Source organism: Microtus pennsylvanicus, chromosome 5, assembly GCF_037038515.1.
Source record: "Microtus pennsylvanicus isolate mMicPen1 chromosome 5, mMicPen1.hap1, whole genome shotgun sequence".
In the NCBI taxonomy this organism is placed as follows: domain Eukaryota; kingdom Metazoa; phylum Chordata; class Mammalia; order Rodentia; family Cricetidae; genus Microtus; species Microtus pennsylvanicus.
In genome coordinates, this window is record NC_134583.1 from 63,131,983 (window position 1) to 63,262,724 (window position 130,742).

Consider the following 130,742-nt stretch of genomic DNA (forward strand, 5'->3'; position numbering starts at 1 on the left):
GGGCAGGAAGATGGCGAGTTTGAGGCTAGCACTGGCTACAGAGTGAACTAGAAGTCAGACTTGGTGGCGCAGGCCAGCTCCTTGAGAGGCTGAGCAAGGACAGTCACACATCCAAGGCTTGTCCGGGTTAGAAAACAAGTTTGGATCAGCTGGACAACTTTGTAAGACATCACCTCAAACTAAATAAAAAGGGCCAGGACACAGCTCAATGAGAGCGCTTGTCTATTTCTCTCAAGGCTGTGATTAGATCCCAGTGACACTAAATGATAAATAAGCAGCTTTGTTCAGGGCAGCCATCTGCTCAGCCCAGAGGATGAATCCTGGCTGCTCCAATCGGTATTTCCCCATCCGATTTGCCCTTCTGGGAATCCCTGAAGATAGTTTTGTCGTCCCAGGGAGAGCTACGCGCCTGGTAGCTAGTGGACAGAGCCAGGCTAATGTAGAGCACTGTTTCCCAGCAGAGTTACTTGACTCAAAATACTGTAAGGACCAAGCCTTAGGAATACTGAAGCAAGTCCTGTTCCCCACTTTCCCAGCACCCCTTGCAGCTGGAGCCATACCTCTGACCAAAACATGGTCTCTAGGGGCTGTGGTGCACTGCTAATTGTCTAGTAGAAGGGAGAACCACGTCTCTGACCCATCCCATGGGCTCCCCTGCACACGGGTGTGACAGTCACACTGCCAGAGTCACCTGCTATGAGCACTGGCAAAGGTCCCTACTCTGTCCAGGCTGCTGGATCTCCCACCCTTTGGCTTCTCATTGTGGAAAAAATAATTCCTCTTGGCTCAAGTCATTCAGGCAATATTATTTTCTGTTACATATAAGCCAAACAGCCTTGACAAGTACAGATGCAACAGACCAAAAAGATTTTTAAAGGGTGTGTGTGTGTGTGTGTGTGTGTGTGTGTAAAATTTGCATCATCCTGTAGTTTAAAAAAAAAAAAAGGAAACGTAAAACGGAAATTCTCACACAGCCTGGAAGATCCTATGATTTGGCCCCATCCCTCTCTAACCTGAATGCCTGCTGCCCTGCTCTCCGGCCACCCTGGATGGACTTGGCCTCTGCACTTGCTCTGACCCTTCCTGCTGGGAAGCCCCCTTGCTCCCCACTGCAGAGCTGCCCCCAGTTGCTGGCTGCCCACCTCCTCCCACCTGGCAGGCTCTTCCCAGCACTGTGCCTCTGCCTTCTGCTCTACCACAGTATCAGCTGTGGCCTTGTCCTAAGGTTGATTGTAACTGTCCTTGGCCCCTTCACAGCCCTACCTACCTCAGTGTTCTCAGGCCCTGCTCAGCGTGCTGCGAGCAATCAGACGTCACCAGAGAAGACGGAAACAGCCTTTGCCCCATTGCAGTGTTTATTAAAGATAAGTTATTTTTAAAAAACCATCTGAAGACTCCTTTCTGATAAATAATATATTACTTCTCATTTACACCCTTCTCCTTGTAAAGACTGGGTCTCACACTAGCCCTGAATGACCTCAAACTCACAGCAATCCTCCTGTCTCAGCCTCCCAAGGATTGCAGACATGCACCACCACGCCTGCCTTATAAGAAGTGAAAGCATTTTCCACATATAGTGTCCCATCACTGGCAGAGGCCAAGAATGAACTCTTCTGAGAGTCACTGAGGCTTCAGACCCTGTCCTGTCCTGGACAGGCCCTGCCCTTCAGGCTCTGACCCTGTCCTGGACCGTCTTCTCAGAGCTGTCAGTAATTTACACCACGCATGGTGGCCACCGTGGCTGCAAGGCGACGTGGCAGGCCTTTGCTGATCTGTCTGTATTCCTCAGGCTTGGCCTTCAGGAGTGTCACAATGTTCTGGAGGGTACGTGACGGCTGCAGGCCCAGCGCATCCATCACATTGATTAGGTAGTCTGTGGGCAAAAAAGGGACAGGATCAGCGGGGCAGTACGTGGAGCCCCCAAGGCCTTCCCAAATTCTGGGTGCTTGCTCCCTTCCTTCACCTGCAGGCAGTGGGTATGATCTGAGCCCTTAGAACCAGCCAGCATTGCTAGCTTCCCCTCCACATCCCTCCAGCACCAGTGTAAAGGCAGCTGCCCCCCCCACTTACCCCCAGCATATTCTCCAGCAAGTGGAGAAGCAAGGGGGGGATGGGCTTGCTGAACAACCAAAGCTGCCGGCTAGGAAGCTCATACTGAACTCGAGACTGGTGTCAGAGGTGGTGGCCTGGTATCATGCATCTCACCCCTGAGAACTAGCTAATGCAGATTTATTAGCCTGAACCCAGTGCAAATAGAGCACGATGGTGAAGAGAGACCTCTGGCTGGGCATGATGGGACACATCTTTAGCACTCGAAAGGCGGGGGTAGTGCAGCTCTGAGTTTGAGGACAGCCAGCCTACATAGTGAGTTCTAGGCCAGCCAGGGCTACATAGTGAGACCCTGTCTAGAGAGACAGACAGACAGACAGACAGACAGACAGACGGACGGACAGAGCAGCCCTGGATTCTAACCACCTGACAGCACTGTCTGAACGGAAAACACGCAGCTGCAGCCAGGAGTGCCACCCTTTACCAGCCCTGCCCATGCAGTCGGTACTCACCAGGCAGCAGGGATGGATGTGAGATGGGACAGAGACCTTTAAAGTATCTGTCGTGTTGGAGGGATCACTGCATAGGCATGTCATGCCTCCTTCCTCCTCTTTCTACTCAGAAGGCCTGGACGGGGATTGCTACTTGGGTTCACCCCTTCTCTGTCTAGACCTGAACTCCAGGGCAGCTCAGACTCTTCCTTGGGTCTTCTTTGCCAGGCCCAGCTCAATGGTAAAACCAGGAGGCCTCAGTCTGCCATGACAGTCTGGCCAGCAGTATTTTATGTTGCTGTATGAATGTTTAATTTGAATGCCTTCCACTCAACGTTCAGCATCCTTCCCAGTCCTTAGCCTCACTTCCTTATGCTCATGGATGAGGAAACACTCTAACCCTGCTAGCACTACAGCTGGCACACAATGGTCAAGCAATTCTGAGTGAGCAGGGAGGGGAGAAGAGGAATGCAAGGACCACTGAACTCCAGGCAATCCTAGCATCTCATGGCCCACCACCACCTCTGCCCCACTCCAGACGGCTCCTCCGTGCTCTCGCCTGTACCAGTTGAACATATGACAAAGGGCAACTGAATTTCCTTATCCATCTCTGAAAGACAGGTGCTACCTCTGGGAAGAGCCACGGGCAGACTGAAATGAGCAGGGTGAGGGACTCAGGGCAGCTGGATTATAGGCTGGCCCCATCACTAACCACTCTGGAACCCCAAGGGCTGAACCTTGCTTCTAACTCTTCATCAGCAAACAAACAGAAGTGGGACCTGGCTCAACCCTGGTCACCCAGGTTACAGCTGGGATGGGTCACGGGGGAGCTGATTGTTAAGGTCCCTCCACCCTCTCTCCAGACCACTTAAAACCCCAGGAGAAGGGAGTGGGGAAACCATGCCCTCTGACCTGGGGCAATATAGCATTCTGATGGGGACCATAGAGGAACCTAGGATGTGGCCTTGTCATACAACATCACCTACCTACAGGATTGCATAACACAATGGATGCATGCTTGCTTCAGTGCCTGATATGCCTGGTATGCAGTAAGCACTCCATAAACGTTAGGTACGTTAGTAATTACTGTCAGTGAATAGAAAACTGGGCAGGGCTAGGTGTCTCACTCACTCCAGTGCATCTCACCAAAGCCCCCTTAATGGTTCTCCACCTCCATGGCCTTCCAGAATCCCTTCTATTCAGCTTCACAGTCAACCCCAGAATTGAAGTTAGGAGAAACTTGGGGGTAACATTCCTAGAGACCAAGAAGGAAGTCAAACTTACTTCTCTTCTCCTGCCCAATCCATGGGCACTTACCAATGTCTGTAGCCAGCTGTTTGGTAGAGTGTGGGGTCACCTCCGGGATCTGGAGAATCACATCGCAATAGGTCTGCATGGTGGCTCTGGCAATGGAGCCCAGCCAGTTGTCAGCCATATTGTCCAACTCAGGCAGTTCATCCCCTGAAGTGGAAAGGTCACAGAAATATAAAATCTGCTCAGAAAAAGTCACCTCTTAGTGCCCTGGCTCCCAATAAATGGTACATGCCCTAATGTGCAGGGAGCAAATGGGTCAGAAACATGGGGAACAGAACAAGGAACCTATGGGTCCACTGACTGACCAGGGACAAGGAGAGCTCAGAAAAGGAGTCGATCCGGTACGGCTAAACAAGACCCCACAAGCCTGGGAACCAAATCAAGCCATAGAGGCCAGGACTTCTGCAGGCAGAGGAGGACCCTAAAGAGATGAGAGCCTCTAGGCAAAGCTAGAGGTGGGCACTGAGGGTGTAAAGAGGCAATGCATAAGACAGGGACCATGCTGGAACCAAGACTGAGCCTCAGAACAATGCCACCCCTGGAGAGGTGAGGGCCTGGGCTCTCTGATCATGTTCCACATGCACAGAGAGAAACAGGAGCCCTGGTTTCATGGAACTGCTGTAGCAGCCACAGTCATAATAATGTACGGAAAAGAGAAGTGGAAGACAAACACCAAAGCTGGAATCTCAGAAGACAGCTGTGCCGGTGGGATGAGGAGGCCAAAGGGAGCACTTTAGTGTACAGTCACAGACACAGCTGAAACACTCATATACATAAAGTAAACATTTTTTAAAAGTGCCCAGGAGGACTGGACACCTAGCTCAGCAGTCAAGTGACTCAAATGTACCAGGTCCTGAGTGTGATCATGGTGGCACATGCCTGTCATCACAGCACTTGGGTGGATCAAGAGCTCAAGGTCATCAATGGCTACATGGAGTTTGTGGCCTGCCTAGGCTACACAATGCCCAGTCTCAAATAAATAAGCAAACAAATGAGTAAATAAATATCATCCATGAGTGAAACTCATTTTCAACAAGAGCTATATGATGATAATAACTTTTAGTAATAATAATAAATAAAAACTTTCAAGCAAAAAGTGGTGTCACGTGTGCAAGACTACCCTGAGTTTGAGGCCAGCCTAAACTACTTTGAGAATACCAGGGCAGTCATGTGACCCTATGCCTAGGTAAGCAGGTCCATTGGTACTGGGTTTTTGTTTGTTTTGGTTTCTGAGACAGGGTCTATATCTTGGAACTTGATAAGTAACCCAGGCAATCTCAAACTTGTGATCCTCCAGCCCCATCTAGTTCCTTAAATCTGCAATGTTAAAATGCTAGACATGAAAGCCAGGCATAGTAGTGTACACTTCTAATCCTAGTATTCAGGAGGCAGAGGCAAGCAGATCTCTGTGAGTTCGAATCTAGACTAGTCTACATAATATGTTCTAGGATAGCCAGGGCTATATTATATAGAGAGACCTATCTCAAAAACAAACAAACAAAAGCTAAGAACAGCCAGATTATATATAAATGTTCACTATACACTTCTTTCCTATTTTCTATATGTTTAATTTTTGAGGGGATGGCAAGATGAATCATGGCTTGACAAGCCTGAGGACCTAAATTCAACCCCTGGATCTCATAGTGGGAGGAGAGAACTGACTGCTACAAATTGTCCTCTGACCTCCACATGTGCACTGTGGGACACATGAGTGTGTGCACACATGTACACGCATGTACACACACATGCATGTACACACACACACACACTACTCCCCTCAACAAAACGTAAATATTTTGGCTGGGAATGCAGCTCAGTGATAAAAACTTGCACATCATGTTCAAGGCCCTAGATTCAATCCCAGCACCATCAAAAAAAAGGAAGAAAGAGAGAGAGGCAAAGAGGGGGAGGGAGGGAGGGAGGGAAGGAGGGAAGGAAGGAAATGGCAACACATATTGCTGGTACACATCTTTAATTCTAACAGTAGGGAGCTGGAGGCAGGAGGATCAGGAGCTTAAGGCCATCCTTGACTACATAGCAAGTATAAGGCCAGCCTGGGCTACATGAGTCCTGTCTCAAAACGACAAACAAAACCAAAATATCTGGATTAATGTTGATACTGTCATATTGTTAATTGTCATATTGAAATTTCCTCTGGTGAGGCTATCCTAACTACGCACAAACAGTAAATGGTCAGTAAACATCTGTGACGTGACTGAGGGAGTGAGTGCAGATATCACCGATGTCCTGGAGGAGCAAGACACTGTCTTCCTGCTGCAGTGCAGCAGGAAGTCCACACAGCAGTTGTATGAAGGACACAAGGAGGAGATAAGACACCTGAGATTTATGTAGATACTCCAGCAAAGTAGGTAAGTAGAATAGAAAAAAAGCCAGAGCAGCTCTTAAGGCTGGATGCTGAGTTCATCTGTATGAAATTCCTAGGAAAACAAGATTGAGGTTCTAAATTTACAAGGTATATTAAGAGCTGAGGGATGTGATTCAGTGGCAGAGGAATGCTCAGAATGCACAGCCCTGAGTTGGATCCTCAGCCTCAAAAAGTTAAAGAACGGGGGCAAAACTAGGTCGGAATGTATTGTATGAGAGAAGAATTTATTTCAAAAGAAAAGCTAAGTAAACATATAAATGAAAAAACATGTTAGTAAACAAAGATGAAAATGATGCACACGCATCACAGGCCCTCAGAGATTAGCACCACTTTGGTGTATGCCTCATTTCACACACAATAGAGAAATATATTCTCAGGGCTGAGAAATGGCAGAGGTTAAGAGTAACTTACTGCTCTTGCAGAGAAGCCAGGTTTAATTCCCAGCACCTATCCAGTGTTTCACAACTATCCATAACTTCAACTCAATCATCTGATTGATGCCTTCTTTAAACTTCAAGGGTACCTGAACTCATGTGCACATACCCACACACAGACACACACCCACACACAGACACACACAGACACACACACACATACAGACACACACACACACACAGAGACATACCCACACACAGACACACACAAATACAAATTAAAAATATTTTTTAAAAGAACTATATTCTAGATTTTAGAAGAATGTGGGCATTTAAAAATACAGTGAAGACAGCTAAATGTCCTTCATACACCTCACCCCCTGTCTAGAGCAGTGATTGCACCCTCCTTAATATGCACTTCCCTAGACCTGTTTTTTTGGAGGGGGTTGTTTTAATAATTTTTTGAGACTTTCATACTGAATGCTGTATTTACATGCCTCCAATTCCTTCCATCTCTCTCCCATTCCTTTTTAAACTCATAATTATTATTGTCTCTGTCTCTGTCTCTGTCTCTCTCTCTCTCACACACACACACACACACACACAAAACCTATTAAGTCATTTACTGTTGCTCATATGTACTTGAGTTAAAGGATTTATTTTGAGTGCTTTCACAGAAAAAAGCATGAGATAGAGAAACGTAAGTATTAGTTCACACCTCATTTTTTTTCCTTAATGTTTCTGAAGATCTTATCTGTTAAGTGCTAATGATTTTGATTCTTTTTAATGAAGAAAATAGATAAGTTATGAAGACATCTGTGGTGGCTTGAATGAGAATAGCCCCCACAGGCTCATAAATTTGAGTGCTTAGGCCCCAGATGGTGGAAGTGTTTGGGAACGAATAGGAGGTGTGGGCTTGTTGGAGGAGGTGTAGTGCTGGGGATGGGCTTTGAGGTTTTAAAAGTCTGTGTCATTCTGAGTTAGCTCTCTCTCTCTGACTCATGGTTACTGCCTCAGCATGTAAGCTCTCAGTTACCGCTCCAGCACCATGCCTGTCTGTTGTCATGCTCCTCACCGTGATGGTCATGGACTCTAGCTCTCTGGAAACCATGAGTCCCTGAATTAAATGCTTCTTTGTGTTAGCACATGCACACGCACACACACACACACACACACACACACACACACACATATGGGTTTTGTTTGGTTTTGCTTTCTTTTGATTGTTTTTTGGAATAGGTCTTATTCTATAGTCCAGGTTAGTCTGGGATTTACCACGTAGCCCAGGCTGGCCTCACACTTATAGTGGTCCTCCTGCCTCGTCTCCTACTTGCTAAGATAAAAAGGCATGAACCACCAACTCAGCTTTTCTATTCTATATTTGATGACTACATCCCTGGTTGTTTAGAGAGATTTATGGCTGGTGAGGTGTTAAGATGGAGCTATAAGCCCCATATGGCGCCCACTGTTCCCTGGACAGCAGGTGCTATGGCTTCCTAGTTCTCTCACCTTGCTCAGGAGGAAATGGCAGCTTCCCAGCATGCAAGGCCAGCTCTAATGCGGAGTCCTCTTGAGTCACAAATGGCTCGAGATTCAAGGGCAGGGACATGATGTACTGCCCAATCTGAAACGAAAGAAAGCACTTTCAGCTTGACACTGACACACCTAGCTAATTACTCGAAAGGTTCGCTTAGGAGAGACAACTGCTAGCCCTGGGATAAGCGCCCGTGTGAGGTGATACTAGGTATGGCAATCCCTCAGGAGCAACCACTAAGGGCCGGGGAGAGCTCAGCCAGCGAAGCACTGCTGCTCAAGTTCTTCCCGCAGCACCCATGCAAAAAGCCAGGTGTGGTGGGGCATGCCTATAGTCCCTGGGCTGAGAAGACAACAGGCGAATCCCTGGGGCTTGCTAACCAGCCAGACAGGCTCTAGGTCCCAGTGAGAGACTGTCAAAAACAAGCTGGCTAGCTGGCCTCTCCATGCACACTCCTTATACACACACACGCGCGCACACACACACACACACACACACACACATACACACACACACACAGGCCTGGTCCACCCTGTAGATACACTCTTCTCAAAAGTGGCTTCAACGTCCTGTAGTGCGTCCAGCAACACCTACTTCAATGAGGTGGTGGGTACCAAAGAACTTTGTGAGATTAAAAGCACTGTGTAAAGTTGAGTCTCATTACTGCTCACAGAAAAAGTCCACTTAGGGGCTAATGCCAGCAAGTGTCCTGTCATTTGGACTAGCACCTGGTTCTGTTTCTCCCCCTCCAAGATGGCTTAGCCAGGAGAAAGAAGAGGCTATACTTGGAAGTTGCCATTCACAACTACAGTCCAGAGAGAAAATTCCATTGTAATTTCATGCACTAGAAAACAAAGACGGCCGAAGTTAGTGGTGCAGAATCACGAGAGGGAAACTTGTAAGGCATTTGGGCCGAGCCCACAGCCAATCTAGCACTTATCACAAGTGGACAGGATGGAAATATGATGCCGCCTGTGCCTATTCCAAGCACTTCCTTCTATTACAATTCACAGCTGTGTTTTATAACAGGCAAGGAATAGAAAATAATTTGACCACTTGTTCCTTGGTTTTCCAAGTCAGAATTTCTAAGTGGATTTAATTCTGACACCTGCAGGGGTCACACTGGAAGAGTGGGGCAAGTGTGAGTGTCTTAGCATCTGAATCACTGATGGCTCGCTGCATTTGCCCAGGATCTGAATGAAGACGATTCCAGACCAGGTCCACACAGCACAAACTGTGTGGTGACTGCCCTGAGGGAATCAGAAGTGGGTTGTGAAAGGCAGAGGCCACCTTGGAGTGCACCCGAGAAGCTCTTACGTTGCTGATGTACTCGAGAGGTGTGAGGCTGAAGGCGGGCAGATCATCGGTCAGGGTTTCGCCAATGCCCGCTGTGTTCCAGCTCTGGAAGGAGAGAGGAAGCAATTAGTACATGCTACCAGGCAGCCTCAGAAGGTACACTGTGACAGTATATAGAGAGCTCATGGTCTTCCGGGAGTCATCCATGGTCAGCTGACCTGGAGGCCTGATGCCACTCAGCAAGACAGGGACACCTCTTCAACCTTCTGGAAGACCATCATAAGATGAAACCCTCCAGCTCCCAGCCTACGCAGGCACACTTATCTTCTCAGCACAGTCACCTGATGAAGACTGGTCACTTCTGTATACCTTGCTAGCAACACGAAATGAGTTAGGTGACCCTGAGTCTGTGCTTATATGATGGGGTCACCATGCAAAAAATAAGGGGCTGAATACAGGTGGCTCCACTAACCTTGGCCTTTGGAACTCAAAAGAAGATGGGAACCTCAGAGACTGTATGAGAACTGTTCCTCCTGGGAGGGAGGCCCAGTAAGCCCTGTGCTGCACAGAACACCCCAACCTCACTCACCAAGGCCACTCTGCCTTGAGTGAGGATGCACTGCCTCCTCTGTGTAGCTCTGGACTGACCCAAAGCTGGCGAAACCTTCCGTCTCTTGGGTCTCCCTCTGTAGAGGGAGGGCCTCAGCCCCCATGCAGCTATTTCAAGCGGAAACATCTCTGTCATTGCTGCATGAGTTTCCTGGCAACCCGTGAGCCGCTCCCCCGTCAGCACACACGTGCCCGTGCCCACAGCCTTATCTTGGCACATCTTTCAAGGAAGCCCAGCTTCTTGATTCCAGCCTGGAGAACAAGGCCCTTTCTGGCTGACCTCCAGGAGTAACCCTCGAGGTCACAGTGAAGCTGCTCTCAGCAGCCACCTGGTGCCCAATTCTTTAAGCAGCGTTCTGGGAATGGAATGACAAAGCTAGCCCAGGGCTCCTGACCCAGGCTGAGCGTCAACAGGCCTCTGAGTACCACTGCCAACTCCATCCAGTCTCTGTTTCTCTTCCTGCCAGTGCCTCAGCCCTTTCTGCTTTCTAGGCTCCTTGTTCTTGTTTGAGAATCTTTTTACTCAAATATCCCACCTGCCCTCCAATTTACTCCCCATACACTGTTTATTTATTTATTTATTTGAGATGGGGGTCTCATAAATCCCAGGTTGGACTTAAATTTATCACATAGCCAAAGGCTGGCCCTGAACTCCTGATCCTCCCAAGTATTTGGTTTATAAATACATCACTATGTGGTGTTGGATTAAACCCCAAACTCCACGAATGCTAGGAAAGCACTCTGTCAATATTCCTATATCCTCTGCTCCAAATCCACTTTAAAGAGCCAGCCCGCCGGGCAGTGGTGACGCACGCTTTTAATCCCAGCACTCGGAAGGCAGAGGCAGGCAGATCTCTGGGAGTTCGAGGCCAGCCTGGTCTACAAGAGCTAGTTCCAGAACAGGCTCCAAAAGCTACGGAGAAACCCTGTCTTGAAAATTAAAAAAAAAAAAAAAGAGCCAGCCCACTCACCCACACTTACTGTAGTGGTTCAAGTAGGAATGGCCTGTATGTGTAGTCAGTCCCCAACTGATAAACTGTTTGAGAGGAATTAAGGGGATTAAAGAAGAATGAGATTGTTAAAGAAAGTATGTCATTGGGGGGTAGATTTTGAGGTTACAAAAGCCCATGCCAGCCGGGCGGTGGTGGCGCACGCCTTTAATCCCAGCACTCGGGAGGCAGAGGCAGGTGGATCTCTGTGAGTTCGAGGCCAGCCTGCTCTACAGAGCTAGTTCCAGGACAGCAGGACAGGCTCCAAAACCACAGAGAAACCCTGCCTCGAAAAAAACTAAAAAAAAAAAAAAAAAAAGCCCATGCCACGTCAGTTCTTCACCAAATGCCTGTGGATTAGGCAATGTTCTCAGCTAATGCTCCAGAACTACGCCTGCTTGCATGCCCTATGCTCCTTGCATGACGATGACGGACTAACCCTCCTAAACTACAAGCAAGCCCCCCGTTAAATACTTTCTTTTAGAAGAATTGCCTTGGTCATGGTGTCACTTCATAGCAATAGAACAGTGACTAAAGCCAGGGGGTGGTGGCACACCTTTAATCCCAGCACTCAGGAGGTAGAGGCAGGCGGATCTCTGTGAGTTCAAGGCCAGCCTGCTCTACGGACTGAGATCCAGGATAGGCTCCAAAGGTACAGAGAAACCCTGTCTCAAAAAACAAAACAAACAAAAAACAAAAAAGGACAGTGACTAAGACACTTACGTAGTACCCGTAATGTTCAGTCCCATGCTAGTCTTTGCCCTTGTTCTCAGAAGCTACTGAGGTAGCAAGACAGCTGGATGCCCCAGCCCTCCCTACCTCATCTCCTCAGCCTGTTCCCTGCTCTGTCTTGTATATGCACAGAGATAGGCTGGCACTGAGGGTTTGGTGTGAGATGCCAGAGTTCAGAGGTACGAGAGGCCAGGGAAGGATCAGGCACAGGATACAGGTACGAGAGGCCAGGGAAGGATCAGGCACACGATGCAGGTACGAGAGGCCAGGGAAGGATCAGCCACAGGATGCAGGCGAGCGTAGAGTTACAGAAGTGAGGATGGGAAGAGAATGAACAGCTCTGCACACCAGCCTAGGAACAGGGGCCATATTCAACAAATAACTTTCTAGGGGTGAGCTGGGCAGGAAGAGGACAGCAAGGAAAGAAGGGAGAAAAAAGAGAGAGGGAGGAGGAGAAAGGGAAGCCAGTGTCACTGTGCAAGACTCTGGCTTCCAATCCAAATAGTGACATTTATAAGACAACTGAAAGTCAGAACACAGACGAGTGATGTTGAGAAACTATTCCAGGGTCTGGATAGACAGCTCAGCAGGAAGAGTGCTCTCCGTCCAAGCCTGAGGATCTGAGTTTGATCCCTGGAACTCAATAAAGGCGGAAGAAGAGAAATGACTCCATCAAGTTGTTCTGTGGCCTCAACGTACTGAGTTTAGCACACGTGTCTGCATTACACATGTATCACACACACATACATACACACATACATACATACACAGTAATAACAACAACAATAATAATATCCTTCCTAGACCCCTTATTTGAGATGAAGCAGGGTGCTCCAGAGTTGGTCATCGTGGAAACAGGATGAGTGTTCCAGCCTCCTCTCTTTACTCTTCATGTTTAAGAATTCCTATAATAAAAAGCCTTTAAAGCTGGACATGGTAGCATACGCCTTGAATCCCAGCACTCTGGAGGTGAAAGCACGCAAGTCTCTTTAAGTCTAAGGCTAGCCTGGTCTACATAGTGAGTTTTGGGCCAGTCAGAGCTACATAGTGAGACTTTGTCTTAAAAAGTAAATAAATAGGGGCTGGAGAGATGGCTCAGAGGTTAAGAGCATTGACTGTTCTTCCAAAGGTCCTGAGATCAATTCCCAGCAACCACATGGTGGCTCACAACCATCTGTAATGAGATCTGGTCCCCTCTTCTGGCCTGCAGGTGTACATGCAGTCAGAAAACTGTATACATAATAAAGTCTTTTTAAAAAGGTAAATAAATAGTTATATGAAATAAAATAAAGGAGATTCTCAGATTGGCCCTGGGGAGCCACGGGAAGGCTAAGAGACGATAGCAGAGCAGTGCTCTGTGAGGCTGCTGTGGCAACCTCTCTGAGGGAAACTGGGAGTGAGCAGTGTTAAGAAGGAGATGGTGGAAACATGAACGAGCAGTAGTCATGAAGCAGACAGTCCCAGAGTGACACCATGGAGGAGGACAGGGTGAGAAATGACATAGAACAAAGAGCAGCAAAGCCACCATCCCTCAGGTGCTCAAGTGCTCTGAGGTGGAGAAAGGCTTCTGAGAGGAAGCAAGAAAAGCCTCAGGAGAACGGGGGCGAGGAGGGGGTGTTCAGAAAAGGGTCACGATGGAGAGGAAGCAAAAAGAGCCTCAGGAGAATAGGGGCAGAGGGGTGTCCAGAAAAGGGTCAGGATGGAGAGGAAGAAGAGCCTCAGGAGAACGGGGGGGGGGGGGGGGGGAGCGGGGAAGGGGGTGTGTCCAGAAAAGGGTCAGGATGGAGAGGAAGCAAGAAGAGCCTCAGGAGAATGAGGGCGGGCGGGCGGGGGGGGGGGGGGGGCATACTCAGAAAAGGGTCAGGATGGAATGGCCTGAACTGGGACCTGAACTGGGACACTCTCAGAAAGCAGACAAGTAAGGCTCACTTGAAGAGGGCAACGCGGAAATGGTGTAGATTATTTCTTAATCGTTCAAGATTTATTTAAGCTGCCCTTCAAAAGGGCTTTTCTACTCATCTGTCAGCAGGTAATACAGATAAACGTCAATAACCTATTATGAATTGAACATAGTGTTGGTTAATAGTCTTAAAATACAAAGGGGCAATATGATTTACCAGCCAACGCTCAATACAAACATCAGTGACCAGGGTTTTCTTTTTAAATCCTCCAGGCCCAAGTGTTTGCTTTTGTATTGTGTGCTGGATGCTGGCTCCCACACAAGTCTTTCTAATCTCCAAAGCTACCCTGGTCTATCACAGTGTCCCAGCAGTGTGGGAAAGCCTGAACCAAAAGTGGGGATTCCAGCAACTGGGCTATGAATCAGTTAGGAACTTGAAAACAGAGGTGGAGGTGGAGACGAGAGACAGGTGGGAGCCTTTTTCAGTCTGGAACTAAGACCGACAGCTTAAACTATGACAAAATAAAACAGTAAGAACACAGGCCAGCCAGATGCTCAGGGGAGAAACACTTCTGTGAGAGCCTCGAGTCTTCCTGCTGCACTTAGTTTCCCTTCCATTTTAGTTAAGTCCAAATAAGACTTAATCTGTTAATCTATACTCAAACCTTTTTATTTTGGTTTGGTTTAGTTTTTGGGCTAAAGTCTCACTACAGAGCCTACGGCTGTCTCGGAGCTCACTTTGTAGCCCAGGTTGGCCTTGAATTCACAGAGATCCACCCGCCTGCCACCGCCCCTGAGTGCTGGGATCAAAGGAGTGCGCTTTTAAAGAGAACGTAAACTATCACTCCGCGCGCCACTTGGATCCTTTTCTATGACATTTGCCCAGCCTGAGACACACTTGAGTAAGCAGGTCATAGGGTTTACACTCACATTTTAGCTGTGACATTTTAAAGGGATTTGCTGTACTTTTCACTCTGCATTTTCCAGTATTGTTTCTGAAAAATGAATATACCTATGACTTTTATTTTAAAGACTTTCTCTTAGGAAATGAGAAGCACAGCTAAGGGGAGGTGCATGCCTGAAACCCAGCTTTAGGAAGCTGACAGAAGGCTCGTGAGTGTGTGATTAGCTTTGGCGACCTTGTCTCAAAAAGCAAGTGGGGGGGGGGCGGTCCCTGAAGAGATGTCTCAGCAGTCAACAGCACTTGCTGCTCTTGCAGAGGACTCAGGTTCAGTTCCCAACACCCAACTGATGGCGCAAACCATCTGCAACTCCAGTTCCATGGGATTCAGTACCATCTCCTGACCTCTGTGAGTACTGCACACTCATAGCACTTGCATATAAACACACTTATACACATAAAATAGAAGTAAATTTCAAATATATATATATAAACATAAATATATGTGTTTGTTTTATTATATATACATGTATATATGTTTTCTGATATATATCAGATGTATATATTACACATATATATTTATAATATATATACCAAAATACAGACTCACAGAAAGGAAGAAAACTATCATTTACTAAACATCCACTCTGTGGTGATGCTATGCTCAAATCTGCCATACACTATCCATAGGACGGTAACTAGCTCACAGAAGGCTGAGGAAGCAGGCCCTGAGCACCTGGCCTCCAGCGTCTCTGCTGCCGCTCCCTGCAGTGCTGCTCAGTGCTGGAAGCTCAAACTCCACCTAGAGTTGACACCCCCAAATCTCACAGAGTGAAAATCAGAGTCCCAGCGTGGAATCAAAACCAGGCATTTAAACAGAGTCATTTTATGGACAGAGATTTTAGATCCACAGAGGGGCTGAGACTTGACCAAGGCTATACAGGGGCTCTTCACGCAATTTCTAGAGGGCAGCAGAAAGCCACAGCCTTGTAACTATGCCGTGCAAGTTCTTGCCGTTTCCTGAAAGTATCTGTATAACTGGCGCTTTCCCAAAAAACTATCTCCCACAAAAGTAGAACCTGAACAGACTGGGGGAGGGGGTGCTGGAGAGACAAGTAGAGAGATGTGACTACTGGGCAGCTCCTCCTAAAGCAACTGGGACAAGCAGAGACGGGAAAGGGGGCATGGGGCAGTGAGATGTCTCTGAAACAGGCACAGAGGACGTTTCGAGGAAAGAAAGCAGCAGCTCAGAGCTGGGTGTGTGTCCCGCCAACCCAGCACCGCCCGACTAAGGAGAAGGGTCAAGGTCAGTCAGGGCAACAGAGCCAGTGAGCAAGCAAAAAAGGCAGAAACAGGATGGAGGCAGATAAGGCATTCTCCTGCCCAAGAGCCAGAACTGCTCCCCTGGCAGGACCGTCCAACATCAGAAGGCAGGAGCTCTTGAGCAGCGCGTCACAGCAGCACACAACCTCCCTTATGCCGGAGAGGGCAGAAAAGGCCTGCCAGCGGGAAAGGCAGACAAGCAATACTGACATTCTTCAGAAAGTTGGCATGACAGTGTACACTTGCAGTCACAGCACTTGGAGGCTGAGGCAGACAGATGTTGAGTTTCAGGCCAGCCTGAGCTCCATGGTGAGACCTTGTCTCAAATAATGACAACTCATCATCATCACCACCACCACTGCCATCACATGAAATGGCCTCTCGATATAGTGTCTTAGCAACTGCAATTAAGATAGGAGCTCGTGCCAAGAAGACAGAAATGACAAAGTAACTCTGCCGTCCTCAACAGCACCTGTTCGTTCCTGCACCTCATGGCAGGGAGGGAGGAGATCCTGGCACAGGCTGAGCATACGCACGACCTGGGAGCACAGACACTGCAGACAGGGGGGAACTCACGTCCATCCTGGAAACGAGCAGCAACTGCTGTTTGATGCGCAGGAAAACCGAGTCAAAAGCCAGCTGGTGGGCCTGCTGGTTCAGCCGGGTCAGGGCTGTGCGGGATGCAGACAGCAGGTTGTGATTACTGGACCCCTTCTCCTGAGAGGAAAAGGCAAAGACAGTTAAGCCCCCAAATGAGGTTGTCAGCTGGTCAGAAGTGCTGAAGAGTAACTGAGTGCGGCATAGTGAACAGTTTCTAAAACAGTGGTCCCCAAACCTGACCATGCTCCCCTTCCCGCAAAAAGCTCCAAAATACCAAACCCATGAGGACTGACTTCCCAGGTGACTCTGATGCATTTGTCCCAACATGAGTTTATGTTTTTACAGTTTAGTAAAACCTAACTTGTAACCATCCCTTGGGGACTAAGGACAAGCAGGAGAGGTCATGGCCTTACATATAAGGAAGAGTGATGGGCAAAACTCTCATTTCCAGAGAGCTCAGGTCAGTTACCCTTGGCTGAAAGCCAGAGTACGAACAACCTGTGTGAGTCTGGGAATCCATACAGCCTGAGAAAATACAGGGATGGAAAATGTAACCTTAGTTCTTGTGATTATAAATGGACTGATTACAACAGACATAAATCAGATTAGCAATAAAGATAAACAGAGTTGGTTTAACTTAATCTCAGAAGCATGGATGAATGAGCTTACAGAACTGCTTTAAGAAGTGTGTTTGTCAAGCTCAGAAGCAGCCAGTGGTGGGCCAAGGTGGAGAGATGGGGAGACTTTGGGGAAACAACAGCAGGGCCTCAATGCACAATTCACCCCAGCACTGCACCCGTTAGGAGAGTCGCAGACCGCATCTGGTGGCATAAGACTGTATCTCTCGAGGAGGAGTGTTCTGACCGCATGCCCAAGGTCCACTTACAACCCTGTGGGGCATGCCTAGAGCTAGGTGACTCACTCCATTTGCTGGGAAGCCCTTTTGTCACTGGATCCAAGGGGCCTAAAGCTCAAAGCCAAGGTCAACTTCTTGCAGACAGACTAAGGCTTCGAAGACTATCCAGACCCACCCCCAAAATGTTCCTCTTTCCATGTCTACTCTAACTGCAGACAGTATACATCTGAGCCTCTGGCTGCCGCTCAGGACAGGGGACTGTCGCTACCAGTGGGACCAAGGGCTCCCACTGCCACAGTCTCATAGACAAGTTCATCTCTGAACTGAGCAACAGTAAGCTTCCTGGACAATCCTCAAGCCTGGCTTTCATCCATAAAAAGAACGATCTACCCAACTCCTACAGCTGTATCTCAGCAAGTTCCACCCCAGTGGCCGTTACTAGCTCCTTAAAACCTCACACACAGGAGACAGAGGTAAAGGGAGGGCCTGCAAACGGAGCCAGAAAACCTGGCACCAGGGGACAGTGAGTGACAAGGAGAGGTTTCATTTGTGAGAACACTGCTGCTCTGATCTCATACCTTGAGGGTATAAAGTATTTCCATTAAACTGGCATATTCAGCAGGGTTATCTCTCTGGAGGTAATTATATTCCTGCCATGGGTTCTTGGCAGGGCTCTTCTTGTCTGTCAAGATGCTGTCTTGAAAACCCGCCAGGCTCCGAGGGCTGTAGGAGTCAGACAGATACTTCCCCGCTGTGGACAGGATCCTGAAAGGAAAGTGGTAAGCATTGTACCCTGAGTCGGCTGTACCGAGCTTCCGTCAGAGCACTCCAATGGCTCTTCCTAAATGTCGAACACCCTCTTGAAGTAGACAGTATTAAGGTCTGCTTTATAAGGAAATGAAGACACCCTTCTTCATTTAAGAATGAGCTTGGCCTCAGGTGCAGAAAAGAAGCCAGGGTTAACACTAAAAATCAACTTTAATCTGATTTAACACTCAGGCTACCTCAAGATCCCATCTTGTTGCTATGACAGAGAGCCTGCTCACGGGCAGCACTTAGCTCGCTGCCATCTGGGACACTGTTCACTTCCTCACTCCATGGGCATCATGAAGTGGAAGAGCCAAATGCCTGCGGGAGCCACGGGCTAACTGCATACCTTCCCCATACACCGGACTACAATGTTGGTATTCATTGGCACACCACAAAGTTTAGTTATGTGGCTTGGATGCTCCTGGGAGAACTATAGAGAGAAGCTGGCACTTTCCAGAGTCTTCAAGAAAGATGCCTCAGGGAGCGTCTCTGTGATAATCCACCTGCGGTACTTCTGTGGAGTTGAGTCTTTACGAACAAGGACTGGCGCTGGAAACACTCTTCCCCCTCCGCCCATGCTTGCCTTTTGGCCTCCATAATTGAATGTGCACAGAATTGTGGGAAAAGAAAAGCTACTGTGACAACCCGAAATGCAGCTAACTTTCTGACCCTGCCCCCCCTTTCAAATATTTCTTATGAAAGCAATTGCTTTGGACATGCCAAGTTTTTTTTTTGTTTTTTTTTTTGTTTTGGTTTTTGGAGACAGGGTTTCTCTGTGGCTTTGGAGCCTGTCCTGGAACTAGCTCTTGTAGACCAGGCTGGTCTCGAACTCACAGAGATCCGCCTGCCTCTGCCTCCCGAGTGCTGGGATTAAAGGCGTGCGCCACCACCGCCCGGCTGGACATGCCAAGTTTTAGACTACACTTATTTATTAAAAAAACACGCCCTTGAGCTGGGCAGGGTAACATATACCTGAAATTCCAGTCAGTACTCAAGAGGTTGAGGCAGGAGAATCACAAGTTTGAAGCAAGCCTATACCCTATCTCAAGAAAATAAAACAAAAGCAGGCATGGCGACATATGCCTTTAATCCCAGCAACTAGAGGTAGACATTGGTGGGTCTCTGTGAGTTCCAGGTCAGCCAGGATACACAGTGAGCTGGCCTGGATCTGAAAAAGCCTGGGATAAAACCGGACTTGCTGAATATAGCGGACAATGAGGACTACTGAGAACTCAAGAACAATGGCAATGGGTTTTTGATCCTACTGCACACACTGGCTTTGTGGGAGCCTAGGCAGTCTGGATGCTCACCTTACTAGACCTGGATGGAGGTGGGTGGTCCTTGGACTTCCCACAGGTCAGGGAACCCTGATTGCTCTTTGAGCTGATGAGGGAGGGGGACTTGATCGGGGGAGGGGGAGGGAAATGGGAGGTGGCGGGGAGGAGGCAGAAATCTTTAATAAATAAATAAATTAAAAAAATAAAAAGGAAAGAAAAGAAATGAAGAATACGGCAGTCCCCCATGCTTGCTGAATACTGCAGACAGGGGCTTCCTCGGAAACCCCTGTACACTCAAGCTGTTCCCATTTCTTAATCCCATCAGCAATTTGGTTGTCTCCTTTGTCTGTCTGGGAAACTGTGGCCTATCCCTGACCACCTCCCTTCAATGTCCCCCTCAGGTCTTGATTGAAGAAGGACTCTGCTTCCCTGCCCCTTCCCTTCTTGGCGCCACCTCATCCATCCCAGCTAACAGAGCAGTCCTTCCAAAGGGCAAGTCTGATTTTGTCTTTTTTCCAGAAGCAACCTCAAATCTCCAGGATAAAAGGACAACATGCAGAAGCCGATCCCTCACAGCCTCACACTGTCTCTCCGCACTCACACCTGCCTTACAGACTCACTCTGCAACACTTTCCCCGAGTGTGTCCCTCAGGAAGTTCCCAAGCACTGGGGCCTTCGCTGCTAGCAACCTCTTGCCTCTGCTGTGCACCTACCAGAGGTTTTCCTCATATCTCCTACAGAATAGTAACAACAGAATAAAGTGGCTTCATTGCCCAACCCTCACACCCAGCACAGTGCTTGGCACATGACAGGGGTCCAACAGCTGTGTGTGAGGTATCCGCGGCTACACGTGTGTAACCAGACCCTCCTCTCTTCCTTGGAATTACAGTATTATATATTTCCATCTCAGGTAGCCCATGGAAATCCGGCCTCCCTGGTTTAGCTTGCCATGCAAGCCAAAGAAAACAAGGCATGCTAGAAACGTTTTCTGTAGCAAAGACTGTAGTTTAAAGTGTCCATAAGCTTAATTTCAACTTCAGAGAACTAATGGCATCTGCTCTTTGCCTCATCTTCACACAGACATCACTAGATGCTTGTCACTAGTGATGATTGCTCTTTGCCTCATCTCCATAGAGACATCACTAGTTGTTAGTCACTACTGATGACTTGAGCCCAGAGAAATGAGTACTTAATTTCCCCTCACTGCAGTGGCCTCTACGGCTCAGCTGGGAATACTGAAGAGGTGAACAGTCTTAACTCTCAAGCTCAAAGACTAATGGAGGCCACCTGTACCAATGTGCCTGAAAAAACACAGCAAGCGCACACCTGGAAGGAAGGTTATAATTTCACCTATTTCCTCAACTCATTCCCCTTCAAGACAAGCTATTTCTCTCTTAGCCCTAGAAGCCTGTACATTTACACTGAATTCCTAAAACCCAACTGTTCATTTGAACTACCCTACAAGGACCTTAAAAATGCAGATACTTTTCCAGCCACAAGAAGTTGGGGGGGAAAAAATGCAGATACTCCTAGACTTACAATCAGACTGAGATCCAATAATCCTCACAAGTTAAAAACATCCTAAAGTCCTCAACTTCCTAGGCTTCTAGCTTACCAGCACTAGAGACAGAGAGCGGTAGGGTGGCAGACACTGTCCTGCATTGTAAGAAAGGATCATGTCCCAAGAAAAGACCAAAATTTGAAACACATTTTTCTCCTGAATGTACCAGGGTGAAGCCAAAGCATCATAAACAGAAGCATCATATGTCAGGGATGTTTGCTTCTGCGTTCTAAAGGAAAGTGGTAAGCACCAGGAAGGTACAGAGAAGTCACAGTAATCCCCCCGTATCTCACCCAAGTCACCCAAGAAAGAAGTGTTACCCAGTTCTGTTTTACACAACCCATAACCCTTTGCAAAGAGACCTTAAAAGTGACAGTCAATGTCACCAGTGTCTGCTCTGCCTTGCGGTGTGCCCGCTCCTGGGGAGTGGCTCTGCTGGAGTCTGGGTTCTAAGGTGAGACAGATGGGAGATCAGATAAGCTTTACAGGGCGGCTGCCACACACCAATCAGTGCCCCAGATGGGAACACAGATGGTGACTGTCCCCAGGCTCAGTGCTTCCAGGATGACATCACCTCTTTCAGAGGCTGTGTGGTCTCTCACTGAAGCAGAGCTAGCCTTTTAGCTTCTCTCTGGCTGCAGCCTGCAGCATAAGTTCATCCCCATAGCCACCAGTCCTCACTCACCTTCCTAACCAAGGCCATCCTGACCCTTTGGAAGGCAAAAGAGTAAGGAAAGTTACCATGTTCTGAAGAGGAGTGATGTCTAACACATATTCAAAGCAATGCCAGTGTAAGGACAGACAAACAGAAGTGTGGGAACAATACTTACACATTCTGATGACAACAGAGTTAAAATCAACGCCTCTCTCAACTAGGTATGGTGGTGTATGACTTTAATCCCAACCCCAGTACTTGGGAGGTACAGGCAAATGGACCTCTGAGTTCAAGGTCAGTTGGTCTATACAGTGAGTTTCAGGATAGCTTGGGCTATATAGTAAGGACTTTTCTAAACACATACATATACACACACTCATTAAATAACAGTTAAACAACAACCACCCCCCACACCAGGCTCTTTAACTCCCACAGAATAAAGGAACAAGGAAGCTGGGAAGCTTGGTAGGGAAATGTCTGGATGGGGCAATGATGGATCACATATAAAGCCCTGGCAATATACGAGGAGAAACAGGAGAATAATATGTATTTTCCTTAGAGTAGACTCCAAAATTCTCCTTTGATTCTCACCCCTTGAAGCCTAGATTTCTACCCCAGAACTTGGACTGCAGGCTACCTGGGTTAATTTCAATACTATGGGCTTGTCTGGGGGCCTTAGTCACCACTTGTAACCTGGTCTCTATGAGGAAATTTATTTCGAGCCCAATAACTGACTATAAGTAGAAGCCTAACCCACATATAATTGGAAAACAATGTGTACTACTTCCTCCTCTGGACCGGTGCCTCCATATCTAAGCAGATTTATGTGACTACTGCCAACTAGGATGAGCCTTGCCCTTTTAGGTGTTCAATAAATGTTTAATGATGACAGTAATGACACCTTGTCCTCCAGCCCTGTGGCTTTCAGATTCTGTCCCTGTACTGGATCAAATACCACCCACCAAGAACCCCAGGGAATAAAGGGCAAGGAGATCAAGGATGCCCCCTCCTACCTGTTTGCAAGCTGCTGCTCGAAGTCCCCACACTGGCGCAAGAGCTCTCCACAGGTGGCTATGATCCTAAACAGAACAGAAAGTACTTGAGCCCCAGTGCTACCGGGCACGCCAGCGCTTACAGGACAAACAGTCTCATTCATAAAATCTCCAGCTATTTGCTCCTTCTGATGGCACTGAGCTTCCAGAAAAGTGTAAACCCGTCACTGCCTCCCTGAAATGTTTCATCAAATATAATGAATGTCGGTGGCGAGGGCAGGGTCCTCCTGATGTACTCCATGCTACTAGCACTTCTGCTGTGAATCACAATTCTACCCAATGCTGCCTCAAACAGCTCTATGGTTCCAAACTACTGGGCTTTAACTGTAAGAAAATTGGCTGGAAATACTCAGTACTTAAAATTTGAAAGTGAATGTAAATAATACTTACTAGACAGCTACTATTTGCATAGAAAACACATGGAATGCAGATGCTGATCCATCCATTTGTTTCTCAGAGATAAGACTGGGTGACTGCGTTTCATAATCTTTTCATTTTGAAGAAATACCATGCCAGCCCTCAGATTCTGGTTACTGGTCCTTCCATAGCAAACTCATAATGTTGGGACAAATTCAAAGATTGAAAACACCCCCAGCCTAGTTAACTTTTAACTCTCTCCAAAAGTGCCTGTCATCACAGGGTATCTGGGCATTCCATCTCGAGAAAGGTTTATGAGAAAGTGAAATATTCCACTCTCTCAGGAGCACCAGAGCAGCCTCGTGCAGAATACTTCCTGCTGTGCCAAGACCCCCCCATGGGGGAATAGATGCAGTCAGCACCCAAAACATCCCCGTCCATAAACATAAACAGAACAGAGGCCATAAGGTGGAACCCAAGATGATCTGCAGTAGTCCTGGTTCACCCTGGCCCCCTTCAGTGGCTGTCTGAGCTCTGGCATTCACAGCATGTACCATGATGTTGCCATGTGACACACCCAAGCCAGGGCTCAGGCAAGACGCGTTACCGGATGAAGTGGGTCAGCTGAAGAGCAGCTTCCTCTGGAACACAATCCTTAAAAAGCAGTTTTTCTGAACACGGCGGCCGGCGACTTTAGCCGCCAGCCCCATTGTCTCTGTGACAATGTAGACCACTCTGTGCCACAGCCTCAAATTTTGTAGGCAATTCCAGAGATCTGGATTGTATTCAGTTTGTTTTACTTGTTGGCAATGAATCCAAAATTCTTTTAAATGCTATGATGGTAAGGGTGTTTGTGAGTTAGAGACTTTTCAGCTGAACACACCAGGGCCAAACCTCCCAACCCAATGCTGATCACACTCCCTAATGGCCCACAAGTCACATGAGCTCTTCAGGGAGTAGCTATGAACAACATGAGAGGGTTAGTTCAATGCCTGCTACTCAACTCCTGAAGGACCCTTTCCAAAGGCTTCTCGTATGAGGAAGTGCTGTGGTTCTTAGACCCAAAACAGGACAGACCAGCTCAGCTGTGCTCTTCAAAATACAGCTGTACACTTTAGCTTGGGAAAAAAAACAAAAACAAAAACAAAACAAAACAAAAAACCATAGGCTACAGGGAAAGAGGTCTCATACCAAATGTAGAAGTTTGTCATTAAAGAAGACAAGGCATTTGTAAAGAATTTTTAAAAAATACTTCACAGGGGCTAGAGAGATGGTTCAGAGATTTAAAGGCCTTGTTCTTGCAGAGGAGAAAAATTCAGTTTCCAGTACCCATGCGGTGGTTATCCTAATTCTGGTTCCAGTGGATTTGATGCCCCCTTCTGGCCTCCTCTGGTACTGCATGCACATAGTGCACAGACATAGATGCAGGCAAAACACTCATGCATAAATTAAAAATAAATAAATATTTTTTAAAAAATAAGCAAATATTTTACAAATTATAGAGATCTTTTTTGTGTTTTGTTGTGGGCAGTTGTTTTGATTTTTTATTTATTGGCTGTTTAAATTTAGCTATTAGTTTTTTAAAAGCCACTGAGCCAGGATCACATACACCTTTGAGGCAGTGGCACTTGGCAGGCGGTGGCAGGCCAAAGCCTGATCTACATAGTAAGATCCAGACCTGTCAGGGCTACACAAAGGGACCCTATCTCAAAACAAACAAACACAGGCAGTGAGAGAGAAAAAAGGAGCACCTCATAAATGCACATATTTCATGGCCAAGCTTGCTGGCTCCACTTGGCACACACACCGCAGCATCCACGTTACCTGACAGAGTTCTGAAAAGCGGTCCAATCCTCCTGGAAAAGGGAGTTGGGAGGAATATCATCCAGTCTGCACTTTTTCCGAATCGACTGGAGAGCATTGGTGAAATGAGACACATACCTAGGAAGGAGGAGGAAACGACAGCTCTAAGGACTGCTCAAGTCCCACAGCTGTGCACAAACTGTCAGCCCTGCAAATGTCCTTCAAGGCTTCTCTCACAGAGTAACAACACTTAGGAACCTCTGACTACAGAAACATCTCCAGGCCATTTAATAAAAGACCAGGCGGCCTTAAGGGATGCTCTGGGTGAGGAGGGAGGGGATGGCCACCAAATGGAATCCAAGGGCCAACACGGTGAGATGCTGCTGCTCCATAATGGCCGTCCAAGCACATGCACTGCTCTGGGACAGGTCCTAGAAATGTCGCACAACACAGCCACTGGAATGCAGTTGCTGATATTCTGGGTACTTTTGCAACCTGGACCAGTCAGGGCAGGAAGACTAAAGCCCAGTGGCAGGAAAGAGAAGCAAAGTTAGACTCAAGGTGGAGACCCTCACGGGCTGCTCTGACGGCACTCAGCACACCTCGGCTTTAGGCAGGTGTCTTGGTACCTTCGGACCTCAGTTCTCTCATCTCTAAAACAGATTTAATGGTGTCTCTGTGTTATCTTATGAATAAATGAAACAGCATACAATCTCTGAAAGCACAAATGAAAGGTCTTTAGTAAGGCATTCTTTAAAGGATGTAATATCCTCCATGTGTCCTCGGGAGGGGGAGAGGATGGGGGGGAGGAGTTGTGTCCTTATAATATCTGTGAATCACAAGAAGCCTAACCTCCCTCAACAGAGCAGAACATCAGAACATCATGCCTGGGCCTGACCTCGGACACTCCACAACCTGCAGACACTGCACAGCCACTCTGTTCCCTTTACAAAGACCTTCCAGGCAGAGGCCTCAAGAGCAAATGGGCAGGATAACGGCTTCAGTTGTGAGAATTAAGCAACTGTCAGCGGCCAGCAACGATGACAAATGCCCCAAGGACAGGCTGCTCCTGGGCCGCTGAGCAGACAGGGGTTTCACTGTCCCTCAGTCCAGCATGCAGAACACAGTGTGGCTTTGATCCCATTACTTATACAATATATTATACTCCAGTTTGGGTGTCCACCACCAGAGAGCTACTCACTGGTAGGGACATCAGTCATAATCTTTTCCTTAATATCCACTGGCCAGGACCAGGCTGAGCCCAGGCTGATGGATTTCCAGCACCCCATGCCAGCAACAACTGTGAAGTCACCTTTCTATAGCCACGTTATGGGCTAACTTAGTGTGCAGGGCCAGAGTGCACGTCAGGCCATCTGTTCTGCCCCAAGTGCCCCACCCTGCCCCAAGACCTTCTCCCCCGACAATAAGAGTTCACTCACTTGAACCCTGATAAAATTAGCTTCAACCCAGAGGGGTGGTGGTTTTATTCCCAACACTTGGGAGGCAGAGGTAGGCAGATCTCTGTAAATTCAAGGCTAGTCTGGTCTACAGAGCTAATTCCAAGACAGCTAGGGCTCTTACACAGAGAAACCCTGTCTCAAAAAAACAAAACAAGCAAACAAAAAAATTAGCTTCAACTCCATTTATAAACTTAGTGATATTGGTAATATTCAAATTCTAGAGACAGTGACCTCACTGCCCCATATACTTTGGTATACGGTAAATTTTAACGCAAACATTAATTATTTTTCAATCATAAAAACAACAAACAAAAGAAACGTCAAGCTGGTAAGTGCTCAGAGGAGTAAGAGCTAGAGAAAGAACATGCCTGAAAAGCTCGGGACCTCATTCTCATAGCAGAGGTGATGGATAAGATTTTAAAAGTTGTCTGAAAAAGCATGGGATAAATTTGGACTAGCTGAACATAGCGGACAATGAGGAAGAATGGGAACTCAAGAACAATCTCAGTGGGTTTTTGATCCTACTGCACATACTGGCTTTGGGGGAGCCGAGGCAGTTTGGATGCTCACCTTACGAGACCTGGATAGAGGTGGGCGGTCCTTGGGCTTCCCACAGGTCAGGGAACCCTGATTGCTCTTCGAGCAGATGAGGGAGGGGGACTTGATCGGGGGAGGGGGAGGGAAATGGGAAGCGGTGGCGGGGAGGAGGCAGAAATCCTTAATAAATAAATAAATTTAAAAAAATTTAAAATTAAAAAAAAAAGATTTTAAAAGTTGATTAAGTCTTACTTATTTGCAAAGAAGAATCAGAAAACCAAAAGCAAAGCATCCCAACATGCTACCTTTGTGGAAAGGACTGAAAGCTGATAGAGGGGATCATATTTTACATTTTGTGTGTTTATATTGGGGGACTATGTCTAGAAACATTATTTCTACTACCGTAGAGAATAGTTTTTAGATCTCAAAAGAAAAGCTCTCCACTCACAAAACCCTGATGATGGCAGGACAAGAAGAGGTTTTAAAAAATGAGGCAGGGGCAGGATAGGTGGCACACATCGTTAATCCCAGCACTTGGGAGGCAGAATTAAGTGATCTTAGTGAGTTCAAGGCCAGTCTGGTCTACAAAGTGAGTCTAGGACAGTTAAGGCTATTATACAGAGAAACCCTGTCTTGAAAAAACCAAAAATAACAAAGCGAAAGAAAAAATCCAAGCAAATAAAACAACAACAACAACAAAAAGAGGCAGGGTGCGAGTCACCTGGAAACTTGGCTCAGTGATTAAGAACACTGAATGATCTTGCAGAAACCTGGGTTCAGTTCCCAGCGCCCACATGGCAGTTCACAATAATCTGTAACTCCAGTTCCAGGGGATCAATGCTGCCTTCGGACCTCCATGGATACCAGACAAGCACATGGTACACAAACAGGCATGCAGGCAAAACATCCATGCATACAAAACAAATCTAAAAGAAAAAATAGTAATAAGGAAACACTACATTCACTACTAATGCTTCTCTCTTTCCAGAAACACACATGGGTTCTTCTGGACAAACCTCTAACCCATAAGGTCTCAACAGGGCTGCTTGGGGTGGGGCTGATGGCCACAGCCAAGAACATTGGGCTCACAGGGGCGAGCCTGGTATTTCTGGAATGACAAGAGCTCCCTAACATCTTAAGCAAAGTAGCATTCAGCTCAGTAAAGGAGTCTGGAAATGCAGGTTACCAGAGGGAGGTCCTTGGAGAGTGTAACAATGTGCGTGCAGCTCAAGTTCACAGCTGGCAGGCCTATGACTGTGTTTCTCCCCACAGCCCGAGGTAATGTGCATAGCCCCCGGCCAGCATCATGAAAGCTACCCAGCAGGCTGAAGTTTTTCCAGCTAGAGACAGCTTGGTTTCCCCATGTCCTGAGACTCAAATTTATGTAGTGTTTTCAGAAGTAGGATTTTACTGTAAGTTCTGAAGGGTGACCAAAAGTCATGGCAATAATTCACATTGTTTGAAGGAGGCTATGGAACTCCACTGACAACTAAAAAAGACACAATCCATACCTAACACTATTGTTTTGTTTTAATTTGCTAGTGTATGGTAACTAGGGCAAGATAGCCCACTAGTGTAATAGCTTCGTAAACATTATGAGAACAATCAAGCACTTTCTAAGTGGATTTAAGACCTGATCCACAAAATGAAACTCATGCACTGCCTTGTACTGTTTGTAAGAGCAAAAATCTGTGGTTGGCTATGCCGCAGGTTGTAGAGAAAACTTAATACTATCACTCAACTAGATGGGCAGAGTAATAAACTGTCCTCTAAACTGTAGTCTCTATACCCACGGGTCAGTGCATAGACGGATATCAGTACAGAGACTCACAGTTAATCAATGTGCACAGAGCACAAGACTCGAGTGCTCAGCTCTAAAGGAGACAGCTATGTCACTCCAACCCCAGAGCCAGGAGTCATCAGAGAGAGGTGGAAAGACTGTAAGAGCCAGAGGTGCTGGACGTCTGCAAAGAAACAGCATGTGCTGGACATGACAGCCCCACTGCCCACGAACTCATAGAAGCTGTGACTGTGTGTATGACATCTACACAAGACCACACCTGCCAAAATCCAAGCACAAGTGGAAGAAGAGTCATGGAGTTCTACCCCTAGCCGAGGAGCTGTTGGCAACTGATGGCTGCGGGGGAAAGAGAGTCTTAGAGTCAGTTTTCTTCAAAGAGGCAGTCCCCAAGAGGCTACCCATGTGCCTAACACACATGCACATACTGGCAGTACTAAGTAGACCCTGGGTGTAGAAAAGAAAGAGCACATGAGGTTGGGAAGGAAAGTGGTAGGGGAGAGAAGGAAGAAACTGGAGAGAACAGAAATGGGGGCAGATCTGACCAAAAAACATTACATAAATACTGGAGGATGTCCACTCCCAAGGACCCTCAGGCCTCAGTTACGTGGTCAGAGGGCCCAGTCTCCTTTCTTTTCTTTCCTTTCCTTTCCTTTCCTTTCCTTTCCTTTCCTTTCCTTTCCTTTCCTTTCCTTTCCTTTCCTTTTCCTTTCCTTTCCTTTTCTCTTCTTTTCTTTCTTTCTTTCTTTCTTTCTTTCTTTCTTTAAGATTTTATTTATTGCTGGGCAGTGGTGGCACATGCCTTTAATCCCAGCACTCGGGAGGCAGAGGCAGGTAGATCTTTGTGAGTTTGAGGCCAACCTGGTCTACAAGAGCAGGTTGTGAGCAGTCAGTGCTCTTAACCACTGAGCCATTTCTCCAGTTCTCTTTTCCTTTCTTTCAGTGACAAGTTTCAGGTTTTACTTTTTGGGTACTAGGTGGTTCCCCAGTGTCCTCGTGTATGCAAACACTCTGCCTCTGATGACCCCAACCCCTTAATAGTCACCTCCATCTCCTCCACATTTTCCCAGGCAAGCAGGGACCTGTTCTGGTTTTCTCTACAAACTTCCCTGTTCTGGGCCTTTCAAATGGATGATGTTCTGTAAGTAGCTTATTTCACCTCTAGGCTATTTATAACACATTTTTATTTTACTTTAAAATTTTTATTATTTGTGTGTGTGTGTGTGTGTGTGTGTGTGTGTGCACTCATGCACACATGTGTGTTTGGTTTGGTTTTTCCGAGACAGGGTCTCTCTACATAGCCTTGGTTGGCCTTGAACTATATAGATGCCACTGGCTTCAAACTCACAGGTATCTGCCTGCCTCTGCCTCTGTGCTGGGATTAAAGGTGTTTGACACCACGCCCGGCTCACTTGACATTTTAAATTATGTATTTAGTCTTAGGCCACTGGATGAATGTGTCGATAACTTCCAGTGCTCCACCTAAGCAAATGATGTTCCTCTGAGCACCCTTCGGAACATCCTCTTGGGCTCAGGGACAGGTGTGTTTGCAGCGGGAACACAGAATACACTCTCAATTGGAACAGACACAACTCTCCAAGATGACCAGCCCTGCCCCCGGCTTCCTCAGCTTACTTGGCAAAGAGGGATTTCAGAGCTGTCAGCAATCCACAGGTCCCCAGGCCATTGGTGAACTTAGCACATCTGTCAACAGCTGCAGATGCCAGGCCAAAGAGCTTGTGCACAGAGTGGCTCAGCTCCTGAACGCAGTCAATCACTTCCCCGTGCTCCTGGGCAGTAGACAGAGATAAACAAAAGCCTCATCAGACTTAAGAATGTTGATGTACATACCACTAACACAGAACCCACCAGCATTTACATGGATGGCTGGCAAGCCCACTCACCTGTGGCTAAATCACCTAAGAAACCAAAACACCATCCCTAACTGTAATGGTTCAAAAACCCGAGCTGTGCACACACAAACACATATGCAAACATGGATGGCCAGTAGTTTTATGTGGCTGTTGACAGCAAAAAAATTAACTCCTAGCATAAAAATACAACCAAAATTTAGCTATCTTGTCCTCACATTCTTTATTTCTTTCCTCTTTTACTGTGATTATTAAAATGGATCTTCACCTTCCATCCCTCTAGCTAGGATGAATTTCCCTGATCAGACACTCGAAGGAGTACGACCGGGGAAGCGCCTCCCGCAGGACCAGAACAGAACTGAGGCAGCGACTTCAACTACTGGTCAGTCAAGGCTTCTTGAGCAGCTCACCTCACGCTGGGCGTCTCAAAGGAGCCAAGAACACATACTGTCTGACACAGAGATGGCCCTGACCCCTGAGAGCGTACCTGCTCTGAAACCCTTGAGACAAAAGGCAAAAGACCAACTCAAGATAGAATCCCTAAGTTGAAGAAACAGAGTTAGGATTTAAGTCTCTCAGTTTTACTTTGTTTGCTTTACCTTTTAACTGGTGGTCTGAAATGACAATAGAAGCACATTGGTAGCTTTATTTATTTTATATTTGGACTGCAAGAGTACTTGAGGCATTTAAAGCCAACCAATTTGCCTTCTTCCTCTTCCTTTCCTCCTCTCTTCCCCTTTATACACACTTGATCCCACCCCACCCCTCTGCCACACAGAGCCAAGCGCCTAGCACACAGAATGCTTGATAAACTGCAGCATTGTCAGACATTACCAGAGGCACAGCACTGATCTGTATAAGAAGGTTGTTCTCCTCCATGTCGCCGTACTTTAGCTGGTAGGGTTTATATGGACCATACACAGCATCCACCAACTCCACAACTTTCACCAGGTTGTGGTCCTCTGTAGGGAACAAGAAATTAGAATAATAGGCAAATAATCTGAAACTGGTTGCTGGAAAAACAATAGGAAAAAGGTACTCTCCTGGAACATTCCCTGATCTGTATACACTACATTAATCTGCTTTCTCAGTCATGAAAGCGCCTGTGGTCCCCAAAGCAAAGATCTGGGCTTCACGTGTTGTTTGCTTCAAGTAGTATTGCATACACCATGCCCTTAAAGAGTTGAGAGCCATCACAGTGAAGACCCGGGAGTGGTGATGCACGTCCACAATATCAGGGAGAGGTGACAGGAGGTATTCCAGGTCATCCTCGCTACACAATGAGCTTGAGGTCGGCCTAGGCAACATGAGACTTCTCTCAAAAAGCCAAACCAGGGGCTAGAAAGATGGTTCAGCAGTTAAGAGCATATTCTGCTCTTAAGGACTTGAGTTTGGTCTCCAGTATCCAAATGAGGCTGCTCACAGTCACCTTTAATGCCAGCTCCAAAGCCTCTGGTCATCTATACTCATGTGCACATAATCATATACATACACATAATTTAAAATAATAAAAATAAATCTTAAAAACAAACAAACAGCACTTATCGGGGACAGTGAGATGAATCACAGCAGGGAAAGAAACTAAGGCCTAATGACCTGAGTTCGGTTCCTGGGACTCACATGGTAGGGAGAATCGACTTCTACACTTGCTCTCTGACCTCCATATGTGTGCCATGGCACGTCCATGCTCACACGCATACATACTAAATAAACAGTGAGAAATAAAACCACATTTGACAGGGTCAGGAACTGGCTAGGGAGAAGCGGCCCTGTAGGCGATCTTCTCCCCTACCCCATCATTTGCAGTGATCCGGAGAAGGCGCTCTGCACAGGGCTGGGAAAACTGCATCTCCACATGTAAAAATATCAGATTAGACACGTATCTATTGCACTGCACAAAAATTAGATCCAAGAGAATCAAATGCTAAAACATCTAGAAGAAAACACATCCAGTACAGGCAAGGGCTTTCTGAGTAGACCGCATTTACCTAGGGATTCATGAGGGAAACAGTCGGCAAGTAAACTCACAAAACCAAAAGCTCCTTCCTGAACAGCTAAGGAATTGTTAATCAATCAAGTGAAGAAGAAACCCACAGCATGGGAGAGAATTTCTGTCAGCTATGCATCTGACAGAAGATTAATATCCAGAATACATAAAAATTCAAAAAACGAAGAGTCAAAAAAACAAATGACCCAATTAAAAAATGGGCTAGGGATCTAAAAGGAGAGTTCTCAATAGAGGAAATAAAAATGACTAATAATTACCTCAAAAATATTTAGCATTCTCAGAAGATAGGGGAAAGTGTATTAAAATACTTGAGATTGCATCTCACCCCAGTCAGAATGTAGAATGGCTAACATCAACCAGACAACTGACAAGAGATCCTGGTGAGGTTGCAGAAAAGGAGGACCCTCCTTCATTACGGGAAGTCAAACTGATGCAACCACTCTGGATATCAGTGTGGAGAATCCTCAAAAAACCAACACTAAATCTATGCCATGACTCAGACACACACACGCCTTGGCATCTGCCAGAGGCCTCGACACTCTGCTCTACAGACTTTTTCAGCCATGTTCATTGTTCCTCTATTCACAACAGCCAAAAAATGGAAACAACCCAAATGTCCTTCAGCTGATGAAAGGATAATGAAAATGTGGTACAGTAAAGCAGTGGTGGTGCACACCTTTAGTCCCAGCACTCGGGAGGCAGAGGCAGGCAGATCTCTGATGCTGAGGCCAGCCTGGTCTACAGAGGGAGTTCCGGGACAGCCAGGGCTACACAGAGAAAACCTGTCTCAAAAAACCCAAAATAAATAAATAAATATTTTTTAGGGTGTGGTGCAATACTATGCAGCTGTGAAGAAAAATGAAATCATGAAATATTCAGATGTATGGGTGGACATAAAATATTATATCGAGTGAGGTAACCCAGAAAGACAAACACTGCATGTAAGAAAGAGGGATCAGGAAGGATAAAGGAAACAAGAGAAGGAGAGAAGAAGAAGGGAGGAAAGGCAAGCAGGCTGCTGTTGCTGCTTTGTTTGTTTCTTTAAGCAGGGTCTCATATATTTCCATGCTGGCCTCAAACATGCTTTGTAGCTGAAGACGACATCGAACTCCTGACCCTCTTGCCTCTACCTCCAAAGTCATGGATGACAGGTGCACACCAACACGCCCAGTTTATGTGGTGCTGGGGTTCAAACTCAAGGCTTCATGCATGCTAAGAAAGCACTCTGTCACCTGCACTCCCATCCTCGGCCCCATTCCCATCACTTCTTTACAGCAGAATGCCAGCCAGGAAATGTAGGAAGAAAGACAGAATTAGGAAATCATTTCTTTTTTTGGTGGGGGGAGGAGGTTGGTTTTTCAAGACAGGGTTTCTCTGTGTAACAGCCCCAGCTGTACTAGAACTAGCTCTGTAGACCAGGCTGGCCTCGAATTCACTAAGATCCGCCTGCCTCTGCCTCCTGAGTTCTAGAATTAAAGGCAGGTGTACCATTGCCCAGTTTGGAAATCATTTCTTTGTAATCAGCAATATAAGAGTTTATTCAGATAGGCTGTATCAATGGATGTTAAGGTTACTGAATAAATATATATAGCTTATTGAAGAGGAAAAGACAGTGTTCTAGGGCATGGGAAATTCTACAAGAAAGCTATTTTCTTCAAAGATGTCACTGTCACAAAAAGAAGAAGGTAAATGACTGTTAGATTAAGAAGTGAAGAGAGGTCACCAAAGGTAATGTGCATACACTAAACTGGCTCTCAGAGGAAGACAGAGGAGGAAGCAGTCAGAAAGATCTCTCCAGAGCTGGCAAAATCTGAATACAAACAATAAACTACATATTAAATGCTTGGATATAATAATGACAACAATCTATATATACTGGGCATGGTGGTGCATTTTGTAATCCCAGTAACTAAGGAGATCAGGAGCTCATGGTCACCCTCAGCTACCTAATGAATTAAAAGCCAGCCTGGACTAAATGAGATCATTTCTCAAAAAGCCAAAAACAATATAAATTTAGTATATATACATATACACACTTACACACAAAAATGCTATTCCTAGATGGCAAGCTGAGGATGACTATTTTCTTTTATTGTCAAGATTTTGTGCAATAAATATATATAGCTTATTGAAGTAAACTTAAGAGCTGGAGAGGTGGCTCAGTGGTGATTATCACCACCACTCTTACAAAGGACCTAGGTTCGGTTCCCAACACCCACACGGTGGCTCACAACCATCTATTATTCTAGTTCTCAGGGCCCCAACACCATTCTGTCCACTATAGGCACCAGACACATATATGATGCATGTGTGTGTGTGTGTGTGTGTGTGTGACATTCAGTCAAAATACCCGTACATAACAAAAAATAAAAATAAGAAAAAAAAATGAACCTAAATTGTTTTTCAAATTGCTTTCCATTTGAAAGCCTTTCATATATTTTACATTGTATCATGTATATGTATTAACTATTAAATAACAAAAAGTTGAAAATAAAAGTTAAAAATATGTCTGTAACATAACAGATAAATAATGGGAGAAAGTCCACTATATAAAAATCTTTTAAGAATATAGGCTAAGCCGAGTGCCACACCTTTAATCCCAGCACTCGGGAGGCAGAGGCAGGCCAATCTCTGTGAGTTCAAGGCCAGCCTGGTCTACAAGAGCTAGTTCCAGGACAGGCACCAAGCTCCAGAAAAATCTTTTCTCGAAAAACAAACAAACAAAAAAACAAAAAGCAAACAAACAAAAAAGAACATGGGTTAAATTTTTAAGAGTGGCATTAGGGGAAATTTTCATTTGTATTACAGATTCTTTGTCAGGTAATTTTGCAACACATATTTTTATTGCTTTTTATACATGTACTCAATAATGCATTGCTTTAAATGAATTGCTCTAAAAAATTAATGAAAACTAGATTAAATCTCCAAACAGATAATTTTAAAACATTAAAAACCAAAGTGATAGGTCATTAATTTTCTAAGAACTGGGAAATGATGGAAGAAAGAAAGAACGCAATGATGGGGAGGATGGCTAGGTGGGTGGTGGGGGCACCACTCACCCAAGGGACAGGAGAAGACACAAGTGTGATGGGCACCTTTAAATTGCCCTGGGCATAGCAGCTTCAGCTCTATACTTCTAAAACCTCAAGGCTGGTTCAGAAACTCTCCCAAGACAGTTAGTAAAGATTTTACTTAAATAATAACTATTTAAGTAAAAAGTATGCCACAGGGTCAGGCATGTCACTACCTGCCATTAATCCCAGCACTCAGGAGGCAGATGCTGGAGGATCTCAGTGAGTTCAAGGCCAGCCTGGTCTATGTAGAGAGTTCCAGGACAGCCAGGGCTATGTAGACCCTGTCTCAAAACAAGCAAACCAAACCGCATGCCATAGTCACGAAGCAGCCATTAGAAGCCAGGTTTTAGGATAACAATAACCTAAGAAAATATTCATTCTATTATCCTTTAAATGTTTGTGTGTACATCACGTGAGGAATCCAGAGAACAATGCTGGGTGTCATCCTCAGGAATGTCATCCACCTCCTTTGAGACGTGGTCTCTCACTGGCCTGGAGCTCACCGATTAGGCTAAACAAGCTGCCCAGGGAGCCCAGGAAGACTCCCGTTTCTGTCGTCCCAGTACTAGAGTTACAAGCATGAGATGCTATGCCTAGCTTTTTCCATATGGATGCTAGGGCTGAATTCAGGTCCTCATGCTCAGAGGCAGGCACTTTGCCAGCTGAGTACCTCCTGGTTCTCAGTATATTATTTGAAATAAAAAAGAATGTAAGATTATACACCACCAATATTTTAAAATATTTTGCCAGGAATGGTGGTTCATGCCTTTAATCCTAACACTTGTGAAATAAAGTCAAGTAGATCACTGTGAGTTTGAAGCCAGCCTGGTCTACGTAGTGAACTCTTAACAGGTCAGCCAGAGCTACATATTGGAACCTTGCATAAATAATAAATAAATAAATAAATAAATAAATTTTTATGGGTTATGTACATTATTGTAGTATAGCATATATGCATATATCAATATACAATGCATTAAATAGGCTTCATGCAATAACATAGTAGTTAAAGATTATATAGTATAATATATGTTAAATATTTATGAAGTATGTTAAACATATTTTATATATTATATATTAAATATTTATATTAATGCTTGTAAATAGTATGCACTTATTTAATTGTTGAGGCAAGTTGGAATTTTGAGACAGGATTTCACTACATAGCTCAGACTAGTCTTGAACTCACAGTCCTCCTTCCTCAGTCTCCCAAGGACCAGGGTTGCAGGGCATGCCAGCAAGTCCAGCTTCAATGTGCATTTACATATTAACTGCTGGGAGGAATAGAAAAGAATGCAACTGCTTTCTCTTTCTTAACGATTAAACTACAGATCATTTTCATGCTCCCTGTTTTGCTACTGGGGTTATTTTGTTCTGTTTTGTTTTTTTGAAACAGGATTTTTCTGTGTAGCTCAGGCTGTCCTGGAACTCACTCTGCAGACCAAGCTAGCCTCAAACTCAGAGAGCCAACTACCTCTGACTCTGGAGTGTTCGGATTAAAGTGGTGGCTCTGTTATTGTTTTGGGATGGGGTCAAACTATGTAACCCAGGCTGGATTTTAATCCAATACATTTCTGAGTAATGAGATACATGCATACACCACCACATCCATCTTTCCAAAAGTATTTTCGGCTTAAGTCAATTTAAAAAAAAAAAAAACAATTGGAAGGCCTCAGCTGGAATTATTAGAAATCTAAGCTTTCATGATGACTTCAGAGGGTGGTTCTCAAGTCTTTAAGAAAGTCCATCCTTAGGGAGGAATGGATATAACCTGTTCTCTGCCCTACCTCGGCCAGCCTGCTCTAGCAGGGTACCCAGGCTAAGCATTCTCTAGTCACTTGGGCCAGGGCATCACAGTCCTCTGGAAACCACCCACATGACTGTGCGTCTCCCACAAGTGAGGCCTGATTAGTAAGTGTGCCACAACACCTATGAATCATCAGGAACCCGAACAATAAGCACACTCCCTGGAATGTACAGGCAATTAAACACAATGTAATTAAAGAGAATAACTATTAAATAAACGAAGTCTGTGACACCCCACAGCCACACGGCAGAATGAGGCCTTCTTGAAGCAATTTCCTGATTTGACAGCAGCATGCGTCACAAGGTCTATGTTGCTTAAAAGTTTATGATGCTTTCATACAGGTGGAAAACAGCTGGGGAGCTCGGCGGCCCGCACACAGCGTACCCAAGTGGGATAAGCTGTGCTCTGCTCACAGCTGGCCACTGGGAATAGCCACTTTCCCCACAGTCGCTTCAGGCCGGTCAAGGCTGCTGTGTCCTTCACAATCTTCCCCTCTAGCCTGTGTTCCCGCAAACTTACTGTTTAGGTCCAACTGTCTAAGGCTTTGACTTAAAACAAAGAGGCTCCTCCCGCTGAAACCTGCTGCCAGCTCACTGCCACTCCCACCTCCCTCTTTCACACTCTCAGGCATGGCAGAAGTGTCTGTCCCTGCCTCGGAGTATGTGAAGCTCCAGGTTAGCACTGAGCCAGGCGAGTACGCTGAAACCCACTTCCATGCGGGCACTGTTTTCACGGGAAAGCTCTCCACGTGAGTCGAGAAACACTGACCCCTTTCCCTTCCATACAGCTACCTGAGACAGTAAACAAGCCCGGCCCCAAAGCCAGTAAAGACGAGCCAGACAGGAGGTAGGAATGCTTACGGAGGTGGGGGAGCAGTGCCATCTCCAGCCCCTTGGCAAAGTGGGCGGTGGTGTCATAAAACTCCAGCAGTCTGGTGAGCTCCAGCTCGGGTCCCGCTCTCTCCACGCCTGCACTGAGGCACATGGGCAGGGAGGGCACCAAGGCCCCCAGGGTCTGAATCAGCAGTACCGTCACCACCTCGTGGGGGTTCTTGAAAACCTGCAGTGGGAGGGAGGCACGTGCATCAGTGCACAGGAGCCAGCTGTCTCCCGATAGCTCCAAGGCCCCTAGGACTGCTCAAGATGGGCCAGCAGGGAGTCCCGAGTTTCCCTCACCGGGAAAACCGGACAGACAGAATGGAAAGTGGCAGGAGTGCAATTTGTCAGGAAAGCAGGTCTATCAATGGTCTTCCCAAACGCCTGGTACAGCGCCAAGACAGTCATCAGTGAGGACTCAGGTGACAACGGAGAGACTGAAGGGACGAAAGGACCAGCAGGACAAACGCAGGAGAGAGCCACATTGACTAGAGCTGGAGGCCATGCACAGCCCAGAGCCTGGCCTCAAGTTGCTTCTCCTCTCTGCACACATCTCTTGGGAAAATTTGAATAACGTACAAATTCCATTTAGAAAATACTCTCAACCTCCCTGTGCTGATTATTACCTTTTTACTATGACCCAGATAGGTGCAAACATGAACTCAGATATAAGAATTAGTCTTAGAAAAGCTGAATGCCATGTGGTGGTGGCGCATGCGTTTAGCCCCAGCACTCAGGAGGCAGAGGCAGGTGATCAAGTTCGAGGCCATCCTGGTCTACAAAGTGAGTTCCAAGGCAGCCAGGTCTGTTACACAGAAAAACAAAACAAAACAAAGCAAACAAACAAAAAAAGCCAAACACCAAAATAGATGCAAATGAAAACTATACAGCCAACAAAATTCAAACTATTCAACTTACAAGATGCAGCAAAAACAGATCAAGGAGGAGAATTCACACCTATAAATGCATACAGTAAAGATCTCACATCAGTCACCTAACTGCATGCATTAAAGAACTAAGGGTAGGGATGCAGGTCAATGGGGCAGTTCTTGCCTATCAACCATGTATGGCTCCAGTCCCCAAAACCACACAAAAAACTAGGTGTGGTGGCACCTACCTGGAGTCACAGCACTTGGGAAGTAGAGGCAAGCAAATCAGAAGTTCAAAGTCATCCTTAGCTAAACAGCAAAAACAAGGCCAGCCTGGGCTATATGAACTCTGCCTGAAAAAACAAGAACCTGAACTAGAAAAATAAGAGCCTAAACTTAAAGTCAGAAAAAGATTACTGAGGTTTCAGATACATAGAATCAATGCCAGAAACTGTTTTTGGTTTTTTACAAAGAGCTCTAAAATTGATAACCTGTACCTAAACTAAGGGAACAGGACAGAGTATTCAACTTGCTAAAATCAGATACGCAAGTAGGAATACTAGCACCAATTCTATAAAAGCAGAAAGCTCCTAAGGGAGGACTATGAACAACTACTTACCAGCAGCCTGAACATGCGGACATGGTACTAGCTGCAGTCTACGAAAACTGGCTCCAGAGGAAAAAGAAACTCCAAATAGACCTAAGGTTGGCCGGGATCATGAATCAGCTGTCAAAAATGCCCAGACAGCTGGTATGGTGCTCCATGCCTGCAATGCCAGTACAGAACTAGAGGCAGAAAGACCAAGAGATCAGCAATAGCCTAGAATACATGAGACCTTGTCTCAAAAACAAGGTCCAAATAAAGATCAAAACTGATGGCACTTCATCGGTGAACTCTATAAAATATACAAATAATCTATTCCAATCCTTCAGAGACACTGAAACACTGAAGGAGCATTTCCTAGTCTAAACTGTGTCTCCCTAAAATGCTATGCCTTAGCCACCAAATACCTTAACTATGACTCTATTTGGAGACAGCCTTTTGAAGAGGTAATGAAAGTACGATGGTATCATATGGACATGTTCTCATTCTACGTGATGGTGTCCTCATGAGAAGACAGCAGGACAACCAGCACATTTGAAGGGAAACTCGGAGAGAAGACTCCAGCCCTGCACATAACTTGATCTTGAACTTCTAGCATACAAAATTTTGAGACTATTACTGCTGTTTAACTACCCAGTCTAGGAATGGAGAGATGGCTCTTCTAGAGGACTTGGGTTCAATTCCCAGAACTCACATGGATGTTCACAACCCTCTGTAACTCCAGTCCCAGAACATCCAGCATCCTCTTCTGGCTTCTGCAGGCACTATATGCATATGGGGCACATATACACTTACATGCAGATAAAATACTCACACACAAAAAACAAAAAAAAATAATCTCAAAAATGTCAACTATCCAGTGTAAGGGCTTTTGATATAACATCAGCTAGCAGACTAACAGAACACTTCCTAGCTTGTTCTGTTCAGCCAGCATTATAGTAAGAACACCAAGACCATTTAACAGGGAAAGTGTCATCCCGATAACAAATGGTGCTCAGAAACTGTTTCCTCTTATGAGAAGAAAATGGGGGTGAGAGAAGAAAAAAAGAAAAGAAATCACAAGCCAGCTCAGAATGAATCAAAGACAACTAGCAACTGGTCATAAGGTCATACATATAACCCAAAATATGTTCATACCTTTTTCCTAGACACTCCAAGAATTTATATAACTTCAATGGACTTTTGTTTCATTTCATGAATCATATTCTATATTCTGCTGGAGTCTTAGAGGAAGAGAGGGGAGAACCCCAAAAATCCAACAAATAATGAAATGGCTGGATGGGGATCCCACTCTACCTTGGATGTCCTGAGTGAGCCTTCCAACCATCTATTTTGCTAACCACTCTCCTTTGGAACATTAAAGCATCCCAGGACTAGTGGCATGGCTCAGTGGGTGAAGGCACTCATCTTGAAAGCCTGATGACCTAAGTTCAATCCCCAAGACCCACATAAAGGTGAAAGAAGAGAACTGACTCCAAGAAGCCGCCCTCTGACCTCAACACAAAAATAAATATTTTGAAGCATTACAAACTGAAATTCATTATTTCCAACTGACTTCTCAAGACTCAATGCCCTTACTGTCTCTGTTTTGGTCAATAATTTCCCCATTAACCAAGAATGAAATCTCTCTTTTGATTTTCCTTTCTTCTGGTTACTAACAGCTGCTACAGCACTCCTTGGAACAGATCCTAACGGCTGCTCATTCTTTTTTAACATTTTTCTTTCCAGGCTTGTCTGAGACTCACTATGTAGCCCAGGTGTGAGTCTCCTGCCTCGGCCTCTCAATAAGCTGTTATGTCCAGCTCTTCTTGGCTGTTATCACCAGCTTGTACCACAGCTGGTATTTACCTTTCTCAGATCCCCAATCACGAAGTCACCACCCACATCCCTACTAAATTCATTAATTTTAGGTGTTACTTTAAAACTTTACTTAAGGAGCTGTGGAATTATCTTCCCTTGCAATGGGTCTAGTCAAGACCTGGGCACATTTTGAAAAATTGGTTTATCTGCCTTTTATTACTAAGCAGTTACTAGAATTTATATCTATTTCAAATATAAGCCCTTTATCAGCTCTTTTATAGACATCTTCCTCCAACCTGTGGCTTTAGGAGAGGCTCTGCATCAATGAAACATGATCTAACCATGCTTCTCTGCCTGTCTGTGTCATGGTTACTACATCCATGACTAAGAAATCAGTATCAATTCCAAAATCATACTTGAATTTTTGTTGTTCTGTGGCAAATGGCCAGAGAATCCTTCTGTCCAGTCACTCAAAGGAAAAAGAAAACTGAACAGAATGGACCCAGGATGTTCTAACTGAAGCATACTTTTACAAAATGCCAGTGGAGGTCCAGGAAATGTCTCTGTACACAGGTAACAAATAAGAGTCCACTGGACTAGAGCTGGACTAGAGCAGCTTCTTCTGCCTCCTCCCCTGTGCTCCAGTCATTTCTGTAAGAAGAAGAGCACAGCGGGGATAAGGCCTAAGAGACCAGACTGAGGAACGAGGGCTGCAGAGTTAGCCTGACCAATCTGTGGTGAGACCTTGTGACCTGCCCTTCACTGTGCACAAACACTCATTAGGATGGGCCCCAGAGCTCAAGGAGAAGCTAATAAGCTTCTAGATGGAACCATCAAGAATGCCTTTGCAGACGGGCAGTGGTTGCACAGGCCTTTAATCCCAGCACTCGGGAGGCAGAGACAGGACAGCCTGGTCTACAAAGCAAGTTCCAGGACAGCTAGGGCTGTTGCGTAGAGAAACTCTATCTTAAAAACAAAACAACAACAAAAAGAATGCCTTTGCAACTTGCGGGCTAGTGACAGTGCTTTAGGGTAAGAAAAACAATACCCATAAGAGAAAAAAAAATGATAAACTTGGCTTCCCCAAAATCAGAACTTCTAAGGGCTGAAGAGATGACTAAGCGGTTAACAGCACATGCTGCTCTTCCAGAGTTCAGTTCCCAGCATCATGCTAATTGCCTCTAACCCTAACTTTAAGAGGTCTGACACCCTTTGACCTCCTCAGGAACCCACCACATGAGGCACACCCAAACACACAAATAAAAATAAAATCAACAAAAAAGAATCACCTGTAAGATGGCTCAGTGGAGAAAGGCACCTGCTGCCAAGCCTGACATCCCGAGTTCAATTCCTGAGACCCACCTGGAGAAGGAAGAACTGACTCCCACAAGCTGTCCTCCGACCTTCACATGTGCACAATGGCATGTGGAAACACACCCCCTGCCCCATAAATATATTGATTCATAAATAAATAAATGAAACTTCTGCTCAGAGCTGGGGATGCAGACCAGAGGCAGCACACTTGACTGACATGTGCAAACTCTGGGTTCATTCTCTGGCGTTCCCAAAGCAAACAAAAACCCTCTGCTCACGCTACAAACAGGAAGACAGTGTCTACAAAACATATTTGAGAAAGGACTTCTATCCAAAAAGACGAACTCCCTTTAGGAGTTTAGTGCAAAGGCAAATAACCCAATTTTTAAAAACAAGCAAGAGGCTTGAGTAGGCACGTCACAAAGGAATGCACACAAACAGCCAATAGCACACGAGTGGGTGTTCAATATCTTTAGTCATCATGGAAATGCAAATCAAAATCACAATGAGATGCTACTACACACCCACCAGAAGAGCTAAAATTAAACAGAATGACAACATCAGCATCAGCGCAGATGCACAGCAAGCAGGGCCCTCAAACACTGGTGTGAACACAGAAAATGTGACCACTTTGGAAAAGGCCTGGCAATTTCTCCTATACCAAAACATACCCTGCCCACAGAACTCACCAAGTCTACTCTCAGGTATTTACAGTTAAGTATAAAGACCCTTGTGGAGTGCTATTCAGAGTGGCTTTAACAACAGCCTTGACAGGATCAGATCAAGTGTCTATCAAAAAAGAGTGAGCCACATTTAATCCCAGCATTCAGGAGGCAGAGTCAGGGGGATCTCTGTAAGTTAGAGGCCAGACTGGTCAACAGAATGAGTTCTAGGATAGTCCTGTCTTGAAAACAAAACAAAACAAAAAACAAACAAAAAAAAGCAAACCACTGCATTTCACAGTTTAAAATTTAAATTACTCTAGTTGATTTTAAATATCTAGTTGATAAATTTAAATATCTAGTTTTAAATTTAAAATACTCTAGTTGAAAATATGTGTATGTTCTAAAGTGAATGATGTTTCAAGATTACTTTCAAATGAATCAATGAGCAGATGGAGACATGGGTAGAGGGACATATCTCTGATCAAGCACACACAGTAAAATATCTATTGCAAAGCTTACGGGTGGGGTATTCATTGCACAAGTCTTTCACCTTTATAGTCGGAAGTTTCTTTCAAAGTAAAGTAACAGAGGAGGCCTAGGATGCACTCAGTGGTAAACATCATCTATTTAGCAGGCCCAAGGCCCTGTGTTTGAGCCCCAGGACAGGAGCAAGATTTTTTAAAAGTTTCATTTAAAATACTGGGGACGGCTGGCAGTAGTGTTGCCACCCCTTTAACCACAGCACTCTGGAGCCAGAGGCAGGCGGATCTCTGTGAATTCGAGGCCAGCCTGATCTACAGAATGAGTTCTAGGATAGCCAGGGCTACACAGAGAAACTGTCTAGAAAAATAAAAAATAGCGGGGAGGAGAGAAGATATAGTTCCATTAACTGAGTGCTCGCACAAAGTCTGAGGTTCCATCCTCAGCAACACATAAAAAAGGCATGACAGGGGGCTGGAGAGATGGCTCAGGGGTGAAGAGCACTGACTGCTCTTCCAAAGGTTCTGAGTTCAATTCCCAGCAACCACATGGTGGCTCACAACCATCTGTAATGGGGTGTGGTGCCCTCTGCTGGCCTGCAGACATACACACAGACAGAATACTGTATACATAATAAATAAATAAATATTAGGGAAAAAAAAGGCATGACAGGATAGCCACTCAGAGGATCAGAAGTACATGAGACTATCCCCCAGGCCCCAAAACAAACAAACAAAACAGCACAACAAAAATAGGTTTGGTGATGCCTGACTATAATCCTAGCAATGGGGAGGCTGAGGCAGGAGGATTGCTATGAATTAGAGGTCAGAGTGGGCTGCTCAGTGACTTTCTTTCTTTCTTTCTCTCTTCCTTCCTTCCTTCCTTCCTTCCTTCCTTCCTTCCTTCCTTCCTTTCTTTCTTTTTTTGTTAAGACAGGGTCTCATTATATAGCCTTGGCTGGCTTGGAACTTGCCATGTAGACCAGGCTGGCTTCAAATATACAGAAATCTGCCTCTGCTCTGCCCTCTGCCTCTGCTTCCTGGGTACTAGGATTAAAGGTGTAAACTACCATGCCCATCTACACAGTGAATTTCAAGTCAGCCTGGACCATAGAGTAAGACCTTGTCCCAAACAATAACAAAATAAAATTTAAAATCAATTAAAAAAAAAAGGGTCTAGTGGCACAGGCCTCTAATCTCAGCTACTTAAGATGGCCAAATCAGGAAGATCAAAGTTCAAAGCCAAAGCCAGCTTGAGCAACTTAAGGAAACCTTTCTCAAAAAAAAAAAAAAAAAAAAGAAAAGAAAGAAAGAAAGAAAGAAAGAAAGTAAGCAAGCCCTGGAATACAGCTCAAAGGAAATGTTCTGGTCTAGCATGTGTAAAACTGTAGATTTGATCCATAAAACCCACTAAAATAAAATGAAACACTGGGGGAAATTAAGGGTCATGGCATTTGCCCTGTCACCCCTTGCCTTAGATTGCCCTAGCCCAAGCTTCAGCAAGTTGGCTGCCTGTCACGCCTGTCTCCAGTAAAGAAAATGGGCCACAAGCCAAAGGTACAAATGAACATGCCTTCAAAAATCAAGGCTGAGAATACAGGATCTTCTTAGATGGCACAGGGCATTTTCATGTACAGACATGGGCTGTTTTTATCCTAGTGATTTGAGAAGTGTACAAGAGGCAAGGATGTGTAAATGAGTGTAGACAAGACAGGCACACTGGAAACTGGTAGCTACATAGAACTGTGGGAACTTAGAACTGAAGTCTGAATTAGGTTAGTTCAAGCAACAATAAACAAGGACAGAGAAACCAGAGGCTAAGGAAGGAGGATCACAATGAGTCCAAGGCCAGACTTGCCTACACAGCAAAGAATTTATCTCATGAGAATCAGGGAGGATAAAAAGAAAGAAACAAAACAAAATGCTTTATCCAATTTGAATGACATAACCCTGAATAAGGAATTCTCCCCAAATAAAACTGAGCTCATTCCGGCAAGTAACTGATGAGGAGTCGTGACAATCTGTGAAATAAGTCACACAGCCATCAGACCTGACCCATCAGCACTCCCAGGCAAGATGGGCTTTTCCCCTCCCAGAAGAGCTGCTGTGCCTCTGACATCAGACAGGGAAGGGTGGCTCATCCCTTATGGCTACAGATGCCTGTGGACTCAGAGAGGAAGTGATGGGAGGCTCCCACTCCAAACCCAGGCCTCACCTCACCCTGTTCAGAGTACCTTTAAGATGAGACTTTTCCTCTAGCTCTGGGTGAGAACAAGGGGACCTGACCTGAACCTAGGATAAAAAACAGTCTGCTCTTTCCACCACCTGACTTTCAGGAAAGCCAGAGGCCCAGCTGAACACCAGGGACACTGCCTCCTTAGATCCTATTTAAGACACAGAGCAAGCGATAAGAAGACTTTCCTTGGTGGGCTCAGAAGCGTATGTTTTAACCCCTTTAGTGACAACAGTGCTTGGTCCAGCGCGGTCACTCATTCTCATGCCACCATGGGCTTTGTTCTCCAATGCTGAGGTGTTACCTGTGTGGCCCACTGGGTTTGCATGTGCCAAGCCCCAAGCAAGGCGTCGTAGAGGCCACTGAGCTGCCGGTCCAGCGGAAGGTCACTCTGGCACAGCTCTTGCCAGGTTGCTAAAAGCTGTACCTGCAGAAGCAGAGCAAAGGGGGTATCTTACTAGGTAACCCAAAACATGCTGGGAAACTGCCCCATGCCACTACAGAACTTAGTGAGCACACAAATACCCACTGAGATTTATCCACTTGAGAAAAGGCAGAAAACCAACAGCTTAGACACAGGCTCCTGTTCCAAGCTTTATCTACTGCCCGAGCTCGTCAACCCCCAAGCAACACTGTCTCCTCTGGCCTCACCCCAGAGCACATCACTGCACTCGTCTAAAGCACTCCTGGAAGAGCTCTTAGGGTGGCCATACTGTGCGCTGATGATTCATGCCCTCCACCATACTTTTTATTTTTATGGTCCAATCCCCTCCCTCCCTGAGACAGGGTTTCTTTATATAGCCTTGGCTGTCTTAGAACTCACTCTGTAGACCAGGCAGGCCTCATACTCACAGAGATCTACCTGCCTCTGCCTCCCAAGTGCTGAGATTAAAGGTGTGCACCACCACCATACATTTTAAACACACACAAGGGCTAACGAGATGACTCCCAGTATAAAGACATTCTCATGCAAACCTGGTGACCTGAGTTCAATCCCTGAAACCCATATAAAGGTAGAAGGAAAGCAGACTCCATAATGCTGTCCTCTTACCCAAACGTACACCATGGCATGCTTGTGCCGGCACACATGCATTGCACACACGATAACAATAAGGAAAACTAAAACAAACATCAAAAAAACATGAGTACTGTGCTTGAAGGGATTCAGGCTAGCCCAGGAAGCTGCAGGTTGATAGCCTAGCCCTTGAAACCATAAAATTCTTATGACTTCCTAAAAGCATAATGAAGCATGAGACATGAATCTTCTTTAAAAAACAAAAATAGGAACAAATTAAAACAATGTTTTAAGTCTGTAAATGAATCCAGGCTGAAAACCCACTGATTTGTTTCAAGTGACAAAGGCATCCACTGAGTGGATCAAGAGCACCCTCTGCTGGCTTTAAGTAAAAGAAAAAAGACCAAAAGGCAAGGAGTGTCAGACTTTGCCTTAGCCAGTAGTGGAAGAGGCCTCCACAGTCACATCACTCACAGTGCTTACCTTGTGACATTTGTAGTAGTATGCAAGGAGCTGGGGCACCCGGTCAATTTCAGTAAACACCTTCACAAATACTTTGGACTGATCTAAAGAACACAAAATGAGTATAAAGTGTTACCAGGTTTCCCAAGGCAGCCAAGGCATGCAACACACTCTGGTAAATTCAGATAGATGTTAACTAGATTCAAAAGTTTCTACTGAGATAATTGCTTTAATTCAAATATGAGAATCATAAGCATAATAAATAATGGCAGAACATGAGACTCAGTTACCACACACTGCAAGTCTAAGCATATTAAAATAATGCATCAAGCACCATTAATATAGCTATGATTCGCTGGGCATGGTGGCACATGCCTGGAATCCTAACACTCAGGATGCTGAAACAGGAGGATGTCAGCCTGGACTACATACCAAGTCCCTGTTTTCAAACGGAACACACACAGGAACTGGAGAGATGGTTTAGCGGGTAAGAGTTCTCTTTCAAAGAACTTGAGTTTGATTCTTAGAACCTACAAGGCACTTTGCAACCACCTGTAACTCCAGTTCTAAAGGGTGCAATGCCCTCTTCTGGCCTCTATGGGCACTGGCACACATGGTACCCAGAGCAGGCAAAGGCCCATGCACGTAAAATAATAAAGCCGTTTTATTGTAAAGAGCAAAGGGAGCAGTGCAATAACGAGTGAGTGTGACTGCTGGCTAAAACAGATGAGCACAAGGCTCGTGCCAAAGCTGGAGCCTAAAACCTAGGGAGGTTCTGAGCCTCAGTAGTCAGAGATACACCCACTTCCCTTACCTAGTCCTGGCCCTGCACCAGATCATGGACTGTCACTGACAAGTATATAATAACCCATCTCATCCATCAGCCTCATTTTGAAGGTGAGAAACTGCACCTCCAGCTCGAGGTAGTGGTTGGACAGGAAACCATGGTGAGCAACATGCAGCGCTGACTTTCAATTGCTCTGATTCACACAAACAGCCACTTCATCTGACTCTATTAGTGATTATATGGACTAAAAAACCACGAGCAAACAGCCTTCTGTCAGATGCCAAGAACAAATCGCACTCCCAGTACCTCGGGGCCTTGGTGCTTGCTATAATCGAGGGTGGTCTCCTAATCAGTCAACCTAAATTAGGCTCCCCTGCTAGCCCTGTCACAACTCCCTGTCACAGAACAAATCACACTGCACTTACTGCGTCAAGCTCTTTAGATAAGTGCTTGTTCTCTTTCCCATGCACAGACAGAGAAGCTACATGAGCGCTGTGGCATCCCTTGTCTTGTTTCAGTTTCTGGCTACACTGGCACAAAACACAGTTGCTGGAAGTACACCGAATTGTACTAAAAGGATTACTGAAGTAACACCAGGGATGGTGGTAGAGGCAGGAGGACTGAGAATTCAAGGCCACTCAGGGTTGCATAGTGATACAGTAAGACTCTACCGCACAATAAACCACAAGAGGGATAAACTAAATTAGCTAACAGAAGAAAGATGAGATAAGTAAAGAAACAGGAAATGAAAAAGGAGATCAATGAAGCCAGATCTGAACAAAGCAGCAAACTGAAAAAAAAATCTACCTAGATCCACTTAGTAAAAAGAAAGAAAGAAAGGAAAGAAGGGAGGGAGGGAGGGAGGGAAGAAGAAAAGAAGGAAGGAAGGAAGGAAGAAAAGAAGGAAGGAAGGAAGGAAGGAAGGAAGGAAGGAAGGAAGGAAGGAAGGAAGGGTGTTTAAAAAAGAATGCTTAAAAGCAGACAATAAGAAATGAAAAACAAAAAAATAAAAGAATAACAGAAAAGTACTTTGGATGATTATAAGACAACACATCAGGGACTGGAGAGATGGCTCAGTGGTTAAGAACACTGACTGCTCTTCAAGAGGACCCAAGTTCAATTCCCCATGCCAACATGGCACCTAACAATTGTCTGTAACTCCAAGATCTGACACCCTCACAGACATATATGCAAGCAAAACACCAACGCACATAAAATAAAAATAAATTATTAACAAGATAAAACATCAGATATCCTTGAAAATGATAAATTCCTCAAAAACACAAACTACCAACTACCAAGACTGAATCTCAAATCTAAGCTGGACACATTAGCATACACTTATAATTCCAATACTCAGGCAGAGGCTCCGAGTATGAGATCACCCTTGTCTACACAGAAAGTTTCTGGCCAGACAGGGTTATATAGCAAGACCCTGTTTCAAACAGAAAAGGATGAAGGAAGGGGCTTGGTCCTAAGCACCACATAAACCACGTGTAGTAGTGCACACTTGAAGTCACAGCACTCCACACACCTTTAACCCCAGCACTCGGGGAGACAGACAGGTGGATCTGTGTGCTTGAGGCCAGCCTGGTCTACAAAATGAGTTCCAGGACAGGCTCCAAAGCTACAGAGAAACTATGTAGAAGGAAGGAGGGAGAGAGGGAGGGAGGGAAAGAGAGAGGGAGGAAGGAAGGGAGGGAGGAAGGGAGGGAGGAAGGAAGGAAGGAAGGAAGGAAGGAAGGAAGGAAGGAAGGAAGGAAGGACGGACATTAAAAGGATCATACCCCATTACTAGTGGGGTTTATCCTTGAGAGCAAAGATGGTTAACACATAGAGTCAATCAATGTAAAGGTATTTAATCTCAGCACTTGGGAGGCAGAGGCAGTCAAAGCTCTGTGGGTTCAAGGCCAGCCTATTCTACATAATGAGTTTCAAGGCAGTCAGGGCTATATAGTAAGATCCTGTCTCAAAAAAAAAGGAAAAAAAATAATTAAGAATTAATGGAAACTTGATTGGGGGAGGGGGAGGGAAATGGGAGGAGGTGGTGGGGAAGAGACAGAAATCTTTAATAAATAAATAAACGGGAAGAAAAAAAAGAATTAATGGAATGGAATGAATGCAGGGTGCAGGGTACTACATTAACAAACAAGGGGAGATAATGATTATCTCAACTATGAATAAAAGTATTTTTTAAGAAATACTTTATTTTTATTTATGCATGTCTGTGAACATGTATGTCCATGTAGGCCAAAAGAGAGCAACAGATCCCTTAGAGCTAGAGCTGCAGTTCCCTTGAGTGGCCTGAAAAGGATTCTGGGAACTGAATTCCTGTACTCTGTAAAACAGCAAGCTCTCTTAACCTCAAGCCTCAAAATACAACACTCTCTCAAGATAAAAATACTCAGTTATCTAGGAATAGAAGGAAACTGCCTTACCATATTGAAAGACACAGCTAACGCAATACTCGGTTATCTAGGAATAGAAGGAAACTGCCTTACCGTAGTAAAAGACACAGCTAACACAATACTCAGATGGAAAGAAGCAAGGGGACTGGAGAGATGACTTAGCAGTTAAAAATATTTTTTGCTCTTCGTAAAGGACTGGCTGGGGTTTGGATCCTAGCACCTACACGGTGGCCACAACCATCTATGATTGCAGTTCCAGGGGATTCAATGCCCTCTTCCTGCCTCTGTGGGCATCAAGCACATGATGCACATAGATACATGCAAATGAAACACTCGTGCACATAAAATAAAATAAAATAAAAATTTTAAGTCTACAATCTCTAGTTATATCCAACATGATCCTGAAAGTCCTTATCAGAAAAGCTAGGCAAGAAAAATGAGACATTCAGATGGGAAAAGCAGTACAATAACCTGTACAGACATGTTCCTATATGTAAAAACCCCACAGATTACACAGATACACACACACATACACACACACATACACACACACACGGAGAGAAAGAGAGAGAGACAGACACATACAAATCCTACTAAAACTAAAAAATTAAGCAATTTATTTTGGTTTGGTTTTTTTGGTAGTGCTAGGCACAAAGCCCAAGGCATTGTATACACTAGGTATATACCATGACTTACACCCAAGTGTGGAACCCCAAATTTGATGTGACTTCAACACTAGACTAAGGGAGACCCAGCTTTCTGGGGCTCTTGACTGTGGAAATGAGCAGGAAGACAGCACTGTCACTGAAGCGGGAAAGGCTGAGCTGGTTTGCACTCACTGAGCACTCAGCTGCCACAGAGATGCTCTGCAGTCCAGGTTTACACCTCTTGTTCCAGCTTAATTACTCAAAGCACTGTCCCAGACACAGAGAAGTAGTCCAGTGGTAGAGTGCCTGCCGGCACACACAAGGCCCTGGGTTCAATCCCCATGAATTCAGAGGCATGGGGAGGGCAACCTGCAGGGTGAAAGGGAAAACTGGAGCAGAAAACCAACCAATCACTGAGCACCCTGACTCTGAGCCCAGAGCCAGTGAAAGAAACACCCTGGATCTGAGACCTGAGCCAGGGAAAGAAACATCTCTTTATCCCTGAACCCAGGAACAAAGAAACATGCCCTGACTCTGAAACCAGTGCCAAAGAAACACACTTTGTCCCTAGAATCAGAGCCAGTGAAAGAAATATGCCCTGGTCCTAAGACGAGAGTCAAAAGGCCAATGAAAGTAACACAGTCTGGCCATGAAATCAGAGCCATTTCTTCCCCTGACCAACTAAACTAGCCAATCCCTGAGCAGGGATAAACTAACCAATCCCTCTTCTCCCTGGGAAAACTCCGCCCCTAAAAAAGCCCTATATAAACCTCTCTGCCTGTTCAGTTAGAGGCTCCCATTTATCCCTCCCTGGCAGAGGCAGCCACTCTCCTGAACTCCTCCTTCCCAAATAAATCTCTTTCTCAAGAGTCTTGGGTGACGATTTTCATTCACCTACACAGAATAGAAGAACCTGGCTGGGACGTCCCTTAGGGGACTGAGCTGAAAATCCTTGCTGGGATGCTCCCTAAGGGGGACTGAGCAAGACGGAGCAGAAATAGTAACTTTTCACCAGAGCCAGAGGAAATTGCCACATTTCTGCAGGGGCTTTCCCCTTTAGCAGAGTGTTAGCAAAGAAGTAACATCGTGGGTCCAAGAAGAAGCAGATAGCTCCGTTGGGACATTCCCTTAAGGAAATAGAGCAGAGTTCAGCGGTCCTCCAAGAGGAGGGGAGGATTGCTATATCCTGCGGGGAGACCATCCCCCACTGCACCCCAGCTTCAGGTAGCTTGGCTTCCTGATAGTCAGGACACTTCCAGGGCTGAGCTGTTCTATTACAGCTCCAGCCTCCAGAGCTGTCCTATCGTGGCTCTAAGTATAGCCGGGCTCAGGATGTCTCTGCAACTCCACAGCCGCAACACATTCCTCTACACAACCTCTCTCTTGGGAGCGAACACAAGAAAGCCTGCCATTTGCAACTACACAGAAGAACCTGGAAAGCACCATGCCAGGGTGAGAGAGAGACATCAAGTATGACCACATTTATACATGGAACCTCAAAAGCTGAGCTAAGAGAAACAAAGGAAAATGGGAGCCACCAGGAGGAAAGATGGGAAATAAGAAACATCGGTCAAAGGGCGCCAACTCTCAGTTATGAGTAGTAGTGTAGTGATTACAGCTAATAATAAATTATTACAGACTTGAAATTTGCCCAGAGTAGATCATTATTATTCTTATTACAAAAAGAAAGGGACACTGGCCAGGTGGTGGTGGCACATGCCTTTAATTCCAGCACTCAGGAAGCAGACACAGGTGGATCTCTGTGAATTCAAGGCCAGCCTGGTCAACAGAGCAAGTTCCAGGACAGTCAGTCATGGCTACATAGAAAGACCCTGTCTCAAAAAAAAAAAAAGAAAAGAAAGGAAAAGAAAGAAAGGGACAACGTGTGTGATGGATGTGCTCCCTTGATTACTGATTACTATAATTATAGTATGTATCCAATTAGCATGTTATACACTTTAAGTACACACAAATTCCTTTTAAGAGCTGGAAAAGTTTTCTTTTGCTCTCAATAATGCCCCTGTTTAATAAAATAAAATTATATAGTCATATTGAATTAGACTGAAAACTTATGACACTTATTCATGTGACAATGGTTCATATGTGCACACATCTATATGTTCGTATTTATAATTGTGTAGCTTATTAATTTTCAAAGAAAAAAATGCTGAAAGCTGATGTCAGTATGCCCACATGACCTAAAACAAACTGAAGAATTGGAGCTCTTAAACCACCCTAAATTCGACATTAGAAAAGTACCATTGCCGGGCAGTGGTGGCGCACACCTTTAATCCCAGCACTCAAAAGGCAGAGACAGGTGGATGTCTGTGAGTTCGAGGCCAGCCTGGTCTACAGAGTGAGTTTCAGGCAGGCTCCAAAACTACAGAAAAACTCTGTCTCAAAAAACCAAAAAAAGAAAAAGAAAGAAAAAAAGGAAAAGCATCATCATTAAGTAACTAATGCTGCATCTCTGAAGCCAAGAGGAGAAGGTGTTTTCAGAACAGGAGACAGCATGCAAAACAACACCGCAATCAACCATGTATGGTTCAAAGATAAAAAATGCAGGCTGATGCCAGGCTTTCAAGTTAGCCGACAAAATATCTCCTGAGAACTTCTATAGATTAAGTTCAGGAGGACAGGGACCTCAGAAGAGAAGGGCTCACATGACACATGAGCAGTAGCAGCAAACACAGACCAGAACAGCTGTGAAGATCAGAAATCAGCATCAGCTCCCTGTGTGGTGCACACACCTTTAGTCTCAGCACTCGGGAAGCAGAGGCAGTTAGATCACCATTAGTTGGAGGTCAGCCTGGTCTACGTAACAAGTTCCAGTATAGCCATGCCTCAAGGAAAAAAGAAAGAAAGGAAGGAAGGAAGGAAGGAAGGAAGGAAGGAAGGAAGGAAGGAAGGAAGGAAGGAAGGAAGGGAGGGAGGGAACAGCTTCACTATTGCCACTTTTTTTGTTTTGTTTCTCAAGACAGGGTTTCTCTGCGTTAACTGCCATGGCTGTTCTGGAACTCACTCTGTAGACCAGGCTGGCCTTGAAAACACAGAGATCTGCCTGCCTCTGCCTCCCAAGAGCTGGGATTAAAGATGTCCACCACCACTGCCCGGTATTACTGCCACTTTTTGAATGGCTGATATTGTTGTGGATGAAGGATGCAGGAGTGAAGTCTGCTGATGTCTGCAATTTACTCTGAAAAGAGTCAGATATGGGCTCCAAGTACAGTTTAGAGTTAAAGTGGATGCTTAGCAAGACAAAGCCCTGGTTCTCACCAAAACACCAGGACTCCCCACCCAAAAGACAGTCAGTGGCAGAGCTGCCAAATAACAACAACAATAAAACAAAAGAAGCCGTGAGATGGAGCAACAACAGACCTGTGATGAAGCAAATGTAAGGCTGGCAAGGAGCTGAGAGGCAGAGTTCTTACAAGGCCTAGGTTCCACCCACAGCGTGGGGAGGTGGTGCAGGAAAATGACCACGCTGAGATCTGAGGTTATCTCCACAGTACCTGTTTTGACTATGAAGTTATATTTTTCTACAATCTACATAATTCAATCAACACAAAGTTATTTAAAGACTTTTTTTTCTTTTTTTTGTTTTTGGTTTTTTTGTTTTTTGAGACAGGGTTTTTCTCTGTAGTCCTGGCTGTCCTGGTCTTGCTTTATAGACGAGGCTGGCTCTGAACTCACAGAGACCTACCTACCTGTCTCTGCTGGGATGAAAGTCATGAGCCAGCACCGACTGACAACCAAGTTTTATTTTTAGGTACAAAGGTACCCACCGTTGAAACTTGCCACACTCACCTACAGACTGTGAGGTGAACGCTGCCACGATCTGGGGGCTGGCCAGGGCCTCCAGCCTGTTCTTCAGAGCCTCCAGGTGCACACACTTTTCTGAGTAGTCTGGAGTATCCACAAGCATCACCAAGCTGTTCTGCATCCCAGTCAGCTTTGCAGAAATTACAGCTACGTCCTATAAAAAGACCAAACAGAAGATGCTCATCTTGAAAGATTCCCACTACTGCTGATGGAGGCTATTCGTTCATTCCTGGCTTCCCGGACCTGAAATAATCACACAGAAGCAATATTATTTAAAACACTGCTTGGACAATCACTTAAGCATATTGCTAGCTAACTTTTATATCTTAAATTAACCCATTTCTATTATTTTATATTTTACCACAGGCTCATGGTTTACTGGCAAGATTCCACCTGGCGGCTACACAGCTTTTTCCTGACTCTGCCTTTTTTCCTCCTCTATCTGCTTGGAATTCTCACCTTGCCTTAGTCTGCTAAGCCACTGGCCTAAAAGTTTTATTCATTAACCAATAAAAGCAACACATATACAGAAGGACTTCCCACACCACACTACTGCAACTGAAATTAGATAAAACACATTAGAAGGCAACTCTTTGGGGCTGGAAAGATGGTTCAGCAGGTAAAGGTGCTTGCCACCTCTTCCTGAGTTCCCATCGCTCTCCCAGGGTCCACATGATGGAAGGAAAGGACTGACTCTCACAAATTGTCACCTGACCACCACATGTATACCATGGCACAAGTGCTTGTGCATACACACATACACACAAAAGTTAATAAAAAAATTTTTTTTCAGGGGCTGGAGAGAGGGCTCAGCAGTTAAGAGCACTGGCTGCCCTTCCCAAATGGAGACAGAGAAGGAGTGGATGGAGGGGAGGGTAGAAGGAATGTGGGGCCTGGGAATGGGAGGAGAAGAGAGAAGGAAAACTGTGGTCAGTATGTAAAATAAATAAAAAAGGAAATTAAAAAGGGCACTGGCTGCTCTTCCAGAGGTCCAGAGTTCTATTCCCAACAACTACATGGTAGCTCACAACCATCTACAGTGGAATCTGATGCCCTCTTCTGGCACAGAGTCATACATGCAGATAGAGTACTCATACATAAAATAAATAAATAAATCTTGAAAATTCAGTTAAGTTAATAATTTATAAAAATAAAAAGGCACATAAAAACTATGTTTAATGTTATCAGTACCAAAATGAATACAAATTAAAGGAAGTATCATTTTCTTTTTTTAAAAAAAGATTTATTTATTTATTTATTTTTTGTGTGGTTTTTCGAGACAGGGTTTCTCTGTGGCTTTGGAGCCTGTCCTGGAACTAGCTCTTGTAGACCAGGCTGGTCTCGAACTCACAGAGATCCGCCTGCCTCTGCCTCCCGAGTGCTGGGATTAAAGGCGTGCGCCACCACCGCCCGGCTATTTATTTATTATATATACAATATTCCTTTCATGTATGCTTGCATGCCAGAAGAGGGCACCAGATCTCATTATAGATGGCTGTGAGCCACCATGCGGTTGCTGGGAATTGAACTCAGGACCTCTGGAAGAGCAGTCAGTGCTCTTAACCTCTGAGCCATCTCTCCAGCCCAGGAAGTATCATTTTCTTCTAATTGAAAAAGCTTTTGAAAAATTATAATGGTTATTTTTGGTAAGGATGCAAAAAAAATCTGGTATCAGAAACGCATAGTGTCTGGGGCTAAGGAGATGACTCGGTGGTTAGGAGGGCTTGTTGCTCACTAGAGGAGCTGAGCTCAGATCCCAGGCGGCACCCATTCCAGGAGGCTCACAACAGCCTGTAACTCAGCTCCAGGTTTCCAACCCACTCTTCTGACCTCTACACCCACAGTACGTCCACTCAGAGACACACAGAGATATATAAATAAAATTAAAGTATTTTAAAATGTATACTGTCTTACTGGAAGGCAATTTAACAATGGGTTAAGAGTCTTAAAAATACAAGATTGGGGAGATGGTTGGCAGGAGCACTTGCTGTGCAGCCTGCCACGCTGAGTTTGATCCCTGAAACCCATGGTGGAAAGAAAGAACAGATAGCCCTCTGACCTCCATGTATGGGTGCTGTGTAACGGACATACCAGCCCTTCCACACATATCATACACGTGCGTGCACACACACACCACACAAAAGTAAATAAGAAAGTATTTCCAGGACTAGGGATGTGACTGTGTGAAAGTACTTGCCTAGCATGACCTAGAACTTGGTTTCATCGCCAGCACTAACAAAAACAAGAAATCACATCTTCTAACTTGGTATTTTCTTTTCTACAAATTTGTGTTAAAGAAATAATATGAGGGGCTGGAGAGATGGCTCAGAGGTTAAGAGCACTGGCTGCTCTTCCGGAGGTCATGAGTTCAATTCCCAGCAACCACATGGTGGCTCACAACCATCTGTACTGAGATCTGGCGCCCTCCTCTGGCGTGCGGGCATACATCAAGGCAGAATGTTGTATACATAATAAATAAATAAATCTTTAAAAAAAAAAAGAAAGAAATAATATGAGGCTGGGAATGATAGCATACACCTTTAACATTAGAATTCAGGAGACAGAGGCAGGAGGATCTCTGTGAGTTAGAGACCAGCCCGGTCTATATAATGAATTACAGACCAACTAGGATTACACAGTGAGACACTGTGTGGTAGTTTGAATGTAATCGGTCCCCCATAATCTCATAGGGAGTGGCACCATTAGAATGTATGGCTTTGTTGGAGTGGGTATGGCCTTGTAGGAGGATGTGTGCCATTGAGGGGACAGGCTTGAGGTTTCCTATGCTCAGGATACTGTAGCCCAGTGTCTCAGCTGATTTTCTGTTGTATTCAAAATGCAGGACTCTCAGCTATTTCCAGCACCACATCTGCCTGCCTGCTGCCATGCTCTTTGTCATGATAATGGACTGAACCTCTGAAACTGTAAGCAATTAAATATTTTCCTTTATAAGAATTTCCATGGTCATGGTGTCTTTTCACAGCAATAGAAACCCTAACTAAGACAAAATTAAACTAAACTAAAAGTAAAAGAATCTAAGGAATTCTGGTGTGTGGTGGTGCATAAACATAATGCCAGCACTTGGGAAGTAGATGCAGAAGGATTAAGGCTAGTCTAGGCTACATGAGATCTTGTCTGAAAGGAAAAACAAAAAACAAAACCCTGGGACCTGAACAGAGACAGAAAGTTCTCAAAAGAAAGAGGAATGGCTAGAAATATCTCTCTCAAAAATTGGAAATGCAAACCAAACGAACTTTGAGATTTCATCTCACTCCAATCAGAATGACAACAAATGCTAGAGAGGATGTGAGGGAGAGGGACCCTCATTGAACTGCAAACTGCTGTAGCCACTATGGAAATCAGGGTGGAGAATTCTCAGAAAGCTAAAACCAAATCAGCCGCACAACTTAGCTACCCGACATAATGTCCAAAGACTAGATACCCTACTCCATAGATACGTGCTCAGTCAAGTTCACTGTGGCTGTAGTCACAGCAGCAAGGAAAGGGAAACAGCCTGAATGTCCTTCAGTCTATTAGTGCACAATGAAGATGCGGTGTATATACACTACGGAATTCTACTCAGCTGTAAAGAAAATGAAGTCATGAACTTTGCAGGCAAATGGGTGGACCTAGAAAAGTTTGTCATGTGTGAGGCACCCAGACCCAGAAAGACAAATACCGCATGTTCTCTCTTTGAAAGTTCCTAGCACCATATCTTCATATGTGAATACAATCCTGGAGTGAGTGCAGAAACCAGGAAAGTAAAGAGTGACCACTGGGAGTGGGAGGGGATGGAGCAGTAGAGAGGAAAACAGCAGGGCACACGTGATGTGAAGAGGGAAATGGGGAAGGCCGGCTCTAGTTAAGGAGGGGAAGGAAAATAAATACAGAAGGAAAGAGAAAGGTAAAGTAACAGTAAGGATGTCTGAAAAGTCCAACGATCTACCTAAAAGTACCTATAATATACGTAAGTAGGTGGTATATATGTGTGTATGTGCAAAGAGAGAAACATTAAATGAAATTTTCCCATCTGGGCTAACAATGCTCCCTCTCAGACCACAGATCATCTAACAAAACCCCCAACACCAAGCATGAAAAGCCGTCTTTTTAGTTATTGGTCAGGGTTATTGTCCAAGAGACTCCCAGAACGTTACAGTCTACTGCTGTTGCTCTTGGCTTCCTCCAAGTGAAGGAAGGTAATTCCCTATTTCTGAAGACACCCCATACACTTCAGACACAGGGCCCAGAAAGAGGCCCCTGACTGAACTGGAACGGACCCGAATGTCTCCTCCCTGAGAACTAGCCTCCATGGTACCAGAAAGCACCATGCAAGTTCCTGGGAGAGGAAGCAAATAACACCTAGCTATGACACCTATGAACCACAACAACCAGCTTGGCATGATAATCCTAAGGGGGGGCAGAAGCAGCAAGAATACATTGGTGGTAACCAGCACCTCAAGACCCACTCGACAGGAAGGATGCCATGCCTGGTACTGGATGCCTAGACCCAGGGTTAGAAAGTCATGGATCTTGGAAGAGAACCTACAACCATCACTTTACTGAACCAGCATAACCCTAACTACACTCTAAATATTGATACCCACAGATCAGTGTCCATAGAGGGTAAAAATGCCTTGTGCACACAGATAAGAACTGGAGAAGTCAGGAAAAGTTAAAAATATAGCTGACCTCTCCAAAGGGTTTCTCTGTGCAGCCCTGACTGTCCTGGAACTTGCTCTGTAGACCAGGCTGGACTTGAACTCACAGAGAGCTGCCTGCCTCTGCCTCCCAAGCACTGGGATTAAAGGCATGAGCCAATATCACCTGTCTAAAATAATTTTTTTAATTAAACAAAACTGTCTATATTAAGAAAATCCTGCCCGGTGGTAGTGGCACTTGCTTTTAATTTCCGCACTCAGTGAGTTTGAGAACAGCCTGATCTACACAAAGAAAACCTGTCTCAAAAAAACAAAAATTAAAAAATAAATTTTTTTTTAAAAAAATTAAAGAAAATCCCAGAGCTAGAGAGATTATTAAGAGTACTGGCTGCTCTTCCAGAGGACCAATGCTCTCTTTTGGCCTGTGAGGGCATTAGACAAGCACACAGTGCACAGATATACATGCAGAAAAAAAAAAAAGAAAGAAACATATGAAATAAATAAAGACTTTCTTTTTAAAAAAAAAAAAACAAAATCCCAACACTTTGAAGACTTCAGTGCTAGGGAGTTTCAGTTTGGGTTACTTGAGACTTTTCTGGGATAGGGGAGACTGTCGAATGAAAAACAAAGTACACAGCAGCGCCCACAGCACCCCACAGCAACGGTGCGGGGGGGGGGGCATCTGGAGGAGCAGCCTAAAGCTGGCAAGTGTCTACAGGCGAGAAATTAGGGGCCTGGAGAGTTGGGTTACAGTAGGCTTTGCTTTATAAGGATTCTTCACACCACACCATTTTACTGCCTGTGCAAACAGGTTTCAAAGTTCTCCTGTTTGTCAAGTCTGCAGCCTCTGAGGAGTGAAGTCACTTGCCAGAGCTGCTCTCACCTCATCTCTGCCTGTGTATGTTCCCTGGGCTTCAGTCAAGCAGAGGAGGCAAAATTAAGAGGTGGAAGTGCTAGGGAAGCTTCTTCTGGCCTCCACCAAGATGGCCGAATAGTCTGTCTGCTGCTACTGATGTCCTTAAGGCAAGTAAGATAGCTTTCTCCAAACCCCAAGTTCTCCCCTAAATGCCTGGAACAGTGTGCCCATAAATGAGCATACCTGAGTTTTGAAGGTCTCCTCAATATCAGCACTTAGTGTGCTCCACTTATCAGCTTCCTGCAGAGATTCCGCAGCAAGCTGCATCCTGGACTTCACCTGGTCAATTTCCACCAGTACCTGAAAGAGAAACGGTGTACACAATTCAGTGACAGTCCCCTTTTCTCCACCTCTGGTGACCTAAAACTGTTTTATGAGTGTTCTTACCCTTCCCCTAATTTATTATTATTATTATTACCACCCTCCTGTGTCTGCATGCATGCCTGCATGCCAGAAGAGGGTACCAGATCCCATTATAGACGGTTGTGAGCCATCATATGGTTGCTGGGAATTGAACTCAGGACCTCTGAAAGAGCAGCCAGTGCTCATAACCTCTGAACCATCTCTCCAGCCTCACCTAGATAATTTGGCTGAGAAGACAAGTTAGGTGGAAAGGCAGCCTGAGAACCAGACAGCGTTCTGAGTTCTAAATCTCCTGTGAGCAAGAGCACCTGCTGAACAGTAGAACCCACATCAAAGACAGAAGCCAAAGTACCTGCATCGATTGTGAAGTGTCCTGCTCAAATTTTCTAATGTCCTCTTTGACAAGAATCATTTGTTCTTTCAGAAAAGATGCCTCCTGCTTCAGGGCTTCCACATCACGGAGCACTTTGGGCATGTTCTGAAGGGCCTGGAGACTTGTTTCTGCAGCAAAAATTCAAGAATGGCACTGTGCACCAGAGGTAGAAACTGGAGCTGGTAGGGTGGGAAATCACATGTGTGGTGACATAAAGGAAACTTTCCCTGTAACATTACCAATCAGCTTTGAGAATCTGCAGGGAATGTGTGGCAAAACAGGGATCAGAGAGGTCCCCTCAGCCAGGACCGTGTCCTCAGCAGAATGAAACTATGCTTCAGAAACAATCACTATCAACCTGATCCAAGACCAACAGAAAGAATGAAGGACACGGGTGTGGTAGTGTGGGCCTGTAGGATTACTGTGAAAAGTGATGCCAGCTTAGGCTACATAGGGAGTTCCAGATCTGCCTGGATTACAATAGTGAGACATTGTCTCAAACAAACAAAGAAGTGGGGGATGATGACTCCATGACTAAGAACAACTACTGCTCTACCAGAGGACGGAATATGGATGGGGTCTCTAACTCTAGCTCACAGGATCTCAGGGCACCTGCACATGCGCACACATACACATAAAAGAAAATAAATCTCAAACACAACCCAAGAGCTGGGGCTGGAGCTCACTGGCAAGGCACTTGTCAAGTATTATGTGAGTTTAGTGCCCATCTGCTTGTTCTCGTATTTTTATTTTGTTGGACTTTTTCTGGGATATTTTTCTTCTAATTCCAACCCTTTCAGGAATATACTCAGCTTTCCAAATTACAAAAAGCAATAGAAAGCTTCCTGGGGGTTGGGATTGCTGGCTCACACTACCACATCTTGTCCTTCATTCTGTCTTGTCATCTGCTGGTCTTGGGTCAGGTTGCTTGCTGCGGGGGGGGGGGGGGGGGGAGGGGTGTATTTATCAAGTGACCTTCAAATACGGTTTCGTTTTTATTTTCCAACGAACCAGGTTGAGGACACCTTTAAGAGGTGTTCGTCCAAAATGAGTAGCTGTTATGAGTCTCTATCGACTAGGGACCATCAGTGATGCTGCAAACAGACACTTAAACTACCTGACAGCATCTGAGATGAGAGACTAGGAACTCTAACCACTAGAGCTTCTAGGTGTCTGGTGTGCTCAGAATCTGGGAAGAGCCTTCAAAGTGGAATGAATGGCCGGGGACAGGGACATGTCTGAGCTACCAATGAAAGCCAGCCTGTCTTGTGTTTTCCCTTAATACACATGTAATCTTTTGGAAACTCATAAGGTGAATTCCAGCTCCGTGAGCTGGAGCCACCATACTGATGAACATGAAAACAGAATCATAAGCAAAACCCGGTGTTTTTACTTTCTGGGACCCATGAGGATGGATGCATACGAAATGGCCTTGGCTGCAACAGCCTAGAGGCAGGAACGCCACTGTCTCCAGTCACCCCTGTGTCCTTAGGGCTGAGTACGTTCCGCAGCATCTATTCTCTCATCTGGTTGGTGTGAGGCAGGGTCCAAGATCTGTGTTTCTAACACTTCTGAACACAAGCAAGCATGTGGGTCCCAGGAGCCACTGCTCCCACCCCTAGACCAAGGGAAACAGACCATGGAAGCTGAGCTGCAGTACCATAACTCAGGCTATGCGGCACTGTGTGGTGGGCACAGTGAAACAGCAAGGAGGGGCACTGAGTCATGCCCCCCCCTCTCTCTCTCTCTCATGCCTATCCACACATATTCACTCACTCTCTTTATCACACACCAATAAATAGATGCAATAAATCTGCAGGGCATAGCATCACAGGCCTGTAATCCCAGGCACTCCAGATGCTGAGGCAAGACTGCAAATTCAAGGAAGTTCAAAGCCAGTCTGGGCACCTTAGTAAGACTGTCACAAAATAAGAGTATGCAAGGACCTGGGTTTAATCCACAGCGTGTACACACACACACACACACGGTAAAGGTTTTCATTCAGGATGATCCATCCTCCTCATATTACAATGGATTTGTCCCAGTCCCATATACTGCTAACTACTAGGATCAGTTAACTATTTAATGCTCTTAAGTGCTTCCTTATACTAGACTTGACAGACTGTATCTATAATCCCAGGGCTTGGGAGTCAAAGGTCACCCACCCTTCACTGGACAGCAAGTTCAAGGCCAGTAGAGGCCACAGGAGACTCCCCAAAGGACTTCTTTCAAGATTTATGTTTTTTAATTACGTTTGCTCTGTACATAACTACAGGTGTGTCTGTGTGTCGGTTCATGCAGGCCCAAGGAGGTCTTTGGAGCTCCTGGAACTGGAGTTACAGGTAGTAGTGAGCCACCTGATGTGGGTGCTGGGAATTAAACTCGGGTCCTCTACAAGTGTAGTATGTGTTCTTAACCACTGAACCATCGCTCCAACACTAAGAGAGGTTTTTTTATTTGGTTGGTTTTTGTTTTTCAGTTTTCCGAGACAGGGTTTCTCTGTAGCTTTGGAGCCTGTCCTGGAAACTAGCTCTTGTAGACCAAACTGGTCTCAATCTCATAGAGATCCACCTGCCTCTGCCTTCCGAGTGTTGTTATTAAAGGCGTGCGCCAACACCACCCAGCTTTTTTTTTCTTTAAGATGGGTGGGAGACACATATTTGTAATCCCAGAATTAGGGAAGCTGAGGCAGAAGGAGAATTACTGGAGTTTAAGGTTAGCCTAGACAACACAGACTGTCTCATAAGAAAACAAAGTATGTGTGTGTGTGTCTGTCAGTGTGTGTGTGTGTGTGTGTGTGCAGACTGTCTCATAAGAAAACAAAGTATGTGTGTGTGTGTCTGTCAGTGTGTGTGTGTGTGTGTGCCCGTTCTTGTATTGCCCCGGATGGCCTCAAACTCACTTTGCAACCGAAGCTAGCCTTGAATTCCTGATTCTCCACCACCACCACCTCCGCAGTGCTAAAATTACAGGCGGCCACCACCAAGCACAACTTTTTTTTTTTAGATTTCAAAGGAAATGTTATGGCTTCGCCAAAGGTGAAACCTGAAGTCCATAACTCAAACTACTTCACGACTCGCTTTCCCACCAAGGGAGAGGCTTGGCCCTGGGCCGGGTCCTGCAGTCGGGCGCTCAGGGTCGGGGAGGTGGGCGTCTACGCGGCTCACCCTCCACGGCGTGGTTCACCTCCTGGATGAACAGCTGTAGCTTCATCACCAGGTTGGCTGCGTGGCCGTCCGCCTTGCCCGCCGCCCCGTCTTTGGGGCCGGCTCTGAAGGCCGCATTGATCCAGTCCTTCACGTCGAAGTCGTCAGCCAGGAACTTGGAGAAGTCCATGGCGCCTCCGACTTGGCGCCGAGCGACACAGCCTAGGGGGCGGCCGCCGGAACCAGCCGCACCGCAACTTGCCGCCCCGTCAGCGCGCACTCGAGGAGGCCGATGTCCCTCGTCGCGAGCCGTACTCCTTCCGGAAGTCAGTGCCCGTTACCATAGCGACTGCTGCGCTGGCGGCTGCGGGGCCGGCACTATCCTAGCAGGTAGGACAGTTCTTTTTCTGTTAATATTTTCCAAGCAGTAAACCAAGTACTTCCTAGAAAACCGTCCCGTGCGTCTGCGCGTATAAACCCCGACTTCTCCTAAGAACTATTACTGTCCTAGCGTGTGACGAAGGACTGAGGCGGTTGGCAGCTCGGAAGTGGGCTGGCTGTGTAAAGATACGTGCCACCATGCCTGAGTTTCTGAGTTCGACCCCCACCCAGCAGCCACAAACGGAAGGCGAGAAGTGACACCCGCAGTTGTCCTCCGACCTCATGAGCGTGCCCTCAACGCATGCACACAGGCCTCTAAATAAATAAAATGAAATTTAAAAAAAGAAATTGGCAGCCCGGCTATCTAGCCATATTTGCTCCTTGTTCGTTCCTGAAATATCCGAAAGTGTCTGTCTTTAGACTCCTGAGTAGAGTAGCTGAGATAAACTCAGTGTGTAGCTACGAGTAATGTTGCTACTTTTCCATTCTCAATAAGTGCATGCAGCACTTCCTTTTTAGTTTTATTTTAGTGGATGAGTGTTTTGCCTGCATGTGTGTCTGTGAACCACCTGCGTACCTGGTGCCAACAGAGGCCAGACGAGGATGAAGAATCTCCTGGAAGTGGAGTTTTACAGGTGGTTAATGGGTGCTGGGGATAAACGCAGGTCCTCTGGAGGAGCAGTCGGTACTCTTAACTGCTGGGTCATGTCTCTAAATTTCTATAGAATTGATAATGGTACCCCCTCTTTATTTCTGATTTAATTTTAATAATCTTCAAAACGCCAGCTCTTCCTTTAGTTTTCCATTTCTTTTTTCCATCAGTTTCTTCACTAATCAGTTTCTTTTATTCTTTCTCTGAGTCTGTTTGCTTTTGTCTAGAATAGCAAAGTAGAATTTTGTTTTGTTTTTTCAATAGAATTTTTTTTTTGAAGACACAGTCTTATTATGTAGTCCTTCTAGCCTGGAACTCAAAGGCAGTCCTGACTGAGCCTCCCAAGTGTTGGGATTCCTACCTTGAGCCACCACACCATGGTCTAGTGTTGATTTCTAATTTAATTCCATGTATTTTGAAAACATACTTGGTATGACTTAAATCACTCTAGACATGCAGAGATTTGTTATGGCCTGTGTTAACACTGGTCTGTCATGGAGAGGGTTCTATGTGCGTTTGAAAGCATGTACAGCACGAAGGAGGATGAGATGTTGTGAAAAATGGATACAGCTAAAGATAATAAGCAAAAGAACACAAAAGTCTGTGTTTTCTCTCACTTTTGGATCTATATTTTATATAAATACCTAAAATCACATCTGATCTAAGAGTAGAGGGGAGATAGAGGAGGAAGAAAGGAGAATGGAAGGGGGGATGGGACAAAAAGGGGGGATGTTCAGAAGGGAATATACATAAAGTACTGTTGAAATAAACTATCTTTATGAAATCCAGCACCATGTATAATGAACATTCACTATGAAGAGGAGGAAGAAGAACAAATGTACAATGGATGTCGTGGTACATGCCTGTAATCCCAGCGCTTGAGAGGCAGAAACAGGATTGCTTGGAATTTGAGGCCACTCAGGCCTATACAGCAAGGCCCTGTCTCCTAAAAACCAACTAAAAACAAACCGAACAGCAAAAAAGAAATATCTGCAGACATTGGGTAAGTGTTCTGTATATCTTAGTAAGATGGGGTAGTTAGTGTTCTTCTAAACTTATGTCCTTGCTCATCTTCTGAGTTGTCCCACCAATTATTCCAAGGCTTTAAATCTCCAACTCATTATTGTTAGCCAGGTGTAGTGGCACGCACCTTTGATTCCCACACCCAGGAGAGGCAAGTCGATCTCTGAGTTTGAGGCCAGCCTGGTCCACACTGTAAGTTCCACAGTCAGGGTTATGTAGACCAACCCCATCTCAAAACCAAACAGAATGAAATATATATTGTACTGCACATTTTTCTGTTCCAGCTGTGTTTATTTTTGCTTCAGGTTCTTCAGGGCTGTGATATTGGGTATATTGCACTTGCAACTTATTTCCTACAGTATTAACCTAATATCATCGTCAAATACACCTTTATCTCTATTTAGTAATGTCTTAAAGCCTATTCTTATCTTATTTCCTTTTTGTTTTGTTTTGGTTTTTGAGACAGGGTTTCTCTGTGTAGCCTTGGCTTTCCTGGAACTAACTCTGTAGTCCAGGCTAGCCTCAAAGCCTATTTTCTAGCTTACCTGGACTAAATTTCTTGAGCATATTTGCCCTATTGTATGTGTCCACTGATGTCACTGAGGCTCAGGCTATTTTTTATCTATTTTTTTCTTTTAAGACTCATTTTATAACTTTTAAATTATGTGTTATCTCTGTGTGGGTTTGGTCACTTGTGAATGAATGTACCCAGAGTTCAGAAAATGACATTGGACCCTTAGAGCTGGAGTTAGAGGCAGCTGTAAGGTGTCCAGTATGAATGCTGGGAACCAAACCTAGATCCTCTTCGAGAGCAGCATGTGTTCTCAACTGCTGTTATGTTTTGGGTTTGTTCGGTTGGTTGGTTTGGTTTGGGTTTTTCGAGACAGGGTTTCTCTGTAGCTTTGGAGCCTGTCCTGGAACTAGCTCTTGTTAGACCAGGTTGGTCTCAAACTCACAGAGATCCTCCTGCCTCTGCCTCCCGAGTGCTGGGATTAAAGGCATGCACCACCGCGACCCGGCATAATGTTTTCTTTAAATAGTGTTCTACATGCACAAAGCTGTGATCCTTTCGATGGATCCTTGTGTGGGTGGGTATGGTTAGTGCAGTCTCTGGACATGACTGTGAGTGATTCCCCTCCCCACCAAGACAGGGTTTCTCTGTGCAACAGCCCTGACTGTCCTGGAACTCGCTCTGTAGACCAGGCTGGCCTCGAACTCACAGAGATCCACCTGCCCCTGCCTCCCGGATTAAAGGTGTGCGCCACCAAGGCCCAGCTGTGAGGGATTATCTTAATTCAAGTAGGAAGACCCAGCTTCATTGTGGGAGGTGCAATTCCAAGGGCAGGAGAGTCCTGGACTATATAAAATGGAGAAAGCCAAGCTGAACACTAGCTGTTTCCTGATTGTGGATGCAATGTGACTGCCTGCTTGCTTCAAGTTCTTCCTGCCTCAGCTTGTTACACTGTACCATGAGCAAAATAAACCTTTCTGCCTTTAATTGCCACCTGTTAGAATATTTTATCGCAGCAACGGAAGAGGAAATTAAAAGGGGGACCACATTCCAAGTTTAAACTATTCTCAAGTGTGACCCAACATTTCCTTCATACTGTGCCCATACGAATGGAGCCTTGAGGTTATTCAAGACTGTATGGTCAGTTTGGTCTAGACACTCAGAAGCCTACAGACCCTCAGGCAGGGATGTGCCTCCTGGGCTGATGACAGGTGGTAGTCCTGGGTCATTCATTGGACTCTCATAGCACAGATGCCCTCTGCAATAGGGAGTGGAACAGTGAGAAACCCCAGGGGAACTCACTCCATAGACCAGGCTGCCTCTGTCTCCCGGGTGCTGGGATTAAAGGCCTGTGCCCCCACATCGGACTCACAGTAGAATCTTGCGTGTGTAAGCATTTGTGTGTATGAAGAAGGGTGCACAGATACCATGGAAACTGTGTGGAAAATGGAGGAATACCTCAGGTAATGGTCCTTACTTCTACCTTTGTTGGACCCTACAGTCCAATCACCAAGGAGTCACCGCCCCCCAGAGACCATCTCTCACCACCACAGCTGATGTAAAAGCATTGTCATGACAGGGTCTTCCAGCATTTGGAAGGCTAGAAAGACCCCAAATGACTGGTACAGGCTATTTTTAAAGGGAAAAACCACAGAAGGAAGGGGTCTCTGGGGGTTGTTCTTTAACTATTATGATTGGCTTATTCAAAAGGGCTATTACCAATAATTGGCTGGAGAGTGGTTGCCAGATCAGACGAGGTAAGGGAAAACATCTGAGGGTCACTTTGCCCCTTTCCCAGGGCCTAAGTCAAAACATCAGTAACTGAGTCAACACCTAAGGGTTATCTTGCCCCTATTCAATAACTGAGTTCTATTTGGAGAACATTCACAAGGACGCAGGGAGATGATGGAAAGTTCCCAACATTTCAGTACGTGTGCGGGCAATTGTTAGGTCCTTGGTTCCCAGGGGGGAAGCGGAGAGCATTACTGCTGAGACTGAGAGGGCTCAGAATTGTCAGAAATGGCTTCAGAATTGTCTTAAAGTTTTACACCTTGAGATGGGATCTCTGTTGTTCTCCACTTTGTACGCTAGGTTAGCAGTCAGAACTAACTAAATGAATAAATAGAATTGTTTACTAGATTTTAAAAAGTAGATTTAAAAGAAAACATTCTATTTATTTATAGTGTGTATGTGCCACAGCTTGGTGTGGAAGTCAGAAGACAAGTTGAAGAAGTCACTTCTCTCCTTCCTCCTCATATACCTGGAATCAAACTCAGGTAGCCAGTGCCTGTCCTTCATTTGCTGACATCTGGTGGCCCTTAATTAAATCTTTTTTTTTTTTTCGAGACAGGGTTTCTCTGTGGCTTTGGAGCCTGTCCTGGAACTAGCTCTGTAGACCAGGCTGGTCTCGAACTCACAGAGATCCGCCTGCCTCTGCCCCCCGAGTGCTGGGATTAAAGGCGTGCGCCACCATCGCCCGGCCCTTAATTAGATCTTAAACAATGTTACCAATTAAGACTATAAGGAGCTAGCTGTGGTGGCACACACCTATAATCCCAGCACTCAGGAGGCAGAAGCAAGGGGATCTCTGTGAGTTCGAGGCCAGCCTGGTCTACAAGAGCTAGTTCCAGGACAGGTTCCAAAAGCTACAGAGAAACCCTGTCTCAAAAACAACAAAAAAAGAACCGAATGTGATTCTAAAGGCCTACAAACAAGGTGGTGTGGGGGGGAACGGGGAGTTGTCAGGAACGAGGGGATAGCGATGCAAGAAAGCAACTGGAAGCTCTTTCTGCGTGACATGCCTGATTTACAGTTCAGCTGAAGGGAATGAATGGTCTTGGTGGCCAAAACTGTAACAGCACTCTCTCCTAGCTATCTAGTCAAAACAACATGCTCAAGTACTCCTGGTGTATCTCTGAAAAAGATGAGGGAACTTCTGTCCTGTGTGTGGCTGTGCACGTGCGCCTGTGGAGGCCAGAGACCAACTTCCTGTGCCATTCCTTATGTGCCATCCACCCTGCTTTTTCAGGCAAGATCTCTCGCAGGGAGATCTTTTCCATTAGGCTAGCTAAGAAGCCCAAGGATGGCCTCTCTGCCAGTGTTTATATACAGGCTTTAGGAATCGAACTCAGGGCCTCACTCCTGCACAGCAAGCACTGTAACAAGCCACCTTCCCAGGCCAGAATTTTCACCTTTTGTATTTTAATTTTGAATCATATTTAATACTTATCTAAACAGTGACACTGAACGTAAGAAACAAGGCTTTATTTGGTTTGGAAATTTCAGTAAATGGAAAAAAACTTGAAAAGAAACCTACCTGGAATTCCAAGACCCAACCATGGCCAGTTATCTGTATATGCAACTGAGGGAATTGCTTGGTTTAAAGCTGGAGCCAGGGAATGGGATGTAGCTTGGCTAGTCTTTATGACAACCTAATACAGCTAAAGTCATCGGCGAGGTGATGTCCCCATAAGATTAGGGTGTCTGCACATCTGTAGGCATTCTCCTAATTGGTGATTAATAGGGAAGGATCCAACCTACTATGGGTGGTGCCATCCCTGGGACAGTGGTCTTGGCTTCTACAAGAAAGCAGGCAGAGCAAGCCATGAGAAGCAAGCCAGTAGGTCCTGTCTGCATTTCCTGTCCTGATTTCCTATTCCCTTGGACAATAAAGAGTGCTATGGAATCATAAGAGAATAAGCAAACAAAAATAAACTATTGCTTTTCCAAGTTTTTTTTAGTGTGTTCATTTTAAAAATTATTTATATGTATTTTTAGATATGGGTACATGTGCCTGCATGCCAGAAGAGGGCATCAGATCCCATTATAGATGATTGTGATGTGGTTGGTGGGAATTAATTGAACTCAGAGTCTCTGGAAGAGCAGTCAGTGCCCTTAACCACTGAGCCATCTCTCCAGCCCCTCCCCATAAATTTGATGGCCAACACTACAAAGAAAAATAACCTGCACTTTCTGGCTTTGGTTTTTCGAGACAAGGTTTCTCTGTGTGGCTTTGGCTATCCTTGAACTCGCTCTGTAGACCAGGCTAGTTTTGAACTCACAGATAGCTGACTGCCTCTGCCTCCCAAGTGCTGGGATTGAAGGTGTGTGCCACCACTGCCTGGCCCTGCATTTTCATTTAGCAATAGCTTGAAAGCAGTTTTCTCTCACAACAGAGGGAAGATTGCTTGCTAACTTCCTACCAATCTCTCCTTCCTTGGTAACTAGACCCCAATTTTATATTGTGCTATACTGCATACAAAATTCCCATTTTCAGGGCTGGAGAGATGGTCCAGCAGTTAAGAGCACTGACTGCTCTTCAAGAGGACCTGGGTTCAATTCCCAGAACCCACATGGCAGCTGACAACCATCTGTAACTCCGTTCCTGGTGATTCACACCTTCACACCAAAGCACATAAAGTTAAATAAATTACAAGAAAAATCATATTTTCCAGTGTGCTTTGCAGCTAGGTGTGGCCAAAATCTAAATGGGACGTGAAGGCAGGCATCGTGAGACACTTTCAGGAAGCCTTAGCATACATTTTCCTGTGCTTCCTGTGACTGACAGTGCAGAGGCAACCATGGCACTGAAGCAGCATCTGGGGACATGAGCATACAGAACATGCCCCTGGCGGCATGGTAATATAAATGCAGAAGAAAAGCATGTACAGCCCTCTTTGCTGCTGGATTCGGTTCCAGTTCCTAGCGCAGGCAGAGGACTGCAGGTTACTGCCCTTACTGTGAGTTTATCCCCAAATAAATAAACCTTTGTTATATTCCATTCTGGGCTATTATGGAACTCTTTGGTACAACTTCAGGCCAGCCTGGTCTATATGGTGAATTCCAGGCCAGCCCAGGCTACACAGTGAGATCCTGTCTCAAAAACAAAACAGCAGCCAGAAGCCATCCTAAATCTACTGAAATGATCAGACTTTTTTTTTTTTTTTTTGGATTTTCGAGACAGGGTTTCTCCGTAGCTTTTTGGTTCCTGTCCTGGAACTAGCTCTTGTAGTCCAGGCTGGCCTCGAACTCACAGAGATCCGCCTGCCTCTGCCTCCCGAGTGCTGGGATTAAAGGCGTGCGCCACCACTGCCCGGTGTGATCAAACGTTTTGTGCTATTAATACACACCCCAACTAGATGAACACAAAAAGACCAGAAGGAATGCATTTCAATAGAAAGAGCCTTCCAGTTTGAGGCAGAATCTCACAAGACTGGCCCTCACCAGCCATTTCAGTAGAGTTCAGGGTTCCTCTTCATACAGATCCAGCCAAGCAGAACTTGCTGAAGCGTGCATGCCAAAGAACCCAGCACACAGTAGGTACTCTCAAAGTATTGGTAGACTGTTAGCTTGAGTTAACAACCCTCTGCTCCAGCACCTCAGCTTGTCAGAATGCTGTTCTTCGTCATGTCCTCACGTGTCAACAGAAGGCAGTTGCCTTCCAGCCTATCACTTTGAAATATATCCCTATGGACTCAACACCAGGCAAATTTGTACACAGTATTTATTCGATGATGCTTTGTACGGAGTCATCACATGGCTCTCCACCTGCATCATAGTTCCCCCCCTTGGATTGTGAGGGTAAAGGGACTGGCCAGCTAGCTGTGATTTACAACAAGGAACACAGGGTCACAATGAAAGAGCTTTGAGATGTTTATGAACAGAAAGAGTGAGGATGACATCGTGGGTCCTGAGTAAGGGCCCAGACAGGCTGCCCAGCCCACAGAACCCAAAGCCCAAGCAAGGCCTCAGAGGGTCCATCAAAGGGAGAATCTAAGGCACTGTAGTGAAGGACATGATTGGCCCACCGAGTGTGGTCTCCTGGTCTCATGGCAGCCCCTTGCCTGGAACCAGTGCAATAAGCATTCCATTTAGGTTTTACTGAACATCTGCAAGCAGCATTCCCTAATGAAAATGAAGACAAGGCCATTCTTGGAAGAGTGTGCCACAGAAGACACACTCTGTCACAAGACCAACCAGGTCCCTTTCTAAGGTCCCTGAGAATAGCAGCCTGGGAGCAACTAAGACTTTCAAAGGCTGACAAGGCACAAAGTGGATGAATGAAAAGATAACAATACATGGAAAAAACTTTGGCTTATAAAACTCCAACCCGAGGCAGGGACAACAGTGTCAACCAACATGCAGAAGCAGGTATGAGTGCAGCAGAGATGATCTCAGAAGTCGTCAGCATCCCCCACACTGCCCAAATCCCAAGCCCAACTCTCCCTCCACCCCCGGCTCCCCAATAACACACACGCACACATGCACACACATGATCTACAGAGATTGGCAATCAAGGCCTGACATCAGGAAAGAATGCTTGGCACTCTGCACTACTTCACAATGAGTCCTGACCAGACGGTTAAAAGGAATGCTGGCCTAAGCTTGACTGAAGAGTCTCGGGGGAGAAGTTAGGCCGCGCTCAAGACAGCCAGGTCTGGAAAGTCTTTCACTTCTCCGACTTCGCTGAACGGCTGCCCACCCTGGTTGAAAGTCAGCTTATACCGCAACCGGATGGGTTCCTGGGACAGAAGAGAGGCTAAGACGTTAGAGATTCAAGCCTACAGTAAAAGCCTCCACCCAACCTAGGAGTCTTCAAGGCACAGCTTACAGCTTTTTTATTTTATTTTTTTGAGACAGGGTCTCACTGTGTAGCCTTGGCTGGCCTGGAACTTGTTGTGTAGATCAGACTTGCCTCTGCCTCTGGAGTGCTGGGGTTACAGGTATGCACCACCACATGCTTAGTTTATTTACATAACTCCCCCAAATGAAGTCCTCAAGTAATGGCCTGGCTACCCTGGCTTAGTCTCTTTGGAGCTACAAACTCACAGGGAGCCAGGCATGTATCCTGGAAGCCCTGCCAACTTCTGCAGGCCCAAAGGTAAATTCAGAGACCCACAGGAAGACAGGGTGCTTCCTTCAGAGGAATCTAGGTATGAGTTCACATGTTTACCCCTTGGTTCGCAGCTGTGACAGCCCATTACAGATCTTGGCCCTCCCCCAAAGCAAAGGAGGCCCCAGTAAGGGCTGGTTCCACCCCTAAACTCAACCTGGAACCACTGACACTTGACAGAAAAGCCTCAAGGGGGCCTGGTTCCTGGATCATACTTTGTGTGGGTTGTCAAGCAGCAGCATCTGAGATATCACGGCTGGAGGCATCAAGGGACTGAACGCAGGGAGCCTGGAACTGGATGCCGGCTGCAGCTTCACTCGCATTGACTATGGGTGGAAGAGTCAACATGTTAATCCAGAGAGCCACAGCTTCAGGAAGGCACTCAGCCAACAGCAACTTGATCTCAAAAGGAGCACCCCAAGACACCCTTGTGGTCCCACACAGACATTTCTTATGAGGGGAGAGGAAAGAGGATCCAAAAGTTCCTTTCCTTCTGCCCACAGGAATGTGTTTGAAGGTGTGTGGTCAACAGTTGGCATCCCAGACAAAGCATAAAACACTATAGAAAATCTTGGGCTGGGTTCTCAATCTGCCTCTTACCAGCTCTATGTCCTTGGGTACAACACTTAGTTCTGAGCCTTGCCTTGCCAGTGTATAAAGAGTGACAGGCCCTCTCATGGCCATTACAGGCTACCATACGGATGAGAGCACACACATATCTATTTCTATCTTGCTTGCTTTATAGCCTAAAGAGGGTCAGGCAACCCTGGATGCTAATGGCCATGTTCATGCTTTATAAAGTCCAGAACAACCCAAATAGTAAATAGAACCAACTCTCTTCATCTGAGTGAGGTATGGTGGCACATCCCTATACACCCAGCACTCAGGCTGCAGAGTCAGGAAGAAGCTGAGTCTAAGGGCAAGCTTGGCTAAAAGCAAGTTCTAGGCTAGCTTGACCTACACAGTGTGATCCTGTATCAAAAAACAAAACACATCAGGTCACAGTGGTACACACCTTTAATCCTAGCAGTTGGGAGACAGAGGCAGGAAGATCTTTGTGAATCAGGTCAGCCTGGTCTACCTAATGAGACCAGCTACACAGGGAAACCCTGTCTTAAAAAACAAAAGAAACAAAAAAAAACCACAAACAAGATTTTGTTGTTTTGTTTGTTGTTTTTCAAGACAGGATTTCTCTGTTGTATTCCTGTTTGCTTTAAAGACCAAGCTGGCCTTGAACTCACTTGCCTCTGCCTCCAGAGTGATAGCATTAAAGGTGTATGCCACCACCACCTGGTAGTATTCTTAAGGAATTAACCTAAAAACTTACCTGGATAGAACCTTATCTGAAGTCAAATATACAGGAATACCCAGCTACATAGGCCATTAAAATCCCCATTTTATATGAAGAGTATGTCCCTTCTACCTAACTAACAATGTCTCAGCAAGTGTCCAGAAATGAGTCACTAGTGAAGAGGTCAAAGCTGGCCAGCAGATGACTCACCTTTGGGACAGCCACCTGAAACATGATGTCCCAGACAGGCTGGGTGGCAGTGCTCATCATGGTCAACAGCAGCACCCGCACATCTGGATGGCCAGGGGCCCCAGTCTGGGAGAAGTGCAGCAGGATTCTGAAGCCGTTGCGGTCATACACGATGATGGGCGGCAAGCGGCCTGGTAGACAGGGATCCACCAGGGGTCAGCACTCATGCTCGACACTGGCTGCCTCCCATCTCTTCTGCACCATCACCATCTGTATCCCAAATCCTCACGGACTCCTCTAATCAAAATGGTCTCCTACCACCTGCCCGCCCTCATCACCACACACAGCTTCAAAAAGGAATCTTTTCTTTTTCCATTAAACTAGATCACAACTAAAATCATGTATGTAGGAACGCTATAGAAAGCATGGAGTGTCACAAAGACTGAAATTCAAAACAAACCAAAACACTCAGTAAATACAGTCAGTTGTGGTGGACACCACCTTTAATCCCAGCACTCAGGAGACAAAGGCAGGTAGATCTCTGTGAGTTCTAGGACAATCAGAGCTATACAGTGAGACCCTGCCTTAACACCCCCACCACACACACACACACCAGGCTGGATGTGGTGGCACACACAATTAATCCCAGCACTGTGGGGATTCTCTAAGAAGGGAGGCAGAGACAGGTGAATTCTTCGAGTTCAAAGACAACTAGCTTTACATAGTAAATTCCAGACTTCCAGAACTACATAGTGAGTCTCTGTCTCAAAACAAAACAGGAAAAAGGGCTAGAGATGAATCTCCGTGGGTTCCTGGCCAGCATGCAGGAGGTGTTAGGTTGAATCCCCAAAACCCTGAAAACTGGGTACAGTGGCCTACACCTGTAATCCCATAGGAAGATTCAAAGGTTAAGACCATTTTTGGTTATGTAGTTAGTTCTATGCCAAAATTAAATACATGAGACTATCGATCACAAAATAAAAAGGAAAGGATGGAGAGAAGAGAGGAGGGGTTACAATTCAATAGTAGAGTGCTTACTTAGAAAGTGCAGGATCTCGGGTTTGAAACCCAGTACCACACACACACAGACTTCAATAGAATGCCTGCCCCTGGCCGGCTGGCAATGCTGAACGTTACCTTTCTGCTTTAATTTTTCTATGCTCCTCTACACTAAGTATGTTACTCTTGTTTTACACCATTTTTAAACTTTGTGCTGTAATTATTTTAGACTTATGAAGTTACAAAGGCAAACCAAATGATTCTCATAAATTCATTACCCACCCTCCCCAAATGTTAATACCTTGCTTACACAATTATCACAACTAAGAAGTTAACACTGGACATGCAATACTGTTCCAATGAAAACTTAATAAAACAAAAGCACAAAGAGCGCCTGCTATCACCAAGTCCAGTTAAAGAATTCCACCTGGCTGCTGGGACCCCCTGCATGCCAACCTCCCCACACCTTGCTACCACACAGGACTCTGGGCTGTAGAAGATCAGAGCCCCGGTGCTCGGGTCTGGTTTCTGCTGTCCATACCACCATGCAGGCCACAGTGTGCAACCTTAGCTGGTAGAGCCTCTGGCTTTCTTTCCCCTTTAACAGGCAAGACCCACTTTTCTGACTGAGCATCCACAGAGAAGTAACGTCCTTAGCCAAATTCTTCCTTTCCTTCCATTTCCACCTTTCCCGGCACTTTGGTCACACTAAACCCTTCCCTCCTGAGCTCCACATGAATAAACATCATGTCCTAACAGACCTCAACCTCATCATTAAACCCCACCTGCCAATCCCTTCACAGCTGACATCTCCGACAGAGAAGACTAAGAAAAATGTCCGCTCCAAAGGCTGAAAACCTCTCCTCACCTCTCCCCAAGCTTCAGACTCAACTTCCCAGTTTAAGGACCACGCCTATCAGTGTGGAGTGGTTTGTCATTGTTGTTAGGGATCCAACAAAGAAGCAGCAGCACAAACTACTTACTGGGTTTCACAGACTCCAAAGGGACAAACACTTGAGCCAGAGGTGTATTCTGTGAGGCCGGGGAAGAAGCCAATGGTCCAGCCTCCCAGGACCAACCTGGAGAGGCCTTGGTACCTGGTGGTACTTCCTTGGGGATGCTCTTTTGTGGAACATAATTCCTGCAAAGAAAGAAAAATAATCAAGGACTAACAAAAACTAGAAGAAAACTTCAGGAATCTGTCATTTCTTTTCTTCTTCTGTTTATTTCCCCCTGAATAACAAGAAAACATGTATGCACTGGGTGCTGGTAGCATATACCCTTAATCCCAGCACTCAGGAGGTAGTGGCAGGTAGATCTACAGAGTTCAAGGCCAGCCTGGTCTATCTACAGAGCAAATTCCAGGACAGGCTCCAAAAGCTACAGAGAAACCCTGTCTCAAAAAACAAAACAAAAAAAAATTTTTTTAAGAGGCTGGAAAGACGGTTCCGTGGTCCAAAGTGCTGCTCTTACAGAGGACGTGAGTTTCCCAGCAGCTCACAGTCACCTATATAATTCCAGCAGGGGATCTGATGCCCTCTTTTGGAACCAGAATACAAACACAGACTGAGCATGATAGCACACACCTTGAACTACAGCACTCGGAAAGTAGGGGTAGGGAGCTAGGTAAATTCAGGGACAACCAGGGTTAAACAGTGAGACCCAGGGGATGGGGAGGGCAGTGCTGGAGGGTTGAGTCAGTAATTAGGAGCAACCACTAAGGGCCTAGATTTGGTTACCAGTAACTACATCAAAGAGAACCTGACCACTTTTAACTCTAGCTCCAGATGGTCTAACTCCCTCCAAGGTACTCAAATGCATGTGGCATACATATACACAGAAACACATATAAATAAAAATAAACCTTAAAAGAGAGGGGAAAAAAAGTCACGCTGGAACAGTTTCGTAAAAATAAGCTACAATAAGGGCTGGAGAGATGGTTCAGAGGTTAAGAGCATTGGCTGCTCTTCCAAAGATCCTGAGTTCAATTCCTAGCAACCACATGGTGTCTCACAGTCACCTGTAATGAGATCTGGTGCCCTTTTCTGGCCTGCAGGCACACACACTATATACATAATAAATAAATAAATAAGTCTTTTAAGAAAAGCTACAATAATGCATTATCACATATACAGGAAAAGCAAAGGCATGTATGATGTTATGTGCCTGTTATCATAGCACAGGATGATTTTCAGGCTAATCTACTGTCTGAGACTTATCTGGTAGCAAGGGAGCTAACAAAGAAAGAATTGGAATCAGGAGCCAAAATAAATTCTCTTTGAAAAGAAGAAAAAAGAATTTGCTGCAGTTTTTAAGGAATGGTATTTAGGACCTATTGTTATTTCTCTAGTTTCATTTAATTTCAAACATAGCAGTCAGGAAAGAAATAGGCATCAAAATTATCAGTCAGACAGCCACAGGGCATATGGGACCTGGCTAGAAGGTTGTACTTGGGAGGCAGAAGTACAGAAGCTCAAGGTCATCCTAGCCAATCTAGACTAAAACTGTCTCTCAAAACAACAACAACAAAAAAGGCCAGCAAGATGGCAGCAAAACCTGGAGAGCTAGGTTCAATCCCTGGAACCCACATAAAGGCAAGAAGGAAACACCTCGCAAAACTATCCTCTCACTCCGTAGGCTCACCATGGCGTGCGTGTCCTTATACACCCATCACACACATCTGTGCAAATTAAAATTGAACAAAAATGTCTGTCATCAATTTCTTTCTTTCAGACTTTAACCTCTTTCTGGAGCTGTCCAAGTTAGCATGGGGCAAGACAGCAAAGGGGAAGCAGCACCCTGCACTTGCAGTACACAGAGCACGCCCTTCAGCAGGAGGGGCTGCGGGAGCTGCAGCACCCTGCACTTGCAGTACACAGAGCACGCCCTTCAGCAGGAGGGGGCTGCGGGAGCTGCAGTACCCTGCACTTGCAGTACACAGAGCATGCCCTTCAGCAGGAGGGGGCCGCGGGAGCTGCAGTACCCTGCACTTGTAGTACACAGAGCATGCCCTTCAGCAGGAGGGGGCCGCGGGAGCTGCAGGCAGAAGCCACTGGCCCTGAACACTCACAATGGTCCTGGAGATGGCTGTGGCGAGAAGAGATCCATCAAATTCCTCTCCGCAGAAAGGCTCTCGACGGCACCCCCCAGGAGCGTGATAGCAGCAGGCTGCTTCTTGTCTTTACAGCAACTTGGAATGACAACCTGTCAAACCAAGAATGGCTACAATAAATCTCTATGGGGGCAAGAGGAGAAAGAAACGGCTGAACAGAGAAGACTCCTGCACAGACCTTCAGGAAGCAGAAGCCAGTACAAGCAAAGAGTTAAGGTAGGAGAGGGAAAGATGTCCTGCCGGGGAGGTGAGAGGTAAAGCAAACCGTACAGATGAAGAGCTCTGGAGCCAACCCCACAAGATGATCTGAGAAGCCCAAAGCATGGCGTAGTGGTGACCACTCTCCCGCAGGCAGCACTGTGGCCAGGGTGACCCTTCCCAGAACTCCCCACAAGGGGAACAGCTTTCCTACCTTGGTCCTAGTGGGAATATCGCTGAGCCCTGTGAGAAAGAAGTAGAGATACATCACTGTAACAATACCTGACGGGTGATGAGGCCGGATTGCACGCCCACCCTTTCCAGGATATCTAGAAAGCCTAAACAAGGGACCCCTCCAGAGCCAATCCACCCACCCAGAGACTTTTCCATGCTACCTGTTATGCCAGAGCCCCCCTCCCTGCCCCCAGAGCAGGCCCATGCTGCATGAAGGAAACAAACCCACCCATCCCTCCACTCAGTGCCATTCTGTGCCTGTATAACGTCCTCTCTTACCTAAGGCTGCCAGGTCCTGATGAAGCAGAGATGGCGCCTCTAGGTCAATGAGGGGGCAGTTCTTCCCGCAGGGTTCTTGATTCGGAAAGACTAAAACAGACGGGGTGAAAAGACTCAAACAAGGCCGGGTGGTGGGGGCACACACCTTTAATCCCCACCTTTAATCCCCGCACTGGGGAGGCAGAGACAGGTGAGTCTGAGGACAGCCAAGGCTACACAGGGAAACTCTGTCTCAAAAAAAAGTAAGAAAACAAACAAAAATCTCAAACATGAAAACAATGTCTCCATTTAAAGCCTACTGGTACTCTCCTGGAAAACAGGCCTCTTACCCACCAGTTTCTGCCTCAGCTGGGTGCTGGGAAGCAGCCTGCCATAGGCATTTGCATGTTAGGAGACCAAAGGACTCAGCCCTCCAGGCATTGGGGTCTTTCTTTTCCCTTGGCCCCTCTCATCACACAGGGCAGCAGCTTAGACCACTTCTTCAGCTTAGACACCTTTGGCGTTTCTGATCAAATTCATCTACAGTACACAAAGTACTGAGGCCTAGCTCCAAGCCATCCTGACTTAGAAGGTATGGGTCAGAGACTGAAGAGCATTAAAAAACAAACCTTGGTGGTGGGGGGCGGGGGGCAGTGCTGAGATGCAATCTTGGGCCTTGTGAGTGTTAGGCAAACCCCTACTATTGGACCACTAACCATTTCCTTGGTCTCAGGCTCCAGGAGCACTGGAAAGGGATTAAAACCTGGCACAACACAGCCTTCTCTACAGAGGAGGGGACAGAAGCAGCTCTTGCATTCTTGTGGCTTGCACACTGCCCTTAGGCAGGAGGATCCCAGCACGCACCTCTGGGGACAGAAACTTCTCCCACAGCAGCTTTCCCGGCATTGACTCGTCCCTCCACCACCTGTTTGTACAGCAGAACCCCCTGAGTGAGAAGGTCGTTTGCTTGAAGAATCTCCGCTGAGGAAAGAGCACATTGAGAACTCCTCAGTATAGCAGCCAACCATCTATCTCTTGTCTTTTCTTGAATACTCTGCCAGGCTTGGCACAGCCAGGACCCCTGACCCTGGTCATATTCCACTATCCACACACTGGCAGCAGTTCACACTCCAAACACTGTTCTTTCCATGAGGAGGAGCTGATTTTTTTTTTTTAAGTTGAGACAGGTTGATGTGGGTGTCTTGACTTAAAAAGTACCTCAGTTACTGAAAGCTTTCCCTATGTGGAGAATGGGTACACAAATCAGCTTTGTAGCCTAGACATTTTACCAGTCTGCAAATAAAGACTGGGCATTTCCACTGAAAATCTGGCATCCTAACTGAAGCCTACTTAATAACAAATAACCATACCTGGCTATAATAAATTCTCAGTCTCTCAATTACATCTGAATTCGGCAAAGCTCCTGAATTATGGATCAATTGCAATCTCAGGAACAGAAAAACATCAGCTCAGGAGGGCGTGACCCACAAAGCATATTCTGAGAAGCTTACAAGTCAAGGACCTTTGTTTCATAGAAGGAGGAATAGGAGGAGGAGGAGAAGGGAGAGGAGGAGGAAAAGGAGAAAGGAGAGGAGGAGGAGGAAAAGGAGGAAGAAGAGGAGAGGAGGAGAGGAGGAGAGGAGGAGGAGAAGGGAGAAGAGAATGAGAAGAAAGAAAGAGGAAAAGGAGGAGGAGAAGAAAGAGGAGGAGAAGGAAGAGAAGGAGGAGAAAGAGGAGAAGGAGGAGAAGGGAGGAGGAGGAGAAAGAGAAAGAGAAGAAGAAAGAAAGGCAGGGCACAGCTTCCTAGTCATCTAGGGGAAGGGCTATACAATGTCTCTAGTAGATTTCTACTCTTTTCTGGGTTTCTGATCTTCACATTTCTTATTCAAGCCCAGAGTCTTCTGAAGTCAGACCTGAGCCACCAGCCCACACCAAACTCAAAGCTCTCTGTCTTGCTCTGGCCTCACAGCAGCCCGGCCCGAAGAACCACACCTATTTTGCTACACCCAAAATAACAGAGCCGTTACCCAGGGCGTCGTCATCATCGGTGGTGTCACTTGCTAGCCGGAACAGGGTCGGCCGCAGCTTCTCACATCTTTCATACACAACCTAGAGAAACAGAGCCTCGTTCACACCCTCACACCCAGGGCCCCACAAGTCCTCCTGTGTCTCCCTCGGCTGCCTCAGACTGAAAGCCTCTTACTTAGGCGTGCCAGACTCGTGACTACAGTTCTAAGGTAACAAGATAGCATCAGAAGACATTAGAGGGCTGGGACTATAGCTCAGTAGAGCAGTTGCCTCTCACGCCTGACTCGAGGTTCAATCCCCCACGAGAGAGAGAGAGAGAGAGAGAGAGAGAGAGAGAGAGAGAGAGAGAGAACATGAGAACGTTTGGGTTAGTTCGAGTAGTGATGCATGCCTATATCAGCATTAGGGAGGTGGAAGAAGAGGATCAGGAGGGCAAGGCCAACCCAAACTACAAAAAGAATGACTCTAGCTATCAAATGTCTCTCCTGGGACTTTGCTTCCCTGGTTGGAGAAGGAGCTCAGTGAGTCAAGGTGCTACTGCCAAGTTTAACAGTCCTGTTCGTCCCTAGAAGGTCCTGTGTGACGGAAGGAGAGAACCAACTCACATCGAATAGTCCTTAGACCTCCACTAGTGCATGATGGCATGTGACTCCCCAACCGTTAATAAATAAATGGGGGGGGGGATATAAGGGGCCCCACATATATAACTTCTTTCAAATAAAGGAAAATTGAGAAAAAAAATCTTGCTCAAGAGAGACCCCACTGTTCCCACTTTCCTGGCTGAGCTGCAACAGCTCTAGCAACGGAAGAACCTCCCTGCTTTGTCACCAACATACTGTAGAGAATTTCCTGTCCCAACGGTTCTGATGGTGCAATCCCTTTACAACACTTGCCTAATATTCTCCACAGGGTCCCCCAAAGCCATTTTCTTCTCACTAGAGAAAAGAGTGAGCTCTGGACAGCCCAGCAGCTTCACATCCTCTCCCTCAGTTCCCTCTTTCCACAGGCCCCGCCCTGGTCTCCTCTCTGCCTGCTACCTGCGTCTCTGTCCTAGGTTGGGCTTAAGAGCTAGCTGGTAGCTGGTGGTGTCATCTACAGGACAAGAGACACACTGGACTTCACTGACACTAGAAAGCGAGCAAACAAACCAAACAACAACAAAACCCACAAAATGTTTATCCCTCACAACTGGAAGATAGTCCAGGCAAAAAAGTGTCTCACAAGACCTGAGATTGGGGGGCTGGGGAGATGGCACAGTGGTTAAGTGCACTGCCTGTCCTTCTGAAGGTCCTGAGTTCAGTTCCCAGCAACCACATGATGGCTCACAACCATCTGTAATGAGATCTGGTGCCCTCTTCTGGCCTGCAGGCATACATGCAAACAGAATACTGAGAATACTTTATACATAATAAATAGATTGAAAAGGAAAAAAAAGAAAAGAAAGACCTGAGATTGGTCCCCAGAATCCATGTAAAAAAGGCAGGTGTGGTGGCCCTTGTCTATATCTCAGTCTAGGAGAGGTGGAGGCAGGAGGACCTCTAGAGCACTGGCTAGTCAACTGAGGAATGACACCGACGGCTGACCCCTGATCCCCACAAACATGCGCACCTGTGTACGTGCACACACAAAAACACATTCACAAGTACACAAATCCTGTCCCTCAAAAGAAGTTTGTCAAGCCAGGGGAAGGACAGCCTAGATTGAAGGGAATAAATAGTGTGAAAAGGAACTTGGGTCTGGACATATTCAAAAAAATCATTAAGGAAGGGTTTCTCCACCTATGGGTCATGACCTTTTAGGGGGGGGGGTCGAATGACCTTTTCTCAGGGGTCTTCTAAGACCACCATGAATATCAGAGTTTACAATCCATAACAGTAGCAAAATTATAATTATGAAGTAGCAACGAAAATAATGTTATGGTTGGAGGTCACCATAGCATGAAGAACTGTATTAAAGGGTCACAGCAATAGAAAGGCTGAGAACCACTGTTCTAAGCCCAAGTGTGGTGGCTTGCACCTTAATACCAACACTCAGGAGGTAGGGGAAGGTAAGCAAGAGGCCAGCCTGGTTTATACACTAAGTTCCAGGCCAGCCGGTCTATCTCAAAAACAAAACAAATAAACCATCTTTGTAATTTAAGACAAGCCAGTTAGGGAACGGGCAAAGATTTGAGCAGACACTCTACAAAAGCAACACACGTGGAAAGCACATGACAGAATGTGAAACACAGAAACAAAGTCTCAAGGAGATGGAGAGCTGCCACCAAAGAAGACAGGTGACAGCGAATGCTGGCACCATGCACAGACCTAGAATCCTTGTGAGTGCTGAGGAAGCTGTACACCAGTGCAGCTACTTTAAACCCACGTCCGGCAGCTCACAAACTGTCTGTAACTGCAGCACCAAGGAACCCACCACCCTCTCCGGGCCTCTGTGGGCACCCACGCACATGACAGGCACCCACAATAAATCCTTAAAAAAAAAAATCTCTGAATTTGTACTGGGCACTGTTGGCACACACCTTTAATCTCAGCACTTGGGAGGAAGGCAGGTGGATCTCTGTGAATTCGAGACCAGACTGGACTAAAAAGTGAGTTCCAGGACAGGTTCCAAAATTATATAGAGAAAGCCTGTTCCAAAAATTAGATAGATAGATAGATAGATAGATAGATAGATAGATAGATAGATAGATAGATAGATAGATAGATAGATAGATAGGCAGGCAGGCAGGCAGGGCAGATAGACTGACAGACAGATACTAAAACTTGCTTAATACAAACCCAGGATTTTCAGTAGGGGAGATGAGTGGTCTAAAATCAGATACTGGTGGTAATAATTACCATTATGATGTGTTAATTATCTCAAGGGTGTTATCAAAAAAAATACTGCTTTTAGAGGAAATAAGATAAGAAGGAACTGGAGAGGAAACGAGATAAGGAGGAACTGGAGTTATCTACTGCTGTAAGAACTGTAATATAGTGCAAACACTTAGGAATATACTCTGACAGCTTTGTAAAAAGTTAACTAACTGATCATTTACTTGGCAATCCCACACCTAGACATCTCAGGAAAAATGTAGGTTCATGTAGGATTATGTACACTGTTTACATAGCAGGTTAATTTGTAATCATTATGGTCTGCAAACACCCAAATAGTCATCAAGCAATGGCACACATACATACTGTGTGGCGCATGCACGCTAAAGACTACCTGGCACTCTGTACGCTAAACTAAAACATTAGTTAAAACTAAGGGGGTAGACAGTGCCATTTGACTTACAGAATAAAAGGTAAATAATAAACCAGTGGCCAGTGGGGATGGAGGAAGGGAGGAACGGAAGAGAGGGATGACAAAGGACAGAGGAGATTTCACTCTCTTGACCATGACAGCAGCCATAGGAATGAATCCATTGTGCTTATAACAATAGCCGCAGCCTTAGATCACAACTAGTGACTACCTGCAGGGCCTCCTGGTCAGGCAGGGCCTGGCCTGGCCTGCGGTACATGCTCAGCATCTCCCGCAACACCTTCACGTGGCTCCGCACTTCCTCCACCGCGCTGACTCGCTTGGAAACCTTCTCAGATTTTTCTTGTTCCTTTGAGGGAAACAAAAAGGACAGAAGGAAGAGAAGTCACCTGGGTAACTCCTAAACACCAGAAAGGCAAAGGCACTGCATGCTAGGACTTCAGGAAGTCATGGACACGAAGTGAGTGAGGGCTGCTGCATAGAATTCCTGCAGATGACACCCAATCTGGGGACAGGATTCTGTTCCACGGTCCATGCATTCTCAGTTCTGGAGAAAGACTGCTGAACCTAACTCCGTCAACACGAACATTTGTCACAAGGACAGAAATTCCCAAACGCTTTGTGCCATGGACAAAAGAAGCTGGGAAACTTGGCAAGGGGTCACGATGCTCGTCACCATCCTGCTGGTCCCATTCCGGACGAGGAGAACATCTCTTCTCCAAGCCAGCTTTTCCTCACATCCTTACACATAGACATAACCCATCAGCCCAGTCTTCTACAGAGCCAACTGCAAAAATGCTTACCTCCTTGACCAAGTTCTTGATCAGCCGGTTTGCAGCCTGAAGATCCTCGGGATGGTTGCTCTTGAGAAGTCTTGTCAGAAGCTGAAGAGCAAACAGGAGCAGGTGAAGCTGTGATTCTCCCCAGCCAAGTGGGAGCACAGCAACAGAAGAATTAGCAGGACTATGGCCCCCACACAGTATGCATTATCCTACCAAGCCATACAGTGACACTGGAATGTGGGTACTGGGACTGTCGAGAAAGACTACTGGGTTTCTCACTGTGTGGAAGATGGGAGGACTATAGCCCCTAGAGAACATCTGGGGATAATATTTGTAATCATCATGGTCTGAAATCACCCAAATATTCATTGGTCAATGACATGCACACATTGTGGTACATCCGTGAAACAGACTACCCATCACTTTATATGCTAAAACTAAAGTTAAAACCAAACTAAGGGCCTCTTTCCGTCTCCGTCCGCAATAGAAGAGGAGGCGCCGCCATGTCTGCGCATCTGCAATGGATGGTCGTTCGGAACTGCTCCAGTTTTCTGATCAAGAGGAATAAGCAGACGTACAGCACCAAACCCAATAATCTGAAAGCCCGCAACTCCTTCTGCTACAACGGGCTGATTCACCGCAAGACAGTGGGAGTGGAGCCCGCGGCCGACGGCAAAGGAGTCGTGGTGGTCATGAAACGCAGATCCGGTCAGCGCAAACCAGCTATTTCTTACGTAAGGACCACCATCAACAAGACTGCACAGGCCACCCTGAGCAGCATCAGGCACATGATCCGAAAGAACAAGTACCGCCCCGATCTGCGCATGGCGGCCATCCGCAGGGCCAGTGCCATCCTACGAAGCCAGAAGCCTGTGGTGGTGAAGAGGAAACGGACCCGTCCCACCAAGAGCTCCTGAGCCCTACACCCCAGAAGCAATAAAAGAGTCTACTGACTTTTTTCAAACATCAAAAAAAAACCCCAAAAACTAAGGGAGTCGACAGTATCGTTCTACTTATAGAACAAAAGGCAAACAGTAAAGCCCTGGCTTGTGGGAATGGGGTAAGGGAAGGAAGAGGAGGGAGACATTTTCAAATGCCACAACTGAAAGACAGTATTACTTGCACATAGTGGATAGAAGCCTGGGAAGTTGAGATTGTTTGGAGTACAAGAAGGCTTCAGAACAGAGAATTATCAACTCAAAAGACCAGAGTGGGGCCAGGAGTGCACCTTAGTTATAGAGCGCTTGTCTAGCATACACACAGTCCTGGGTTCCATAGCCCAGCGGCATAAGAAAAATATAAACAAATAAATGTTCGGAGTACTGAGGGTGACCTGGGTCACATGCCTGCAGCTGGGATAGGCTTCCGCCAAAGTCTTGTTTCCCACTTAACTCCACGCTGAGCAAGACAACTAAACCCAGCACCCAGAGTCCCTCAGTGTAAGCTGGACAGGGTGATGGTGTCCTAGTTATGGTTCCTATTGCTGTGATGAGACCCCATGGCCAAAGAAACATGGGGAGGAAAGGGTTTACTCAGCTTATGCTTCAACATCACAATTCATCATCAAATGCAGTCAGGACAGGAACTTAAACAGGGTAGGGACCTGGAGGCAGGAGCTGACGCAGAGGCCATGGAGGATGCAGCTTACTGGCTTGTTCAATGCTTTTTTATAGGACCCAGGACCACCAGTCCAGGGATGACACCACCCACAATGGGCTGGACCCTCTCCCATCAATCACCAATTAAGAAAATGCTCTATAAGTTCACATACAGCCTAATCTTACGGAGGCATTTTCTTCCTCCACCTCAGATGACTTTAGCGTGTATAAAGTTGACATAAAACTATCCCACAGATGGCTAATCTCTGCCAGCTTTACTGTATTGGAAGCCACCTAGGAAACATGCCTTGGGAGAGTCTTTGTTTGATGATGTTAGCTGAGAAGTTTAACCGAGAAGGGGAGGAGATCCACCTGTAGCTAGTACCAGGCCAAGGGCTAGAGTCCCAGGCAGAATTCAAAGGGAGAAAGGAGAATTCCATTCCATATGGGAACCAGCGTTTATCTCTCTCCATTTCCTGAGTGCACACACAACATGACCAGCTGCCTCACACGCCTGCTGCTATGCCATCCCCTCTGGAATGGACTGCACCTCCAAACCCTGAGCCAAAAGCCACCCTCTTCCTTAAGGTGTTTCTGCTGGGTACTTAGTCACAGCAACGAGAAGCGTAACTAACATGTCCGCCTACAGGAAGAAGGTTCCATCTCTCTTGGTAGCTGTACTGCCATCTCTCCCTAGGTCCTCCCACACTCTGCAACACTAGGCACCAGCAGGGGAGGAACCACAGATGAATGCAGTCTACCCTTCCCACTCAGCCAACACCAACCAAAAACAGCACTTAGGAGTCAAAGAAAGGAAGCTGGGCAGAGCAGCACACTTGTAACCAGCAACTCAGAATACAAGGCACGGCACAGGATGGGGAGCCTAAGGTCAGCCCCAGCTATATGAGATCTTGTCTCAAGGGAAAAAAAAAAAAAGCTGGGACTGGTGGAGATCAAGAATTCAAAGACAGTTTAGACTACAGAGATCCTATTTCCAATAAAAAAAAAAGAAAAAGCCGGGCGGTGGTGGCGCACGCCTTTAATCCCAGCACTTGGGAGGCAGAGGCAGGCGGATCTCTGTGAGTTCAAGACCAGCCTGGTCTACAAGAGCTAGTTCCAGGACAGGCTCCAAAACCACAGAGAAACCCTGTCTCGAAAAACCAAACCAAACCAAAAAAAAAAAAAGAGTGGATAAGGGAGCTGGAGAGATGGCTCAGCGGTTAATGCATTTACACGCAAAATAAAAATCTTAAAAAAAAAAAATAACACCCAGGCTTAGTGGCCTAAGTCTTTAATCCTAGCAGCAGGGCAGATCTCTGTGAGTTCAAGGTCATTCTGATCTAGTGAATTCCAGAACAGCCAGAGATACAGAGTGAGACCCTGTCCCAAAACACTATGAAAGGTTAGCTGAGAGGGAACACAAGCATGGAGCCTCCAAACCCTGCCAACCAAAAGGCATGGACTGACCAATGTCGAGCTGGAGAGTTGTCTCAGCAGTTAAGAGCACTGAATCCTTGCATAGGATTCAGCTTGGATTCTGAGCAGCCACATAGTAGCTAGAAACCGTCTGTAATTCCAGGCCCAGTCTTCTGTGCCTTGTGGGCACCAAGAATATACATGGTACGCAGACATACATGCAGGCAAAACATTCATGCACATAAAATAATAACATTTAAAGAAAACTTAACTAAGATGAGTGCTATGCTCGTGTAAAAGCCTCTCTAGTTCTCGGCTTAACATCTGTCTTAGTTTGGGTTTCTACTGCTGTGAAGACACACTGTAACCACGGCAACTCTTTATCAGGAAAACACTTAATTGGGGCCGGCTTACATCTTCAGGGGTTTGGTCCATTATCATCACAGTGGGACATGGCGGCACTCAGGCGGACTGGTGGTGGAGAGGTAGCTGAGAGCTCTACATCTCACAGACATAGGAAGCAGTTCGACTCAATGGGCCCTCCCACAGTGACACACTTCCTCCAACAGGGCCACACTTCCTAATATGCCACTCTCTGTGGGGCCATTTTCTTTTAAACCTTCATAGCATTAACCACCTGCCTTCCATCTGATGTATGAGGACTACCAAACCAAAAGTTTCCAGGGAATGGACAATGGGTTGGGTCAGGCTTATGGGAACCAAAAAAGATCCATGCCAACTTGTACCCCTTTCCTATCTGCAACTCCTCCCCACCCCCAATTCCACACGTAACTGAAACAGAGCCATCAGCCCCAGACTCTCCCACCCCAACAGGAATCCTTATACAGATGAAGGACGGCGCATGGCGTGACATTTATTATGTGGCCCGCCCATAGGACTATCCAGATTTCCTGCTACCTCATGTGTGAAAGAACGGAAGCCATTATTCTGCCCGACACACTCTCAGAGGACGGTCAGGCTCCACATAAGTCCAGGGTCAGGGAGGGAATTTTACCTTTGACTTTTCCTCATCGGCATCAAAGATGGAGCTCTTTGGCCAGGGAGAAGGTGGGGGTAAGATTTTATCCATCGGTAGTTTAGGATCTTGCTTTATTATTCCTAAAATGTGAAATTCATGAGTTAAGATGCTGACATTGGGGTACAGAACTACAAGTCCCTAATTCCTAACAACTCCACACCCTACTAAGCAGCAGATTAGGCATGAGCAGCACTGGAGCTCCCTGAAGATAGGCCCTGCCCATCAGTAGCTTTGGTCCATCCCCCATTTTCCTGGTGACGCTCTGTTGTGATTTTTTTGTTTTGTTTTATATCTGAGACATGGTTTCTCTGGATGTCCTGGAACTCATCTGTAGACGAGGCTGCCCTCACATGCAGAGACCCACCTGCCTCTGCCTCCCCAGTGTTGGGATGAAAGGCGTGCACCACCACTACCCAGGCTTTTTTTTCCCTCCTAAATAACCTTTATTAGGCAGGGATACATGCAATCCACAGCACACATGTGGAGACCAGAAGACAATTTGTGGGAGTCAGTTCTCTCTTTCTACCATATGGGTTCCAGGAGTTGAACTCAGGCCATCAACCTTGGCAACAAGTGCACTTATCCATCTCACCAGCCCAACACCTTAATCTGGAGGAAAAACAACCAAACCAAACTGCCACTGTGGCCCTCCTTAGAATGTGAAATGCCGGGTGAAAGCGAGGGAGGTAGAGATAGCAAGGCTTTGCTGGAGTTTGTTAAAAAGGAAGCTATCTCCTCCAGGTAAACAAGGCTATTTTATATATCTGCTTTCCTTTAATTCTTTTAATCCACCACATAAATTTTGGTCAAAAGAATAGAATTGAGTCGCACTAATGGCCCTGGTGGAGTTTTGACATTTGAAACTGTCCAAAACATTGTTAGATCACAAAGACATTCTATTGTTCCCTCCTTTAAGCGTTAATCCTGGACTAGGATGGCTCAGTGGTTAAGAGCAATGGCTGCTCTCCCAGAGGACCCGGGTTCAGTTCCTAGCACCCACATGGCAGCTCACAACTGCCTGTAACCCCAGTTCCAGGAAACCTGACACCCATGGCAAAACACCAATGCACATAAAATAAAAATAAATAAATAAATAAAATTAATCCAAATGGATAACTGTTATCACCTGGATAGAAAGCTATCTCTCAAAAAAGTTATAATTTCAAGAAACATGATACACCTAATGGCCTGTTAAAACAATGGGAAGAACACAATTCTCTTCATGAGCTTTGTCCTGACATACCCCAGAGAATCATCCTCCATGCAGATCCTCATTGCTAAGCTTGCATACTTTCTCCTAAGTTCTAACTTGTTTGGTTTTTATTTATTTTGTGTTTGTGTAGAGTATGTGAATGTTCATGTGTGTGTGGGCACATTTGTATGCATTGTGCAGAATCGTGAAGCTGATGTCAGCTCACTCAAGCAGTCTAGCTAGACTGCTTGCCTAGCAATTTCTGTCACTTTGTCTGAGTGCTGGGTTTACAGGTAGTCACCATGCCTATCCGACTTCTATGTGAGTTTTGGAGATTTGAACTCTGGTCCTGAGACTTGCACAGCACGTTCTTTATCCACTAAGCTATCTTTATAGCCCTGAATTCTAACTTTTTGTTTTGCTTTGTTTTTCAAAACAAGGTTTCTTTGTGTAGCCCTGGCTGGCCTGGAACTCACTCTGTAGACCAGGCTGACCTTGAAGTCTCAAGAGATCTTCCTACCTCTGCCTCTTGAGTGCTAGGATTAAAGGCATGCGCGGCCACTGCCCTGCCTGAGTTTTAACTTTAAAAGCCTTTGTGTACGTACACTCTCAAAAATCAAAGAGAGATATGTATTGTGATCAATTGTGTTTCAGCATATTCTCTCTGTTTTTTAAATTTTTTTAAAGATCTATTTTTACTTTATGTGAACCAGTGTTCTGCACACATGTATGTCTATGTGAGGGCATTGGATCCTCTGGAACTGGAGTTACAGTTATGAGCTGCCATGTAGGTGCTGGGAATTGAACCAGGGTCCTCCAAAGAGCAGCCAGTACTCTTAACCACTGAGCCATCTCTCCAGCCCTTTTGAAAATGTGTAGCATATTCTGGCCTTGACCTTCTGATTCTCCTGTCTCTACCTCCTTCAGCAAATCCTATTAGAGTGTGCCATCACAATTGGCCCTTGTTCTCTTCAGATAGGGTCTGTACAAAATCGAGTACTCTGGCAGCCAGCAATTCTCCTATCATTCCCCTCTGCAGGACTGTGCACACATCATACCCATTTTGTACCAGGGCACCGGGAATTCAAACTCACATCCTCATGCTTGTACACAAGCAGTTACCCCGTAAGCCACCTTTCAGACATCATCCTAAGGCCGTCACCCCTCTCCACGGCTGCAGGGCCTGCCTGCTGCTTCCTCAATTTATAACTCAGAATATACAGCTTTCTGTCTTCCTTTCTTCATGCCCCTCCTCCCCGCTGCAGATGCCGAGATTCATAGCTTGCTCACAACCCGTTTGTCTTTTTCTCTCAAATTCCATTAAAACGTCTTTGGTTTCCTTTTGAGTCTATTTTATCTACAAGACTAAGAACTCGTAAAAGGGACCCTGCTTCCCCAGTAACAATTTCACTAAACATTACCAGCCCTCAACAAACTCCCAGACATAGCTTACTGGTAGGGAGCTTGCCTAGCTTATGCAAGTACCACCTAAGTAAAAATACCCAGCTAAAATAAAACACTTCTTCCGATAGAAACAAAACCACAACACACAGCACATCACAGGATCTGATTAAGGCTTTATATCACCTTAGGAATTCAAGAACTGCACAAAATTAGGCCAGACCCTGGTCCTAAGGCATGGACTCTTTGGTAATATGCAGTTCCATGACTCCCCAGGGCTCAGAGATGACTGCAAGACCTCTGACGCAGCTCCCAAAAGGCTGAGTGCATGCAGCAGGGGAAAACAGTAAGTGATGAGCTCAGCCTTCTTCCAGAGAGCCTGACATGAAAGGAATCCCAGAACCAGACAGAGCATGCAAAGATATAATTCCCATAACAACAGCAATCCCAAGATACTCGATAACTTGCAATTTAACAACTGTTCTTAAAGCTACAAGTTGGGATCATGGGCCAACAACAGCCAACAACCACTTAACCCAAAATCTAAGGAAAGACGGTGCTGAGGAGGAGCAATGGGAGGCAGACCAGTAAACACAGCTCGGCTACTGTGCATCATCCCAGTCCTGAGAAGCCGAGGCAGGAGAATCAGGAGTTAAAGGCCAGCCTGAGCTATGTATGCACGATCCTTTTAAATTTATTTTTTAATTTATTTATTGGGAGGAGAGTGCAAAAGTGAAAGTCAGAAAACAACTTGGGAAAGATCGGTTCTCTCCTGGGCCATGTGTGCTCCAGAGATCGCAAGTACCTTTACCTGCTGAGCCACGCTGCCAGCTCCAACCTGAGCAATAAAGGGAATCTTAGATAGCACAGTCCTGGCCTCCTATGCATGAAACCCTGAATTTAATCCCCAGTACTGTATTAAAAAAAGCAAAAGAAGGGGCTGGAGATATGGCTCAGTGGTTAAGAGCACTGACTGCTCTTCCAAAGGACCCGGGTTCAATTCCCAGCACCCACATGGCAGCTCACAACTGTCTGAAGATCCAGTTGCAGGGGAATCTGACAAATTCACACCAATGCACATAAAATAAAGTTGTTAAAAAAAAAAAAAAAGCAAAAGAAGTCGGGCAGTGGGGATGCATGCCTTTAATCCCAGCACTCAGGAGGCAGAGGCAGGCAGATCTCCGTGTGTTCGAGGCCAGCCTGGTCTACAGAGCTGGTTCCAGAACAGCCAGGGCCATTAAAGAGAGAAACCCTGTCTTGAAAAACAAACAAAACAGGCATAGTGGCAGCACGTGACAGAAGGCAGGAGGAGGAGGAGTAAGGTCTCCCTCATACACAGTGAGCTTCAGACCAGTCGAAGCTATGGAGACCCTGTACCCGGAAACAAAGCACTACAGTGAAGACAGGTGACATGAACGCTGAGGTCAAACCTTGCTTCTTCAGCATCTGATAGGCATCTCGGATCTTGATGTCTTCTGGAAACCAGACCGTCCAGCTGAAGAGGATTTCAATAACTCTTCCTTTAACCTTTTCTGTGGCCCAGGCCCCTAGGTACTGAAGTAAACAGCAGAGTTAGAGAGCTGGAAGGGACTCGGGTTAAGTGGCCAGCATTTCCCCCCAAAGAGATGCTTGCAAGTACAGATGTGAGCTGGATTGGAAAGGAGACACACTCGGAGGACAAGCTCCCTGGCACCAGACCCCAAAGCCTCTCCTGGATTCAAAACAATCCAGGCCCCACCATTAATACCAAAGCTCATCATGAATCTGAGCACATTGCTATAATCCCAATAGCTGGGAAACCAAGGCAGGAGAATTGTCACAAGTTTGAAGCCAGCCTGAAGTACACGGTAAAATCCTGTCTTAAAAAAATAGGCCGGGTGGTGGTGGCGCACGCCTTTAATCCCAGCACTCGGGAGGCAGAAGCAAGAGGATCTCTGTGAGTTCAAGGCCAGCCTGGTCTACAAGAGCTAGTTCCAGGATGGGCTCCAAAGTTACAAAGAGACCCTGTCTCGAAAAACAAAAAACAATAATAATAACAACAACAATCCACAACAATAAAAACCTCAAAAACAAAGTATACAGGCCTTTTCCCACACGAAGCTCCCCTCATGGGTTATTCTTATTTATATTATACAGTGCTTTCCTGTGTTTTGTGGGAGTGCTAATGAACTTTGGAACCTGGAAGGAAGGAGTCCTGAAAACTCCAAACTGGCATAGTGCAATGTTTAGTACCCCAAAGACACCCGAAGCTTGTGATTGGCTCTTGAGACAGGTGGTATAGGTAGGACTCAGCCCTTTATATGAAGGATGTGGGGAGTGTTTAAAACCAGACAGAGGCCAGGAGTGGAGGCTTATGCCTTTAATCCCAGCACTTTGAGTTTGAGGCCAGCCTGGTCAAGGACAGCCAGAGCTATAGGGGAGACCCTGTCTCAAAACAAAACAAAAGACTAGACAGGGTCAGACCTCAACTAAACTGTAGGATGCACACCAGGTGTGAGAGAGCCGTGGCTGGTTCCTGTTGTGACATATTTGTACACCGTGAAGGTGTATTGTTGGGATTGATGTAGCAAGAAGCCGAATGACCAACAGCTAGACAGGAGAGATAGGTGATATTTCTGGACAAAGAGAGATCTTTAGGAAAAAGACAGAGTCACCAGTCAGACACGGAAAAGCAGGATAGGCAGTAGAGTAAAGGTAAAAGCCACATGAAAGAATGTAGACTAAAAAGATATGGGTTAATTTAAGTTATAAGAACTAGTTAGGAACAAGCCTCGGGTAAGGCCATGCTTCATAATTACTAGTAAGTCTCCATGTTGTTATTTGTGAGCTGGTGGCCCAAAGGAAACTCAGTCTACAGGTGCCATACAAGAAAGAACTCATGCCAACGACGTGAGTGACATAGCTTAATACAAGGGCTAGGAATAGAGGAGCAGGGGACAAGGCAAGAGCAAGTCAAACAGTCACACCCACTATCACTCCGTCATCTCTACCAGGAGACCTGGGCCTCATGCTAGTCTCTCACTTCCTGTAGGCCACACAGCTCACAAATGGGTGACGCCATCTTGGGGGTTTTGTCTGTTAGTTTGTGTTTTTGTTTGTTTGTTTGGTTGGTTGGTTTGGTTGGTTTTTGGTTTTTCAAGACAGGGTTTCTCTGTGTAGCCCTGACTGTCCTGGAACTCACAATGTATACCAGGCTAGCCTCGAACTCACAGAGATCCACCTACCTGTCTCCTGAGTGCTGGAATTAAAGGCATGCACCACCACTGCCTGGTTAGGTGATGCCATTTTCAAGGAAAAACAGAAATGCTAACTCTGGAGGGACAGAGGTCAGCTATGAGCCTGACTGCCCTTCCAGATGTTGGCTAGGAGACAGCTTTAGCACGAATAGCCTTTGCTCCCAACACACAGGCAGGTTCTATGGAAGAATCGGCCTGCTCTCATCTGCAGGGTGACAAAGACTGAAAGTGGGGTACAGGGGCAACACAGTGAAGATGCCAAGTCCAGGCACTTACCTTTGGGGACAATACTTTGATCAACTCATTCAGGAAGCGGAACTTGGCCACCTCGTTGTGGAACTTCTCTCCACAGTGGTTCATGCACATCTCCAGAACCTGCAGACAGGGTCCCCGGAAGGGAAAGTCAGCACTGGAGGCTTATCTCGAAGCATTACGGGCTCAACCCAAGGCTAACAAACCTCAGCTGCTGATGGGTAGAACCAGAGCTAACTTTCCCTCAAGCCTTTCTCAAAACCCATGGCCTTTAGGAGAAGGCAAGCATCTTCTGATCAAGCAAACTACGCTGGGCTGAGGCTGTGGTTCAGCTGGCAGCCTTTGATAACACCCCTGAAGCTCTCAGTCCCAGCGCCAGCAGCACAGCTGGGTGTGCATACCTGTAATCCCAGAGCTGGGAAAATAGGCGGAGGGTACATTTTTGAAATTCATCCTTAGCTACATTGCTGACTTCAAAGTCAGTTTGGGCTACATGAGTTCCTGTACCAAAAAAACAACAAACAGCCTGGTCTACAAAGCAAGTCCCAGGACAGCCAGAGCTACACAGAGAAACCCTATGGGGGGAGGGAGTAATGATGGGGCTGGAGAGAAGGCGCAGCAGTTAAGAACAGTAGTTGCAGGGTGGAGAGATGGCTCAGCAGTTAAGAGCATTGGCTGCTCCTCTGGAGAACCCAGATTCAATTCCCAGCACCCACATAGCAGCTCACAACTGCCTGCAATTCCAGTTCCAGGGGACCCATGGCCCCAGGAATGCATGTGGTGCACATATCTGTGCATGCAGGCAAAATATACATTTGCATAAAATAAAACAAATAAATCTTTAAAAGAAAAGAAAAGAAAAGAAAGAAAGAAAGAAAGAAAGAAAGAAAGAAAGAAAGAAAGAACACTAACTGCCCTTCCAAAGGACCTGAGTTCAATTCCAAGCTCAATTCCCAGTACCTATGGTGCTGAATACTGTCTGTAACTTAGGTTCTAGGAGAACTGATACCTACTTCTGGCCTCCCCAGGCACCAGGCACACGTGTGACATATGTGATGTACAAACATGCATGATGCAGACAAAATACCAATACACATAAAATAAGTATTTTAAAAAGCCAAAACCAAACAGTGGTCACTTGTGACACACCTTTAACCCCAGCAGAAGCAGCTGAATCTCTAGCCAGGAGGGGCTACACAGGAGATTCTGTCTTAAAACAATGTCCTCTGCCTAGACGAGCCACTTAGGTGTGCAGAAGAAGCTCAGCAGGGTGTTAAGATGACTCTGTGGGCAAGTGAAACTGGCCTAGGGTCTCCCCTGCTCAGGTGCCTAAGAACTGCTTGCTCCACTTACCCTTGGCAACCAAAGGCAAGCTGGGACTGTATTCCTGAGCCCAGACTAGTTTTTGCTTTTTCTTTCATTTCTTTTTAGATCAGGTTTCTATTACGTATCCCTAACTGTTCTGAAACTTGATATGTAGACCAGGTTAGCCTTAAACTCAAAGATCAACCTGCCTCTGTCTCCCAAAGGCTGGGATTAAAGGCATAAATCACCATGCCCCGCCCACAATGATTTAATAACAAATGAGTCTCTGTTTGTCTCAGAGACAAAGCCTCAGGTCACAGCCCTGGGCTACCTAGAACTCTCTATCTAGCCCAGACTAGTCTCCCTTTCCGTCTCCAGAAGACTGGAATTACAGGTCTGTACCACCACAATTTTCCCCCAGGCTGCTCTCTAGCTAGGATTCTCCTGCCCTAACCTCCCGAGTGCTGGAATTACACAGCCAGTCTCTGACTTTCTTTTACAGATAACAACCCTGTATTTTCAATTCTAGAAATAAGAAATACTTCATTTAAAGGGGGAAGGCTGGAGAGATGGCTCAGTGGTTAAGACCTCTTGCTGAGGAGCCAGGTTCAATTCCCAGCACCCACACAAGGGTTTACAACTTCAGGTCCAGGGGAACATGTATGATCTTGTGCCTCCATGGGCACCCAGGCACGGATATAGTGCATATGCTTATATGTAGGCAAAACACTCCTACACGTAAAGGCAAACCCTCTTTTTTAAGTGTTTCCATCAACATCTACATATTCAGAGAATTATTATTAAAATCTGGACTTGAGGTTTCTTTTGGGAACATGAAAATTCCAATAACACTGCCCAAATTTGGGCACAGCAACCATGAGCGAGGCCTGCACAGCAGCTGCCCCGTACACAGGACAGCACACACCAACTCCATCTTTCATCTATGTTCACTCTGTTGGTTGCCAGCCCTGACCCAATCTGGGGAGGCAAATGAAAGTGAACCCCTCCTTTCCTTTTCCCAAAGTGGGCTCAGTGTTGTCTTAGTAAGCATCTGGGAATTCCCCTAGCCTGTTATCAATGCCTGGAAAGGAGAACCAGTCTGGTGACCTCAGTGCTTTTTCTAGAGTTGTGACAGGAATGTGTGGGCTGAGTGGCCAGCCAACTCACCGTCAGGGCGTAAAGGGCTTCCTTCTCTTGTGGAGATTGGATCTTGTGGGCCAGCAGCCAGGGCGCATGTGTCGGCCTGAAGAAAAATCAAAACAGACCTGGACTCTGGGTGGGGTAGACCACCTGAGCAACCTGAGCAGTACCCACTCACTTCAAGCGGCCCCCCTTTCAGAACGGGGTCCCCCTGGCAGGGCTTAGGCACGAACTTGTGAAACAATGGCTCCCCCACCCTAGGTACGTGTGTAATACTGGAGTCAGCGTGTACTTGGCCACCCCAGAACAGCCAGCCAGGCAGCCAGGGGTCAGAGCAACGAAGACCCCATCCATCCAGTGACAGCTACTCAGTGAACACTAGAGCAGGAGGAGGACAAGCCCTGGGCTACTCCAGTCAGTTGACTATGCGGCCCTATGCAGGTCAACATCTGCGTAAACTACTCCTTCCCAGTTCCTCTGCAGGGGAATAACTTCAAAGAATCTCGAAGGGAGACTGTGATTCAGTGGTAGAGTGTCTGCTTAGCATGCAGAAAGCCCTGAGTCCAATGCTCATCACTGCAAATAAAAAATAAAGCTTTGCCATTCCTTCTCCTACATAAAACAGGGTTTTCAAATCATAATAGAAAGATGCCAGGAGATGGCTCAGCAGTTAGAAGCACTTGGGGTGCATGCAGAGGGCCTGGGTTCAGTTCCCAGCACCCACATGGCAGCCCACAACCATTTCTAGAACTCCAGTCCAGGGAATCTGATCTCTTCGTCTCTGGGCCCCAGGTATGCATGCGCTGCATTTACATACACTCAGGCAAAACACACATACATTTAAATAAATCTTCCTTAATTTTTTTGTTTGTTTTGTTTTGTTTTGAGATGGGGTTTTTCTGTGTAACAATGCTGGCTATCCTGGAACTCTCTTTGTAGACCACGCTGGCCTTGAACTCACAGAGATTTGCCTGTCTCTGCCTCCCGAGTGCTGGGACTAAATAAAGGCATGCGCCACCACTACTCAGAGTTCTTAAATTTTTTAATCATAACTAATTCATCAGTATGTTTCCCATCATTGGGAAACCTAATCCAAAGTGTATTTTATAACATAACACAATTAAAAAAAAAATCTTAGTTAAAAAAAGTAGCCAGTCATGGTATGGTGAACCTTTAATCCCAGTATTCTGGAGACAGAGACAGGCAGAGCTCTGTGAGTTCAAGGCCAGCATGGTTTACACATAGAACTAACTCTAGGGCAGCCAGGGATTCATAGAGAGACCCTGACCCAAAAAACAAAACAAAACAAAACAAAACAAAAAAACAACAGCCGCAAAACAAATTGATTTTTAAAAAAATACCAATTATTAGATTGTGGAAGAAAAAAAGAATGAAAGCATCCCCAGCTGCAGGCCCTGCAGCCAAGGGTCTGAGCTCTGTCTCATGCTCCCAAAGTCGAGAACATCTCTGCAGGAACTTACCCATTGGGGTCGGTGTTCACCTGCTCACAGAAATTCTGGATAGCTGACCAATCCTGCTCCACCGCGCTTGGGTCTGTGGCTTTGTCTGTTAAGAAATCAACAATCAAGTTAAAGAAAGCATAACAAAAGAAATCTGTACCTTCTGCAGAGGCTGTGATGTCACAGCTCTACAGTCAGACCAGTGGGCAGGTAGCTGAGAGGGGCAGGGCCGATCTAAATCTGTGTTGTCCACCGCAAGCAGTGCCTGCCAAAAATGCCGTGCCCTTTCTGAAGCTATGCTGGATACATGACCGAGAAAAGTAATTAGTAAACAAGCGGCTATTTCTAGGGCCAAAGTTGGTCTGTGTGTGCCTCCTTCATGCCAGTGTCAGCGGCCCCCATCCTGGCTGAGGTGGCGCCTGGGAGCTGTCAGCTTCTTAGCCCATAAAAGAGAGGCCATAGCCCGCCACAAGGAAGTCTGTAGCTTTTCCTACAACATTCTCGAGGCTCTGGATTGTCCATCCTTGTGCTGGCCGAGAAGATCTATTCTCAGGGAGTGAAGTTTGATGTTATGATTTCTCTCCCCCAGCGGTGTTTTCCTCCTCTCAGACACCTACCCTCTCTTTAAGACTCCCCAGGAGACCAATGAGATGGGTCCATGGGTAAAGGCGCTTGTCACCAAGCTCAGTGACTTGAGTTGACCCCACACGGTGGAAGGAAAGAACGGACTCCAAAAAGTTATTCTCTGGGGCTGGAGAGATGGCTCAGAGGTTAAGAGCACTGTCTGCTCTTCCAGAGGTCCTGAGTTCAATTCCCAGCAACCACATGGTGGCTCCAAAACCATCTGTAAAGAGATCTGGTGCCCTCCTCTGGCGTGTGGAGGCAGAAAGTTGTATACATAATAAATAAATTTAAAAAAAAAAGTTATTCTGACTTTCACTTTTGCACTGTAGTGAAACACGCACACACACATACATACACACACACGTGTGTGAGGGGGTATGTGCACGCACCCTAAAATATAATTTAGAAAAATTTTAAAGACTTACCAGAATTCCTTCTGCTAGAAAAAAGTCCCCTCCCCATGCCGCTCCAGGACCACGTCTCTGTCCTGATCACCTAGGACTCCATCCTCAACCTAAGTCAGCCTAAACTGCTTCTCACTACAGTCATATCCCTGTCCCATGGAGGTCACGTGAGAATCAAAGGACTGTATCCTAAACACAAAGCTCCCCCACCCCAACATCCGCACACACAGGGCCTTATCTTACAGACCCCTATCTGCCAATCAGATCACAATCCAAACACTACCCTTTCCTAATGGCTGCCTTGGGAGCTGGAGTGGAACTCGGGTGCACAGCACGTGCCGAGGATATGTGAAGCTCCAGGATCACAAAAGTAAAAAGATAAATAAGAAAAATTTAAAATTCCTTAATCTTTAACTCCCACCATACAAAACAGATGATGCCTCTCTCCCCAAAACTGTTTTTTTTCACAGGGTTTCGCTATTTTGCCTAGGCTGGTCCCCAACTCCAGAGTCTCAACTTCCCAATAGCAGGCGCAGACTGGTATTTTAACCCATTTCTCTCCAACCACCACTTGATGCTCTACCCTAAATAATCACAAGCATCAATTAATGTCCTCGAACTCTCTTATTCTGTTTCAATCATAAAATAAGGAATATAACTTTGTCTTTGGTTTTTTTCAAGACAGGGTTTCTCTGCATAGACCCAGCTGCCCAGGAAATAGCTCTGTAGACCAGGCTGGCCTTGAACGCTGAGATCTGCCGGCCTCTGCCTCCCAAGTGCTGGGATTAAAGATGTGCTCGCTACCGTGCCCAGCTAGGAATATAGTATTTTCAATTGTCATATGATTTAGGGAAAGTGTGTCTAAAGTGCCAGCACAGAGGAAATAATCAATAATTATTTAATTCTAAGAACTCTCTGCCTTTTCCTATAAAAATCATACATATGTCTTATTGTACCTACAGGGATTAAAACCCTTGAAGCCAGATGCCACATTTCTCCTATAGTGCTTAGCACAAGGCTTTTCAAAGAGGTACAAAATACAGATATTCCCTGACTAAGCATGAAGTAACTTCCCATAAAGATTACCCCAATAAGTCAGGCGGTAGTGGCTCACACCTTTAATCCCAGCACCCAGGAGGCAAAGGCAGGCGGATCTCTATAATTAGGGGCCAGCCTGGTCCGCAGAGCGAGTTCCAGGACAACCAGTGTTGCACAGAGAAACCCTATCTCAAAAAACAAAACAAACCAAAAGATTACCCCAATAAACCTTAAAACAAAACAAAAGATTACCTTCCAAAGTCTGTTGATAGTTGGTGAGATGGCTCAGCTGGCCAAGCAACTGCCACCAAACCTGACAACCTCAGTTTGAGCCCTGGGGCCCACACAGTGAAGAGATAATTGACTTCAGCACACACCTGAACATAACAAAATAAGTAACATGTGGCTGGAGAGACAGATTGGGGTTTAGGGGTGTGTACTGCTCTTGCCGAGGACCTGAGTTCAGTTCCCAGCCTCCATGTTGGGTGGCTCATAACTATCTAAAATTCCAGTTTCACAGGGATCCAATGCCATCTTCTGGCTTCCTGGGGTACCTACACAGTAGCACACGGACACGTAATTTAAAAATTAACAAAATAAAATGTAACAACTGTTTTAATTGTAAACCTTGGGGCTGGAGTGATGGCTCAGTGGTTAAGAGCACGTAGTGAACTCAAGGACCCGGATTCAGTTCCCAGTACCCACGCTGGGCCACTCAGCCTGAAAGTCCAGCTCCAGAGGTCAGGCACCCTCTTTTGACTTCCTCGAACACCTGCACTAATGTGTACAAATACACATACACAAAATTAAAAAGAAAATAAATCTGAAAAAAAAAACAAGTTGCCTAGTTATTCTAAGGACCATCTGGAGATCTTTATGCAAAATTTTTAGCAGTGATTCTCAGGCTTAGTGCCTGAATCACCTGAAAGTGATTCACCAAGTAAGCTTCAGCTTCAAAACACAAGGTCAGGGTTGACACCTCAAAGAAATTTAGATCTGGAGACGAAGGAAAGGAGCAGCAGAGCCCAGCATGCAGAATCCAGCCTTGTTCATTCCCTTCTGCAGGATTCCTAGAGGAATCTCAGCACAGACAGGGTCCGCTGCCGTAAAGGAAGTTAGAGAGCTCCCAAACCCTTAGCCACAGGAAGCAGCCAAAGGCTCCACTGGCATAAGATGTTTCTTCTTTATCTGCTACATTTGGGGCGAGGATCCACTCAAGGGTTACTAAGGCCCCAAAGTCATGGCTGTCACCTTCATTGTTTCTCTAGCTGCCTGGTAAGCAGGACACCATGACAAAGTACTCAGAAGGGCTGGCACTGATGTTATCACCTCACCCTTTACTGCTGAGGAGACTCAGTTCCAGGCACAGAGCGAGAAAACCACACAAACAAAAGTTAGGTCCCAGGTCACCCTGGCTCCAAGTCCTTGTGGGATGGCTTGGATCCCTGACAAAGGCAGGGCCGGGCAGGAACGAGGGGATTTCTCACCGATACCTGCTCCGGCACCAGAACATGGCTGCCACAGATAATTACTTAAAGAAGGAATGAACGTGTCTGCTGCTCGGGGCTAGGATAGCTGGCTGGGCCATAGCTGCCGCCACAGAGTGGCTATTTCAGTTTTGAAATGCCTCTGAACACCTAATCCCTGACTGCCCAAGCTATTTCGGAGGGCCCAGGCAGCCACAGAGAAAATGCCCCCCAGAGGACCCAGCAACTGGGATCCTGGCAACACAGCTGCTGAGATCTGTCTGACACAAACCTAAACCAAAGACAGAAGGGGGACAGAAGGGAACAGAAAAACCATGACAGGACCCCTTCTTTGTTGTGTGACTGTCACAGTCCTCGGGGCCCTGAGAAGGGACATGCAGGCTCCTCACTGAGGCTGTCCTTGGAAAGGAAAGGCCAAGCAATAACACTGTTGTCAGATATTAATAAGTAGTGTTCCTAAGATTGGCTACTAGCCTGCTCCTGCTCAGCGCTGGGTCAAAGGTATTACCCGTGGAGATCCTAGCTGTGAGTGAAATGGCTCCTAGAGTGACCATCTGAGGAGCCAAATGATCTCAGCCAGCTGCCAACCCACCACCAGGGTCATGACTCCGTCGCTAGGCGCAGAGTGTGCCTGAAAGAGGAGCCTGGAGGCTAGAAGCTGTCACCTCAAGGAACCCAACTAAACCTCCCAGCAGTGCCCACTACCTAAGGAGTTCTTCCCCAGGGCAACAAACCTGGGCCCTACAGCCCATCAATCAGTCATTCAATTCAGCCTTACAGGGAAACCTGCCAGGACCGGCAGGAATGCTGCAATCTGGACTCCAGGCTAGGAGAGCAGCTCGGCTCTGGATTCAGAAACAAGTCGACTGCAATCCAGAGCCCCAGGGGTGGAATTAAAGTAGAGCAGGAAGGAAGACAGGCGGTCGCTTGGGAGCAAGTCCAGGCGGAAGTAAGAACAAGGGGTCCACTTTGCACTTCATTTTTACGAGACCAGAGTTAAAATCCAGTCAGAGACTGAGATGACCATGTGTCCTGAAAAAACAGCGTAGTACTGGCAACACTTGAGACCCCACTAGGAACCCGCTAACTGGATCACACTGTGCTCGCAGAGGTGCTCAAAGCTTTCCATTAGGGGAAATGCTACATATGTGCAGTCATATGGAATAATGATAAATGAACTAGCTAGCATGGTGTGGTAATCGGCAACTCCAGCTCTCAGGAGGCTGAGACAGGAGGACTGCCATAAATTCAAAACCACCTTGAGTTAAATATCAGTCCAGCCCAGGCTACATAGCAAGACCCTGCTGAAAAAAGAAAAAAAGCAAAACAAAATAAAAAACAAACAAAAGAAAATCCCTGGGCAGGAGAGATGGTTTGATGTATAAAGGCCCTTGACACCAACCCTGGTCACCTGAGTTCGTCCCCAGGTCCTGCATGGTGGAGAGAGGAAACTAAAGTGGACCTGTGTGTATGTATGTATATATATATACATACATATATATATATATATATATAATATTAAAAAATTAATTTTTTGTTTTGTTTTTATTTTCAAGACAAGGTTTCTCTGTGTTACAGTCCTGGCTGTCCTGGAACTCACTCTGTAGAGCAGGCTGGTCTCAAAGTCACAGAGATCCATCCACCTGCCTCTGCCTCTTGAGTGCTGGGATTAAAGACCACTGCCAGCTTTTTGTATTTTTTTAGAGCATAGTTTCAGAAGCAGCTGCTTCGTGTTCCTTTGGTGAACTATCCCTTCTCCAGTCTGAAGTTCAGCGGGGTCTCCTCTCCATCCTCTCAGGTCTGGTACTCTTTCTACTTCATCTTCTTGGTCACCCAGGTTCCAAGATAGACACAAGCCAAGCCAAAAGGCCCACAAACAGAACCGTAACTTTTGAAAATCATGGTGAAATGACTCCTGACTCATTCCTGTCCTGAGTATAGCAGGGAGCAGAGAAATGAACAAATCCAAGAAAAGAAACAAAATCTCAGGGACAGCGTGGAGCTTTGGGGTTGGGACCACACCTATTCGAAGACTTTCTTTCATTCCATAACCCAGTTTATTGGGTACTTTTGAAAGACCTGGATAAATCCAGAACACCCCCCCCCCAGCAGGAAAAAATAGAGCCAAAATTCTAAGCAGGGTGGGAAGAATCAGAAATCTAGGATTAGCCGGTTCAGTTTCAGGAACTAGCTGAAGATTAAAGTTAGATTGTAATCTTGAGAATAATCTTGAGAAACAGGGAGTTGCCCCCTTGTGATTATCATTGGTATTTTTGGAATTTTTTATGATGCCCTCCCTACCCCTTTGGATTTCTGGGCTGTGGTTTCTTCCCTTAAAACCCCTTCTCCCAGTTACTTGGAGTCGAACTCCTCCCCTTCGTGGGTTATGAGTCTCCGCCCCAGTGCACTGGTACCTGTCAATAAACCTCGGGTGATTGCAGCAAGGACGGTCTCTCATGAGTTACTGGGGGGGTCGTGTTATCCCGAGACTTGAGTGAGAGTCTCCCCACACCAGGGGTCTTTCACTTTATACACTACATTAAGGCACTATTAAAATGTGAAGCCAGGTAGTGGTCTTTAATCCCCAACTCGGGAGGCAGAGGCAAGCAGCTCTTTGGGCTACAGATCCAGTTCCTGGACAGCCAGGACTACACAGTGAGAACCTGTCTCAGAAACAAAAGAAAACAAACTTCATGAAAATTTACTAACGTTTTTGATACTCCAGCAACCCTAAGGAGAAGATAAAGGGAAGATCCACCAATGGTTTTCTTTCCCCTCTTGTCAAGACAGGTGGGGCATCTTCCGCAACACCTGTCCTGACCGTACCTCGCCCTCCTCCAGCTCTTGTCTCTACATCATTCCACCGGTCCTCCATCCTCAGCACTCCTGCGTTAGACCGCAGCACTGTCTCCATGCGTATATGCTCTCTCTCTCCTCTGTAAATACTTGAGGAAGGCAGAGGTTAATGCTGCGGTATCTTCTCCATCGCCTTTCTATGTTTACTCTTTATTTTCTGAGATAAGGTCTCTCTTTGAAACTGGAGCTCTCTGGTTTGCCTAGCCTGGCTGGGCAGCAAGGCCCTGAGAGCTGCCTGTCTCTGCCCTCTATGGCTACGTGCTGAGACGTGTGTCGTCATGCCTGACCTTTTACGTGGTTCCCGGGGATCTCAGCTCAGGTAGTGACACTTGTGTACTAAGCACTAGCCCCGTCCCCAGCCCCTGCTGTTCACGTTTCTGACGAGCACTCAACATCCCAACTGAGAGGGGAAATGGAGGTGGGCAGACAGGCGGCCCCTGATCCAACCCTCCCCACGCTGAAAAATTGGACACGTCTGGAGACACCTTGGGGTGTCCGGACTGGCAAGGTCAGGTGTGTAATTGGCATCTAATGGAGGTCAAGATGAACTTAAATGTTCAGTACTGCAAAGGACGGTCTACCACACTTGGAATTTAGGCGCAAGATGTCAATCACAGAAGTTAACAGCCCGTCCCCAACACCGTGCAGGCCAGCTGTGCACCTTCAAGTTGTGGTTTTCTCCTCGGACTTCTGAACTTCCGCACCTTCCTCAAGACCGCGGCTGTGACAAGGACTGGCGCACGAGTGACTAGTTTGCATGTGCAACCACCTTTATCTCCTTCCCCAGACCTCCCCAAGACAAGCTGTTCTTCCCCTCTACAGCCACACCCTGGCCCCACACTTCCCATTCAGGTTCCCAAGGGCTCCAACACCTTAAAGCCCCTCCACAGTGACCGAACATGGTCCTAGAAGCCAAGGGGAGCTACCAAAAGGAACACCACAGAAAGAGGGGCTCACGGGCCCTCTCCATTATTCTCAAATTCCCACTGGATGTCTCCTCCCCTTCCTTTCACAGCCAAGCACCGTAAAAAGAAAACATTTACACACCCACCCTACAGATTTTCCCACTGCCCTTCAACACGTTTCTTTTAAAGTAGTTGCCAACTTTTGAAGAAACTCAAGGAATTCCTCATAAAAAGGTTGATTCTAGCCCTCTCAGAAAAAGCAGAGGATCTAGGAACATTGTGATTCGCTGCTACCTGGCTAGCGCTGGAGAGGCGAGTCCTCAGACAGGCTTCCTGAAATATCCACTAGCAGCTGGCTCTTACCCTACCCGGCGTACATGTTTTCTTCCAACTCGAATCTAAGCCTGCTGTTCCCACCACTTCACAAACCTGTTCCCACCATGTTACTCAATGCGCTTTCAATAACCTTTTACCAGACTCAAAGTTCCCCTCCCTCCAGTCTCCATTTTGAAGCAGCTATGGGCCACACCCCTCATTCTGAGGCTCTCTCCAGCCCAGCTTTCCAGGTTTGCTTCTGTGCCTTCAGGCTACTGGTCTGGTCTGCTTGGGAAATATGGAGGCTGCCCAAGCTCCAGCTCTGTTATACACACACACACACACACACACACACACACACACACACACACACACACACACACAGCAGCCTGACTCCAAACCACATCTCCCGCTCTTACCCTCCCCGGAGCCCACAGAAGGCTCACAGGGCCTCTTCCTGACTACCTTGCAAACTTCACAATACATAATCCCTCCTCCTCACAGTAGGGCATCCATAATTACTTCTGACTCCTGAAACCAGAGATCCTTCCCATTCTTCATCTCCTGAGTCCATCCGTGTACCCTACAGAAAGGCTGTCTATGCTGTTGGCTAATCCATTCTGGGTTTTGCTTATTGGTGGGTTTTTTTTGAGTCTTTTGTTGTTTATTTTGTTTTATTTCTTCCTAGAGAGGGCCTCACTATGTACTGCTGGCTGTCCTGGAACTCACTTTTAGACCAGGCTGGCCTCGAACTTACAGAGATCCACCTGCCTCTGCCTCCCGAGTGCTGGGATTAAAAACGTGCACCACCACCGTCCGGCTCCAAGCTTTTTTTTTAATCAAAGCAATGCACATGCATCTGTGTTTTCATTAAACCCTTCTGGTAGGCTCAGCTGATCCCTATCCTCTTGATCCCCACTGTCAATCAGCCCTATTGCACCACCACCACCCTCAACCAATTCATCCTGTAGGACCGCATGTGGGGTCTTTCTTAGGCCAACTGGATCAGATTATCTTCAACAGCTTCCCCCATCCGTTAAAATATAAAATTCTGGGCCTGCAACAACTCTGAAGATAAAAATTCCTGCAACCAAGTCTTCTGACCTGAGTTCAAGTCCTAGGACCCACAAAAGAGTCTAAGGGAATAAACCGCTCCCCCTCCTTAGTTCTCTGACCTCCATAATCTGGGAACAGCATGCCCCACCCCAAATACACAAAATGTAATAAAAATATTTTTTTAAATAATACCGTTCCTTCTACAGCATACAAAGACATCCATGCTCTTCTTACTCCCATAAGCAAATTAGCCTGGGGTATCTTTTCTGTATTTCTTGCTCTTTAAGCTCTGCACTCCCAGCCAACAGGCCTGCTCGCTCCCAGAATGTTCTACATTCTCCTCCTGAGTTTTTGCAGTTTCCTGTCTGGAATATGGCCTCCTCCATTGTCCACACAAACACTGTATACAAGCTATGACCCAGGTAAACAAAACATCCCCTACTAGCTCCCCTCCTCCAGCTTCTGGTAACGAGGTACGGTTCTCGAACCCAATGAAAATGTCTTTGTGAGCACTGCCCCAGTGTTACCATCGCAGTGCACCCAGAACGCAGCGGAGCCCACACAAGGGGTGGATTCTTTATCCTTTCTGAACCTCAATTCCTCATATTAAGCGAGAACCATAAGAACCCCATCTCTAGGGACCACCATGAAGCTAGGACAAGAAACAATTAAGTCTGGCCAGAGTAAACACGTACCGAGGCATAAAGGCTGGTTTTGCTCTTAAAGGCAGCAGCCACAAGAGCTCTTAGACTCAAGGATATGCAAAGAAGCTGCGCACTCTGCACACTCGAGTCTGGGGTTAGTAAATGCTGATTCCTCCAGGGTCTGCGACCAGACTAACAATGGCTGAAACGCCTTCTGCACAGTGCTTGGCACAAGAGACCACTAAGGCATTCGTGCTCCAGCTGTTAGGTGGAGCCGCTGGGCCTCTGAGCCGTGGGGTAGTCTGCGGTCCCCGGAATTCCCTGGACGCTCCTAGAGGCCCCTTCCACACCGAGGAGGACAACCAGGGCGGCGGGAAGCGGGATCACGTGCGGCGCGATGCTACTCACTGAGCCACAGCTCCAGCGCCGCCGCCGGCCCCGGGGCACCCTCCGCCGACTCGGTCCCCGCCGGGGCTCCAGTCCCCGCCGCCACTGCCGTCGCTGCCATCTGCCCAGCTCAGTGCTGCAGCCACAGACACGGCTGCCCAAAACCTGCAGCTGTAGCTGCTGCCGCCGCCGCCGCCGCTGCCGCCGCCTAGCCTTCTCTCCTGCTGCCGACGCGGCAGGCACAGAGAGGCACGTGACGGGGGCGGGACCCTACTGGACACGCCTATTTCTAGCCCCAGCCCCGCCCCATACCGCTGTTCCGCGCCTCCTCCAATTCACGAGGTCTTTTTGTGCAAGACCACTTGAAAGGTCAAAAACCAAGCTAGCAAGGTACTGTTCCCCTCTTCGTCCAGACGTAGGTTCCCAGATAAGATACTCCTGGCTAATCTGAATTTCAGATAAAGAATGAGCCTTTCAGCATTTTTATTTTTTCCGCATTTGTTTTATTTCAGCATTTTATACATTAGGGTCTTCCCAGAGCACCTTCCATTCTGGCTTCCACACTTTTATTTTTCTACATGACACATTATACCATAATTTATAAAACTCATATTTAAGAGAGAATAGTTTTCTCAAAAGCAGGTCGTGATTCTCATACCCTAAGAAGAGCACGTTAAATAGCTATAAACACACCTTTTTCTGATTGTTTTGGGTTAAGGGTTCCTGTAACCAGTGGCTTTGACCACTACACTAGGACCCAGAACTCTTGATCTTCTTGCCACCATATTCCAAGCATGAGTAAAGCAAGTGCAGCCACCACAGCTTTGTTGTGGTTTAGGTTTTGTTTCTTCGTTTGTTTTTATTATGTATACAGTACTCTCTCTGCTTGTATGCCTACAGTCAGGAGAGGGCACCAGATCTCATTACAGATGGTTGTGAGCCACCATGTGGTTGCTGGGAATTGAACTCAGGACCTCTGGAAGAACAGCCAGTTCTCTTAACCTCTGAGCCATCTCTCCAGCCCTTGTTTTTGTTTTTGAGAAAGGGTCTCCTACACTCAGTAGTCTGAGATGCTCTTGAACTATGTAGGCCAAGATATCCTAAAAACCCTGCAGTAATTCTGCCTCAGCCTCCCAAGAGCTGGAACGGCAGGTATGAACTGCCATGCCAACTTACACATGAATTATTTTATTTAACTCTTGAATTAAAGAAATCAAGAAGAGGCCGGGCGGTGGTGGCGCACGCCTGTAATCCCAGCACTCGGGAGGCAGAGGCAGGCGGATCTCTGTGAGTTTGAGGCCAGCCTGGTCTACAAAGGGAGTTCCAGGACAGGCTCCAAAGCTACAGAGAAATCCTGTCTCGAAAAACCAAAAAAGAAAAAAGAAAAAAGAAAAAAAAAAGAAAGAAATCAAGAAGATGTTTTAATATGTCCACAAGAAAAGCCAAAGGGCAAATCTGTATAGAAAATGGACTGTTGAAACAAACATGCAAATAGGTACAATACTGGCTCCAGCCAGTGGAGAAAGCTGTCTGTCCAGTGAACAGGATTAATGTGCATGTCTAGAAGCCAGAATAATTTTGCATTGCTGTCAATGATCTACTGCCGACAGCATTGTTAAGACTGGAAGGCAAGGAGAATGCGCAAGCTTCCCCTGAAGCACCAGTTCCTCCCTACTATCCCTCACCTGTCATTCCCCACACTCGATGCCACCCCCCACAACACACACTCATAAGGAAAGATTTTAATTTGTACAGAGCTGTGTCTCCAGCACATGAAAAAGTACTTGGCATACCAGTGCCAATAAGTATCTGAACAGACACCTGAATAGTGGAAGCAGTAAGAGGAGACCTAGGACTTTAGGCATATCACAATCCCAAATACATGTTTTATGATTTTTTAAAAATGCTGGCGAGATCCCTGCAGCTGGCGGCGGGAAATGCTGGTGGGTCCCCGGCATAAGCAGGCCCACAGAGCAGCCAGTCCCGGGAGAGCCACCCAAGTGGGTCAGTGTGAGCAGGCGGCGAGCTCACAGATATCTATTTTTAATTTTTATGTGTATGGGTGTTTTGCTTGCATGCCCATCTATGCACCACATACATGACTTGTGCCTGAAGAGACCAAAGAGGGTGTCAGATTCCCTGAGACTGGAATTGTAGACATGTGGGTGCTGGGAATTGAACCTGGGTCCTCTGGAAGAGTAGTACACACTCTTGACCACTGAGCCATCTCTCCAGCCCCTTATTTTTAATTTTTTAAACATCATATGTGTATGTGATGTGTATGTGTTGGTACAGGCACACACATGTCACCATGCCTGTGGAAAACAACTTTGTGGAATTGATTCTCTCCTTCCACCCATACGTGCATTCTAAGGCTAGAACTCATATCATTAAGTTTGTGTGGCAATCACTTTTACCTGCTGAGAAAGTTAGATGGTTCCAAATATTTATGCTTAAAGGGACATTTTCATGTTGGCAATGGTGGTACACACTTATAAACTGAGCACTTGGGAGATAGAAGCAAGATTATGAGTCAGAGTACACAGTGAGACTCTGTATCAAATGAATAAATAAATAACAAAGTAGTTCATAGCAATAATCACAGCACAGGGAAGCATGAGGCAGGAGGACCCTGAGTTTGAGGTTAACCTGACCTACATCAGTGAGACCCCCAAATCAAGAAAAACAAGGACATTTGATGTGTTCTACCTGGTTCAAACCAGTTCTCCTATAACCAACTCAGCCTGACAGGCTGCCATCCCTAACACCCTTCAACACTAGCAGTAAGGAAAACTACACACGTGTCCAAGTGACAAGAGACCACGCACCTTGTGCCAGCATCTATGCTAACCTATCTAGTTGTTTCTCTTAGACAGCTCAGGCTGCTGCAATAAAATGCCATGTACTGGTGTATGTAACAACAGACTTAGTTTTCTCTGCTGACCGAAGGAAGAAGATCGAGATGCCAGGACCCTGAGCCCCTAAAGATGGCTCCCTTCTTGCTGCAGATGTTCTGGATTCTTCCTGTGTTGTGTTCTCGCTTGTGGAGAAGAGGCAGAAAGCAGCTTGTCTTATTGCTTGGTTTTTTGGTGTTTTTTTTTTTTTATTGAGACAAGCTCTTATTACTCTGGGCAATCGTCTAGTTTCACCTCCCAAGTGCAGGGATTACAGGCTCACACCCTTACAGCTGCAGAAGACCCCTCTTGTTCTAAGGGCATCAGTTTCATGGCACCTCGAACCCTCAGGACTTCATGCAAACCTGATCGCCTTACCAAGGCCTTGCCTCTAAGATCACACTGGAGGTTAGAGCTTCAGTTTAGGAATGGGGGGAGGGGCATAGTTCGGTTACCCAGGTAGGGAAAATTCTAGACTTTAATGAAAACAGTGTTCAGCACATCCATCTATGTTACCTGATTTGACTCTTTTGAGAATTATTTCATATCTCTGTAAACTGTTGATAATTGAAAACAGTGGGTACTTATTCTTACCCATAGACATGCAAATGAATACTGCCAGGCAACACACATTCCCCTTCCCCTGGAAAAACCAGTTCTGCATCCATTTGCATATTTATTGCAATATTTCTACAGACTGTTCTTTGGATTCTCCTTTGAAGCAGTTTAACATATCACCAGTTTCTCTATCATCTCTCTCTTTTTTTTTTACAGACAGGATTCCTGTAGTCCAAGCTAGCTTCACACTTGACCTGTAATGGAGGATGGGATTACAGGGGTACACTGATTACAGGGGTACACTACTGTGCCTGCTTTATGTAGAGCAGGGGGTTGGACACAGCTTTGTGCATTGTGGTCATGCACTATGCCAAGTGAGCCCCAGCCCGCTTCGTTACTCGTTTGTTTCTCCGTGTAGTTCTGGCCATCCTGGAACTTCCTCTATAGACCAGGCTGGCTTTGAACTCACACAGATCTGCCTGTCTCCGCCACCAGAGTGCTGGGATTAAAGGTGTGCACCACCACCTCCCGACCTCTTCAGTACTCCTTACAGTTCTTCTCTTGAAAATTCTACGGCTGGGCCAGGCAATGGTGGCGCACGCCTTTAATCCCAGCACTCGGGAGGCAGAGGCAGGCGGATCTCTGTGAGTTCGAGACCAGCCTGGTCTACAGAGCTAGTTCCAGGCAGGCTCCAAAGCCACAGAGAAACCCTGTCTCGAAAAACCAAAAAAAAAAAAAAAAAAAGAAAGAAAAAAAAAAGAAAAGAAAATTCTAAGGCTGGGTACACGCCCCTGATCCCAGCACTTGGAGGCAGAAACAGGTCAATCTTTGTGAGTTCAAGACTGGTCTGGTCTACATAGTGAGTTCTAGGACAGCCAGGTCTACTAGAGAGACCCTGTCTCAAAAAAAGGGGCAGGGGGGACTGGAGAGATGCTCAGCAGTTAAGAGCACTGACGTTCTTCCAGAGGTCCTGACTTACAACCATCTATAATGGGATCTGATGATCTGATGCCCTCTTCTGGCATGCAGGCATAAATGCAGACAGAGCGTTTACACCAAAACAAAACAAAAAACAAAACCAAAAAAAAAAAAACTTGCAATGCTAGGGCTGGGAATTTACTAGGGATGGGAATTTAACTCGGGTCGAGAGTGGAGTATATTGCATAGCATGCATAACTGGCCAAGTGCCAATACACACAAAAAAAGTAATAGTGTGTGTGTGTGTGTGTGTGTGTGTGTGTGTGTGTGTGTGTGTGTTAGGATCTCAGGGGAAAAAAACCTTTAATGCCCAAGGCTAGAACAATTTGAGCAGCAAGATAAAAGGCAGACTCAGTGGCACACAAGGTTACATAGAGAGACCCTATCTCAAAGGGGAAAAAGTAGCATTAGATTACAACCTTTAGCATAAGATACATATGCACAAATCCATAGTGGGGGCAGATGACACATTTCTCACGCAGAGACGTTCATGTAATACATGTGATTTCTGCAACTACATGTCACCCCACAAGGAGGTAAATAGCAGCTGACTTCCAAAGAGTACAGCAGAAAGGAGAGGGGCAGGGGACAGTCACTCTACAGTAGAGAAACCTGACTAATGTTTCATCAGCTAAAGGGGTCAGGCTGGGCACTATTAGATTATTTTTTAAAGCAGCTATATATAGAGAGAAAGAAAGAGAGGTCTGGCCTAAGCTAACATTAGCTGGGACATTAATTCACAGCAAAAGAGCATTTTATCACCCATGCGTGGATGACCAAAATGTTTACAGGGAAATATCTCTTCTATGCGCAAAAATGGGTGGAAATGACTTCCTTAGCCTGCAAGGAAAGCTGGGAAGTGTAGTCCTTCAGCAGGAAACTATCATTCCTAACTCTGAGAGGATATAAAAAAAAAAATGCAAGACAGGAATGTTATAGCTGTTTTCTCCTGAGAAGAGTCTGGGGGTGGGTAGTTCTGGGACCTTTGAAAATGAGGATCCCTTGGTCATGTAGCAGGGGGAATCTTAGCTTGGTCGCCTATGCTGGATCAGGTGATTGCCATCCTGTATTCCTGAAGGGACTTGAAAGTAACGATTAGAAGGCCATAAGCAGATGATCTGGTTGTAGAGTAAAACTAGGATTTTCTGGGATAAGTGAGAAACAGAGGTGGGAGAAAATGGCCATAGAGTTGATTAAGGGTGACTTTGACTGGTCCCATCATCAAGACTGTTGCACTAGGACTAGGGAGATGACTCAGTGGTTAAGAGCACTAGTTACTCTTCCATAGGACCAGAGTTCAATTCCTAGCAACCTGTAATGAGATCTGGTGCCCTTTTCTGGCCCAAAGGCATACATGCAGGCAAAACACTGTATACATAATAATAAATAAATAAATAGATAGATTTTTTTTTTAAGACTGTTGCAGTAAAATGAGATAGCAGAAGTAGCAGGGAGCTACAGAGCACCAAAGGAGGGGAATGGAAGAACATAGAGGTCTAATGTAAAGAAATTTTTTTGGCTTAGGGTGAAACGGAAGAAGGTCCATTTTAGCCAGAGTTCCACCACAGCATCTCAAAGGTCTTTTTGCAGATGTCTCAGGAACAAGTGGCGCTGTTGTAGGGTGAAAGCAGTTGGGAGAGCTTACACGGAACATTTTGTTGGGCATAGGGGGAAGTAAATAAAGCTGATTGTTTTTGTTTTTGTTTTGTTTTGTTTTTGAGACAGGGGTTCTCTGTATAGTTCAGGCTGTACTGGAACTCGCTCTGTAGTTGGCCTCAGGCTGGCCTCAAATCCAAAAAGATCCACCAGCCTCTGCCGCCTGAGTGCTGAAATTGAAGGCATGTGCCACCATGCCTGGCGGTTAAGTAAAACATTTTTTAAAAAACATAAATGGGTAAAAACATTAGTATGAAGATAATAAGGAGGAAAGAAGTCATCTGGGGAGGAACCAGAGTGGAAAGGAACCAGAGGAATTTTGATCTAGTCCCATATCAAATCAGTTAGGCTCTGTTGGCCTGGAAGCAGCATTGTCCAAGGAGGGCACAGATCCCATCCTCAGATCTTGTCCATTTTAACTTTGGAGTACCGCCGCAGGCAAGGAGTTGAGCTGGTCCTGAAGCATGTGAAGCTGGTGTAATCTGGTGAGACAGAGAGGTTAACTGATACCAAAGAATCCCAAAAGCCATGTCCAGAGTGGGAAGACAAAGGACGAATTGGATGGTCCATGGTCCATTAGTTCCTTTGATAGGTCACCCAAAATGCTTTTAGGGGGTTGGTGACATCGTTTTCTCAGTAACTGCTTCAAGACTTGCAGAAGGGCAATGAGAGGAGTAGCAGTTAGAGTGTCTCAGAAGAGGGTCCAGTCAAGGGCCGTGAGAAAACTCAACAGTTGGCAAAGATCCAAAACAAAAGCTAGGTGGTTACGATATAGTCTATACTATCGACTCTGAAATTAGTTTTTTGCTAAGAGGACGAACTGAATGCCAGGGCAAAAAGCATGACCAATTGAACTTGCCTGCAGGAAACGACCAGGCACCAACAATGATGGGTCTTGATGTATGCACCCTCACTGAGGTCAAAACGACTGTACTTTACCTCTGGCCTTCCAGAACCCAAAGTCCCACAGTAATCATGAGAGAAACTTAAAATAGGCACCAGTGAATGGACCTCCTACAAAACACCTGGCTGGTACTCCTCGGAACTGTCTAGTCTGTAAAACAAACAAATAAGCAAAAATAAGAGCAGTCTGAGACTGACACAGACAAGACAAGCCTGAGGCATTATTATTATATGAGGTCACAGGGGAGCGACCTAGGAAGAGAGGATACTGTAAGGAAAAACCTCGGAGCTGAGTGACGACACAGGCCTACAACCCAGCACTGAAGCTTCTGAACTGGGAGTTCCAGGCTAGGCTGGGTGACAGGGCCTTACTCTTATAAAAACAAAAACGAAGTCAGCTAATAAAATGTACAGCACTGGCTCATTCACTCTGACAAATGAGCCACAGAGTGATGGAAAGAAGAGGAGAAATGGGACTGGGGGTGGCTGAAAGTGGTTGCCAGGCATGCAGGCCATCCGTTTTATTCCCAACACAGGTGCTAACGATAATAACGGGGAAAAGAACAATAGGGAAGCCATATGTGTGGCACAGCGGTTATTCCAGCACTCTGGAAGCTGAGGCAGGAGAATCATCAAGGGCAGCTGAGCTGCACAGAAGGACCCTGTCTCAAATAACAAAAGGGCAAAGTGGTGATAGAAATATAGGAAATCTGTATCATCTTGATAGAAATATAGGAAATCTGTATCATCTTGATAGAAATATAGGAAATCTGTCTCATCTTGATAGAAATATAGGAAATCTGTCTCATCTTGATAGAAATAATATAGCAAATCTGTCTCATCTTGATAGAAATATAGGAAATATGTCTCATCTTAATAGAAATACAGGAAATATGTCTCATCTTGATAGAAATAATATAGGAAATCTGTATCATCTTGATAGAAACAATATAGGAAATCTGTCTCATCTTTTCAACTCACTCCCATTTGGTTTGGTTTTATGAGGCAAGATCTTCACCTCCTCACACAATCTTCCTTCCTTAGTTTCCTGGAATTACAAGCAGGTGTTACCAGACTGACTTTTTTTTCTTTTCCTCCTGAGACAGTGTCTGAAATCTGTAGCCCAGTCTGGCCCAACTTCAAGGTGACCCATCTCAGTTGCTGGGGTTACAGACCTGTCCCACTATGCACAGCTCAGGCCTATATTTCTTTTTAAATCATTACTGCTATGTGTGTGCATGCACACCTGATGCCCAAGGTGGTAAAAAGAGACCACCAGATCCTCTGGAACTGGTGTTACACAGAGTTGTGAGGCACCATGTGGGTGCTGAGAAACAAACACAGGTCCTCTGCAAGAACAGCAAGGCTCATAATTGTCGAGCCGTCTTTCCAGCCCTAGTTCTTTCATTTTTAAAAGCTTAATAGCTGAGTGTGTTAGTGCACGCCTTTAACCTTAGCACTCATCAGGAGGTAGAGGCAGGAGGATCTCTGTAAGTTTGAGCCCACCTGGTCTATAAAGCCAGCTCCAAGATAGGCAGGACTACTGAGAGAGACCTTGTTTCAAAATAAACAACCAAAAAAGCACAACAATTATCAGTCATTAAGGATAACAGCTGGATGTGGTAGCATGCATGTGCCTACAATTCCAGCACTTGCGAGGTGGTAGGAAAAGGGAGTTTAAACCTAGCGGTGGTGGTATATGCCTTCAGTCCTAGGACTCAGGAGGCAATGGCAGGTAATCTCTGTAAGTTCAAGGCCTGTCTCAGAAATGAATAAAGGTAACGAGCCCATGTGGGTGGCACATGCATACTTAAGGTACTGTCTTATTTTCCCTCAGCATCCTCAGGCCTAACAGAGCCTGGCACCCACTGTTTGCTCCATAAATGAATGAGGACAAGATTAGACAGACCCAACCAAGAGACGTGAGATGTTCTCAAGACAGAAAGATCCTTTGTCAGGGATATGCTATAGTGGCCAGCTGGGCAAACAGAGGTAGGGGGTGGAGCTCATCTTCCGATGTTAGAATGAATAGCTGGGACCCCAACAATTTGCCCAGATCTGAAGGTAAAGTTGGAAATCCCAAAATCACCATAAAACACTTAATGTGTTCTGCTTTCTAAGTTTAAAAACCTGTCAGCGTGTTGTCACATGCCCTATTAACCACAAATGTGTGGAACTCCCCGGGCACCGCATGCTGGATTCTAACCGAAGAGGATGGCTGCCATTGATCGCCACTCTTGACACCTGATCCAATTAGATGATGTATTTGGGTTTTTTTTCTTTCCTTTTTAATTTTGTTTGCTTTTTGAGATAGGGTTTCTCTGTGTAACAGCTCTAGCTGTCCTGTAACTCGCTCTGTAGACCAGGCTGGCCTCGAACTCAGATTCTCCTGCCTCTGCCTCCCGAATGCTGGGATTAAAGGTGTGCACCACCACTGCCCAGCTCTTTTCTTTTTTAATTTTTATTTTATGTGTATGGGTGTTTTGCCTGCATGTATATCTGTGTTTGTCCACCACATGTGTGGGATGCCCACAGAGGACAAGAGAGAGCATTGGATCCTCTAGAACTAGTTACAGATGGTTGTGAGCTGTCATATGGCTGCTGGGAATTGAACCTAAGTCCTCTGTCAAGATCAGACAGTGCTCCTAACTGCTGAGCCATCGCTCCAGCCCTTTTCTTTTTTTATCCCAGACCCCCCCCTTTTTTTTTCTTTTCTTCACCCCCCAGGCATGTGCCACCAAGGCCTAGCGAGAAAGTGTGCTTACTGCCAAATGTAGGCATGGTGCAGATCAAACAGGTGCTTTTTCTTTTTTTTTTTTTTTTTTGGTTTTTCGAGACAGGGTTTCTCTGTGGCTTTGGAGCCTGTCCTGGAACTAGCTCTGTAGACCAGGCTGGTCTTGAACTCACAGAGATCCGCCTGCCTCTGCCTCCCAAGTGCTGGGATTAAAGGCGTGCGCCACCACCGCCCGGCTAAACATGCCAAACAGGTGCTTTTTTGCATGCTAGACAAGCATCCCCAGCTTTGTGTCTGAGGTTCCAGATACCTATGGATGACCTGTGTCTCTGAGTGTGTGCTTACAGATCACCTACTGTGTGAACATGCCATTGTCAACACTGGGGATGCACACGTGGACCTCACAATCTGACTCTAACAAGTGGCTGCAGAACTAATTACTCAGTCATTTCCATAATCAATTCCAACTGTGTACTGCAGAGAACCAGTAGGATTTATGACGGAAGAGACTTGAGATGTCAGGGGCTTCCTGTCGACATTGGAGCTAAGATCCAAAGGTTGAGAATGAGGAGACAAGGTGGGGGTAGACAGCATGAGCAAAGGCAGGAAGGAAGCAGGGATGCCCAAGAATCTAAGGAAGGTGATGTGGCTGAAGACCAGTAAGAGGCTGGGACATGACAGGAATAAATGAAGTCAGAAAAGCTAACAGGCGGATCTATCAGACCATTCAATGGCTGGATTATTGTTTTCAGTGTGTGGTTTATTCAACTAAGACTCTGAGGGTTAATTTTATGTATTAACTTGATGGGGCCATGGTAGCCAGTTAGACGTTTCTGGAAGCGATCAGAACTGGAATTGGGAGACCCAGAAAGTCAAATGGTTGTCTCCTATATGGGTAGGCTCATTCAATCTGTTGAGGAGCCATGAAGAATATGTGGAGTTGGTAGCTTGAGCTGGGACACTGCTGTCTTCTGCTATGGATGCTCCCAATTCAGGTCTGTGAACTACTTTGGCTTGTAGGTGGAGATGATAAGACCTTAGCTCCCATAATCACATGAGTTACTACCTTAAACAAAGTTTCTTTTTTTATTTATCATTATTCATTGTACATACCAACCACAGTTCCTCTTTCCTTCACCAAGTTTCTTTTTAGCCACATGTCCACATGATTCTGTTTCTCTGAGAACTCAAATACAGGTCCTCTTAGGCAATGCTGAACAAACTGTTTGTCACACTAAGGAGCCAACTTATTCATGTCCAATTTTGGCTCCAGGGTGCTCTGCCTCTAGTCTGGCCCTGCTCTAATCTCTCTTCAGCCTGTGGCCAAGAATAACCTTCCCAAAACAAATCTCATATCACTTCTCTGCTTTAAATGTTTCAAGGCTCTTTGCCTTCCTCGTGAACACCCAAATCCTTGTCTTTACTAAGCCAGCCCTAACTTGGTTCAGGTGCAGGCCCAGGGAAGCAGACCCCATTTCATCTCTGAGTCTAACTGATGTATTGGAATCCTCTCTTCTCTAACATTGATAGGTACAAAAATGGGAAGTTGTGCTGGGGGAGGATGCCTGTAGGGCGATAGAAAACCACTCTCCCCCAGAAAGAGGAGGAAGTGGCAGCCGACTGTGAGTGGAAGCTGCTGCAGATCTGTGGGCAGGAAAACAGCAGTGGAATGACCCTGAGCCCTGGCTGATGTCACTAAGTCAACAGTTCCCACAGTCTAGTTTACTACTGAACTATCAGCTGGGAAAAAGAAACCCTGTTTATGCAGGTTAGAAACTGGATTTGGGTTTCTGAAAGCTAGTACCCAGATTATAACTCAGCTCTCCCTACAGATTGAACCATCTTACCTGGCCATACTTCACTTTGGTCTTTCACAAAACCATTCCCTTCCAGGTGTCAGGACTCAATACAGTACATAAATAAAGAACCAGGCAGCTAACTACAACAGCAGATCTTGCAAAGGAGGACTTTTTCCTGGAGTGGAGGAAGTGATGTTGGGAGACTATTGGGATCTAGCAGAGTTAAGCCAGCTGATAGCTTCTTCTGAAAAAACTAGTCTGACAGATGAAGGTTTCAAACATTTTTTTTTATTGGTGAGATTTTAACTTGATTCTTTACTGTGTATCAAGCAACATACGAATTACTGTGTTTATAACCAAGAACAACAGACTTCCTGGCTGCCTCAATCTCAAAATTTTAAAATAATAAATGTAAATTTCACACGAAAGTAAAAACTATGAAAAAAATTTGTTTTATTGGTGCTGGGAATTGAACCCAGGGCTCTGTGCATTTTAGGCAAAAACCACTCTGCTATCCAGACACATTCCTAGCTCTAAGACAAAACTTAAGTTAAATAAAGTCAGTGTCTTAGTTAGGGTTGACTATTGCTGTGAAGAGTTAACCACGGCAACTCTTAAAAAAGAAAACATTAATTGGGGGTGACTCACATAGTTTCAGAGGTTCGGTCCATTGTCATCATGATGGGGAGCATTGTGGGGTGCAGGTGGTGCTGGAGTTGAGTGAATGACTTCTTGCAGGCAACAGGAAGTTGACTGAAACACTGGGCAGTATTCTGAGCATAGGATACCTCAAAGCCCGCCCCCAATGACATACTTCCTCCAACAAGGCCATACCTACTCCAACGAAGCCACACCTCCTAATAATGCCACTCCTTATGAAATTATGGGGCCAGTTACATTCAAACTACCACAGGCAGTATGAGATTGAAAGTTTGGCTACCAAAATATACTTTTCTGAAATAGTCTCTAAACCCACTGAACAGAGAATCCTACAAGAGGAAGCATTCCTCTCTCACTACAGTGGATACCCTGAAGATGGTGCCATTACCTGTCTGTCCCACTGACCACAGCTGACAGGACCAGGGGCAGACAGCTGACTAGGCCAATGAGATGCTCTCCTGGCAGTTTGGATACAGAACCTCTGGTATTTAATGGGCAGTATAGAGGAGAGATGATTTAGCAGGGGCACTGAAGGCTGAGTGGCAGAGATGCAGAGAAAGCGAGTCCAGAGAGGAAAGATAAACACAAAGAGACCAATGTAAGAAAATGGCAGTTTAGAGGAACAAAAAGGAGCTACTTCAGGTCCCGGTGGGTTTCAGGTAGATTCCCATTACTTCAGAGGTCCGGTTGGAGTCCTGACCTTTGGATCTAAAGTCTTAGATTTTTCAATGCATTCCTGGTGGAGTATTCCTAGACTGCTTTATTCCTCGCAATCAAAACTACTGCTTCTAAGGATGACAATGCTGATGATCAGAATGACTGAGAATGCTTATCTAAAAAACAAACAAACAAACAAACAAACAGTATGGTCAATCCCCTACTTCCTCTACTTCAGCCTGACAGCCACTATTCTGCTTTGTCTCCTATCCATCCTTTGGTGACTTTGGTACAAGGTTCATCTGTGTTATGACATGTGTCAGAATCAACTTAGCATCCTTTGTTTGACATAGGGTCTCATACAGCTCAAGCTGGTCTCAAAGTCGTTATGGCTCCTGGAGGGAGTTTTGGGGGAGACAAGGATACAAAGACGCACTGTGGGGGCTGGAGAGATGGCTCAGAGGTTAAGCGCACTGACTGTTCTTCCAGAGGTCCTGAGTTCAATTCCCAGCAACCACATGGTTGCTCACAACCATCTGCAATGAAATCTGGTGCCCTCTTCTGACCTGCAGGCATACATGCAGACAGAACACTGTAAACAAAATAAATAAATAAATCTTTAAAAAAATAAATAAAAAACAAAGACTCGCTGTGCTGCCTTGGCTAGCCTGGAGCTTGGCTCAGTGAGGAAAAGTACTTGTGTTAAAGTCTGCTGACCTGACAGGATAGGGCAGTGGTGGTACATGCCTTTAATCCTGGCACACAGGAGGTAAAGACAGGTAGATCTCTGTGAGTTCAAGGTTAGCTGGTCTACAGAGATAGTTCTAGTTCTGAACAGTCAGGGCTATAGCATAAAACATTGTCTCAGAAAAAGTCTGGTGACCTGAATTCAATCCCTGGAACCTCAGTTGAAGGTGAGAACTGATTCCTGAAAGTTGACCTCTGACCTCACAAGTATACTTGCACAGTACACAAATAATTTTAAAAAATTATTCTATATGGAAGATGACCTTGAATTGCTGATTCTCTGGTCTCCACCTCTAAAATGCTGGGATTATAGATCCAAAACACCATACCAGGTCTACTTGGCATTACAATACTTTGGGAACACATTCATATTCTCATTCCTTGAGCACAAGCCTATGAGTTTCTGTATTTTCTCTATTCCCTCACCCTCTTTATTATTATTATTATTATTTTTATTTTTAGATTTTTTGAGACAGGATCTCTCTGTGTAACCACTATGACTGTCCTGGAACTTGCTCTGTAGACCAGGCTGGCCTCAAACTCACAGAAATCTGCCTGTCTCTGTCTCCCAAGAGCTAAGATTAAAGGCATGCGCCACTACCACCTGGTCCCATATCCACCTTTTTTCTCTCTCCTTTTTGGCTTTTGTGGCTCAGGATGACCTTGAGCTCACTTTCCTTCTGCATCAGTTCCCACCCCCACCCACCCAAGACAGAGTTTCCTCTGTGTAGCTCTGAATGTCCTGTAATTCGCTCTGTAGAAGAGGATGATCTGAACTTGAGCTCTGGGATCAAAGGCATGTACCTCTATGCCCAGTTTACCTCAGCCTTTTGAAGGCTAGGATCACTGGCATGTGTCATCACATCTGACATAGTCATTTTTAATGTTTCAAGAGTAGTGGTTCAGACGTCACTTAATTAAGAGTTGGGAGGGAGCAACTGGAGAGACGGCTGAGTAGTTAAGAGCACTGACTATTCTTGCAGTAGACCCAGGTTTGACTCATAGCACCCACATGGCAGCTTATAGCTGCCTCTAACTCCAGTTCCAGGGGATCAGCTGCCCTCTTCTGACCTCCACAGGACCAGACATACACATGGTAAATGGACATACAGGCAGGCAAATATTTGTACAAAAAATATTTTTAAAAAATTAAGAGTTAGTCTAAGCATGGTGGCACTTCCTTTAATTCCAGGACTTGAGGAGAAAAGATATCTCTGTGGGCTCAAGGCTAGCCTAGTCTACAAAACTAGTTCAGGGCTACATAGTGAGAACCTGAATCAAAAAAAAAAAAAAGATTTGGACTCTTAAAATTGTCATAGATCTGCGTTTAAGACTGCCTCATATCATATCCCAAAAGTTTTACTTAATTTTTCACAGTTTCAGTTTCTCTGTCTATAACATATGAAAACACAGCAAAACTGCCTCCCTCAAACAGTAATAATACCACCTATCTCCTGGGGTAAGAGTTAATGAGCTAGGGATTGGGGAGTTGGGCAGCGATTAAGAGTACTGGCTGGGGCTAGAGAGATGGTTCAGTCGTTAAGAACACCAGATGCTCTTCCAGAATGACCTGGGTTCAATTCCCAGCACCCATATGACAACTCACAACTGTCTGCATCTCCAGTTCCAGGGGATCCAACACTTTTGTACATGACATACTTCCAGGCAAAACACTATTGCACAGGAAATAGAAATAAATTATTTAATGCTGTGGGGAAATGGTCCTTTTATCTTGTCACTTGTATTATTTTTAATAAAACACTGATTGGCCAGTAGCCAGGCAGGAAGTATAGGCGAGGCAACCAGGCAGGAGGTAGAGGCAGGACAACAAGAACAGGAAAATTCTGGGAAGGGGAAACAGTCAGTCTACAGTCGTCATCCAGACACAGAGGAAGCCAGACACTGAGCAAGCAAGATGTGATTGCCTCACCAAAAAAGGTACTGAGCCACATGGCTAATACAGACAAGAATAATGGGTTAATGTAAGATGTAAGAATTAATTAATAAGAAGCTGGAGCTACTAGGACAACCAGTTTATAATCAATGTAGACCTCTGTGTTTCTTTGGGACTAAACGGATGTGGGGCTGGTGGGACAGAAAACTCGGTAAACAAACAAGCAAACAAAAAAGGGTACTGGCTGTTCTTCTAGAGGACCCGGGTTCAATTCCTGGCAGCTCACAACTGTCTGTAACTCCAGTTCCAGGGAATCCAACATGCTCACATAGACATACATGTAGGCAAAACAGCAATGTACAGAAAAAATTGAAATAAATAAATCATTAAAAAGAGTTAATGAGCTGGGCTAACATGCTAGCCACCAGCATCTGAACCCTGTGAGCAGCTGGGGTGGATGCAGCACACAGTCGCTGATGTGATTATTTAGCTCTACTCAGTAGTCAGCCTCTGGAATTTCTTCAAGTACCTAGGGAAAGTTCCTTACATTGAGTATATCTCTGTGTAACCATCTATTCCCAGTGAGGGTTGGCAGCAGCACCTCTGGTAGCCCACCAGACTCAGAAGCTGAATCTTAAGCTCAGTCACCCAACACCTAAGGGGAAATGGCTGAAAAAAATAAACACTCACCATCACTGGGATATATACCTGTCCCCATTGCAAGACCTCAGCCAAACAGGCTATCAGCTACCATTGCCTGGTTCCCATCTTAGTTAGGGTTTTTTTTTTCTTTTTTATTGATATTTATTGAGCTCTACATTTTTCTCTGCTCCCCTCCCAGCCTCTCCCCTCCTCCCTTCAGCCTTCCCCCAAGGTCCCCATGCTCCCAATTTACTCAGGAGATCTTCTCTTTTTCTACTTCCCACGTAGATTATATCTAAGCATCTCTTAGTGTCCTCATTGTTGTCTAAGTTCTCTGGGATTGTGGTTTGTAGGCTGGCTTTCTTTGCTTTATGTTTAAAAACCACCTATGAATGAGTGCATGTGATAATTGTCTATGTCTGGGTTACCTCACTCAAAATAATGTTTTCTAGATCCATCCATTTTCCTGCAAAACTCAAGATATTGTTTTTTTTCTGCTGTGTAGTACTCCATTGTGTAAATGTACCACATTTTCCTTATCCATTTTTCGGTCAAGGGGCATTCAGGTTGTTTCCAGGTTCTGGCTATGACAAACAAAGATGCAATAAACATAGTTGAGCACATGTCCTTGTGGCACGATTGAGCATCCTTTGGATATATACCCAAAAATGGTATTACTGGGTCTTGAGGAAGGTTGTTTCCTAATTTTCTGCGAAATTACCACACTGACATCCAAAGGGGTTGTACCAGCTTGCATTCCCACCAGCAATGCAGAAGTGTTCCCTTTTCCCCACAACCTCTCCAGCATAAGTTGTCATCAGTGTTTTTGATCTTGGCCATTCTTTCAGGTGTGAGATGGAATCTCAGAGTTGTTTTGATTTGCATTTCTCTGATGACTAAGGATGTTGAACATTTCCTTTTTAAGTGTCTTTCAGCCATTTTAGATTCCTCTGTTGCGAGTTCTCTGTTTAGGTCTGTACTCCAATTTTTTTATCGGATTATGTGCTCTTTTGGTGTCCAATTTCTTGAGTTCTTTGTATATTTTGGAGATCAGACATCTGTCTGATATGGGATTGGTGAAGATCTTTTCCCATTCTGTAGGCTGTTGTTTTGTTTTGCTGACAGTGTCCTTTGTTTTACAGAAGCTTTTCAGTTTCAGGAGGTCCCATTTATTAATTGTTTCTCTTAGTGTCTGCGCTGCTGGGGTTATATTTAGGAAGTGGTCTCCTGTGCCAATGTTTTCAAGTATACGCCCCACTTTCTCTTCTATAAGGTTCAGTGTGGCCAGCTTTATGTTGAGGTCTTTGATCCATTTGGACTTGAGTTTTGTGCGTGGTGATAGATAATGGTCTATTTTCATTTTTCTACATGTTGATATCCAGTTATGCCAGCACCACTTGTTAAATATGCTTTTTTTTATTTGATATTTTTTTGTTTTCTTGTCAAAAATCAGGTGTTCGAAGATGTATAGATAGAGATCCGGGTCTTCTGTTCGGTTCCATTGGTCCTCCTGTCTGTTCTAATGCCAATACCAGGCTGTTTTCAGTACTGTAGCTCTGTAATAGAGTTTGAAGTTAGGGATTGTGATGTCTCCAGAAGTCTTTTATATTGTACAGGATTGTTTTGGCTATCTTGGGTTTTTTGCTTTTCCATATGAAGTTGAGTACTGTTCTTTTGAGGTCTTTGAAGAATTCTGTTGGGATTTTGATGGGCAGTGCGTTGAATGTGTAGACTGCTTTTCTAAGATTGCCCTTATTTAGGGTTTTAATTCCTATGATAAAACACCATGACTAAAAATAACTTGAGGAGAAAAGGGTTTATTTCATCTTAGAACACTCAGGTCATATTCCAACATGGAGGGAAGTCAGGGGAATAACTCTAGGCATGAACTGAAATCAGAGGCCACAGAGGAACACTGCTTCTTACCGCCTTGCTCCTTTTAGCTTGTGTGGCCTGCTTTCTTGTATCATCCAGGACCAACTGCCCAGAGATGGCCCTGCCCGGTGAGTGGGGCCATTCCCTATCAATAATTACTCAAGAAAATGTCCACAGACCAACTGTATAAAGACATTTTCTCAATTAAGATTCCCTCTTCCCAAGCTGGACATGGTGGTACATATCTTTGATCCTAGCACTTAGGAGTCAAAGGAGGGCAGAGCTCTGGAAGTTTGAGGCCAACCTGGAATAACCTACCAAGTACCAGCCAGGACTACACAGAATTTGTCTCAAAATAAGATCACTGTTTCTCAGATATGTGTAAGTTTGTGTCAAGTTAACAAAAGCCAACCAACCAGCACTGTTTTCTTGAAGATCTGGGTCAATGGTTTTTCCAGAGATTTTTTTTTTTGTTGTTGTTGTTTGTTTGTTTGTTTTTTGGGGGGGGAGCTCTATTTCCACCAAATTTAGACTTGATTTTCTTGCAAACGAAGAACATTTCTTTTTCTAAGCAAGGCTCAAAAAGCTCTATTTAATCCTTTTCTATACTCACCTGGACAAGGAGAGAATAGCAATTATCCACTGCCAGGTAATAAATTACTCTCAAAGCAAGTGGCTTTAAATGAACATTTACTCATAATCTTGGTCTCAGGTTCCAGAGTGTTCTCTGAGTACTGTGGCTGAGGGTCTCAGGAGGTGCTCAGCTGCAGCTGGAGGACCAGCTTCCAATATGGTTCACTCACATGGCCGCTGACAGGAGGCTCCAATGTCATGTGGACCCCTGGGAGATGCAAGAGCTTGAGCCTCTTCATGACCTGGAAGCAGGCTTTCCCTGAGATGAAGATAAGAGAACCAGCAAGAAGCTGCAAGGTACTTTATTTTTTTATTTTCTATTTTTTTCTTTTGTTTTTCTCCTATTATTAGTCACTTACTATGAATAATAATAATAGTAAACAAGTATTTTTTTGGGGGTGGTGGTTTATGCCTAGGAATAGAGTTGCTGGGTCAGCTCTTTGGTTAGCTACTAATATGTTTTTACATTTCCATCAGCAGTATAGGTTCCAATATCCACTTCATATTTTCCAGGTTTTTTATTAATTTATTTTTTGTCATATATTACATTTCAACTGTAGTTTCCTCCTCTTCTCTCCTCTCAGCTTTCCCCAACCAATCCCCCTCCATTTCCCTTAAAAAATGGCAGGCATAGCCGGGCGATGGTGGCGCACGCCTTTAATCCCAGCACTCGGGAGGCAGAGGCAGGTGGATCTCTGTGAGTTCGAGACCAGCCTGGTCTGTAGAGCTAGTTCCAGGACAGGCTCCAAAGCCACAGAGAAACCCTGTCTCGAAAAACCAAAAAAAAAAAAAAATGGCAGGCATTGCAGCAATACCAACCAAACAGCTTATCAAGTTGCAATAAGACAATGCACTTCCCCTAAGGCTGGACAAGGTGACCCACTGGGGGGAAAGTCACAAAAGCAGGCAAAAAAATTCAGACAGCCCCTGTTCCCACTATTAGGGGTTCCACAAGAACACCAAGCTACATAACTATCGCACATTATGTAGAGGGCCTACGTCAGATCCACGCAGGCTCCCTGGTTCTTGGTTTAGTCTTTGTGAGTCCCTATGGGCCCAGGTTAATTGATTCTATGAGTTTTCTTGTAGTGTCCTTGTTCCCTCTGGTTTCTATAATTCTTTTTTTTAAATATTTATTTTATTTATTTATTATGTATACAATACTCTGTCTGTGTGTATGCCTGCAGGCCGGAAGAGGGCACTAGACCTCTTTACAGATGGTTGTGAGCCACCATGTGGTTGCCGGGAATTGAACTCAGGACCTTTGGAAGAGCAGGCAATGCTCTTAACCACTGAGCCATTATCTCCAGCCCCTTCTATAATTCTTCTACCCCCTCTTACACAGGATTCCCTGAGTTCTGCATCTGTTTCCTTAGTTGATGGATGAAGCCTCTCTGACAACAATTATGCTAGACTCTGGTCTATGAGTATACCAGAATATCATTATGAATTATTTTATTTACTATTTTTTTTGGCCAGTCATGTTTGGCTCTATCCTAGGTCTCTGGCTACCTAGCTGTTGGTTCCTGGCTTTCCAGCTTTCTAGGCAGTGTTGGGGGTGGGTTCCCTCTTGTGGCATGGATCTCAAGCTGGGGAGAACATTGGTCGTCCACTCCCAATTTCTGTGTCACCTTTACCACAGCATATTTTGTAGGCAGGACAAATTGTAGGTTGAAGGTTTTGAGGCTGGGTTGGTGTTCCAAT

General features: G+C 45.7%; 2 protein-coding genes, 1 long non-coding RNA gene and 1 pseudogene across 3 annotated transcripts; 2 read left to right on the top strand and 2 right to left on the bottom strand.

Moving 5' to 3' along the window:
• Positions 1 to 1,324: 1,324 nt before the first annotated feature.
• On the bottom strand, positions 1,325 to 65,376 carry Cog7 (component of oligomeric golgi complex 7). Its single transcript, XM_075972090.1, has 17 exons — positions 64,882 to 65,376; positions 61,694 to 61,842; positions 61,162 to 61,278; positions 55,390 to 55,558; positions 47,762 to 47,844; positions 46,568 to 46,690; positions 38,285 to 38,483; positions 31,370 to 31,497; positions 30,300 to 30,454; positions 24,891 to 25,007; positions 22,671 to 22,736; positions 17,933 to 18,119; positions 16,475 to 16,615; positions 9,466 to 9,549; positions 8,124 to 8,238; positions 3,858 to 4,001; positions 1,325 to 1,873 (listed from the first exon to the last, which is right to left on the bottom strand). Exons 1-17 carry the CDS (start codon positions 65,048 to 65,050, stop codon positions 1,707 to 1,709), a joined length of 2,313 nt encoding a protein of 770 aa, XP_075828205.1. The 5' UTR covers positions 65,051 to 65,376; the 3' UTR covers positions 1,325 to 1,706.
• Positions 65,377 to 66,779: 1,403 nt separating this feature from the next.
• Positions 66,780 to 79,630, top strand: LOC142849657 (uncharacterized). Its single transcript, XR_012910610.1, has 3 exons — positions 66,780 to 66,896; positions 69,611 to 69,703; positions 79,532 to 79,630. It is a non-coding gene; the product is annotated as an uncharacterized LOC142849657 (long non-coding RNA).
• Positions 72,908 to 110,652, bottom strand: Gga2 (golgi associated, gamma adaptin ear containing, ARF binding protein 2). The gene is made up of 17 exons (XM_075972091.1): positions 110,430 to 110,652; positions 100,714 to 100,798; positions 99,260 to 99,335; positions 96,812 to 96,910; positions 94,730 to 94,853; positions 90,683 to 90,786; positions 86,675 to 86,755; positions 86,083 to 86,220; positions 82,628 to 82,709; positions 81,465 to 81,581; positions 80,622 to 80,711; positions 80,323 to 80,351; positions 79,869 to 80,002; positions 77,782 to 77,939; positions 75,821 to 75,990; positions 74,535 to 74,645; positions 72,908 to 73,948 (listed from the first exon to the last, which is right to left on the bottom strand). The coding sequence occupies exons 1-17, from the start codon at positions 110,527 to 110,529 to the stop codon at positions 73,838 to 73,840; spliced, it is 1,809 nt and encodes a 602-aa protein (XP_075828206.1). The 5' UTR covers positions 110,530 to 110,652; the 3' UTR covers positions 72,908 to 73,837.
• On the top strand, positions 87,136 to 87,609 carry LOC142850960 (large ribosomal subunit protein eL28 pseudogene; annotated as a pseudogene).
• Positions 110,653 to 130,742: the final 20,090 nt, after the last annotated feature.

Bases quoted from the DNA above. Each gene is read 5' to 3' on its own strand.
- Gga2 (XM_075972091.1), bottom strand. From the start codon at position 110,529: ATGGCAGCGACGGCAGTGGCGGCGGGGACTGGAGCCCCGGCGGGGACC. The intron at 100,799-110,429 runs GTGAGTAGCATC...ATTTCTTAACAG, and splicing joins GGCGCTGGAGCTGTGGCTCA to ACAAAGCCACAGACCCAAGC. The intron at 73,949-74,534 runs GTATGATCCAGG...CTTCTGTCCCAG, and splicing joins TGCTTGACAACCCACACAAA to GAACCCATCCGGTTGCGGTA.
- Cog7 (XM_075972090.1), bottom strand. From the start codon at position 65,050: ATGGACTTCTCCAAGTTCCTGGCTGACGACTTCGACGTGAAGGACTGG. The intron at 47,845-55,389 runs GTGAGTGTGGCA...TGTGTTCTTTAG, and splicing joins GTTCACCTCACAGTCTGTAG to ATCAGTCCAAAGTATTTGTG. The intron at 31,498-38,284 runs GTAAGCATTCCT...TGTTCCCTACAG, and splicing joins GGCACTGCTCCCCCACCTCC to AGGACCACAACCTGGTGAAA.